At 41.2% G+C, this 144,179-nt stretch overlaps 7 protein-coding genes across 13 annotated transcripts; 5 read left to right on the top strand and 2 right to left on the bottom strand.

Moving 5' to 3' along the window:
- The first annotated feature begins 42,728 nt into the window (after positions 1-42,728).
- Positions 42,729-44,667, top strand: LOC311002132 (uncharacterized protein). Its single transcript, XM_083993377.1, has 4 exons — positions 42,729-42,896; positions 43,449-43,504; positions 43,590-43,943; positions 44,104-44,667. The coding sequence occupies exons 2-4, from the start codon at positions 43,456-43,458 to the stop codon at positions 44,319-44,321; spliced, it is 621 nt and encodes a 206-aa protein (XP_083849503.1). The 5' UTR covers positions 42,729-42,896; positions 43,449-43,455; the 3' UTR covers positions 44,322-44,667.
- Positions 44,668-54,545: 9,878 nt separating this feature from the next.
- Positions 54,546-60,568, bottom strand: LOC311001841 (sialoadhesin-like; the record flags this gene model as incomplete). Its single annotated transcript, XM_083993020.1, has 4 exons — positions 54,546-54,787; positions 56,116-56,379; positions 57,017-57,286; positions 60,547-60,568. The coding sequence occupies 4 exons, from the start codon at positions 60,566-60,568 to the stop codon at positions 54,621-54,623; spliced, it is 723 nt and encodes a 240-aa protein (XP_083849146.1). The 3' UTR covers positions 54,546-54,620.
- Positions 60,125-76,567, top strand: LOC311002103 (NLR family CARD domain-containing protein 3-like). Of its 7 annotated transcripts, none has more exons than XM_083993337.1 (17): positions 60,125-60,236; positions 61,947-62,288; positions 62,395-62,427; positions 62,523-62,575; positions 62,696-62,744; positions 63,096-63,552; positions 66,953-67,070; positions 67,291-67,395; positions 67,587-67,682; positions 68,406-68,501; positions 68,592-68,696; positions 69,290-69,369; positions 69,717-71,514; positions 71,642-71,815; positions 72,030-72,203; positions 72,433-72,479; positions 73,826-76,567. In XM_083993337.1, exons 7-17 carry the CDS (start codon positions 66,958-66,960, stop codon positions 74,356-74,358), a joined length of 3,321 nt encoding a protein of 1,106 aa, XP_083849463.1. In that variant the 5' UTR covers positions 60,125-60,236; positions 61,947-62,288; positions 62,395-62,427; positions 62,523-62,575; positions 62,696-62,744; positions 63,096-63,552; positions 66,953-66,957; the 3' UTR covers positions 74,359-76,567. The 7 variants fall into 7 exon arrangements, with proteins under 7 accessions (XP_083849463.1, XP_083849462.1, XP_083849460.1 ...); XM_083993336.1 differs by having other exon boundaries at positions 63,092-63,552; XM_083993334.1 differs by lacking the exons at positions 60,125-60,236; positions 61,947-62,288; positions 62,395-62,427; ... (1 more) ...; positions 62,696-62,744; positions 63,096-63,552 and adding an exon at positions 64,995-65,050 and having other exon boundaries at positions 66,956-67,070.
- Positions 76,568-78,732: 2,165 nt separating this feature from the next.
- Positions 78,733-87,010, top strand: LOC311001839 (NLR family CARD domain-containing protein 3-like; the record flags this gene model as incomplete). Its single annotated transcript, XM_083993018.1, has 9 exons — positions 78,733-78,827; positions 79,400-79,504; positions 80,000-80,104; positions 80,481-80,653; positions 82,682-84,479; positions 84,692-84,865; positions 85,359-85,532; positions 85,762-85,808; positions 86,208-87,010. 9 exons carry the CDS (start codon positions 78,733-78,735, stop codon positions 86,738-86,740), a joined length of 3,204 nt encoding a protein of 1,067 aa, XP_083849144.1. The 3' UTR covers positions 86,741-87,010.
- A 6,036-nt stretch (positions 87,011-93,046) lies between these two features.
- LOC311001696 (serine/threonine-protein kinase DCLK2-like) lies at positions 93,047-107,214 on the top strand (the record flags this gene model as incomplete). The annotated part of the gene is made up of 15 exons (XM_083992811.1): positions 93,047-93,485; positions 98,019-98,410; positions 101,763-101,889; positions 102,743-102,877; positions 102,995-103,083; positions 103,226-103,295; positions 103,420-103,525; positions 103,713-103,770; positions 104,212-104,331; positions 104,420-104,566; positions 105,667-105,800; positions 105,895-105,972; positions 106,097-106,193; positions 106,919-106,999; positions 107,089-107,214. 15 exons carry the CDS (start codon positions 93,047-93,049, stop codon positions 107,212-107,214), a joined length of 2,199 nt encoding a protein of 732 aa, XP_083848937.1.
- A 5,086-nt stretch (positions 107,215-112,300) lies between these two features.
- Positions 112,301-113,977, top strand: LOC311001838 (tripartite motif-containing protein 16-like; the record flags this gene model as incomplete). Its single annotated transcript, XM_083993017.1, has 1 exon — positions 112,301-113,977. The coding sequence occupies one exon, from the start codon at positions 112,301-112,303 to the stop codon at positions 113,975-113,977; it is 1,677 nt and encodes a 558-aa protein (XP_083849143.1).
- A 3,044-nt stretch (positions 113,978-117,021) lies between these two features.
- On the bottom strand, positions 117,022-143,721 carry LOC311001837 (uncharacterized protein). The gene is made up of 19 exons (XM_083993016.1): positions 143,269-143,721; positions 137,572-137,608; positions 133,288-133,328; positions 132,152-132,263; positions 130,849-130,984; positions 130,554-130,746; positions 129,786-130,084; positions 128,649-129,734; positions 128,546-128,618; positions 126,840-126,905; positions 124,297-124,558; positions 123,204-123,498; positions 122,663-122,872; positions 121,740-121,798; positions 121,199-121,455; positions 120,279-120,310; positions 119,995-120,169; positions 119,000-119,094; positions 117,022-117,676 (listed from the first exon to the last, which is right to left on the bottom strand). Exons 1-19 carry the CDS (start codon positions 143,360-143,362, stop codon positions 117,569-117,571), a joined length of 3,630 nt encoding a protein of 1,209 aa, XP_083849142.1. The 5' UTR covers positions 143,363-143,721; the 3' UTR covers positions 117,022-117,568.
- Between the last annotated feature and the right edge of the window lie 458 nt (positions 143,722-144,179).

The raw sequence follows: 144,179 nt of genomic DNA, 5'->3' as shown, positions 1-144,179 counted from the left end.
AAATAAAACTTTCAGTCCCGTTCATTTGTATGGCAAGTTTTTCAGAGTTGAGGTCCCATGGCGCCGTTACTTCCTGCTTCCGCTTAGGCTCTCTATGCAGAGACGTCAGTTCTTGGGCGCTTTTGCAACCAATGCGTGTCGTTACCATGGATGTATTATATTAACGGTCGTTACTCTATTTTCCAGTGCTCTACTTCCGGTCAGAGCCGGGGGGGGGGGGGGGGGGGGGGGGGGATCGAGCCACTCCCCCAACCCACTCTACTATGAAAACAGCTGCCCTTGCCTACAGAAAAAGTAGCTGTCTTTCTTGATGTAATGTCCCGAAGCAGTCTTGAATACCGTTGGTCTTTTTTCATTTTAAAGCAGGAGAATAATGCTCACTCAAGTCTTTGAGCTATTGTCCAATTTACGTTTTTTTTCTTTATTATTGCAAAGTGCAAAATACAGTACAAAAAAGCATATTCAAATTCAATTACAAAAGTTGTTACTTTTAGAACTGAGCATTTCTTACATTCACAAAGAATAGGATATAAACAGAACAACAAAGCAATGAACGAGGAAAACGCTTAATCTTCATAAATAACAAATATCAGCAAAATCACATAAGCTTTATGTATCTTTTAGGACCTTAGCTTTTCTCAAGGACCGAGCCTACCGTATTTACTCTAGTTCGGGCGCAACGGAAATCAAACAGGTCTCACTTTTACCAAGATAAATGTAGTACAACATGTCCTCTTTCTCTTCAAACCACAACTTTGAGATGAAATGATCTAAAACTGAATCACCAACCGGCCTCAAAGAAGGACGACTCACACTTAATGTGTCCAGACTCAGGACTGAAGACTCAGGATGGTACCTGTGTCGGGTCGACATTGGACGTGACAGGGGCTCTGATGAATGTCACTTGACCGTCACTGGTGAGTTGATGCAGTAGAAGTCAGCAGAATCCAGTAAGAGTCAACAGAGTTGGTAGAAGTCAGTAGAATCAGTGGAATTGGTAGAAATCTTTAGAAATCAGCATTACTCAGCAGAGATAGTAGAAGTCAGTAGTGTCAGGAGAGTCGGTAGAAGTCAGTGGAAGTCAGTAGAGTCAGTTGAAGTCAGTCAGTGGGAGTCAGTAGAGTCAGTAGAGTCAGGTATATTGATAGGTTGTTGATGAGAAGAAGCGATCACCGCTACAAGAGTCAGTAGAGTCAGTAGAAGTCAGTGGAGTCAAGTAGGGCTGTCCCAAACGATTATTTTTCTCCCGATTAATCTATCGACTATTTTTTCGATTAGTCTAACGATCAATTTTTTGACTAATCTAACGATTATTTTTTGGTTGACGATTAGTCATTTACAAAAAAACACCTCTGAACACTCTTATTTAAATTCTTCAGATATTCTGGTGTGCATTCCTCTAAATCAGTGGTTCCCAACCTTTTTTCCTCAAAGCCCCCCCCTTGCTTTTGTCAAAGACAAGCCCTTTTATTCTATTTTGTGCCATCCTTATTTTGTTTTATTATATTTTGTTCTATTGAATGTGTTATCTAATTTCACTCATTTTGATAACCTCACAACCTCAGAACGAACAAAGCTCTGTGGACCCCCTGACATCTCTGACGCCCCCCTGAGGGGGGCCCAGACCTAAGGTTGGGAACCAATGCTCTAAAATAATATTTTTTTTGGAGGGGAAAAACTGTGCCAGATCAGTTTGCTTTAACCTGGAAAATAGACAGATAAAGCAGAGTGCACACTGAAATATTAGCACAGTGATTTTGAATAGGCACATTTATTTAGTGTAGTCATGGAGCAGACCAGTGTTTCCTTAGTCTAGGATGTTTTTTAAGCCGGGGTGCAGGACATCACCCTCACTTACGATCTGCATGCTGACGTCACCAATGGGTGACGTCATGGGTGCTACGTCCATTCTTTTTACAGTCTATGGCATAGATCCACCAGTCGGCAACCAAAGGGACGCCCACAAAAACATCACTTCCGGTCAGAGCATTTTTGCAGTGAGAAAAATCAACTGTCCATGGAGTAGCTTTACATCAAGTCAGATCAGTCACTTTATTTTTGGCATCTTGACCTTTTAAACAAGTAGATTAGGCCACCTTTCATTCATAGTTGATTTTCATTACAACTATGCACAACTCATTATTTACGGCACTGTAACACTGACTATGGAAATTGTGTCTGAGCCACTGCTACACACTGCTGTGTTTTCAATTTGACTGCAGCCACATTCTTACATACAGCTCCCTTAGACATTAAACCAAAACTTCAGAGAAAATGGTATTCCAATTTAAAATGAATGGACCCTCAATTTCTTTAGTAACAAAAACAAAAGATGCTTTCACCAAATACAAAAATACAAGAAAGAGATTTTTACAGTATCTGCTACACTTTGATACAAAACAATGAACATTTTTATAGAGAGCCTAAGCGGAACCAGGAAGTAACGTCACCATGGGAACTCGGAAAAGGTCTCCATGTAAGTGAACGGGAGTCAAAATTTTATTTTGTGATCCGATTGAATTGTGCCATGAGAAAAAAATGTGACCTCTACCTGTTTAAAACATCACGTTTGATGCCAAAAAATCAGCAGTATATCATAAAACGGCAACGGAAGAATGTATTTAGTGTGACGACGCTCTGTGGACTACAGATCTGGTGTCCCACAAAAAATACGTCACCAACTGACACAGGAAAGAAAGGACGCCATGTGGTGACGTCACCTACGCAACTTGTAGTCTTTCTGGTTACGGATTCTTCTGAATTTTATTTTACAACAGTTTTACAACAAACTGCTGATTTCTTGGCATGAAACGTGATGTTTTTTAAACAGGTAGAGGTCAAATTTTTTTCTCATGGCACAATTCAATCGGATCACGAAATAAAACTTCGACTCCTGTTCACTTACATGGAGACTTTTTCCGAGTTGAGGTCCCATGGCGACCGGTACTTCCTCCGCTTAGGCTCTCTATTGTTGGAATGAGCTGTTACAGTTCAGCTCAACCAACAACTCTGCAGCCTCACTTACTGCTGTCATTGATTTGTAGCATTAATTTCATGAACAATCCATCTCTTACATATCAAAATCATAAACTTAAACAAAATATTTTACATGTGAAATTAATTTTCACTGTGTTGTGATGAGATGTTACAGTTCAATAACTGCAGCCTCACACACACTGCTGCTGCCTTCAGTAACAGTCCTGAGTTTACATACACTCATACGTCTCTTCTTGCCAGAAACATCAGAGAATTGACGGCCACAAAAACTTCAACTGTACGTTTACTCTCCTTCATGGATTCTTGTGAACACGTAAAGATCTTCCTGTTGACAAAATGTCTCATCACAAAACTGCAACTAAATGATTTAAGGTGTCTTAACACTACCTACCTGACATGTACTCCACACACACTACAAGAAAATGGTTTAACTTCTGTATGGACTTTCATGTCCCTCCCACCCTTTCCCCTGCTGTTAGACCGGCCTCCCCTCCCTTCCCATGGACCAGTCTGCCACCCAGTCCCCCCATTGAGCTGGCCAACTCTCCCTGCCCCTGTTGTAAAAACGGGCTATACAAATAAAATTGCCTTGCCTTGCCCTTCCTTATGGGATTTCATGTGTGTTGCCAAATTCTCCAGCTCCATAAATGTTTTCCCACAAACACTGCAACCAAATGGCTTCTCTTTTGAATGGACTCTTGTGTGAGACAAAAGAGTATACTTTAAGGCAAATCCATTCCCACAAATAGCACAACTAAATGGTTTCTCTTGTGGGTGGTGTCTCAAGTGATAATTTAAACCGAATGAATGTTTAAATAGTTTACCACAGGTAGGGCATTTAAATGGTTTCTCTCCTGTATGGACTCTCATGTGTCGTTTAAGATCACATCTTATTCTAAATGTTCTACCACAGGTAGCACAGTCAAATGGTTTCTCTCCTGTATGGAGTCTCATGTGGTCTTTAAGATGACCTCTGTAATTAAATACTTTACCACAGGTAGTACAGGCAAATGGTTTCTCTCCTGTATGGATCCTCATGTGGTCTTTAAGATGACCTCTTCGAGTAAATGTTTTACCACATGTAACACAGTCAAATGGTTTCTCTCCTGTATGGAGTCTCATGTGTATCTTCAAATCCGAGGGTGATCTACATTTTCTCCCACACTCTGAGCAGCGGTGAGACTTCTTACAGTGAGACTTCTTACCAGTGTCACATTCATCATCACTTACATGAACGACTTCACTGTTCAAACCTGACTCAGATGTACGGTCAAATGGTTTCTCTTTTGTATGGATCCTCATATGTCTCTTCAAATCCCAGACTCTGGTAAATGTTTTCCCACACTCTGAGCAGCGGCGACACTTCTTACCAGTGTCACATTCTTCATCACTTACATGAACAGCTTCACTGTTCAAACCTGACTCAGGTGTTCTGGTTTCTCTCCAGTCATCATCACTGTCTTCAGTCTCACAGGACGACTCTGAGACCTCATCATCTGTATCTGGTTGAAGATCTTCAGGTTGATCTGAGTTCCTGGCTGGTTCAGATCCTCCACAGTCGTCTCCATCGGCCTCTATCTGTTCAGCTGAGCTGCTGGATGGAGGCTCAGCCTCAGTTTGTCTTTGATGAGGTTGTAGGGACTGAGGTTTCTCCTCCTCATCCTCACTCTTTATATGAACAGAAGTGAAGGGAAACTCAAGAGTGGTCGATCGTTCCTCCTCTTCTTCTTTAATATGTCGACTCTCTGGGTTTTCCTGATCCAGACTAGAGGTCAACTCAGGAGGATCCTCTGCTTCAATCTTAAACAGGTGCTGATCACCTGCAGAAACAATCAAACACATCATGAACAACAGTGTCTTCATACTGTCACTCATATAACTGGTGTCTCTATGAACTTCTTCTCAGTGGATGCTAGTCTGAGCTGAAGGAATTTTGCTCCTGCCATTGAGTGGATTTGAGTGGACTGAAAAAGGTCGACCTTCCTGTTCCTGCCCTGACCATGTTTTACAGAGGCACCATTGAGACTGTTCTCACATACTGCATTTCATCTTGGTTTGGCAGCAGCACAGCAGAAGAGAGGCACAATCTAAACAGGGTAGTGAGAACAGCAGAGAAAATCATTGGACTGGATTGTCAAGTTAACGCTATCGCTAGCTTGCACAAATAATTTTTTAACAGCTGAATTTTCAGTCCAGTTAGCTTATTTACTAACCCTGGGTAGATCATCATTAGCGCCAGTTAGCAACAGTGTTAGCTTGTAAAAATGACAATCCTGGACATACTAGCCTCTAACAAGATGTTTCACTCAGTCGTTCATTCCCATTATATATTTTCTAGGGAGATGACAAAGATTCTCAATTAGCTACAGGAAGAATTTGCAAAGACAATGATGAACTAAAATAAAGGAATTGTCTGAAAAACGGAAAATCAGTAAAATAAAACTTGCACCTGATTAAACACGAAGAAAACGCTTAATTTCCACAAATAACAAATAGGCTATCTGCAAAATCACGTACGCTTTATGTATCTTTTAGGACCTTCACTTTGCGCAAGGACCGTGCCTACCGTATTTACTCTAGATCGGGCGCAACGGAAATCAAACAGCGGCTCACGTTACCACTCTCGAGCAAAACAGCGGCTCACTTTACCAAGATAAACATGTTCTCTTTCTCTACAAACCACAACTTTGAGGTGAAATGATCTAAAACTGAATCACCAACCGGTTTTGTTGAGGACGACTCGAGGCTGCAGGAGAACATCCAGCAGGTTCCTCTGCCGCTCGATCTCCTGTCTGAAGCCCGAAGCCTCCGCCTCGTATCCGGCTACGACTCTGTCCACGGCCGCTAAGATTTCCTGGGAGGCGGCGGCGAGTCTCTCGGTAACAAATCCTCTCAGAAACTCCACCTCAGACATTTTACTCAAAGTCTTTGTTGTTCCTGGCAGCCAGGAGACCCGAGCCGTTCCCCGCTGCTAGACTCTCTTCCCGTTTGGGCACGTCACTACCGGTCAGAGCCGTGGGGGGAAAAACTGAGCACTAGGTGCGTTCGAGATGAGCCAGGCGTGCGCAGAATCGATCGCCGGTGACCAGCGCACAATGCATGCCGGTTAGATTTGTGTCCGACTTGATCCCGACTTGCTCTGACGTCATGCACGCGCCTGCAACGATAACCTCACGAGATCAAGGCGGCCGCAGCTTTTAGAGCCAGGCGCCGCAGTTGCTCTCCACCGACTGCTACCGCCTGCAAGCCTCAGGGCATGATGGGAAACGCACCGGATCATGAGCTGATTGGCTCATAGTTAGGACTGCAAACACTACGTGTTGTTGTATAATGCTAGATTATATGAATCTCATGTTGTAGGCCTATACTGCTTAAAAAAATATTCACACTGAATCAAACTTATATCCTGAGAAATATATTGGTTATTTATTGGACAATTGCAGTACAGCATAAGAAATATATACTTTGGTGACTTCCTGTTTGTATTGACGGCGGCTGGAAACTGTCCGACTTGACTGCAGCTTTTTGTCACCGCCCCCTGCTGCTGCCGCCTGTTCTCGCCGACCGTCCAGGCAAGGCGCAGTTCATCTCGAACGAGCCTACTGACTTGGAGGGAGCCAAGATGGCGATGGCGTAGGAAGTCGGGCGCGAAATTTCTCCGTCAAACAAATGGAGGATTCGTGAAGAGGCAGACCAAAGATGTGGTAACCTTTACGTTCTAATGAAAAAGTGACTTTGACACATTGGTGTATTGGCACCAAGGCGAGTGTTCCGTGGAGAGAAGAAAAAGAAAAAAGAAAAAAAAAAAAATTCTGAGGAAGTTTGGACGCAAGCTAACCTAGCTTAATTACGCACCTGCGAACATTGGCGTCGGAGAGGGAGGGGAGGATGACTTCCATTGCTGCCGTGGGTGACTCTGGGGAGTCGGTGGAGGTGAGTGCACCAGGGGAAAAATGCAACGAAGATACACCTGAAGACAATATGGACACACTTTCTGCCCAGTCTTGTGACGCTGAAGCTAAACATATCAACAAACGGAAGAAACGGGACTCTAACGGTAACGGTGATAGTGCAAATGTCAGTGCCGACATTTTGGCAGCTATCCAAGAGCTCTCAAATAAACACGACGAGACATTCCGCAAAATTTCAGTGATTGAATCCACAACAGAAACAACGTCTCAACATATTGAAAAACTCTCTTGTACAGTTCAGCAACTTGTGGTTGATATTAATCACCACAAAGACATTTTGAAGCAGAACGAGATCGAAATTGAGCAACTGAAAAAAGAGAGTCGGATTCTGAGAGCAGGAGTTGCTGAAAACAAACGCTACAGTTACAGATGGACACTGAAACTACACGGAGTAAGGGAGGAAATGAACGAGGACGTGAGAGCAGTGGTGATTGACATCCTTGGGAAAGTGGCCCCGGGACTTCAGGAATATCTACAGGAGGGAATCGACATCGCGCACCGCCTGGGTCCAAAGAGAAAGGACGGGTCTCACCGGTCCCTCATCATCCTCTTCGCGCTGCGCCGTATCCGTGATGCTGTTTGGAAAAGTGCCAAGGGCTGCAAGTTCCTGCGGAACAACAAGCTGCGTCTCACCGAGGCACTTTCCCCAGAGGATCGAGCAGCCAGAGAAAAACTCTGGCCCCTTGTGGAAAAAGCAAGGAAAGAAGGTAAAAAGGCGTCCTTCCTTGGGCCTTATGCTCTGATAGAAGGAAAGAAGATTGACCATTTAGATATTGATTAAAGCCTTTTCCCCTGGCAAATGAAGAGGTGAGTCACACAGCTGGATATGTTTGGTAAACATCCCAAACCTTCACGTCTCCAGGACGGTTATAAAAGAACTAGCCTATGCATAGACTTATTGACTATGAACTATTAATTTTTGGAGACGACTGATGAAGAATGCTGTCTCCAGGGATATTATAACTATGCATAGATCGGAGGTGACAGATGAAGATTGCTATGTTTCCAAACTATTGATATTAAGAAACACCTTGTAGAAGAAGGTCCGTTAAAGACACCAGCAGTTGCATTTACATTACATTCTTTGGATTAATCCCACACCCTTATACAGAAAAGTATTAAGGGTAAGGAAGATAAATGGTTAATTAAACTTTTTTCTTTTTTTCTCTGATAACAATTCATTGTTCATTCATAGTTTGCATTACAAAGTTGCTTAACTATTCAAGCAATAATATTTTTTGAGAAGCGAAATATGTTCATCATATTTAGTATATAACTTACAGTTAAAAACAAACTGAAGGAAAATACGTTCTGTCTGAAAGGCAGTATTCTGGGTCTAACCCAAGGTGTTTAGTTATTGATGAAATCAACTTAAACTAACAGTGTTTATGGTACCAGCATTATATTTTTCTATAGTCACAAAATGTTTTGGCTGTCTATCACTACCTCGTTTAAGGAGTTTAAAACACACTTTAAAGTTCTACTTGTTATCTAGCCTATTTGTGAGAGCTACTTAATTCCTTTATTTATTTATTTATTTATTTTGTTTGTTTGTTTGTTTGTTTGTTTGTTTGTTTGTTTGTTCTTGATGGATTTTAAGTTTGATTCTCTAACTGTTATGTCATTGAATGTCAGAGGTATACGCGATTTGTTGAAAAGAAAAGCCACTTTTTTATTTTGTAAAAATAGCGAAGCTGACTTAATATTTTTACAAGAAACACATTCAAGTGAGTCAGATGTAAAGTTCTGGAAAGGGCAGTGGGGAAATAAGATTTACTGTAGTCATGGTACTAACCGTTCTGCCGGAGTCTCTATTTTGTTGCATAGATTTAAAGGGGAAATCTCAGAGGTGATGTCTTCACATGATGGTAGATGGATTATCCTAAGTTTTAAGCATGATAATTCAAATTTTATAGTATGTAATATTTATGGACATAACTCTCATCCATCCAATAAGATACTTTTCAGTCAGATAACCTCTAAAATAAATGAACTATCACACAAATACCCTAACTCTTATGTAATTTTAGGCGGTGATTTTAATGAGTGCCCTGATGATGCAATAGATAGATTCCCCCCAAAGTTGTGTCAATCTCTTATAAACAGCAATATTGTTTCAAGACTTTGTTCAGATCTCTCCCTGACAGATACATGGCGTTTTTTTAACCCAGATATACAGGATTTTACATGGTCTAAGAGTAACCTCTCATCTAGATCCAGAATTGACCTATTTTTAGTTTCTTCCTTTGCTCTTCAGTATGTTAAAGATGTCTCTCATTCTTTTGCTCCATTGTCAGATCACAAGAAAATCACACTGAATTTAGGGAGCTCACAGAATACATCTAAATTAAGAGGATACTGGAAATTTAATAACGCCCTTCTTAAAGACAAGCGCTTTAATGACAATATAAAAAATCTAGCTAATGACATTTTTAATGAAATTGCGGTCAATGAACATACTCAAAAATGGGAGTACTTCAAATTTATGACAAGAAGTATTGCCATAAAGAGAGGTAAAGAGTTAAAAGCCCTTAAAAATAAAACAGAAGCTGAATTGCTGAACAAAATTGGTCTCCTCTTATCTAAATCCAACTTATCTTCTGAAGAGGAGTTAGAAGTAAAGGAGATGCAGTTAAAAATAGATCAGATTTATATTGAGTTAGCAAAAGGTGCATTTGTGAGATCAAGAGCCAAGTGGCTGGAAGAGGGGGAAACAAACTCCAGCTATTTTTTTGCTTTGGAGAAAAGAAATGGTCAAAGAAAGTCACTAAGTATGCTCAATATTAATGGTAGTAAATGTACAGATCAAAAACTAATATCTGATTCTGTTTTTTCCTTTTATAGCAACTTGTACAAATCAGAATTCAACAACCCCTCTTGTGAAATGTTTATTAGTAAGATTAGAAAACACATAGTCACAGTTGATGAGGACTTAAAAAAGACTTGTGACTCTAACCTGACCAAAGAGGAAATCAAAACTGCTCTGTTCTCAATGAAAAAAGGTAAATCCCCAGGAGTAGATGGTCTTTCAGTCGAATTTTATGTTCAATTTTGGGATATCATTCAGGAACCTTTATTTTACATGTACTGTGAATGTGTTGGTCAGGGAGAGATGAGTACAACTATGAAACAAGGTGTTATATCACTAATTCCGAAACCAGATAAAGACAAACTATTGATAGAAAACTGGCGACCTATCACTCTTCTTACTATTGATTACAAGATTCTGGCATCAGTTTATGCAACTAGATTAAAAACAGGTCTTTCTCACATCGTTGCTGAAACACAATCAGGTTTCATTAAAGATAGACACATAAGTAATAACATCAGACTTATTTTGGATCTACTGGACTATGCAGATTCAATACACTCGGAAGCTTTCATTCTTTTTTTAGACTTTTATAAAGCTTTCGACACCATTGAACATAAGTTTCTTACAGAATGTCTTAAATTGTTTGGTTTTGGAAATGCATTTGTAGAGGGCTGGAAACAGTTAGAAACAATAGGTATAAGTAGAAACAGTAGGAGAAAATAGAAAGGAAAAGCAGGCACCCCTACTATCATTTTTTATTATCATTTTTCATTTATTTTCATTCATTTCAGCATTCACTTGCACTCACACTAATACACTGCTATGACACACTCAGGCCGCAAGGTGGCGCATCGCGCTTGTGGTAGGATAGGATTTTCATGTAAACAGGAAGAATAAATCCTGCTGCCGTGAAGTTAACACCAGCACAACGTGTATCTCCTTTATTCTTACCACAGGTCAGTAAATATACATGTAATCTGGTGTACATGATATGTGTGAAGAGTTAAACATGCGACTCGAGGTTTAGTTGTGTACATACGAGCCAAAGTAACGAGTTATAGAGAGAGTTTGTTGTGAATTGAGAGACGGCTGTGTATGCTAACTGGCTAATGCTAAGCGGACCTGCATAGTAGTGTGTGAAGTGTTGACTCAGAACAACAGGAAAATAACCTGTGAAATCATTATGTGTGTTCTGCACTTTATTAATGAATCTGTTCTCCTGCAATATGTGATTATCTGGTTTTATCTGTAGCCGAATTAATATGTGTGGGTTATTGCCAAAACCAGGAAATACTATTCTGAAGTCGTAGTGCAGTGCCATTGCCTGTGTGAATGTATGAAGAATATAGTTGTGATGAGAAAATATGTGTATGAAAAGAATGTAGCCTAATGTTGTTCATGATTGGTTCAGGAAAACATGGACAAAAGTAGATTATATAGCCTATATGTTAAAAGGGTAATTTCATTAAGTTCATCAAGGAAACTGTGTTGGTTAAAAAGTACTTGTTGAAAACAAAGTCATTTATTATTTCATGATGATAAAATGTCTCTGATTAATAGTTAAAAATGTATTTACTCAATGTGTCCGAGTTAAACAATAGAGCGTTGAAAGACAGATGAATATGTGAACAATTTGTTGTGTGATTAAATGCTATAAAAATGGCCATCTGATAATAGTGGGACTGAAGCTCAGGCCATTAGCTTTCCTGATTCTGTAGCGTTGTTGATACCTGAAGATAGGATTTTCATGTAAACAGGAAGAATAAATCCTGCTGCCGTGAAGTTAACACCAGCACAACGTGTATCTCCTTTATTCTTACCACAGACTACGACTACCATCTCCCTGGCTATCCAGCTAGGGAGGCAACACATTTATAGATACTATTGAAATGTTTTATAAAGGAATTAATAGCTCAGTGATTATCAACCACAGTACCTCTAATAGATTTGATATAAACCGTGGTGTTAGGCAAGGGTGCCCGATTTCACCTTTTCTATTTGTTTTAGTTGTTGAACTATTGTCATTAAACATAGTACATGATACAGATTTCAAGGGCATTTCTATATTTAATAGAGAAATAAGAATCTCTCAACTGGCGGACGATACAACTCTTTTCTTGAAAGACAAAGAACAGTTGGTCAAAGCTATTGATTTAGTTAAACAGTTTTCATTAGCATCAGGCCTGAAACTTAATGTATCTAAATGTGAACTGTTGCCCATACAGAACTGTGATGATACTTTCATAAATAATATCCCAGTAAAAGCCTCGGTCAAGTATTTGGGCATTCATATAACAAAAAATTTGATAGCAAGGCAACATCTGAATTTTTCTGGAAGAATTAAAAAAACTAGAGATATCTTTAACCTCTGGCTTCAGAGGGACTTAACATTATACGGCAGGGTCCTTTTGTCAAAGGCTGAAGGTGTCTCTCACTTTGTTTATCCATCTCTTTCTCTGTTTGTGAATGATGCCACTGCTAATGAAATTAACAAGCTTTTTCTGAACTTTGTCTGGAGAAACAAAACACACAAACTTAAAAATGCAGTTCTATCTAACAGCAGAGCGGAAGGTGGTCTTGAAATGCTGAATTTCATTGATATTATAAATACTTTTAAAATGAACTGGTTAAAAAGATGTTTGGCACATCAAAATTCATTGTGGTTCTTCATCCCCAATCATATTTTTGGAAAAATGGGTGGACTTGCTTAACCTGCAACTACTCACCTGACAAGCTTCCGGTCACGCTGTCCAAATTTCATAAGCAATCACTTCTTTCTGGGAAGCTATGTTTCAGTCACAATTTTTCTCCTCACAAAACTTTGTTATGGAATAATGAATGTATTACTATTAGGAATAAGTCTATTTTTTATTCCAAATGGTTTGAGAGAGGTATAAATAATATTTTGTCTGTTTTGGATGAACATGGTCTTGTCCTATCCTATGAGAGTTTTTTATTGCGTCATAATTTCCCTATACCTTTCAAAGAATACAACTCTGTGATAAGAGCAATCCCCTCTGGCTTACTTAGTTTAATGAAATGTCACTTATCTTTTTGTGAAGAAATTAGACCAGAGGGTAAATCTGTTTTGCTTGTGAATGGTATCAACATAAAAGACAAGAAATGTAACAATAAGCATATAAGAAATTTTTTTCATGGTAAAAAGAGACTTTCTCCACGAGGAAAGTTTTATTGGCGCTCTCATATAGAAGACATAGACTGGGAAAAAGCTTGGCTTTTGCCTCACAAATACTGTATTCATAACAAAGTTAAAGAAACTCATTTTAAAATTCTCCACAAAATATATCCTGTTAACTCCCTCATTTCAAAATTTATTGATTTGGACAGCTCCTGTGTTTTCTGTGGCCATACTGAAGAAACTTTAAATCATCTGTTTTTTGAATGTAATGTAACAATGAAATTTTGGTCAGACTTGTGTTCTTATATTTTCTCCCATGTAAACATGTCGTACTGCTTCTCCCTTAAAGATGTTATATGTTATTATGAAAATAAGAAGAACAGGAGTCTTCAGTATTTAGTTAATTTTTTCATTTTATTTGGTAAATACTTTATTCATAAGCAAAAGTTTGCAACCTCCAAACCAACCTTTTCTCATTTTTTAATTGAATTCAATTCTCTCTATAAATCCCTAGCCTTAGTTAAAAATAAGAAGAACACAACTTTTTTAGAAAACTATGAAAAGATATTTATTGTACTTCCTGACATTTAATGGAATTTGTTAACAGTGATTATTACACACCTATGTATTGACATGACAATATTTATTTATTTTTGTTTTGTTTCTGTTTGTTTAATTTTCTTCATTTTCTACTTATTTGAATGAGATCCTTGCTGTATTTATTTATTCTATCCATTGTCTTTCTGAATATGAAACAGCTCTCGTGTTGTGTTATGTGTCAGTGTTTGACACTTTTTGTACACTTTGAACACTTAAATAAAGAGAAAAAAAGAAAAAAAAAGAAAAGCTGAGCACTGGAAAAGAGAGTAACGACACCACCATTGACTCCCGTGGTAAGGGTTTTGCGCCCCTAGTGGCAGGATATGGGTATTGCAAAAGCGCCCAGAAAACTCATTCACTCCAATGTATGTGTGTTGCCCACTTGCTTGTAAATTGATGAAAACGGCCGTGTTTTTGTTTTTAGGTGTCTTGGTCATATCAAATTATACTTATAATTTGTTTATTAAAAAATGTAGATTGAAACATTAATGTAGACAACTGTTTGTTTTTTACTCGCCTATGTGTTATGGTTTATCTGTAAAGGGTCCTCAATGATGCTATTGTAACAGCCTGACCTGTTATCATTGAGTTAAATTGCTGTTCTCTGTTTTCGTACGTTCATGAAGGCGACATATAGTTAGTGGCTGAGAAGCCTGTCACTCATTGCAGTTCCCATGACAATGGTTGTTTAGACTGGGAGGGGCGGGAACTGGGGAGAGTCCCGGGAAGTCTTGTATGTGTGTGGTGACGGAGCCTGAGGTTCGGAGAAGTAACAAGAGCTAAAAGTGAGTCCAGGCAGTTTACGTTTGTTGTTTTGGCGTTGGCTACGGCCCACAGTAGCCTGTGTTTGTAACTGAATAAAAGTGATAAACCAGCACGGAAGAGGTCTGTCGTCTGGACGTTACACTATTAACGTGGGTGATCTATAAATGTCCTTAAATTATTGAAAATACCACACTTGCTCATTCACCAACAATAGAGAGCCTAAGCGGAAGCAGGAAGTAACGGTCACCATGGGACCTCAACTCTGAAAAACTCGCCATTCAAATGAACGGGACTGAAAGTTTTATTTCGTGATCCGATTGAATTGTGCCATGAGAAAAAAATATGTCCTCTACCTGTTTAAAACATCACGTTTCATCCCGAGAAATCAGCAGTTTGTTGTAAAACTATTGTAAAATAAAATTCAGAAGAATCTGTAACCAGAAAGACTACAAGTCGTGTAGGTGACGTCACACACCAAATGCCGCCCTTTCCTGTGTCACTTGGTGACGTATTTTTTGTGGGACACAGATCTGTAGTCCGTGGAGCGGTCTTTACACAAAATACATTCTTCTGTTGCCGTTTTATGATAAACGGCCGATTTCTCGGCATGAAACGTGATTATAGGAGCTTAAATGCTATTTTTGGTTGATTAGTATTTGGATAATAATTTAAGTTTACATTTAAAAAGAGGTTGTTGTTAATTATGATAAAAATGGGTTATTTACATTATTTACAGGTGAACAGTTAATATTAATAAGTTACTATTTAATTAATTTCACTTAAAAATGTGTGGATGTTTAGAGGTTAAAAAATCACGCATGTAACCTTTAATGCGGATTGATACGTGTCTGCGTGATTCACGTGAAGAAGTCAATCAGGTCAGTCGTCATGGAGTGGAGCCACACAGTTTTTTGACCTCTGCCTTTACCTCTGTCTTTAGTCAGCATTTTCTAGATATTTTGCTCTGGCCTTTTTTATTTTCATCATGCTGGATTGTCTTGTTTTATTTTTGCTGATGCCAAAAAATCAGCAGTATATCATAAAACGGCAACGGAAGAATGTATTTTGTGATCTACAGATCTGGTGTCCCACAAAAAATAGTTGAGGTCCCATGGCGACCGTTACTTCCTCCGCTTAGGCTCTCTATTGTTGGAATGAGCTGTTACAGTTCAGCTCAACCAACAACTCTGCAACCTCACTTAACTGCTGTCATTTATTTGTAGCATTAATTTCATGAACAATCCATTTCATACAATTTCAAAATCATAAACTTAAACAAAATGTTTTACATGTGAAATTAATTTTGACTGTGTTGTGATGAGATGTTACAGTTCAATAACTGCAGCCTCACACACACTGCTGCTGCCTTCAGTAACAGTCCTGAGTTTACATACACTCATACGTCTCTTCTTGCCAGAAACATCAGAGAATTGACGGCCACAAAAACTTCAACTGTACGTTTACTCTCCTTCATGGATTCTTGTGAACACGTAAAGATCTTCCTGTTGACAAAATGTCTCATCACAAAACTGCAACTAAATGATTTAAGGTGTCTTAACACTACCTACCTGACATGTACTCCACACACACTACAAGAAAATGGTTTAACTTCTGTATGGACTTTCATGTCCCTCCCACCCTTTCCCCTGCTGTTAGACCGGCCTCCCCTCCCTTCCCATGGACCAGTCTGCCACCCAGTCCCCCCATTGAGCTGGCCAACTCTCCCTGCCCCTGTTGTAAAAACGGGCTATACAAATAAAATTGCCTTGCCTTGCCTTTCCTTATGGGATTTCATGTGTGTTGCCAAATTCTCCAGCTCCATAAATGTTTTCCCACAAACACTGCAACCAAATGGCTTCTCTTTTGAATGGACTCTTGTGTGAACCAAAAGAGTACACTTAAAGGCAAATCCATTCCCACAAATAGCACAACTAAATGGTTTCTCTTGTTTCTCTTGTGGGTGGTGTCTCAAGTGATAATTTAAACCGAATGAATGTTTAAATTGTTTACCACAGGTAGGGCATTTAAATGGTTTCTCTCCTGTATGGACTCTCATGTGTCGTTTAATATCACATCTGTAATTAAATACTTTACCACAGGTAGTACAGGCAAGTGGTTTCTCTCCTGTATGGATCCTCATGTGAAGTTTAAGATTAATTCTTCTACTAAATGTTTTACCACAGGCAGGACATTCAAATGGTTTCTCCTGTGTGTGGATTCTCATGTGGACTTGAAGAGCAGATTTCTGCCTAAAAAGTTTACCACATGTAGCACAATCAAATGGTTTCTCTCCTGTATGGGTCCTCATGTGTCTCTCCAAATCCGAGGGTCTGCCAAATGTTTTACCACACTCTGAGCAGCGATGAGACTTCTTACAGCAAGACTTCTTACCAGTGTCACATTCTTTATCACATACATGAACAGCTTCACTGTTCAAACCTGACTCAGATGTACGGTCAAATGGTTTCTCTTTTGTATGGATCCTCATATGTCTCTTCAAATCCCAGACTCTGGTAAATGTTTTCCCACACTCTGAGCAGCGGCGAGACTTCTTACCAGTGTCACATTCTTCATCACTTACATGAACAGCTTCACTGTTCAAATCTGACTCAGGTGTTCTGGTTTCTCTCCAGTCATCATCACTGTATTCAGTCTCACAGGACGACTCTGAGACCTCATCATCTGGATCTGGTTGAAGATCTTCATGTTGATCTGAGTTCCTGGCTGATTCAGATCCTCCACAGTCGTCCTCATCGGCCTCTATCTGTTCAGCTGAGCTGCTGGATGGAGGCTCAGCCTCAGTTTGTCTTTTATGAGGTTGTAGGGACTGAGGTTTCACCTCCTCATCCTCACTCTTCACATGAACAGAAGTGAGGGGAAACTCTGGAGTGGTCCATAGTTCCTCCTTTTCTTCTTTAAGATGAAGACTCTCTGGGTTCTCCTGATCCAGACTAGAGGTCAACTCAGGAGGATCCTCTGCTTCAATCTTCAACAGGTGCTGATCACCTGCAGAAACAATCAAACACATCATGAACAACAGTGTCTTCAAACTGTCACTCATATAACTGGTGTCTCTATGAACTTCTTCTCAGTGGATGCTAGTCTGAGCTGAAGGAATTTTGCTCCTGCCATTGAGTGGATTTGAGTGGACTGAAAAAGGTTGACCTTCCTGTTCCTGCCCTGACCATGTTTTACAGAGGCACCATTGAGACTGTTCTCAAATACTGCATTTCATCTTGGTTTGGCAGCAGCACAGCAGAAGAGAGGCACAATCTAAACAGGGTAGTGAGAACAGCAGAGAAAATCATTGGACTGGATTGTCAAGTTAACGCTATCGCTAGCTTGCACAAATAATTTTTTAACAGCTGAATTTTCAGTCCAGTTAGCTTATTTAATAACCCTGGGTAGATCATCATTAGCGCCAGTTAGCAACAGTGTTAGCTTGTAAAAATGACAATCCTGGACATACTACCCAGCAAACATTTTTTGGTTGAAAAGACGTTTAAAAAACGTTTATGCCGACCGTTGAAAAGACGTTCAGAATTGGTTCAAAAGTGAAAGTTTTTTCAACGGCTATTTGTGGACGTCTATTCAACGTTCACGTATAAACCATATTTCACCAGGAAATGCTATATTTAAATTTTTCTCCTTATTTAGTGTGCATACATAGTATATTGTTATGGTAGATCATAACTAGTAAATTTTGTCTAATTTTCTCATTTGAAAGCACTATTGCAAAAGACATTTAAATGTGGTCTAAATATGAACGTTCATTAAACGTCTACATATAGCCGGTGAAAAAACTTTCACTTTTCAACCAATTTTGAACTAGTTTTGAACATAGACGTTTTTTAAACGTCTATTAAACGTAAAAATGCTCACTGTAATATATAGTTGCTGACTATAAGATACACCACCAGCATTTAGTTTACAGTAAGGACAAAGGCTACAATAAACTTGAATTTATTCAAATATTGAAAATCAACAGTGTTAAATACAGACACATCTATGAAATATGACAATACAGTACAACACTAACAATCAGACATGGGGGATTTTTCTAGAAAAAAGTAGCAATATTTGAGGGGAAAAAGAGTCACAAAATATACAGAAAAAGTCTTCTTGAGCAAATAACACATTAAAGTCCTTCAAGTACTCTTACTTGAGACAGAAACAGTGTCAGGAAACACAAATTTAAATTGTTACACAATACAGTTACTCATTTTCTATTTAAAATACTGTATTTTAAATTATTAAAGCAGATAACAGCGGCACGGCCGTTTCGGCTAATGCTGCGTTCAAGGCAGGCTTTTGAAACCGTAAGTTACAGCTTCAAGTCACAACTACGACTTGGTAGCGTTCCAGGTAACCCGTAGCTCGTGTTTTTACCGTCCTGTTGTCTGTGAAAGTTCCCTATAACGGCCACTCGTTACTTCCGACCCGTGAACTCGTACCAGATCGAACTGGTATGACTTCACAGGAAGGAAAAACACAAAGTACGAGTTTCCGTGAACGCACCATGAGTTAGCAGCCCCCGCCCTTGTCAGGCATCAATTGGTCCTCGTGCTACGTCACCACATTCACGCGCATCCCTTGGCTGCACACACAGCCCTTCATGCCGTTCTCTCTCCTCATTGGATAACACTTGTATCCCACAAGGAAAATTTTCTCCTCGGGTTACAGCAGAGCAGAGTGACGGAGAGACTCGTGTTTAGGCTGAAATACTTCATGTAAGTGATTGCTGACGGAAAATAGGACTATTTAGGACTTATATTAACAAAAACATTCCACTGATATCTGCTTTAACTATTCCATTACTCCCCAACCCTGCAAACAATACAAAAAAATCTTCTTTAAATAAAATTGTTTAGAACAAAGGTTGTGGAATGCAGGGCTGAATCCACCACCACCACTAGTCCTCCCTGCAGCCTGTTTCAGGTGGTCTGCCATGGCGCTGTTGACATTTGCCTGTGGGGCTGGGATTCAACCTCATGACAGCATCTAAAATATTAGGGAAAGAGTATAGAAAGTATGAGATGCAAGGATTTCACTGTGCAACCACTCAGTAATATAGACAAACTTTATTATTAGCAAAAATTACCTTTAATCACAGAGTACACCACAGTTTCCCTGAAGGCCCTTTTCCCCTTTACTTTTACCTGCATACAGTAGCCCATTTCAGTAGGGTGTGCCCTTTTCCCACTGGTCATACTTTCTCTATATGTTGTTGAAGGACAAACAACTAAGTTTTGGGCCATTTTTTATCATCACAATCCCTCATTCACCCCCCCCCCCCCCCCCAGCTTGCAGGCCCCTCGCTTTCAGCTGTGTATTTTCGATGTAAAATGGCCTGAATATTAAATTTAGAAGGCTACATCGACAGTCCAATTGTAGAATTACATGCAATAGCGAACCAACATTATAAACACACGCCAAGTAGTCGGGCAGAAAGTTTTGTCAAGGCCGCAGCATGAAAACGTTACAAGCTAGCATGCTAACCTGCTGCTAAGTTAGCATGCCCGAACGAGCGGCCTCGTCCGCATCGTTAGCAGCGTAAAATGAAACAAATGGGTCATAATTTCTTGTTGGAACATAGGAAATACTGTACAGTGTGCATGCACTTACCAAAAATGCTGTATTTGACGACTCAGGCAGCGTGAGTAGGACCGACTCGTTCGCCGCACTCCTGCTCGCTCAGTGCAGCAGCCGGTTATGGTCAAGGTAGAGTGCCAGGTAGTCCTCAGCCTAAGTGTTTGCGCATGCGCGTTACAGCAGTACACGGCATCCTCTAATTTTACATAAATTCATTAAAATATCACCATTGCGATGTACTGGAAGCTTTCTATTAACAGCACAAATCTCATATGTCAATATTTGTGATATTTTATGAAACATTTAATGCGTTGAAATTACGTTTTGTTTAGACGTAATTTCGCCTCCCTCATTTAGAGAAAAAACGCCAATCTAATCAATACAATCTCTTTTGAGAGCTACAACGGAAATGATTATCAACCAAAATTAAACAAATAGGCCTATGTGTTTTGCGCCACGTTGATGTTGTAACCGCTTTTTAGACGGTTGAAAAGAGGTTGAAAAACGTTCAAACCTCATATCAACCTGGTTTCAACCGGAAATCAACGTTGAAATTACGGTTTGTGTTTGCTGGGTAGCCTCTAACAAGATGTTTCACTCAGTCGTTCATTCCCATTATATATTTTCTAGGGAGATGACAAAGATTCTCAATTAGCTACAGGAAGAATTTGCAAAGACAATGATGAACTAAAATAAAGGAATTGTCTGAAAAACGGAAAATCAGTCAAATAAAACTTGCACCTGATTAAACACGAAGAAAACGCTTAATTTCCACAAATAACAAATAGGCTATCTGCAAAATCACGTACGCTTTATGTATCTTTTAGGACCTTCACTTTGCGCAAGGACCGTGCCTACCGTATTTACTCTAGTTCGGGCGCAACGGAAATCAAACAGCGGCTCACGTTACCACTCTCGAGCAAAACAGGCTCACTTTACCAAGATAAATATAGTAGTACAACATGTTCTCTTTCTCTACAAACCACAACTTTGAGGTGAAATGACCTAAAATTGAATCACCAACCGGTTTTGTTGAGGACGACTCGAGGCTGCAGGAGAACATCCAGCAGGTTCCTCTGCCGCTCGATCTCCTGTCTGAAGCCCGAAGCCTCCGCCTCGTATCCGGCTACGACTCTGTCCACGGCCGCTAAGATTTCCTGGGAGGCGGCGGCGAGTCTCTCGGTAACAAATCCTCTCAGAAACTCCACCTCAGACATTTTACTCAGGCAGCCAGGAGACCCGAACCGTTCCCCGCTGCTAGACTCTCTTCCGGGTTGGGCACATCACGTGCATAGATCCACCAGTCAGAAACCGAGGGAACGCCCACTAACTACTAAGTCTGGGGCCGTTGACTCGCTGTTTAGGTAGGAAACGGATCCAGGGCGAGAGAGACAGACCTTTCCGTCAAAATAAAAGCACCGAGCTAATAAAATGCGGTAAAACTTAATTTAAGGAATATAATTTACAAGAAAGTCCCCGATGCATTAAGTTAACCTTTTGCTTTTATTGTATTACAAGTTAATGTTTATTTTAAAAGTTTTATGTTGGTGAATACTTTTATTTTGGTGAATTTGGTGAATTTGGTATCCGCTACAGACAGGAACCAGAATGCAGACGAATTCTGAGGTAACTGACACCTGGGCTGCGTTCCAAAAACAGGTTGAGTTTCCCTCGCTCACTTGCTCTACTAGCCTACCACTTTGTAAATTGTTTGTTCTGACATGTCACTGCTAAACTAGTTTATTGAATTGAATATTTACTGACCCCTTTCATTTATTTTCTTCTTTGGTGGTAAACACACAACTGGTGCTTGAGGTTCATTATCGCCACCGCATGGACGTATTTTTCGTGCACCACTGCAATGCATTGTGGGTGATATACAGCTCTGGAGTGACCATCGATGTTGACTTGATCACTCAGCCCTCAAGGGTCAATCTCACCAAGTTCACTTCAGCTGTTTAGAGAAATGGAACAGCCCTTATGATGGCGGCGGGGATTCCCCCGAGGGCAAGTGCTGAGGGCAAGTGAGCGAGGGCGACTCAACCCGCTTTTGGAACGCAGCCCAGGCTCTTCGCTTGTCTGAAGATGCGAGGCTACTAACTACTAAAGAGAGTAACGACACGCATTGGTTCAATGGAAGCGCCTCCTGATGGCGGAATATGGGTATTGCAAAAGCGCCCAAGAAATGACATAGCATTTTGGTGAATGAGCAAGTGTGGTATTTTCAATAATTTAAGGACATTTATAGATCACCCACATTAATAGCATCATTGAGGATCCTTTACAGATAAACATTAACACATAGGCAAGTAAAAAAAAAAAAAGTTGTCTACATTAATGTTTCAATCTACATTTTGTAATAAACAAATTATAAGTATAATTTGATATGACCAAGACACCTAAAAACAAAAACACGGCCGTTTTCATCAATTTACAAGCAAGTGGGCAACACACATACATTGGAGTGAATGGGTTTTCTGGGCGCTTTTGCAATACCCATATCCTGCCGCTAGGGGCGCAAAACCCTTACCACGGGAGTCAATGGTGGTGCTGTTACTCTCTTTTCCAGTGCTCTAGGAAAAACGAGCCACTCCCCCAACCCACTCTACTATGAAAACAGCTGCCCTTGCCTACAGAAAAAGTAGCTGTCTTTCTTGATGTAATGTCCCGAAGCAGTCTTGAATACCGTTGGTCTTTTTTCATTTTAAAGCAGGAGAATAATGCTCACTCAAGTCTTTGAGCTATTGTCCAATTTAAGTTTTTTTTTTCTTTATTATTGCAAAGTGCAAAATACAGTACAAAAAAGCATATTCAAATTCAATTACAAAAGTTGTTACTTTTAGAACTGAGCGTAGCATTTCTTACATTCAAAAAGAATAGGATATAAACAGAACAACAAAGCAATGAAAAATAAAATAAAAATTCTTAGGGGATCAATCAAAAGTAAAAGTTGATAAACTGTCATACAGCAGTAGGGCTTTCTTTGATTTCACAAGTTTTAATGAATCAAAGTAAAGGAGCAGTTCTTTTTTTTTTTTTTAATGTTGTAACGTGGGGTAGTTTTTGAGAATTTACATTTGTGTAGAAAGTATTTGGCGAGTATAATCAAATTATTTATGTTATATTCTAGTTTTTTGTCCTCCATTATGAAACCAAATCTCACATTATTGTAAGTCAGGGGTAGGCACATTTATATTACAGGTTATCACATTTTTGAAGTCTTTCCAAAACAAATCAGATAAACTGCAAGAGAACATTAAATGCCAAAGATGGCGTCCAACGTCCCACGGCGTGACGTAACTTCACATTCTCTATAGACACAATGCACAATATGGCACTGCTATATTTATTTTGTTGTTTCCAATAGTCTCTTTGAATTGATATGGTTATGTGCCTATAATGTTTTCATAGATAAAATCACAAAGTGCTTTACAGCAATGATAAAATGCAATGCAATTATCACCATCTAGTGGTGAAAACTGTGAACTGCACTAACTTGTGCAGCCTCACACACACTGCTGCTGCCTTCAGTAACAGTCCTGAGTTTACATACACTCATACGTCTCTTCTTGCCAGAAACATCAGAGAATTGACGGCAACAAAAACTTCTTGTGAACATGTAAAGATCTTCCTGTTGACAAAATATCTCATCACAAAACTGCAACGAAACGATTTAAAGTGTCTTAACACAACTGAAGTTTCCCTCCTTCATGTGATTTCATGTGTGTTGCCAAATTCTCCAGCTCCGTAAATGTTTTCCCACAAACACTGCAACCAAATGGCTTCACTTTTGAATGGACTCTTGTGTGAAACAAAAGATTACTCTTCTGGGTAAATACTTTCCCACAAATGGCACAACTAAATGGTTTTTCCTGTGTGTGGAGTCTCAAGTTAATATTTAAACTCAATGAATGTCTAAACTGTTTACCACATGTAGCACAGTCAAATGGTTTCTCTCCTGTATGGATCCTCATGTGGATTTTAAGATGACTTCTGTAATTAAATTTTTTTTATCACAGGTAGCACAGTCAAGTAGTTTCTCTCCTGTATGGAGTCTCATATGTCTATGAAAAGTACGTCTTTGACTAAATTTTTTACCACACGTAACACAGTCAAATGGTTTACCTCCTGTATGGCTCATCGTGTGTATCTTCAAATCCCAGGGTCTGCTAAAAGTTTTCCCACACTCTGAGCAGCGGCGAGACTTCTTACAGCGAGACTTCTTACAAGTGTCACATTCTTCATCACTTACATGAACAGCTTCACTGTTCAAACCTGACTCAGAGGTACACTAAAATGGTTTCTCTCCTGTATGGCTCCTCATGTGAGCTTTAAGTCTAAATCTGTGACTAAATTCCTAGCACAGTCAAATTTCTCTCCTGTATGGAGTCTCGTATGTCTATGAAGAGCACCTCTTTGACTAAATCTTTTACCACAGGTAGCACAGTCAAATGGTTTCTCTCCTGTGTGGATCCTCATGTGTTGTTTAAGATGACCTCTGTAATTAAATTTTTTACCACAGGTAGCACAGTCAAATGGTTTCTCTCTTGTATGGATCATCATGTGTCCTTTAAGAGTACCTCTTTGATTAAATGTTTTACCACAGGTAGCACACTCAAATGGTTTCTCTCCTGTATGGATCCTCATGTGTATCTTAAAATCCCAGTTTGTGCTAAATGTTTTCCCACACTCTGAGCAGCCTCGAGACTTCTTAGCAGTGTCACATTCTTCATCACTTACATGAACAGGTTCACTGTTCAAACCTGACTCAGATGTACAGTCATATGGTTTCTCTCCTGTATGGATCCTCATATGTCTATGAAGATGAAATCTTATTCTAAATGTTTTACCACAGGTAGCACAGTCAAATGGTTTCTCTCCTGTGTGGATTCTCATGTGGAGTTGAAGAGTAGATTTACGCCTAAAAAGTTTACCACATGTAGCACAGTCAAATGGTCTCTCTCCTGTATGGATCCTCATGTGTCTCTCCAAATCCGTGGATCTGCTAAAAGTTTTCCCACATTCTGAGCAGCGGCGAGACTTCTTACAGCGAGACTTCTTACCAGTGTCACATTCTTCATCACTTACATGAACAGCTTCACTGTTCAAACCTGACTCAGGTGCTCTGGTATCTCTCCAGTCATTGTCACTATATTTAGTTTCACAGGACGACTCTGAGACCTCATCATCTGGATCTGGTTGAAGATCTTCAGGTTGATCTGAGTTCCTGGCTGGTTCAGATCCTCCACAGTCGTCTCCATCGGCCTCTATCTGTTCAGCTGAGCTGCTGGATGGAGGCTCAGCCTCAGTTTGTCTTTGATGAGGTTGTAGGGACTGAGGTTTCTCCTCCTCATCCTCACTCTTCACATGAACAGAAGTGATGGGAAACTCAAGAGTGGTCGATCGTTCCTCCTTTTCTTCTTTAAGATGTAGACTCTCTGGGTTCTCCTGATCCAGACTAGAGGTCAACTCAGGAGGATCCTCTGCTTCAGTCATCAACAGGTGCTGATCACCTGCAGAAACAATGAAACACATCATGAACAACAGTGTCTTCATACTGTCACTCATATAACTGGTGTCTCTATGAACCCCAATGATCTTCTCAGTGGACGCTAGTCTGAGCTGAAGAAATTTTGCTCCTGTTATGAGCCTCTGATTGGCCGGAAGTCTAGGAACTACTTTTTACTTTTACTTGAGTGGATTTTTACACCAGCAGCCTACTTTTAATTTTACTCAAGTAAAATTTCATCAAGGTAACAGAACTTCTACTTCTACTAATGTACCTCCTCATGGACAGAGTAATCACCACTGTGCTGATGTTTGTATAAAACAGGCTATAGGCCGCTTCAATGGTTAAAACATCCGGATACAGTGACAGCGCTAGTTAGCTAGCCCGTGGATGTATGATACGAAATGACTAGCCAGTACTTCTTGAGTCTGCCAAATAATAACACGGTAACCAGATCTTCACGTCTGTCAGGGATTGTCAAGTTAACGCTATTGCTTGCACCAATTATTATATATTTTATATATATATTATATTATAATTATATTATATAACAGCTGGATTTTCAGTCCAGTTAGCTCATTTACTAACCCCGGGTATCATCATTAGCTAGCACCAGTTAGCAACAGTGTTAGCTTGTAAAAATGACAATCCTGGACATACCAAGAAGCCTGGTCACCGTAAATTAGATAATAGACGCAAAGCTTGTGTGCAATTCTTAGTAGCAGCTGCCTACAAAGTGTAGCTGTCTTGTCAGTTAACAGCTGTTATGCTAACGTTAGTGCAGGCTAGCACAGTCTAAGCAGGCAGCTCGGCCCTGATGCGGCGTGTCATAAGTTATTACTGAATTATGCCGTTACATTATTAGCAGTGTTTTTTACTTTCTGGTAACGAAATGGATGCTGCAGGCTCTATACAATTTGCTATCGGCGTCCAGTTTTCCCGTCGGAGTGCTGCAATACAAGTCTTGAGCTGGTTTGTTTCTTTAGGAAATCTGAATTCTTTAATATCTGACAGTAAGTTTGTGCCTGGTCAGAGGGAACAGCCTACTACCGAGCAACAAGGTCCTAAAACTAATTTGGTATTATGATATTTATTTTAGTTAATAATCAGATTTGTTTATTCTGAATCAAGTTATTTGGTTTCATTATGATTAGATTTCTGCTAGATTTCTGTTTATTATTATGTTTAGTAGGTATAGATGTTTTATTGTTCATTATTTGTGTTTTTGTTTCATTTTGGCATGTTGTGGCACCTGAGATTATGTAGGCACCTGAGATATGCACCTGGGTGGGCAAAATGGTTTTAGCGGAGCATGAGAGGCACAGAGGAATTTTCTTTATTCGCTCGCTTTTCTGGTCAAATAAACCACGTTTTTGTTGAAATGTAACATTTGTTTGGACATCATATTTTCCGCGTACACCACAACCCATGGTGCAGCAGTGGTCCTTTGAATTGTATGATTTGAAGTTTGACTTGAAACAGTAGATGCCCCTGAATTTCGGTAGGTGAATGTGTTCAACTGTATGCCCAGTCAGAGAATGTCAAAGTTGCATGTTGTCCTCTAACCAGATGATTCACTCAGTTATTCATTCCAATTGTATATTTTCTAGGGAGATGACAAAGATTCTCAACTACAAACAGGGAAAGTTTGACTAACAGGAAGAATTTGTAAAGACAAAGATGAACTAACATATGAAGGAATTATCAGATTATTCGTCTGAAAAACTATCAGTAAAATAAACGAGGAAAACGCTTAATCTTCATAAATAACAAATATCAGCAAAATCACGTAAGTTTTATGTATCTTTTAGGACCTTCGCTTTTCTCAAGGAGTGAGCCTACCGTATTTACTCTAGTTCGGGCGCAACGGAAATCAAATAGCGTCTCACTTTTACCAAGATAAATGTAGCACAACTTCTCTTTCTCTACAAACCACAACTTTGAGGTGAAATGATCTAAAACTGAATCACCAACCGGTTTTGTTGAGGACGACTCGAGGCTGCAGGAGAACATCCAGCAGGTTCCTCTGCCGCTCGATCTCCTGTCTGAAGCCCGAAGCCTCCGCCTCGTATCCGGCTACGACTCTGTCCACGGCCGCTAAGATTTCCTGGGAGGCGGCGGCGAGTCTCTCGGTAACAAATCCTCTCAGAAACTCCACCTCAGACATTTTACTCAAACTCTTTGTTGTTCCTGGCAGCCAGGGGACCCGAGCCGTCATAGACCCGAATCGTCATATGCGATGCTCGACTCTCTTCCGGTTTGGGCACGTCATGCATCAGTCATTCTCATTTGCATAAAAATGCAGCTCTGCAACTGAGAATGACTGAGGCATTCTGGGTAATTTAGGGGCAGCACCAGGCATTTTTAAATTGCACTCAGTGGCTTTTTGTGTTTTGATGGAGCGTAGACTAACTAACAATCAATTTGAATGTTTTATTTTTTGTTTCTTTTGTAGCACTATGTCTCATAATTATTTTGACACCCTCTTTGAAACCCACCGTTCACGCTATCTTGAAAAATTACAATTAATTAAAGCAGATATCAGTGGAATGTTTTTGTTAATATAAGTCCTAAATAGTCCTATTTTCCGTCAGCAATCACTTACATGAAGTATTTCAGCCTAAACACGAGTCTCTCCGTCACTCTGCTCTGCTGTAACCCGAGGAGAAAATTTTCCTTGTGGGATACAAGTGTTATCCAATGAGGAGAGAGAACGGCATGAAGGGCTGTGTGTGCAGCCAAGGGATGCGCGTGAATGTGGTGACGTAGCACGAGGACCAATTGATGCCTGACAAGGGCGGGGGCTGCTAACTCATGGTGCGTTCAAAGAAACTCGTACTTTGTGTTTTTCCTTCCTGTGAAGTCATACCAGTTCGATCTGGTACGAGTTCACGGGTCGGAAGTTACGAGTGGCCGTTATAGGGAACTTTCACAGACAACAGGATGGTAAAAACACGAGCTACGGGTTACCTGGAACGCTACCAAGTCGTAGTTGTGACTTGAAGCTGTAACTTACGGTTTCAAAAGCCTGCCTTGAACGCAGCATTAGCCAAAACGGCCGTGAAGCTGATATCTGCTTTAATCTACCGGTATGCTCATTTAGCCTCCCACAGTGATCAATGACCCCACACAGTGGCCAGAAATGTCTTACCCAGACATCTACACGTATTTGGTCGAATCACCGGGTAGGTTTTGGGTAAGTGTTGTCTGTAAATAGCCTGTTAATAGCCAACTTTTTGTTAGTTTATAGTTTGTCAAGCCAGTTAGGCTGAACTTTTCAATGGAGGGATGCCGTGCGCTGCCCCTAAATTACCCAGGATGCATCAGTCACTCTCATTTGCATAAAGATGCCGCTCTGGTCTATACATCCACCAGTCGGCAACCGAAGGGACGCCCACAACAATGTCACTTCCGATCAGAGCCGTGGGGGATAAAAAGCCACGCCCCCAACCTACTATACTATGAAAACGCGTATCATTAAACCAAGTAAAGGGACAACGAGGAGTTTTGGAAAAGCAAAGCGTTTTCACACTACATTTATGAGCCTCCGCGCGCACCGTGAAATTATTTGACCGGCGTAAGACAGACTCATGTTTTAAGAATTAAAGTCAGAGGTTTGAAGACGATCACATACCGTCGTAGTTCCGACCATAAACGGCGATTCGGCGGCGTTATTCTCATGACTCGCCACAAAACCGAAAGTAAGGAAACACTGGTCGGCTCGCCCAGCATTTCAGCCACCACTAATAATAACAAAATAACCATAGAGACAAAACGATATATTTATCGAAAATGGAGCCATTAACAAGTGTGGGTAACGTAGATTCATCCACATTAATATGAGACTTTTTATTGTCGCGGAATTTTTCGTTCTGCCGATGGAGAAACTCCTCGTTGTCCCTTTAAAATGTACCGGTATGCAACAATCGACCCCGAGGGTACTGACTTTTTTTTTTACATAGCTCTTTGTCATACAAGTGGAGCATTTTTGCTTAGGAAAGAAAAATCAACTGTCCATCGAGTGGCAGATCAGTCGCTTTATTCATGGTATCTTGACATTTTAAACAAGTAGGTTTGGCCACTTTTCATTCATAATTGATTTTCATTACAACTCATTATTTAGGCCCTACTGCACTGTAACACTGACCAAGGAGATGGACTCACCATGCATAATTCGCCAGAGCCACTGTCACACACTGCTTTGTTTTGAATTTGACTGCAGCAACAGTTTGGGCCACATTCTTACATACAGCTCGTTTAATCCCAAAACTTAAGAGAAAATGGTATTCCAATTTAAAATGAATGAACCCTCAATTTCTTTAGTAAAAAACAAAACAAAAGATGTTTCCAACAAGTACAACTATAACAGAAAGAGATTTTTTTTTACAGAATTTGCTACACTTTGATAAAAAAAAAAAAAAAAGTATTGTGTTGGAATGAGCTGTTACAGTTCAGCTCAACCAACAACTCTGCAGACTCACTTACTGCTGTAATTTATTTGTATTAATTTCATGAACAATTCCTTTCTTACATATCAAAATCATGAACTTTAACAAAATATTTTACATGTGAAATTATTTTTCACTGTGTTGAGATGAGATGTTAAAGTTCAATAACTGCAGCCTCACACACACACTGCTGCTGCCTTCAGTAACAGTCCTGAGTTTACATACACTCATATGTCTCTTCTTGCCAGAAACATCAGAGAATTGACGGCCACAAAAACTTCAACTGTACGTTTATGTTCCTTCGTGGATTCTTGTGAACACGTAAAGATCTTCCTGTTGACAAAATGTCTCATCACAAAACTACAACTAGCCTATATGATTTAAGGTGTCTTAAAGGGGAATTGATATGCTAGTGCTAATCCCCTCTGAGTCCGGGGTTAGCTGTTATCATCATCTGTAGGTTGACCTACTAACCTCTGACCTGGATGATGTCATCTCCGACCGCAGCACAGCTCATTCTGCTAATAATGATTTCACTTCGGCATTCGGGTCATTTTTAGCTCAACTAGCCGGAGCTTTAGTGAGTCCAGACGGCGGAGAGGAAGCCTGTGGAAGCTGAACTTCGTCCAGCTGCTCATTTTGTTCTGACAAAGTTGGAAATACGCAGAAACTAACCGTAGCATTAGCCGTAGCAACAAGCCGCGCAGCTCTCAGAGATGACATCATCCAGGTCAGAGGTTAGTAGGTCAACCTACAGATCCCGAATGTTGATAACAGCTAACCCCGGACTCAGAGGGGAATAGCACTAGCATATCATAACTAAATATTGGTGAAATGAAGGTTTGGTGGCAGATAATGTGTTTATTATCATTATATTGATATACGTGGCTTTCAGCTGGATCTACTTTGTCGGAATGACTTGAAATGACACCAAAGTTATCTGGGTGAGTAAATGATCTTATTTAATGCTAGAAATACGATCCAGATTGTAAAAAAAAAAAAAACCCGGGCAATTTCACTTAAACACTACCTACTGCCTTACATGTACTCCACGCACACTACAAGAAAATGGTTTAACTTCTATATGGACTTTCATGTGCCTCTCAAGACAACAACTGAAGTTTCCCTCCTTTATGGGATTTCATGCACATCACCAAAGTTTCCAGCACCATGGATGTTTCCCCTGACTCTGATCATATTCGCCCAAACTTGACCCAGGTGCACATTCAAATGGTTTCACTCCTGTATGGGTCCTTTTGTGTCTATGAAGATGATGCCGTCGTCGAAATTTTCTACCACAGGTAACACAGTCAAACGGTCTCTCTCCTGTATGGATCCTCATGTGGTCTTTAAGATGACTACTTATTCTAAATGTTTTACCACAGTCAGCACAGACAAACGGTCTCTCTCCTGTATGGATCCTCATGTGTCTCTTCAATACCGAGGGTGCACTAAATGTTTTCCCACACTCTGAGCAGGGGTGAGACTTCTTACCAGTGTTACATTCTTTATCACTTACACCATGAACAGCTTCACTGTTCAAACCTGACTTAGATGCTCTGGGTTCTCTCCAGTCATCATCACTGTATTCAGTCTCACAGGACGACTCTGAGACCTCATAATCTGGATCTGGTTGAAGATCTTCATGTTGATCTGAGTTCCTGGCTGGTTCAAATCCTCCATAGTCGTCTCCATCGGCCTCTATCTGTTCAGCTGAGCTGCTGGATGGAGGCTCAGCCTCAGTTTGTCTTTGATGAGGTTGTAGGGACTGAGGTTTCTCCTCCTCATCCTCATTTTTCACATGAACAGAAGTGAAGGAAAACTCTGGAGTGGTCAATAGTTCCTCCTCTTCTTCTTTAATATGTCGACTCTCTGGGTTCTTTTGATCCAGACTAGAGGTCAACTCAGGAGGATCCTCTGCTTCAGTCAACATGTGCTGATCACCTGCAGAAACAATGAAACACATCATGAACAACAGTGTCTTTCCACCCCTGGTGAGAGTGTATTTCATGATACAATGAAGTGTTTATAGGTGTCCTGACTGTGTGCTGAATGGAAACTTAAAGTCCCATCATTGTGTGGCCATGATATGAGCATCAGGGCTTGTATAGCCGGTCCAAGGGTTGAGTTTTACAGCACCGTGGACAGTGCTGTTTCTGTGCAGTCTGTGTACAGATGCTTTGTTTTCCTGGACGGCCCGCTCGGCAGCCTCCAGCAGGTCTGCCGAGCCAGCCATCGGATAAATGACATGTCAGTAGCACATCGGATGACATTTCTAAGGAAGACTGAAGTCACAGTCGAAACTGTGAAGCAGGTAACACAGTCTACTGTTTGTCTGAACACAAGAAAAAATGACTTATTTCTAAAAGAAGACAACTGAACATAAATATTGTAATATTTCCGACTTTCATGCAGGTGTAAGCGCCATTTATTAGGGCCATGGGCCATCGCATCGGGCACTGGACGCAAGTCGGGAAAAAACTGCTTAAAATTTAGCATTGAAGTCAATGGGACGGGCAAAAAAAAAAGAGCGAAAAAGACCAATCATTGGAGTTTAACAAACGTCTACTGCTCAGGCATACTTTCACCTAGAGACTTCATTTAAACTTTAAACAGTGGACACAAGTCTTGTGTATTGGCGTATTACTCCACGTTTTGATAGGTCATATGGTTTTTGATCAATCCCTGATCAATGACCATGATCATTTTTGGAGAAATTATGAGATTATAATGGGTGTGTATTGCACGGAATGTTCGTGTCAGAGTGCGTGACATCATCGGTTAGAGTGGGAGAGAGCCCAGAAAAACTCCAGATTTTTTCTCTTTCCACACTCGGCCCGGCCACAATTTACACTCTACACACACGATTTTTTCAGAATTTGTAAGACAAACTTGTTATCTCTCATATCATGTGCTCAAAATATCAGAGAGACTTACAGAATTAACAGAATCAGCCTCTAAGTGCGGCCACGTCTGTCTCTGCTCCTCACTGACTCCAATACAAAGATTTTCTGAGAGAAGCAGAACGGATCGATGTTTTAAAACTGCCAGCGTCTCCAAAATATTTACTGTAGAAACACCAAATCGTACCAAAAATTTCAGGACGTCCTTAGAGCACCGTTGATCTGAGTTTTGTTCTGATAGGAGTTACCGTTTTGTCACAGTAAGCCTAATTGTGAGGCCGGTAGGCTTGGGCGATAGGACGAATGTATCGCCAATCGACCACCGGCTGAGTCCGTCACGGTTGATTTAATTTTTGGCGATTGTCTGGGCGATTTCTTTTGCATTTTATTTCGCCAAATGAATGGTCTGCCTCCACAGAATTCAACTCTAATTTACATGGAGCACAATTCAAAGCGTGCGTAAATCGGATCTGGCAGCTATAGTTATGTAATATGTATGTTATTCACACTGATTTCCAGCGAGTCTGAATTATTTTTAGAAGAGCGTTATGGCTGTAATGTTTTATAATATTCAGTGTGCCCTTATTTTGAAATCCTTGTACCGGGGGTTACTGTTACCAAGGACACGGAAATAAAAGTAGCGAAGCTCCGGACAGAGTTGCGGTGATTGTATCCACTTTATGAAAACACATGTGTCTATCACAACAACGGATTATCAAGCTGATTATCCATACGAAAGGTAGGCTGCCGGTTCTCACGGCCCGGACTTCTGCCAATAGTTTTTTTTTTTTTTGAGGGTGTGTGTGAGTGTGTGTGTATGTGCGCCGAGCGGACCCGTCTTATAGAGACACGCGTCTATGGGACAGGCTTTTATTTAATTTAGAACAAACCTTATGCTCAGCAAAGATGGAAAATAGTCTAATATAATAAAATAGTTCTGTTGTTTGGATACTTTGGATCCAGAGCAGCATTTATTTACAAGTTTAATCAGCACCAATTAAACTTCTTCTAAATATAGGCTACGTAAACATTTAATAACTCGGGTCAGGTCGGAGTCGGACCACAGGCTTCTTTTTTTCTTCTTCTTCCTCACAGGAGAAATAAGGCGTGCGCTGCGCTCACCTTGCTTCTCTCTGACGCGTCGGTGCTCTGGTTGTGATTGATCCGCTGCCTTGAATCCGCCCCACATTCCGTTCAAATAAAACGTTTTATGCAATAAAATATAATTATTCTGTTGAAATTATTTATGTACATACACACCTGCGCTCCGCACACGTGTCATAACTGCCGAATATATCGTCAACCGCCGATTTAAAGGGGTACGGTGGCCGATTGGAAATTTTTAACCTATCGCCCAAGCCTAGAGGCCGGTGCAGAGGCAGAAAATCGCTCTTTTTCTCCACGTTTCTGTCTGTCTCAGCCTGCGGGGGGCCCTATCGCCGTGGTAACCTCTGATCCTCAGGCCAGAGCTCGTTAACTTCATAAACAATCCACCTGGCGCTCGTTTAAATGTTTATAAACACAGACACACAGCTAAATCAGACTGACACAGGATGCAGCTCATAACATGTGTCAAGTCGGTCACACACACACACAGACTCTAGAACCAGCTTCATGTGATTACAGTTACAGACACACACACACATCATAACACACAGGTAACACACACACACACACGTAACCTAATGTGGTTACAGCTTCTCCATATCAGTGCTTATAGAAAGATGATCATGTGTCTGTCTGATCAGCTCTGTCTTGACCTGAAGATCGTGGATTTGATTCCCATGTTGACAGAGATGGCAAAACCAGCAGTAGCCCCGTGGGCCTTTCAAAATTTCCCCAGAGGAAATTTTCTAGTTATTGTTTTGTCATTTGCACTGATTTATATTGACTAGTAATACGTCTTGAATATGCTTTGCGTTTTGAGCCATCTGTGTTACAGTTTGGGCTTGTGCGGCTTCCGTAGCGAGAGCAGGAAGTGAAGCGCTGTTGTGAAGAATGTGTTGAACGTGTAAAATAAATGAGAGTAGTGACGGAGTGACACGGTCGTTTTAACGTCTGCAGCTCGACGAGTAGAAACGGTCTCCTGTCATTCCTCATGAGTGGTTAAAAGAATAAGAAACCAAGAATGAAGAAAAGAACGTAAGATAGCCACTACAATAGGCAATGATATTTGGAGTTATCGACCACCCCTTTATGCGGTTCTCTCTGCTCATTGGATAAAGGTTGTAGGATACAAGGAAAGTTTTCTCCTCGGCTTACAGCAGAGCAAAGTGACTGACAGACCCGTGTTTCAGACCAAACACTCTATATAAGTGATTGCTGTCAGAAGATATAACTATTTAAGACTTATATTAACACAAATATTCCGCTTACTTCTGCTTTAAAAGAATAAGAAACGAAGAATGAAGAAAAGAACGTAAGATAGCCACTACAATAGGCAATGATATTTTTTGAGTTATCGACCACAACAACTATTAACAACCTACAAAAAATATAACAAAAAAGGTCTACCCCTTTAAACCCCTTAAAAACATGAGAAACAAAGACGACAGACTCCCCTACAGAGCGAGATGAGTGTTACATTGTGACATTTCACATAACAGTGGCAATAATTGGGTTCAATACCATTAAGCAGAACATAAGAGTAAACAATCACTTGGATTCGTCTGAAAAAACTAAACAAATAAACTAAAAATAAAAGTTGCACCTGATTAAACACGTGGAAAATGCTCAATCTTCAAAAAATAACATCAGTAAAAGCACGTAGGTTCTATCTATCTGTTAGGACCTTCGCTTTGCTCAAGGACCGAGCCTACCGTATTGACTCTAATTCGGGCGCAACGGAAATGAAACAGCGGCTCATTTTCTATCGCTCTCTCGCAAACAGCGGCTCACTTTACCACAGTCCTTTCTCTACAAACCACAAGTTTGAGGTGAAATGATCTAAAACTGAATCACCAACCGGTTTTGTTGAGGACGACTCGAGGCTGCAGGAGAACATCCAGCAGGTTCCTCTGCCGCTCGATCTCCTGTCTGAAGCCCGAAGCCTCCGCCTCGTATCCGGCTACGACTCTGTCCACGGCCGCTAAGATTTCCTGGGAGGCGGCGGCGAGTCTCTCGCTAACGAATCCTCTCAGAAACCCAGACATTTTACTCAAACTCTTTGTTGTACCTAGCAGGAGACCCGAACTGTTTCCCGCTGCTAGACTCTCTTCCGGTTTGATTTTCTTCTCCTTAGCTCTTTCCTGTTTTCATATTTCGGACTGGCACGAGATTGGCGCCACCCGCTGTTAGGGAGACTTATTGCATTGCACTACACCATGCCTATGTTCCCACAGCCCTATGTTCCCACAGCCTTATGTTCCCACAGCCCTATGTTCCCACAGTTCTAAGATTTTTCTCAAAATTAGGCCCTATGGCCCCACTGGACTCTCTCTACCTATCTGGACTCTATCTATCTGGCCTGTCTTGCCTCTACCGGGTCTTTTTACTAAACTTAACCAAATCTTTTCTTCATTGCCTAAACCCAAGTGGTGGGACCAAAGGGCTGTGGGAACATAGGGTCTACTTTTCAGTGACAACAAAAGTTAGAAATGTGGGAACATAAGGCTGTGGGAACATAGGGCTGTGGGAACATAGGAATGACCCCGTTTTTTTTTAGCATCTGTGAGGCAGTTACTTAACGTATGCAAAGTGCCTTGTAAATAAATTGATTAGATTTGATTAAGGCTATTTTAATAATCGTAGATAAGATAAGATAAGATAAGATGAGATAAGATTATTGGCCATTTGTACATTTGTTAGGGTAGGCTACATAGGGATTCTTGTGCAGACAGAGGACACTCAGAGTAGCTACAAACATAAAAAAAAAAAAAAAGTAATGTTAAGAGTGCACACAATTTAAAAAAGAATATGTAAAAGAAGAGAAGGCTAAACAGTAAAAAGTAAATGGACAATAAATATCAGATACATTACACTGCACCTAAGGATATTGCACATTTCCCATTTTATTGTCCATGCAAGGTTGGTCAGGAGGCCCGATGGTATTTTGCTGTCTCACTGTAGCAGGGAAGAAACTGGGAAGAAACTATTGTGAAGGTGTGTGATGATGCTGTCCGCTCTGCTTTGAGGATTTCATTCACATTAAATTCACCTCAGGGAAACAGAAAATCGGTCTCATTGAAGCAGCTGTTATTTGGAACCTTGATTAATAATCAAGTTAATAACCATAAACCATAAATTGCTTTATTACGTAATAAGTAGCAGAAGTTGAAGAATTTATACAGCAAGACTCACTGTTGTACAACATTAAACAATTGAGCAAAGTGAAAATGAAAGTTAAAAAAGAGTATTTGATTAACTCACAATCAAGCCACAGTTTTTTATTTGAGAGATACAGGGGGAGGAAGAGGGAGCAGCTGCAGCTCCTCCTACATCTGGTTGTCTACTGAGCTGCTCTCCTCTCTCTGATCACATCTGTTGTTTCCTCACCGGTCCAGTGTCCAGATCAACAGGTAAAAATTAATTCATCATTTCTTTCTTTCTTTTTTTTTCAGTTCAGTCTGTTTCCATGTGATTTTCTTTTTTTTTTAAACCGTTGAATCAACAGTTCGTTCATTTAGAAGAAGTCAAAGTGCTGGTGTCACAGTTGAACAAAGAGAAAAAGAAAAACCTTAAAAATGTTTAAAAAAAAACTAAGTTTTTCTACAGTATTTCAAAAGCACCAGCAGAACAAAGATCTTCGCAGAACTTTGATCTTAAATTTGACATCATTGATTCTAAGTCTAAGTTTTGTGATGTAATAACGTGTGATAGTTGATGACAACTTTCACTTTTTGAAGCAAAAGTTTGTTAAGTTTTAGCCTTGGTGGTCAGTAACTCAGTAGGCAGCAAACAATGGACACTGAATATCTGTAAATTCATTTAATTTTTTTGTTTCTGATCACCCAAATATGAACCAAATTAATTAGCTTTTTCAGGTTGTGACAATGCAAAGTGAAGTTTTAATGAATTTGATAACATTTTTATCGCTATAAATAAGATGTTCAAAAGTCTGGGTTGGGGACAAACCCAAAACATAGTAAAAGTCTGAGTTGTGGTTTGGGTTTATTGCACCAAAGTCACGTATTAGATGAGAGTAACCATTATATTTTTTATATAAATGTTTATATGGACTTCTAATACCTGTGACATGAGAGACAGTAAATCAGGGTAGAGTGAGAGAGAGAGGGCTGGGCCATCAGGGCGCCTGCATGATCACATGTTTATCGTCCTTTTACCTTTTAGTGGATGATGGGGCCACTTTATGGAACAGAGGAAATTTGAAATTTCAAGGATAAAGTAAAAATATTTTAAGAAAAGCAAATAAACATATTGTGGAGCTGCAGCAGAAGAAACGTGTGAGATTATCTATGTGACCGATGTTGTTCTGGCATGCCCTGAGTGGGTTTCGAAACCCGGGCGACGATGCTAACCCTTTCGCCAAGACCACTTGGCAAGTGGATTGGCACGTCTTTTTTTTAAATGGGTGAGTGAGTTTAACTTAAGTATCGCTAACCGCCACACGTTGTCACTTCTCCTCACTGGTTCCTTGTGACTGTAGCTATACCCGCGGATGGGTCTATGTGGTTGGTAAGGCAAGGCAATTTTATTTGTATAGCCCGTTTTTTCAAACAGTTTGTCTCAAAGGGCTTTACATGGTATCACAACAACATCCTCTGCCCTTAGGCCCTCACATCGACTGAGGAAAAACTCCATAGAAAACCCTTTTAACAGGGAAAAATTGGAGAAACCTCAGGGTGAGCAACAGAAGAGGGATCCCTCACTCAGGACAGGCAGACGTGCATACATAGATGTTGTTACATATAAGAACAGTTTATAGTTTATGATCATAGACTGTAAAAAGAATGGACATAGCACCCGTGACATCACCCATTGGTTTGGGGGAGTCTGTTGAAATAAAAATGGTAAAATGGTTCAGAGCTACCTGAACCAGCCCTAACTAAAAAGCTCTGTCATAAAGGACGGTCTTAAGCCTAGACTTAAATGTAATTAGAGTGTCTGCCTCTCTGACCCATGGAGAGAGCTGGTTCCACAGTAAAGGAGCCCGGTAACTGAAGGCTCTACCTCCCAGTCTGGTTTTAGAGATACTGGGAGTCACTAACAGGCCTGCGTTCTGGGAGCGGAGTGCTCTGGTAGGACAGTAAGGAATGATTAGTTCTTTCAGATAGGATGGAGCTTTATCATTTATCATGGTAAAACAAGAAGAAAAGAGATGAAGTGAAGAGAAGATGAGCCAAGTGGGCACATTGCGTGCGCTAAATAAATGTATTTGCATCCACTCCTCCCAATGCCCATATTTCCATATTCATTAAGGCAAACACGCTAAATGGATTGCACGTGCAATTTTGCCCATTTGAGAGACGCAGTCAAGTTTGCACACGTTTTAATACACCCAATCCCTTTAGTAGATCCGGCGCTGAGTTCCCACAGCTCTCCGCAAAAAACAAGATCAATTTGTGATATCTGTTTCATTACCAGTGTTGTAAGAGGTTTCACTTCCATGTGTTGTTGTCTCCTGTGACAGGGAGAAGATGATGTGCTGCTTCCTGCTGCTCCTCACACTGACCTCCTGTGTCTGTGGTGAGTTTACTCCTTCACTTTATTCTCTACAAACTGATACAAGTCCTCAGTTAGTCTGCTCCTCACTTTCCCTCTGTCTCCTCAGAACCAACATTTGTAGTGAAGGTGACTAAGAGCTCCTATCAGGCAAAGGAGAACCACGACGTCACACTAAAATGGACCTTCACCATCAACACTCCTCAACATGGTTTATCAGAGCTCAACAGTATCCATTGTCATATGTTCACCGATGATCACAAGGGCCCAAAAGTCCTGTATCATCTACGTGAGGGTGTTGAGATCTCAGAGTCTCAGGATGAAGAGTTTTCAGGACGAGTCCAGTGTGACAGAGACGTCCTCAGAGAAGGACGAATCAGACTTCATGTGTCCAGACTCAGGACTGAAGACTCAGGACGGTACCAGTGTTTGGTCGACACCGAACATGGGAAGGGCTATGATGAATGTCACCTGGCCATCACCGGTGAGTTGATTCAGTAGAAGTTGGTAAGAGTCAGTAGAGTTGGTAGAAGTCAGTAGAGTCAGTAATCAGCGTTGCCAGGTGGGAAATGTAGGATAATCGTAAAATTATCGTACTTTGGGGGAAATAATCGTAGAGTCAGTAGCCTTCCTCTAACAAGGCCACATCTGAACTTTGGACTGTAAGTAACAACAAATATTTTATGTCTTTTCACCAGGACCAGGACCGGAGACCTGTACCAATCTTATCCTGGCGATAGCAGCATTGTGTGTCGTCATTGTACTCGGTTTTTGTTGGTTTTGTCGGGGTGGTTGTCATTAAGTACACAACTCAGAGTCACGCTAAGAATCTCTCTAAGTATCAATCCATCTCATCTGACTACTCACCAACAACAGACCCAGAGTTAAAGAACGAAAAGACTGCATCCAGGACTGTCTCTCAACCATTTACTGTTACTGATGTACACTAACAAATTTTTGATTTTTCTGTGTAAAATTATATTTCAAACATTTGAATTGTGTTCTTCAAAACATCTGCAGTTACTCTCAGTGTACATTTGTTTATTTGTTTATTTTAATTGGATCCCCATTAGCGGCTGCACAGCAGCCACTAATCTTCCTGGGGTCCACAACATACAGTTTCTATTTGATGTGAAAAATCCAATCTTCTACTAAAACCTCATTAGATTTGTACTGTAGCTGAGATGTCCACACACTGTTCAGTCTCTGCGCCTGAAACTGTTTATACATTTATAACAACAATAATAAACGGAGTTCACTGCTAAACCAAGTCTGATGGAGTTTGTCTGCTCAGCTCAGACTGTCAGAGACACTCTTGTTGTTTTGTTTTGTAAAATGCATGAGGTCAGACCACAGAGCTTTGCTGTTTCCTCTGAGGCGACATGAAGCCACAACAAAAGTCAGGAACCAGGAGCGTAACTATGTACCTACCCTCTTTTTGAAAAAGGGCCCTATGTTCCACAGTCGCAATACATTCTGGGGATTTGTTGTTATTATGTTCCCCGCTGTTGCTGGTTGATGGACTCTCTCTACTTATCTGGACTCTATCTATCTGGCCTGTCTAACCTCTACCTGGTCTTTGTACTAAACTTAACCAACTCCTTTCTTCATTGCCTAAACCCAACCAATGGGACAATTCCACTTCTCGGTCAAAGTCACAACTCAACTTCTCACTCAAAAATAGGTCAAAATAGGCGAAAATCTGCAAAGTCACAACTCCACTTTCAGGTATGGGACCAAAAATTGCATGTTCCCCGGGTCCTTTTGGGAAAAAGCGGGGAGCATAGGATCCTTTTTCTAAAAAAGGCTTCTCCCGGTCACATACAAAGTGGGGAACAGGAACCGGGGGAACATAGAGATGATCCCCAGGAAGGTTGTCTGGTGTCACAGGCCTCAGTCAGATCCACATCTGCTTGGTTTTCCTCCACCATCAGGACCAAGGTGGTAACCCCCACCCCAACCCAACTAAAGGTTAAACCCCTGGGACTTCCCACCACTATTTGCTTTAGAGCTGAAGAAGACTTTCTGATCAGAGGTGAAACGCCTTCAACCAACCAACCAACCAACCAACCAACCAACAGAGAAGTCCAGTTGGGTTCAATTCATCACTTACGTTCTTCAGTGTTCAAACTGGTTCAGGTTTTTATGTTTGATGTATTGACTGTTGACACAATAAATTTCAACCTCAGCTCAGCTCAGCTTCTCAGACAGCCAATGGGAAACTGAACCCATGGTGACGTCTGAACTTCCTCTTCATAGAGGCAGCGACAGACTGTGTGTAGTGTCAGTCGTTCACTGTAAACTCTTATCAGAGCTACCATCATGGTTTAGATGTTATGTGTTGATATATTCACACAGTTTTACTGGATTGTGTGTTGTTAGTCAAAGTGAAAGTAAACCTGTATGACGCAGTCTGTTCATGATGGTGCATTAGACCACGCATTAAACAACCGGAATATCCCTTTAAGGTCAAGCCAGAGCTGATCAGACAGACACTTGATCATCTTTCCCTGAGCACTGATATTGAGGAGCATAATCTGTAAGACTTTACAATAAGATACACAAAATTTGAGTAGTTACTGAGTAACTAATGAGGAACTAATAAGGAAATAATGAGGAACAAATGAGTAGTTACTGAGGAACTAAGGTACATAAAATTAGAGTAGTTACTCCTTTTGATGTCTTACTTTACTTTAGGGTACCCAAGGGAAACTAATGATTAAGTAATAGTTCCTGATTAGTTCTTCAGTCATTTGATTATGAGTTACTGAAGAACTGGCCATTAACTAATAAGTAATAAGTTCCTCATTAGTTCCTCAGTAACTACTCATTGGTTACTCAGTGACTACTCTAGTTTTGTGTACCTTATTGTAAAGAGTTATACCAACAAAAAAAAAGAGAAAACTAGAAAACTACCACACTGACTGAGTATTTCAGATTTTTTGAATTATTGTTGTTGCACATCTGTTTCTGTCATTCTCTTCTTGATGTTCACACCCATAAAGTTCTTGTGTTGATAAAGTTGTTGAATGAACAGTTTTAAGTCTTGGGGTAAATTTTGGGTTTCACAGAGAGACAGTAGAACAACAACAACAACAACAACTCTGAGATCAGTCGGCCATGACTTCGGTTTAAAGAGCGATTAGAGGAAACAGGTTCCACAGGTTTAAAGAGTCGGACAAGGAAGAAGAAGAGGAAGTGTTATGAATGATGCAAACAGAGTGTGTTGCCTGACTGAATTCAGGCACATGAGTTGCATCAGCTCACTGGATCCGCCCCCTCGACTATATCGACTGCAGCAGTTGCTGTTGTTGTCAGAGAAGTTTACTCAAACGGGGAGTAAAGACACCAGCGTGTTAGCCAACAAACATCAACATGAATCCCACCAACAAGAACACCAACAACAGCAACAAGATGGAGCAGATAAACTATACAGCAGCATATGAATATGTGGCCTCAAGCTATGGCTGGCAGAGATGAGGACTTTTTCGAGAGTTTCGAGAGAAATGGAAAAAACTACGGAAAACGTCACACATAAGGTCTGTTTAAGCTGTTTATTATGTTCATTGTTATCAGTAAGACTTTGTGTTGATGACAATATGAATGTCAGCGGTTTTGTTTTATTAATTGTTGTGTGTGTGTGAGAGAGAGAGAGAGATAAGTTGTGAACCAGCGGTGAACAATCACTTATCAGAGGACTGTAGTATAGAGTCTTGTTTCTTTGTTCTTCATTGTTTCTCTCACTTCACATTTCTCATTTCCTGCTGTTCTCCCTCAGTTTATCTGCTGTTTAAATATAAAGATGTCGTCCATGAAGTATCAGGTAGTCAGAGCTGGTCCACATGAGTCTGTTCTGGATCAACTCTGATCTTAGATTTCTATAGAAAACATTTTTTACAATCTGACATGCTTTTTTTTCACAGAAAAGCAAGCCGTCCTTTGTGCTTTGTTTGTGATCAGTTGAAATGGCGCCACCTTGTGGCAGAAACATATTCCTGCACTAGAGTGTAAAGAAGAAGCAGCCTGGTCCTGACTGGAAGAAGTGAGTGTAGTAGATGTAGTTGTTGATGTGTTGTTGTCTCCTGTGACAGGGAGAAGATGATGTGCTGCTTCCTGCTGCTCCTCACACTGACCTCCTGTGTCTGTGGTGAGTTTACTCCTTCACTTTATTCTCTACAAACTGATACAAGTCCTCAGTTAGTCTGCTCCTCACTTTCCCTCTGTCTCCTCAGAACCAACATTTGTAGTGAAGGTGACACAGAGCTCCTATCAGGCAGAGGAGAACCACAACATCACACTGGAGTGGACCTTCACCACCACTCAGGGTTCAGCAGAGCCCATCGTTGTCTACTGTGAAGCCAACACTGATGAAAAACCATTAGTCCTGTATCATCTATATGAGGGTGATGAAGAGTTTCAGGATGAAGAGTTTTCAGGACGAGTCCAGTGTGACAGAGACGTCCTCAGAGAAGGACGAGTCAGACTTCATGTGTCCAGACTCAGGACTGAAGACTCAGGATGGTACCAGTGTCGGGTCGTCAATAAATATGAGAGGAGCTCTGATGAATGTCGACTGAACGTCACTGGTGAGTTGGTTCAGTAGTAGTGATTTACTAAGACTGTCATTAATGACCACAACATAGAATAAACTGCACATGGAAACAAACATCAGGAGCTTCAAACACAAACAGTCCACATCTGAACTTTGGACCTGAAGGACCAACAAGTGTTTTATGTCTTTTACAGAAGCTGTTGCTGAACCAGGACCAGGACCTGAGAGACCAGGACCAGGGGGTTGGAGAGTGATTGCCATCTCTGTAGCAGTGACAATAGCAGCACTTTCAGTTTTACTGGTTGTCAGTCTGCTCTACTGTAATCTCCGACTTCGTATGTGCAAATTTAGGAGAGAAAACGTCCTCACGGCTGCAGAGACTCAGAGTCTCTCTAAGAGTCAGTCTACCTGACTTAACAGGACTCCAGAATTGAGGACTAAATCTGAATCACCTACTATTACTGATGTAGATAGATTTGTAGCAGAGACGTCCACACACTGAGCCTCTGTCTCTTTGGTCTCATCCAGCAGCTTTGCACATTATTGTTTACATTATATTACATCTTAATCAGCTTCTCTATAATATGAACATGCTGTAAATAAAAGTCTGTTTCTACCAGAGTGAAGCTGAATGCATTATTATTATTATTTTTTATTATTAAATCGTGTTCTTCTATGTATTACTGTAATGGAAATGTTACAATGTATCATAACCTTCCCACAAGTTAAGTGTATAATGTGACTATACTGTGCATAAACCTGTGTATATGAGTGAAGTTGCTCTGACTCTTGTGTGTCTCAGAAGTTACAGAGACAAAAACCTGTTCAACAACAATAAGTAAAAGACGTCTTGAATGTATCACATGCTCATGTGTCCTGAGTTAGTAAACAAACACACATTGTCAGCAGAAGCAGGTTGCGACAGACAGGATTTATATTTCAGTGAAGGGACAGAAAAATTCAAGTAACTCCTTTAACTGGACTCAAAATTAAGAAAGAATTTAAGTGCAGGATGAGTCATCAAATGTCTGACATCACTGAAGAGAAAACACAGAGTTATGATAATAAGGTAATAACTTTCAACATCAACAGATAAGTGAACAATTAACACACTGATACAGGATAAAAGCTGCAATATAAACCCAAGGACATAAAGCAAACCATCATCAACAACTGGAAACAAAATTTAAATGAAACAAACTACCGTAGTTACCATCTTCTCTTCTTGAAACCGTCCATATCATGACTTCTACCTCCATGATTGAGGTCCCACTTCTGACCCACAATCCCACAGTTCACCAGCAAAACCATATATTTTGACTTTAGATCAAGGCATTTTGGTGACAACTAAGATTAATTTGACGTGGCATGATTTTATTTAAATCAAAGAGACGTCATGCACACACTGGCAACGCAGGGCATGATGGGAAACGGCTGTGTCGCCTGATCAAAGCACTGATTGGCTCTTAGTTAGGACCGCAAACACAACGTTTTGTCGAAAATCCACATTTTCTGTGTAATTGTTATCTTTAATGCTAGATTATATGAATCTCATGTTGTGCAATGAAGGTTTAAAACATATTTTGTGTGGTTGATAATGATAATGATAATGATAATGATAATGATAATAATAATAATCATCATCATCATCAAGGTAACATAACACTCGTCAAAACGAGCAATCAGTGCTTTACATGGCAGACAAAAAGAACAAAAGAATACAATGCCAGATATACACATATTCCCACATATAATAAATAAAGATTATGAAACACCTTTGCTGCTTGTCCTCCCCACGTAGCTGTGAGAACGTCTTACTGTTAATTCAGTAGTTCAATTCCTTAAATTTAGGGATTGTAGCCTATGATTTGTAAATTACAGTGCCTTTAAATAAATCTACTTTTTAAGGCAATTCTTATTCATAAATACTGTATGACTTCCAAGGGCTAATATACCCAGCCGTTCTGATTCTCACCTCAGTCATGACAGTGGCATTGTTAAACAAATAAAAAGTTATGAGCTATAATCCGTGTTCTGCAAACTACAGGGAACAGATGGATCTAACAGGATGAAAACACTTCTGTGCCTTCCTATTCTTTGACGGCGGCTGGAAACTGTCTTGACTGCAGCTTTCTGTCACCACCCCTGCGGCTGCGCAAATGGTCTCGGCCACTTCCCAGCCGCGCGAAGAAACTCGCGTCGTTTCGCGCGGCTGGTGTCTCGTTCATTTGCATATAGCCGCGCCGTGCACTCGAGAGATTGTGGGTGTTAACTGCAATCACAGCGGGGCAGTGTATACAGAATATGAAGAACTCACCTTTGCCACTTTTTCACCAGTTTCCTCAACGACCATACAGTTATAAGATTAGGCTACCATCTTCATCAGCTCTCCTGTGTTTCATTCACTCCAGGTAAGAAGTTTGTTCTTAGTTTTTTCTCCAGCAGAGTTCATCTTCAGTCTGTTTGCTCTTTTCAATCTGTTTGCTCATGTGAAGCTCAAAGTGTTGAAGCTTCATATGAAGAGTCTTCAGGTGTATCCTACACATTTAGTCTCCAGTGGCTTCATGATTGGTTCAGTGTGAACTAAGTAGTAATTATAGTCAATACTAATTGTAGTGTATTTACAAGATATCCCTATGGTACACTGCCCTCTTGTGGTTAGCTAGGGCCATGACCCGGTCTGTAACGTGAGTGTTTACGTGCTGTGGATGTTGAGTAAAAATCCCCCTCTTCACGCTCAGTCCGGTCTCCGTTTGTGTTATTCCCCACAACAATATATTACAGTTTGGCGACGAGGATGGGATGCTAAAAGAAAGAAAAAGCATCCCGGAAGACGAGAGACATAAAGTTATGAACGGCAGATCACAAGAAAAGACAATTGTAGCACCAACGTGAGTGGCTAACAAACGAGCTAACAAGCTAACGTGACTGCAAGTTATTAGCAAAGGGACGGACTGCAGCAATGGCCCTAATCGGCAGTATATCGGAATACAAAGAGGGTAAGGAAGATTTTGAATCTTACCTGGAGAGACTGGAACAGTGGATGGTCGCGAACACTGTGGCAGATGAAAAGAAAGTCAGTGTTTTCCTGTCGATAATCGGAGCGGATGCCTACAAACTTTTGAAAAGTATACTCCTGCCAGATAAGCCAAGTACGAAAAGTTATGCGCAACTCACCAAAGCACTCAGCGACCATTACAAGCCGAAGCCACTGGTCATCATGGAGAGGTTTCGATTTCAGAAGAGAAATCAACAAGAGAGTGAATCAGTGAGTGACTTTATAGTAGCTCTGAAACAGCTGTCTACTAACTGTGATTTTGGTGCTCACCTCGATGATGCCCTCCGTGATAGGTTTGTGAGTGGACTGAGATCAGAGGCAATACAGAGGAAATTACTGGCAGAGACTAACGTAACTTTTAAAAGTGCATGTGACAAGGCACTGTCCATGGAGATGGCTTCACGCAACACGTTGGAATTCTCTGGGAGAATAAAAGAGAGTGGAACAGTTAATCGAGTGTACAACCAAAATAAAAAGAGAGATGACAAACGGAAATCAAGTAACACAAACTACTGCAGAGTACCCTAGTGGTTCATTATGACACCAGAAAGCCTTTGAAACTAGCCTGTGATGCTTCGCCTTATGGTGTGGGCGCTGTTATCTCCCACGTGATGGAGAATGGAGAAGAAAAGCCCATAGCATTTGCATCTCGTACATTATCCGAGGCAGAAAGCAAATATGCTCAAATAGAGAAGGAAGCCCTCTCTATAATTTTTGGAGTGAAGAAGTTTCACAAATACCTCTATGGGAGGAAGTTTACTCTCATTACGGACCATAAACCGCTCTTGGCAATCCTTGGGCCGAAGTCAGCTATCCCCACACTGGCCGCTTTGAGAATGCAGAGGTGGGCGCTCATATTGATGGCCTATAACTATGTAATAGAGTATCGCCAGTCTGCAGATCATGCAAATGCAGACGCACTCTCACGGTTGCCAAGCAGAGTCAGAGATAGCACTGCAGAGGAAGGAAAAATCTTCTATTTCTCTATTATGGAGGATTTACCTGTGAAAGCCAGCGACATCGCACAAAGCACAAGCAAGGATCCGGTGCTCAGCCGAGTGAGGGAGCTCACTCTAAATGGATGGCCAGGTCATGCAAAGGAGGAGACACTCAAACCATTCTTTATGAGAAAAACCGAACTATCAGTGGAACAAGGATGTGTCCTCTGGGGAATGAGGGTTATAGTCCCTCCAGCTCTCAGACCCAAGCTGCTACATGATCTTCACCAGGGTCATCCTGGAATGTGTCGCATGAAAGCTTTGGCAAGAAGCTATATGTGGTGGCCTTGTCTGGATAAGGACATTGAAAAAACGGTGCAAGAGTGCAGTGCATGTCAGACAGTGAGACAACTACCAGCAGTGGCCCCACTGCATTGTTGGAAATGGCCAACTCGGGTGTGGCAACGGATACACATAGATTTTTGTGAGAAAGATAAACAGCATTTTTTAGTCCTTGTTGACAGTCACTCAAAATGGTTGGAGGTGGTTCCCATGGCAACCACAACATCAGCTAAGACTATTGAAGTTCTGCGCAGCATTTTTGCATCTTACGGACTGCCTGAGGAAGTGGTTTCGGACAATGGGCCGCAATTCACATCCAGTGAATTTAAGCAGTTTTTGAGAGGTAATGGCATCAAACAAACCCTGGTCCCGGCGTATCATCCAGCTTCTAATGGGGCAGCTGAAAGGTCAGTACAAACCGTCAAATCCTCACTGATGAAGCAAGTGTTGGCAGATAAGGGGTCTGTTACTTTGCAGCATAGACTGGCAAATTTCTTGCTGATGTACAGAAGCACACCACACACAGTAACAGGTGTTTCACCAGCTGAGTTGTTTCTTAAGCGTCAGCTGAGAACCAGGTTTAGTCTTCTAAAACCAAGTCTCGCTGTGACTGTTGAGGAGAAACAACGCACTCAGAAGAGATACCATGACAAGGGACAAAACAAGTTGAGGATGTTGTCTGAGGGTGATCAGGTGCGTGTGAGAAACTTTCGTGAAGGAAAGGAGAAATGGATCAGAGGAACAGTTGTAAAAAGACTAGGACCTGTTTCTTACCTGATAAATGATGGAGTGAGAGAGCGCACAGTTCACATTGATCACCTGTTACTCTCGCATGAAGAAATTGTAGATTGCAGCAGCTCAAGTGATGATGCTCACCTGACACCACATCTGGATTCAACACAAAGCAACAGCATCCCGGAGGCAGAAGGAAGGATTGCTACTCCGGCAGTACCAGCTTGCTCTCCAGTGAAACCTGCAACTCTTCCTGCAAGACTCAGCACTGCATCCCGTCCACACTCTCCAGCACATCATGGAGATACACCAGTGAAACCAGCGGAGCCCGTGGCTGTCTCAGCCGCTACACAACAACCTGGACGTCGCTTTCCAGATCGCTTACGGGTTCCACCCAAAAGACTGAACCTTTGAAAAGCAAGGAAACCATATATTTTTTGGATCAAGTGTTCTGATTATCCCAGTTTCGGAATAGTTAATTATTGGTAACAAGTTGAAGATAATTGTTTGTTTATAAGCGGTTGGAGTGAAAAAAAACAAACAAACGCTGTTAAAATTTACAGAAGAAGACTCTTTGAGTTTATACAAAGTAAATGGTTGTTACAGTATAGCTAAGTTAATTGCAGTATTTTGAATTTTGGGGGTTAATGTTTAAAGGGGAGGAGTGTAGTGTATTTACAAGATATCCCTATGGTACACTGCCCTCTTGTGGTTAGCTAGGGCCATGACCCGGTCTGTAACGTGAGTGTTTACGTGCTGTGGATGTTGAGTAAAAATCCCCCTCTTCACGCTCAGTCCGGTCTCCGTTTGTGTTATTCCCCACAACAATATATTACACTAATAGTCTCATGTTGGGGACAGGTGATGGACTGGTCAGTGAGCTCTGAGATGATCACTTCAATGGACACAACATGATCACAGTGGGTTTGTTCAATACGACCTGTGGATGTTGTGTCACTGCTTTGATCTTATAGTCTACTGATCTGATTCTATGAGGTTCATTGTGAAAAAAGTAAAAAAGTAGTGTAGTGAAACTATGAGGGGGGGGCGGGGGGGGGGGGGGGGGGCGGGGGGGGGGGGGGGGTAGGTTTTTGTTACTATGACCACAGTTTGCTGAAACAGAATCAAGGACGTGGAATTGAGGTGATCTGTGAAGGAGTCAATCACCATACCATTAGTAGTGTTGTAGTGTAGTAACAGTGTGTTGTGACATTTTAAGTACAGAACATATCATTGTGATGTGTCACTTTGTCGCCATCTAGTGGTGAAAACTGTGAACTGCACTGACAATCTGACATGCTTTTTTTCACTGAAAAGCAAGCCGTCCTTTGTGCTTTGTTTGTGCCACCTTGTGGCAGAAACACATTCCTGCACTAGACTGTAAAGATGAAGCAGCCTGGTCCTGACTGGAAGAAGTGAGTGTAGATGTAGTTGTTTGTGTTGTTGTCTCCTGTGACAGGGAGAAGATGATGTGCTGCTTCCTGCTGCTCCTCACACTGACCTCCTGTGTCTGTGGTGAGTTTACTCCTTCACTTTATTCTCTACAAACTGATACAAGTCCTCAGTTAGTCTGCTCCTCACTTTCCCTCTGTCTCCTCAGAACCAACATTTGTAGTGAAGGTGACACAGAGCTCCTATCAGGCAGAGGAGAACCACAACATCACACTGGAGTGGACCTTCACCACCAACACTCGGGGCTCAGCAGACCTCAACAGTATCTACTGTGATCTGACCACTGATGACCACAAGGAACCAAAAGTCCTGTTTCTTCTACATGAGGGTGTTGAGGACACAAAGGTTCAGGATGAAGAGTTTTCAGGACGAGTCCAGTGTGACAGAGACGTCCTCAGAGAAGGACGAGTCAGACTTCATGTGTCCAGACTCAGGACTGAGGACTCAGGACGGTACTGGTGTCGGGTCGTCACTGAGTATGGGAGTGGGTCTGATGACTGTCGACTGAACGTCACTGGTGAGTTGATTCAGTAGAATAAACTGCACATGGAAACAAACATCAGGAGCTTCAAACTCAAACATCTGAACTTTGGACCTGAAGGACCAACAAGTGTTTTTATGTCTTTTACAGAAGCTGTTGCTGAGCCAGAACCAGAACAAGAGACACCAGAACCAGGGAGACCAGAACCAAAGGGTCGGGGAAGGATCGGCCTCTATGTTGAACTGACTGCAATAGTTATACTACTCTGTTATATACAGCTACATTTAATCAGAAAGAAGAGAAGCACGTCCACACAGCTGCAGTCTGTCCAAGAACCAGTCCATCAGATCTAACTGTCCTCTGTCCTAACACAGTGTGTTTGGAAGTATCTGGTGTGTGTTCACTGAGGCCATGTGGAGCAGAGATGTGTTGAGTTGTTTTCCTCGATGTAAGAGGCCGAGCTAAAGCAGCTAGAGTCTCTGTCCTCTGGCTACAGTTCAGGATCTGACAGCTTGAGTTTGGTCACAAAGTGTTTTAGGTTTGACTTTAAACTGTGTTGCAGCTGCTGTCAGTGTAAATACCGTTTCTATTTAATGAGAAAAATCTAAAATCTAAAAATCTAAACTTCTAGAAAGTCACCCAGCAGCGAGCTCAGATCTCAAACTCTGAACCTACATAACACCTTCATGTATTCTAACAAGGTGCAACTTAAAGAGACAGACACTTTTTTTCTCAAACTACAGAGCTTTTGCTTTTTAAGGCCTAAGAATCACAGGTTTCAATCAAATTGTACCTTTTTTGACGAAAGTTGGTGGTTATCAGAAAAAAAAAGTACTAATGTTCTAATGCACTAAACTACTAAAACCTCATTAGATTTGTAGCTGAGACGTCCACAAACTGTTCAGTCTTTGTTTCTTTGCTCCCATCCAACAGCTTTTCACTGGATTATAATCATTGTTTTTTATCATTAAATCTTATCCCTCAGAATGTTGCTGAATTAATTTCAATGCAAATTAAATGTTCCACTTGAGTATAATTTCAATCTGCTGTAAATAAATCCTGATTGATCTGAGTAAAGTTGTTCCGACTCTTCTAAGTGGTGTTAACACTTAACACTTAAAACTGTAAACCACAATCCAAAACAGTTCACTCCAGAACCTGATGGAGTTTGTCTGCTCAGCTCAGACTGTCAGAGACACTCTTGTTGTTTTGTTTTGTAAAAAAAAAAGGATGACACCAGAACTCGGTGCAAAGCTTCGCTGTTTCCTCTGAGGCGACATGAAGCCACAACAACAGAAGTCAGGAACCTCTTTTAGAGCTGAAGAAGACTTTCTGATCAGAGGTGAAACGTCTTCGACCAACCAACAGACTAGAGAAGTCCAGTTGGTTTCAACTCAGCACTTTCAGTTCTTCAGTGTTCAGACTGGTTCAGGTTTTTATGTTTGGGTGTATCGACTGTGACGCAGTAAACCTCAACCTCAGTGACATAAAAGCTCAGCTTCTCAGACAGCCGATGGGAAACTGAACCCGCGGTAACGCCTGAACTTCCTCTTCAAATAGGCAGCGATAGACTGTTTGGTCTCAGTCATTGTTCAGAGCTCTGATCGTCTGCTGTGATAGAAGCCCCCGAAGGTAACTTCAATGTTATTGTATTGTATTGTATGTTATGTTTATCTTTTGTTTGTCCTGATTAGATGTAGGAACCTGAAGCAGCAGGTGTAGAACAGATGTTGTAATGTGACTTGTGTCATTTGATGTGATGTGAGTCTGATTGTTCAAGGTCAAGGTCACATTTATTTCTAGTAGAGCACATTAAAAACACTTTTACTGAGTAAGTAACACTTAAATACTAAAATCACATCCAAAAAGTAGTAGAGAATTGTAGCCGACACAGGTTCAAAAGTCTGGGGGGAAAAAAAGTGTTTCCAACGAAGATTTAAGCCGCTGCGAAGGCCTCGTGTGTTTGTGAGATCTCAGTGGTTCAATGACACAATCTCAAATGGGCTGATTATTTTCATTATCGATGAATCTTTCTACTGTATTATTTAAACAATTAATCAATTAGTTGTTTGGCTGATAAAAAATGTCAATCATTGTTTCCCAAACCACAAGATGACGTCCTCAAATGTCTTGTTTTGCCCACAAACAAAAGAGAGACTCAGTTTATTGTCATAAAGGAACAAAGAAACCAGAAATATTCACATTTAAGAAGCTGAAATTAGAAAATTTGGACTTTTTTTTCTTAAAAAAACTACTCAAACTGATTATTTGATTGTGAATCCTCAGAAATTGTGAGAGAACCGTCTCAAAGAGTCTAAAGACACTACACATTCATTAACTAACTACAGACCTCAGATAACTGATTGTTTGTTGGAACCACTGAAGAACATCGTGTTGTTGTTTTTTGTTCAGAAACCAATATAGTGGTTTGTAATGTGTTTCAGTGAGTGTCTTTCTGAGTACATTGTGGGAAAAAATATTGTTGCATGCAAACTTAAGGCTTTCAGTTTCCAAGGAAGTCAACTTCAACTTGTAAACTTCATCTAGTAAGTGTAATAGTTTCAGTAGTGGTATAGTTTAGTATGAGAGTGGTAATCTCACTAGTTTATTCTGTAGTGTGAACTATAGGTGACCGTATAGACATTGGTTGTATTTGCATATCTGTGCCTCTGTACGTTTCTGCAGTACGACCTGTGATATTGATGTTTCCGATATGAGAAACCACAACGAATGAAGTCAGAAATAGCAGCCAATCACTGCAAGTTATTGGTCCGTGACTGACACTAGAAAAATCTGATGTTAAAGAACGGTCCATGTTTTATAACGTGAATGATCCTGTTACCTCCAAATCTTTGACCAGGAAATGTGTTCACTAGTTTCCATCTTTGAATTCATTGACCATGAATGTGTCCCCAACTACATGTGAGGAAATATTAGTTAAAAAAAGCCTAATTTGTTCAGTTCTCAATAGGGCATCTATATGTGGAGGCTGGTGCATGAACACATGTTAAATGAGACAAAAATAATAATTAGAGGCGTTTAAATACTGACACACACACACTGCGTATTAATAAACACTCAAAACTGCCATAAATGTATGCAATAACACTGTATAGTTATAACCCATTAACTGTTCTGCTTAAAAATTCAGAATAAAAGGGAGGAATTAATTATCACTCGTATTCAACATAAGCATCTGTGGCAGTGAGTGAGAAAGTCCAGCAGGTGGCAGCAAACACTAATATACATGAGTGTGGACAGTGGACATTAAAACAAGACATTTCTCATTTTGAAAGTTATTTAAAATGAATACAGTGAGCCGTTTCTTTAATCTTTAATTTTGATCAATGGGTAGATATTTACATTGATAAACGTTAGTTTTGACCCGACCACTGCAGTCACTGAAAAAGTACTGATACAGACTTTTAACTACATGATAAAACACACAATAACCATTCATTAGAGCTATGTCTTTTCAATGTAGAGATGAAATTTGAATGCATATGATGTGTGGTCGTCAGAAGAAAATTAACAACAAAGAGAAGATTTTTAAAAAGAAAAGAAAAAATGTTTTATATACATACATACATATGTACACAGCACAGTGAGCTAAGTCCTTTAAGAGGAGCCTTCATATACTACAGCCTATAGCCTATCAACATATCAACCATCATATGAGTTCAGATCCAGACGCACACATCCAGGGCCTTATTGATCTCGCTCTTCATAGATGTTGCTCTGATCTCCAGAGGACTTCCTACTTTTAACCCACTCTCTGTAGACTCTCATAGATACTACGAACAACACAAAGTACGTGGTGATCAGCACGACGGTACAAACCAGCCTGGGCAGAGACATGAGGGGAGGAGTCTGAGCTGAGAGAGACAAAACAAACAAAAAATCAAGGTTCATATTAAAGCTCCATATGAAGGTAGATGTTTGTGTTACAGCTCCATACGGTATAAAGGTAGATGTTTGTGTTAAAGCTCCATACAGTATAAAGGTAGATGTTTGTGTTAAAGCTCCATACAGTATAAAGGTAGATGTTTGTGTTAAAGCTCCATACAGTATAAAGGTAGATGTTTGTATTAAAGCTCCATACAGTATAAAGGTAGATGTTTGTATTAAAGCTCCATACAGTATGGTAGATGTTTATGTTAAAGCTCCATACAGTATAAAGGTAGATGTTTGTGTTAAAGCTCCATACAGTATAAAGGTAGATGTTTGTGTCAAAGCTCCATACAGTATAAAGGTAGACGTTTGTGTTAAAGCTCCATACAGTATGGTAGATGTTTATGTTAAAGCTCCATACAGTATAAAGGTATACGTTTGTGTTAAAGCTTCACACAATATAACGGTAGATGTTTGTTTGACATTGAAGTTGAATCCCATTGGCTACCATTGACAAAAATCATTAACTGCAATAAGTCCCTCCCTGGCGTTGGGACGACCCTTTCAGGATGTCTTTAAAACCAGATGCAAGGACTTGCTGTGACTTTGTGATGTCACAACAAAAGCCACCTGGACCCACCATCCAGCACCATCAGCCAATCAGAGCCTCCTCTCTCCTGAGAGAGTGAGGTAAGACTACATTTGTTGGTTTCTGGCTCTTAACAACACAAATAGGGTTCATCTGGATTAACACTTTAAATTAAAATATAAGACAAGTATAAAATATGTCTCCTTTAAAGGGACAACGAGGAGTTTTGGAAAGCAAAGTGTTTTCATACTACATTTACCATGAGCCTCCGAGCGCACGGTGAAATTCTTGGAGTCAGAGGTTCGAAGACGATCAGATACCGTCGTAGTTCCGACCATAAACGGCGATTCGGCGGCGTAATTCTCATGACCCGCCGGGCAGCGTCCGCAAAACCGAAAGTAAGGAAACGCTTGTCGGCTCGCCCAGCATTTCCACCATTAATAAAAATAACAAAATAACGATAGAGACAAAACGATATATTTATCGAAAATGGAGCCAGTAACAAGTGTGGGTAACGTAGATTCATCCACATTAATGTGAGACTTTTTTATAACCAAATACAAACTCCTCGTCCCTTTAATGGAGGTCTGTTTGTTACTTTTGTAAAAGTTTGAAGCAGTGGTTCAACGTTTTTGGCCTCTGACCCCAGAAATAAGTGTAGCTAAGAAGATAATGATAATAATAACAACAGTGTGGCTATGTGGGTAATGTGTTGAAGCAGACCTCTGCTCACAGCCAGCCAGCTCTGCGGTGACTGCGTTTTGGTCGGGTGTTCACACTTGTAGAAACCTTCATCAGAACTGGAGACTGACGACAAGGTCATGGTTCCTGCGGGGTAGGTCCCAACGAAAACACCGTCTTTGTAGAAGTTTGCAGAGAAGTCGGATGTTGGTTTGCTGGCGTCGTCTGGTTTGTAGGAGCAGAGCAGCGTCACTTCAACACCGTCTGTCACAGGAAGAGCAGGACTCTCCAGGATCACAGTTCCCTCTGAAAAAACAAAGACCATGACAGCTCAAGATACAATCGGCGTAAATTTACTTGAGTACTGTACTTAAGTACATATCCAGAGGATTTGTACTTTACTTGAGTATTAGATTTATTTGGTACTTATTACTCTTACTTGAATACATTTCCAAGACAAATACGTCATCCCTCCCCATAAGGATACCGCCAAAGTAGCCACGCTCTCAACTGCGTTTGTCAACTCAGAACTATACTGCGAGTCGTGAAAATTACAATTGCTGTCCTCTTATATAACATTGTGTTTCTAAAAGCAAGCACATCAGGTGGTTTCAAAGAGTTAATTCTCAGAAACAAGAGTTAAAAGCTCCTTAAATTCATTTAGAAAAAATTATAGTAATTCATTGATGTGAAAAATAAGAAATTTACTCTTACTCTTACTTAAAGTAAATTTAAAAGCATGTACTATTGGATACTTAAGTATCTTTAAAAGCAAGTACTTTTTTACTCTTACTTGAGTAACATGTCGATTGAGCTATTTTTACTTGTAATGGAGTAAATTTTGACCAGTAGTATTTGTACTCTTACTCAAGTACTGGGGTCGAGTACTCTCTGTCCATCTATGGCGTCAAAATAACCACTAAAAGATCGAGGTTGCGTTTACCGGTGACGGTGATGTTGATGGTGTTGCTGCACTCGCCGCGCTCAGACTGACACCAGTACACTCCACTGTCCAACGGATAGGTATTGTCGATGGTGCAGGAGGTCTTATCGGCCAATCCCCAGCCGGGCTCGCACGGCTCAGAGATCTGAGAGGAGGTGTTTCTCCTCAGAACCCAGACGCCTGTGAAGTCTTCAGGTGCGGTACAGGTCAGATTGACGGGGTCGTACCAGAAGAACTGTTGCCTGTTTGGATGGATCTTCAGCACGGCCACTGCAGGGTCAAACAGTAAAATTACTTGAACTGAACATGAAGCTTTTTGTAGCTGTAGAAAAGCCGTTATAGGGATAGTGATTGTCAATGGATACCAACTTTCTTCGTCCAAAAAGACACACCCAAAAACGTCCAAATACCTCCATAGTGCTCGTCTGTAATGTCCCTTTTGTATTGAAGCCCCGACATGAGAAATTGTTCAGAAAAAAATTAAATAAGTCTATATTTTAAGCTTGTTTGTGGCAGAAGCTCCCAGTGTCTCAGTTCACTGTTCTTCCTGTGTCCGTGCAAATCTCGCGTGATTTGCACTGACCGGCGGCACAATTTCTCATGTCGGGGCTTGAAGACAAGAGGAACATTACAGACGAGCAGTGTGGAGGTATTTGGATGTTTTTTGGTGTGTCTTTTTGGACGAAGAAAGTTGGTATCCATTGACAACCATTATATGGACAAATACTGCTGCACTGACCCCCTGTAACTCAGAGAAGGCACGGAGGACTCTGAAAATTCTCACAGCTCTTAGTCAACATGAGGGTGAGTAGATAATGAGTGAAATTTGAATTTTGAGTGAACTATCCCTTTAATGATGCTGTACCTGCTGTAGCTGCATTGGTGACCCTATAAACACATCATGCCAGGAATTTTGATACCATCCCAGGCAACAACCACCAGATTCAGGCACACAAGACTAAGTTAGGTTGGGTGCTGAATATTAGAGTGCAAAATAATAAAGCAAAGGCTCCACTTTCAATGCATGCTGTCATCACGTCCGTTGAATAACATCCGCCCACACACACCTTAACTAGCTCTTTGTTTTAGGATCTGCAGAAGAAGGTAGTAGTAGTAAACCTTTATTTAACCAGGCAAGAATTATTCTTATTAGGGCAATGCCCTGGTGGGAGGTGAAAGACCTCCTAGGGGCAAGGGAAAGGGGGAGTATATAGACAATAAAAGCACATATGACAACAGTAACACAAGAGAAAAGAAGAATAGAGACAGTAGGCCTAACATATAGCAATGACATACCACAAAGTAAGAGTTAATTTGACGTACAGTGACATACAACAAGTTATGTAAGACAGTGATACTAGACAACCATAAAAAGGAGACAATACAGAATAAGTATAAGTAAGTACCATTCACTTGACTCAATGACACTCAGACGTCAGTCAAAAAATCTCTACTTCCTGTTTGCAGCCACATCAAGAAATGGTTTGACTTGAAGAGAGGCAATGGAGACTTTGATTTAAATGAACCTTTTCAAACTAAAGTCACATGATTCACTGCATCATTTATTTGTATCCTGAGCCAGATCCACAACATGTTTGAATGCACTAGTTGGAAACTAAGCAGGTAGAAGTGAAAGAAGTAGCATAGTGATTTCCTCCTGCCTCCTAAATCCCAACTAAATCAAAACTGTTTAAAAAAATTGGACAAAGAAAGAAAGATAAGAGAAGTTATTCTTAAAATAAAAGTAAAATGGCTCACAAAACATTAGACAGAGCGAGGTGATCTCCATCTTGTCCCGTCGATTCAAAGTCACCCAGCAGCAGATGTCTGTCTACTTCCTGAGCTCATATCTCAACATATGAACCTATATAACACCTTCATGTATTCTATGCAAGGTGCAACTTAAAGAGACAGACACTTTTTTCCCCCCTCAAACCACTGAGCTTTTGCTTTTCAGGCATAGAAATCACAAGTTTCAATCGAATTGTACCTTTTTTGACAAAAGTTGGTGGTAATCAGAAAAAAAAGTCTCTAATAACAATTGCACCAGCACACGTCCAGTACCTACAGACTTGCATTTTGCTTTCTAGAAACATGATCTGTTCTGTTTGATGGTTTTATACCAGGGAGTCCAGAAATGATGACTCTTGTCAGACTGAAGGACCAGCTGAAGGGTCATGATCAACATTCTGGGCTGAAATATTTGGTTGAACCAGAAGCACCAAGAGTGGCACTTCCTCTAATAGCCACTAGGGTGACGCCCATTTTAAAATGTCCAACAGCTGTAAACATGTTCACATGTGAGTTTTAGTCTCTATGACAAATTTCTGGGGCAAATAAGTACTGCAAATAACATCATTGTAAGCCAGTAGTTATTGAACCTTTATAGGATGTGTTACTGTTGACTGACGATACCCTCCTTTATGTATAAGCCTCAACAAAGGAACTGTGAGAGCTTGGAAATGATCAGCAAAAAAGAAATGCCACCACCTCGTTTTTTTTTTTTTTTTTTTTTAGCCAAACAGGCAACTGTTATACTGAAACTTAAAAAAAAAAAAAAAACTTCAAACACACAAATTCACACCTACAGATGCACAAAGACCATAAAGTGAAGCACAGGAAACTAATAGAGACACCAACCCCCCTAGCTACCTGTCTGTCTGTCTGTCTGTCTGTCTTTCTGTTTGTGTTTATGTTTTGATTTGTTTAAACACTATGACGTCCGTATGACTCACATGGGAAGGAGTGTTTGTGTGAGTTGGTAAACAGCAGAAGTTGTAAGTGAAGTGAAAGTAAAATAGAGTATTTGACATAATTCACAGTTGAGATTTAGAAACAGCATGATGAAACAGACACCGCCCCAGAGTGTCTCCATAGCAGCTCAAACTCACGTATACCTCTACAAGTTCAGAGTGAGATCATCAGATAGACTGTGCTGTTCTCTCCACTGTGACTAAACTTCCTATACTATTCTTCACTTAAGAAAAGTAAAGTTCATGTAAACTGTATGAGATCTTACATCATGGTTGAGTATTTTGTTGACTCCTCCTTTCTATATCTGGTGATTTCATAGTGTTTCCTGATTGGTTTGACAGACAACACAGACGACACTGTGACTATATGTGACTACAGGCGTTAGATCATCAGGACATGCCTTGGACATCGACAGTCTTCTCCTTCCTCCTCCTCCTCCTCCTCAACTGTCCAGTGATATTAACAGGTAAATTAATTTATTACTTCTCCATCACCGTCTGGTTACGTTCACTCCTGATAACTAGATTTATGTGACTAGATTTATGTGACTGCCGGGTGGAAGGATTCATTCGCAGACTATTCCTTCAAATGTGAATTCAAATGGCCAATGCAGTCTTCAAAACTACGTTGAAAATTGCCAAATTTTCACATAGAATTGTGGGAAATGCACAACTTTCTCTTCTGTTCAGTCTGTTTTCAGTTGATTTTTTTTTTTTTTACCTTTGAAAAAGCCTCAAAAATATATTTAAAAAAAAGAAAATGCGGCTGAAGGTCACAGTTAGAGCACGTGGCCGTCATCGTCCCGAGGAAACCCCATAGTGCTTAGTCACGAACCACCCAGCGCTTCATCAACTATCTGTGGTTTTAATGTTATTAGAATGAAAATATGAATCTTTACACCTGAGTTGTTCTCAACTGTTGCATCAGAGCGTAACCTGGAGCACTGAGGTGAGACAGAGGGGAAATGTCTGTGCTGAGGTTTGGGTTAACTGCGTCTGACAAGTCACGTAACCATAACCCCAAGTATAGCTACAGGTGCTTGAGAAAAAGAAAAAGAAACAAAATGAAACAAAGAGGCAAATGAGTTAAAAAAGAAAATGATACAAGCAAAGGTAATGAGACTGTGGTCACAGTGCAGTGTAAGATGTGAAGCCCGAGGCCCGACCCGAGTCACAACCCGTGGGTCCGGTCGGGTTTGTTGGGCCGGCCTGAGCCGTTGAGAACTCTATGTATAGTGGGGCAGATAAGCAAAATGATTTGGCCCCTCCACCAATGATCCTGCTCCACCCAGCTGCCCCTTCACCATCGGTCCTGCTCCATCCGGCGCCCCTGCTCCATCTTTCTTTCTTTTTTGTGTCATTGTCGTGTGAGCTACTGGACTAATTTGAATTTCCCTCCTAGGGAGGGAAAGTATTCTCTACTCTACTTCTCTACTCTAAAGAGCCTCCAAAAAGTGAAATTTCCATAATTTGTCCCCTTTAACCCTAGAACACTAACGTCGGGTGATTTTCACCCATGAAATTATTGTTTCATAATTTTCATTATGTTGCTGTTGTCTGAGTTTCATGGGTCCCTGGGTACAGTAGCTTCATACTGCTCACTGACGTCATTGAAGGTAGGCATGTTTCCCTGCTCCCATCCCTAGTTTTTTCAGCAGGCACATGTTTCAGCATTTCACCCGATGTTAGTGTTTATGTATCTAAATCTGGCGACCGTTTCTGGTGATGCTGAAAATGTTTCTTTTTTCTTTTAACTCGACCAAATAAGGCTCAAATGTCCCACAAATGGGTGGTCTGAAGGACAAAGTCCCAGCTCTATTAGTTTTTTTTTTAAGGAAGTTTTTGTTAGAAAAACAAAAAAAATCAAAAATTTTGGACATTTTTTATAGGGTCACCATGATACCTTTTTTTCATTTTGTGAAACATTGTATAGTGGAAAATTAAGGAAGTGTACTTCAATTTGCCATGTATTGTTGTATTTTAATATACTTTGGTGAGAAATATTTTTTTATGGGTATATTATATTGGGTAAAAAATACCCGGCGTTAGTGATGATGTTACTTTTTGTAACGTTTGTGTTCTAGGGTTAAGCTACTGTTTGCTGACCTCTTGGGGCCACCGTAGTGAATAGCCACGCTGGCCTACGCCACATGTCTGAAAAACTATTTCTGTTTTAGGACAGCATGAGGTGAAAGGTCCAGCAGAGCCGGTCAGAGCCTCGGTGGGTCAGGACGTGGTGCTGCCGTGTTCTCTGGAGCCTCCGGTGGACGCGTCCACTCTGACAGTGGACTGGAGGATCAACGACAACATGGTCCTCGTGTACAGAAACAAGAGGGACGATTTAAATCTGCAGCATAAGGACTTCAAGAGCAGGACGTCTCTCTTCAAGGAGGAACTGGTCAAGGGAAACGTCTCATTAAAACTGTCCTCAGTCCAGAAGACAGACGGAGGAACCTACAGCTGCCACGTTCCCGGACTCACCGGCCCGCTGAAGAAAGTGGAGGTTGAGCTTGTTGTAGGTAAGAACAGTAAGAACTTTTCTCAGCTTCTTCTAGATGTAGCTGATGTGATTTTTTTCCCCTGTGTATTTGTGTATGATATTTATTACATTTTATATTTCAACAGAGGACAACGTGTCAAAGACTAGAGATTCTACCCGTGAGTAAACACAGTAGAATACAGTCAGATCAGTTCTTCTCCTTCAATCTCAGAACTGACGGTTTGTATTTTTGGGGTAATTTCACCTGTTTCAGCCTCACCTGACGGAGACGCTACGGAGAGAAACAGTGCTACAACACAAACTTCAGTGAGTAAATTTTGTTCTCTCCTTTATAAAACTATGCGAGCTAAATATTTCAATATTATTTTGATTATTATTGTATTTAATGAGGAATTTGATCAATCTTAACATCTTTATCCTCTCTAGGTTCTCATCTTGCCCTCGGTTTTGGCCCTGGCAACGCTGTTATACACATGTGAGTGGTGGATGTATGTTTCCTTATTTGTGTTTAACCACTAGGTGGGGCATTATAAAAGCCATATACAGTAGGTAGTGTGTAAATCAATGGGTCACAGCACTCAAAGAGAACCACATATCTTTCTATGCATTGAACACGTCCGAAAAGTTCTTCCTATCTACACGCAAAAGATCAAAACGACTGTACACATTAATTTCCCCTACAGAGTTAGTAGAAATCGGTCATCAGTGTGCACAATAAATAAATTATAAACTTGACAGTGAACTGGATTTGTTAACACTGAACTTCTTAATGAGCAAAAGTCACTCATGTGAAACTTACAAATTATCCATTTTGTTGTTTAGGTAGAAGGAGAAGAAGAAGACCCAGACCAGAGCGCAGAGAGGAATAGGATGGACATTAATGATATAAGTGTGTAAAAAAACAACAACCCCAAAACCCCCCAAAAACCCCCAATGGCTGGTGGCTGTGCAATGTGACTATGTTTTTAACTACATATCTATCTGTCCATTGTGGAAATATCTTCATATGTCAGTGACAAGTCGACTTCCCTGGTGCTGTACATTTCACACAAACTCTAATTCTAAGGTTTGTACAATAGAAAGAAACACAACAGGAAGGGAACTGTTGGTGCCGTCAACCAATCATATTTTAGATGAATAAAATATCATTATTTAATTGTGAGGAAGTACTACAAGCAGGAAGCAGGAAGGTTGAACACTCGTAGTTTTACTGACCACGAGTCTGGAAACCCCCTGGGACACCCACACTCTTTGGAGCAGCAGAAAGGTATTTTCTCATCGAAGTAAGTTCTAATTCATGATTTACTCATGATTTCTACTGTTATACCCGAATGTGGCGTCCTCTACTTAGTTTCTGTGGGTTTTTTTTTCTTCTATTATTGTGTAACTAATATTTGTCTGAATGATCAGTGTGTGTCTGTGCACAACAATACTCAACTTAAACATTAGTTTAATTTAGTTTAGTTTATTATTACAGGACAGTGTACAATACCATTAATAAATTTTAGAACAAAGAAGAGATGGTTGTACCAGATTTAGCCACTAGGGCTAATTTCCATCTGTAGTCCCAACATAATGTATGGCTGTTGTATAGAGGACAGAAATGGACCAAGACTGTTTACACAAGTCAACAAGTCAACACTGCGATTGCACAACTCTCACACTGTGATACTGTACAAATAAGGGAAGCAAAGAGTGAAATTAGAGAAGTTGTGTTTCTTGAACACATGGCGATACCAACTAAACCACGTGTGTGTCCGAGGTGAGAGGAAGTGCTGCACACAATGGAGGGAACACATTTTAAGTGCTGATATCAATGTGCCTGTTATTTCCTGTTCTTTATGATGACTCCTAACTGGATTTGAAAGATCAATCAATACAGATCCATATGTTTTTAATCACATCGCATCACAAGTGTAAAATGAGTTTTTCTGTTGTTGCTACAAATATGTTATATGCCTTGTCCTTGTGAATCTCTGTTAGTATGCCACTTCCTGCTTTGTAAATATATATTGTTTTAATATATATGGTTAGATATAGGCTAATAAGTAATATAGCACATGCTACTTGTGGTTTGGAGCATGAGGTATGTATTTATTCTTTAACTTTTTGCTTGTCTAATGATTAAAGTTGGATTTAGTGTTTTTTTTTTTTTATCCATGTCAAATGTTGGATTATGCTCACATGTTTCACTCTCTTCATTCGTCTACTGACTGTGGGGAGTTTTTATGTCTGTATAGAAGCATCTACTGAAAAGAGAACTGGACACTAACCTGAAGGGAGCAGGCAGAGCTCCACCCAGCTTTGAGTTAGACCTCATTTAGGTCAGATGTGAATGCTGCTGCCTTGAACCCTGATGAAGGAGGCAGAGGCCAAAATATGTTGGTTTCTATGTAAAAAATAAAGGCTTTTTAATGTTTACACTAGAAGAGTAGCCTTGGTTCTATGTCTGCACATGTTAGTGATGAGCAGGTGCGTCATCCTACATTGAACAGTGAAGACAGCGCATGCCTCAGGACGTTGAAGTCAGTAAAAGGGTTTTGGTCAGTTGACAGAATTTGTTTATCCGTTTCTAACTGGTGTCCGTGGTGGACATAAGATAAGCAGTGACGACGGTCACGCAAAGCCTGTGATTGGACGGTTCAGTGTGTCATGACTAATGGCCGTTCAGATAAAAGTTAAGTTGAGGCTAAACATACATGATGCACATGTAAAGCAGGTCAAACTGCTGCGTACCTGCTCTTTACCTGAGTGAAAACATGATGCAAAGGGAACTTCAGGGTAAGTGAAGCCAAGGCCAGAGCATGGTGCTGACACATTCTGTGCATTTCTTGGGTTTTGCAGATTGTTATTTAGATGCAAGGGCTAAAAGTTCATATGATGAGAGAGAAAAGGAATGGGGACACAGTTGAGGAACTACGTGGGCGGCCGAGGGCCCTTGTTACTAACCTTTAATATAAAATATACGTGTAGCAGTGCAGCGTTTGGTTCAGATAGACCCCCACTGTGGTTTCATTTCCTGTAGGCCTACATTTGACGGCAAACTGTCACAGAGCACAGCAGAAAGAAGTGGTTTTATCAATGAGAGCAAAAGAAAAGCTTTGAGAAGTTGAAGCAATAAGGATGATTGATTCTGAGACAATTTGTTTGATTTAAACATTTCTATACTGAGGATGTAAACATGCATTTAAATATTTTTGAAAAATGTAATCTGAAACTGAATAAGTAAATTCACATGATCAATTTTCAACCCAATTTCAGTGTATGAATACATTGAAATGTGCAGCTCTGATGGAGTCACTGCACTGGCTCTTGTTCATTTTTTCATCCACTAGGTGTCACTAAAGCTCCATGATTAGACGCAGCAAGGTGGTAACAAGTGACGCAGCACTGTTGGCAGCTGCAGTTTTAGTGTTTTAGTGTGTTTATGTATTCAAGTAAAATTCAGGGATCCACTCATACTGAACAAGAAACAGATCATTAGGCCTACTGTCCTCCATGAGAGACAACGCCTCAGTGTTGGAGCTCTCGCACTACGGAAGTAGCCTACATAAAGTCCTACATAAATGCCATTAAATTACTCAATTCTCCTCCTACATAAACTTTAAGATACACTTATCTTCCTCATGTATCCCTGTTCATGTTGTAGCAGCTGCAGAGTGTGACTGGTATTATCTTTTACTTATTTCAAAACTCCTATTGTTCGTGTGTTATATAAGAATTGAAACCGAAAGTAAACCCACGAGGGGAAGGGAAATCCCATGTTCGGGGGTTGTTTTGTTGTGACTGAAAAAAAAATTGTGACTCATTGTGTTGCCTATCTGAAATCCGTGGGGAAGTGGTCGTTTAAAAATGCAGCAAAGAGCGAAATGAGCTAAATATAAACGTAAGTAACCGTTTATTACGCAAGTCACAACGGGGCACGCAGAATGCTCCGTGTTTCTGTCGCTGTTGCCCGAGTCTGCAATGTCCGTTTTGAGGATGTATCCGACATTTTGAATATAAGTGCGTAGCAGCGTCAAAAGGAGCGCGATTAAAAATAAAAGAGAGAAAACGTTTTTTTTCCTCGATAAAGTTCGTTTTTATGTGTTGGATAAACGAGCTCTTTGGTTAAGTGGTAGTTCTTCTGTTGTCAATACTCTCTGTTGTCGGTATTTCCTGGGCTCATGTGGTCTGTGCTCTGCTGTAAATACCTCGAGACACGTTCAAGAGCGTAAATAAACAAAAGTCCAAGAAGCGTGGTGACTTTATTTATTTTTTTGGTGGTTTTACACACTACACACATTTTATGGGGGAATGATCTGAGTTCATTCCCACCCCCTATGTATGGCTATTAACGTAATTGTGATTATTATAGTATCTTATTATAAAGAGTGATATTCTTTCTCTGGTCTTTTCTTTATGGATATCAAAAAGGTTTAGATTTAACCAAATTGGGAGATTAAGTTTGTGGGAGAAGAATAGCCTATACGATCTCGAATTTAAGGTGGTTTAATCTTATGGTGTGATCTCTTTGTCATAACATGAAAACATAAATTATAAATAGGCTATCTGTAGCTAGGCAGACTCATAAACTGACACTAACCAATAGAAATTACAGACAGAGTGAAAACAACTGCCATTTTCAGAAAATTCCTGTACAAACCTTTTACAAGTTTTTTTTTGACTCCCATTGTTTTGTAGCAGAGATGGCAAAGAGGAAGAGGAAGCGTCCTCCCCCAGGGAAGGCCAGTGCTCCATCTGTGACACCTGACAAACCGCCCGATGAGACGATTGTCCCCATCACAGAGAAACCAGACAGGTAAATTCAGCCAGTTGTAGATAAGCAGGGTGTGACGTCTTCAACAAGCTGCACAAGCACAAAACAAAGTAGATACGTCACTGCAAGAAACTGTAAAGTCTGTTTATATTTAAAATGTCCTGTTATAGTTATCCTTTTAAATGCTCATTGTTCTCAAACTTTAGCGATCTCTCTGAAGAAATGGTTGACAATAATTTAATAAAATAATCTCTCCTCTTAGTTCACAGATGAGAGCAGGTGGTTCCACAAGTCCCAGTGTCCTCTCCATGAAGAGTGATAAATCCAGGGGCATGCCTTTAAACTTTGGTCTTGAGGAGCCCAGACGGTAATTCTCTAGAATTAAAGTAGGCTATCCTTAAAAGGAGTTGACAGAGCTAGACACGGGTTCATCTGCCAGCCACACAGTCATACTGTCAAACTCCCATTTATGTATTAATGAAAAGTGACCGTATATGAAGTAAATGACCATAACCTTCTGAAGAGATGATAAATAAATACAATAATCTCTTCTCTTAGTTCAAAGAGGAGAGCAGATGGGTCTACGAGTCCCAGCATTGTCTCCATGAAGAGTGACAAATCCAGAGGCATGCCATTAAACTTTGCTGACAGACGGTAATTCCACATTTTGTGTTTTTAAATGAATACGTGTGTTGTATGCCTGTATAAGTCGACCCTGTGATAGATGGGTGACCAGTCCAGGTTGTACCGCACCCTCAACCCATGTCAGTTGGTACAGGCACCGGCTCCCCATGACACTGCATGGATAAGCAGTCATAGGAAATAGATGGATGGATGGGTGGACAGAAAGATGGATGGATGGATGTAGCCTCAAGTGGCCAGTTGAAAAACTGTATTTTTTTGCAGGCAAAGAGGGCACTGTCCTTTACTAGCTGTTCATTTTTAGTCAAGTTCTTAATCTGTTGTGGGTGTAAATTAGCCTCGTAAACCCGCCTCTCCCGGAACTGCATTTCATTTCATTCTGAGGGAGAGTCTGGCCTCATCCCCATTCTAAGCGTCTGGGGTGGGCGGGAGCGGGGCGGGAGTAGTAGCGTTGACAGACAACCCCATTCAGCCAATCAGCAAGTTGGTGTAGTGACGGGGCTTTGCACCAGTCGGTCCCTGATTGGCCAACGTGCTGTGTCAATCACAGCGGGCGACGCTGATTGGCTCGGCCTTCTGAGGGTTTCAGGCCAAACGCTTACAACGGGGATGAGGCCAGACTCTCCTTCGGAATGAAATGAAATGCAGTTCCGGGAGAGGCGGGTTTACGAGGCTAGGTGTAAATGACCTCTCTCTGAAGAGATGATAAATAAATACAATAATCTCTCCTCTTAGTTCGACAGGAACAGCAGATGGGTCTACGAGTCCCAGCATTGTTTCCATGAAGAGTGACAAATCCAGAGGCATGCCATTGAACTTTGCTGTCAGACGGTAATTCCATTTTGAAATCAGTGTAGTCTCAAATGGTAATGCTGCTTTGTTCTCACGTATGTTTTCAACCTTTGACCTGTTTTTCAATAGTTCACAGAGGGGAGCAGAAGGGTCTACGAGTCCCAGCATTGTCTCCATGAAGAGTGACAAATCCAGGGGCATGCCTTTGAACTTCAGTGATAAGAAGCATGAACAGTAAGTCCTCATTCTGTATGTTAAATAATAAATAATGCCCATGAACACCAGGTTGATCTGCGGCTCTAAATTGTCTTAAGTTTTGCCATCCCTTATTACTAACAAGTCAATATTCACCCCTACTGGCTTAACTTAACTCAGCACAACTGGAAGACCATTTCACTTGATCACAGCATTATAGCCAGCATCTTTGGTTCTTTGGCCTGCTCTCCCTGCCTTTCCTCGCACCAGAAGCTGCCCCCTTCATCAGCTCTTGTTAACCATTTCTATGTTTTCCATATTCTGTGTTATAAACTGTTTTCTTGTCTGTATGCAACATCTATTACACGTCTGTCCGTCCTGGGCGAGGGATCCCTCCTCTGTTGCTCACCCTGAGGTTTCTCCAATTTTTCCCTGTTAAAAGGGTTTTCTATGGAGTTTCCTCAGTCGATGTGAGGGTCTAAGGGCAGAAGATGTTGTTATGAGGCTGCGAAAGCCCTTTGAGACAAACTGTAAAAAAAAAAAAAAATTGCCTTGCCTTGCCTTCTTTATGCTGTTAAATGCCATTCTCAATGCATTGCTTTAGAGTTGGTGTTTTGTTGCTGTGCTTACAGTGAGGGGACTGCAGGGACATCCAGCCATGGACTGTTTGGGGAGGATCGGAAGTGTGTAAAGAAATTCAGAACATTTTCTGGTAAGTTTGAATACTGCAAGCAGTATTACTATTATTACAATCAAGACCAGTAACCATTAGTGTTGTGCTTTTTAATTGTTTTGTGCTAGGTTGTCTGGGCTTAACTGATGATTTTTTTTTGCATCAAAAGTGCTTACTCACCATTTAAATGAGACAATCAACCAGATTAACCCATACTGTATATCAGATTATGTAATGTACATTTGTTAAAGTCATTAAAAAGACTTTCAATAACAAAATCTCATTATGTCAAGATTTTGTGTAGTTTTGCATGACCACGCTAAAATATTTGAAATGAACTATACATGTATTACTGTAACTTGCAATCATGCATTTGCTTGTTACAGGGGACAGTCGTCTTTTGGAGGCAAAGAAGAATCTTAAAGAAACAATGCAAAATAAATTTGCCTCAACCTCTGAAGGTATCGGTGGCCAACAGACTTCCCTGAACAGCATCTACACAGAACTTTACATCACCACAGGGGAGAGTGAAGGGCCACATGATCAACATGAGTTCATACACCTACAACACAAAGTTAAGGAACAGTCACCGTCAAAAACTTCAGTCAACCTCAGTGACATCTTCAAACCTTTGCCTGGCCAAGAGAGACCCCACAGACTAGTCTTGACAACAGGAGTTGCAGGCATTGGAAAATCCTTTTCTGTGCAGAAATTTGTTCTTGACTGGGCCGAGGATAAGCAATACCAGGACATTGATTTTGTTTTCTGTCTTGCTTTCCGAGAGATGAATTTGATTAAAGATACAAAAAGCTTTCATCAGCTGCTGACCGACTTCCACCTTGCACTCTGCAGTTTCAGAGATTCAACTGAGTACACCAAAACCAAGGTTCTGGTGATCCTGGATGGTCTGGATGAAAGCAGATTTCAACTGGACTTTAAGAATAATAACACAGTAACGTCTGTCAATGAAGTTACATCTTTGGATAACCTTGTGGTAAACCTGATCCAGGGTAACCTTCTCCCCAATGCAAAGATCTGGATAACTTCCCGTCCAGCAGCAGCCAATCAGATCCCTGCAAAGTACATCGACATGGTGACAGAGATCAGAGGGTTCAATAAGTCACAAAAAGAAGAATATTTCAGAAAGAGATTTAGTGATGACTTGGTTCTTGCTGAGAGAATCATATCACATATCCAGTCTTCAGTGTGTCTCAACATCATGTGTCAGATCCCGATCTTCTGCTGGATTTCTGCTGCGTTATTCCAGAATGTGTTCAGTGGAGATGAAAAAGCTGAAATTCCTCAAACTCTGACAGAGATGATGGCACATTACCTGTTTGTCCAGACTAAAGAAAGAAGCAGAAAATATGACAAGAAGACAGAAGAAAACGTAGAGAACCTTCTGAAGACACATCGAGAATTTCTCCTAAAACTCGGCAAACTTGCATTTGTTCATCTGCAGAAGAACAACCTCATCTTCTATGAGGAGGACCTGCAGGACTGTGGCATTGACATAAAAGAAGCATCTGTCCACTCTGGATTTTGCACCACAGTTCTTAGAGAAGAAGAAATCTTCTCTCAGAGAAAGGTTTTCTTCTTTGTTCATCTGACCGTACAGGAGTTCTTTGCAGCGCTCTACGTCTACGACTGTTTCACAAACAAGATGACTTCACAAACAACAGAGCTCAGCAAGTTTCTTGATCTGAAGGACAAAAAACACACTTTACTTGATCTTCTAAAGAAGACAGTTGACAAAGTGTTGGAGAATGAGAACGGCTATCTGTCCTACTTCTTACGAATGCTTTTTGGCCTCATGGTTGAAGCAAACCGGAGAGTCCTTCGGGGTCTGTTGACATCACCAGTTGATATCCAAGATACCAACAAAAAAATCTTGACTTATGTCAAATCCATCCGAAGAAAGGGCATCTCTCCAGACAGTTGCATTATCCTCTTTCAAACCATGGTTGAGATGAGAGACCAGAAAGTCAAAGATGAGATTACTGAGTATCTGAAGCAATCAGATCGTTCAAAAACCGAGCTGTCTCCCCTGTACTGCTCTGCTCTGGCCTACATGCTGCAGATATCAACAGATGATCTGGATGTATTGGACTTGAAGAGCTACAACGCATCAGATGAGGGTCGAAGACGGCTGATACCAGCAGTGAAGAGCAGTAGAAGGGCAGTGTAAGTTAACTTTGATTATCATAGGTTTGTAAGGCTTTAACCTTAATACATATTATATTTAGCCCATATTTTCAAACAGTTGTACCTCATTCTTTATCATATTATAATCATTATCCTCCGCCCTTAGTCTAGCAGACTGCAAAGTGACTACAGAGTGGGTTGAACACCTGGCCTCTGGTCTCAAGTTCCCTGACACACCTCTACAAGAGCTGGACCTGAGCAACAATGACCTGGGAGATGAAGGAGTGGAGCAACTCTGTGAAGGACTGGCGACAAAATGTTGCAGACTGGAGAAACTGAGGTGTGTATGTGCACAACAAATAATGTACCATAATGTGAATGGGTACAAGACTTCAACCTGTTATAAACTGAACATCTCTGTGTTTTCTAGGGTACTAAAGTACCTGTTGGGCTGTTCTCACTGTTCCACTTAGTTTACTTTCATTCAGGGTTGCAAGAAATCTGCTGTGTCTGATCTTCTGAAAGCCAATTAACCAAACACTGTGTTTTCTCAGTTTGTCAGGTTGTATGGTCACAGAGACTGGCTGTGCTTCTCTGGCTTCAGCTTTGAAATCCAACCCCTCCCATCTGACAGACCTGGACTTGAGCTACAACCATCTTGGAAAATCAGGAGTGAAGTTACTGTCAGAGTTAATGAAGGACCCACAAAACAAGCTCAACAAACTCAAGTAATTATATTCCCAGCCATGTTTGAGATGGCATCACCATAAAAATGCACAGTGAGCATGTGCTGCTGTTTATTTGAGTAACTAACTAGTTACTAGTAACAATAGATGTGTGCTCTAGATTTATTGTGGAAAGATCTGTACCTCTGATGCACTGACAGCAAAGGTTTTTGACAGAAACACAGGGTCAGTTGCATTGGTTAAGATTTTAACAAGTACCATTTTCTTCCAGTGTTGCCCATGGAGGGGAACACAGAATGAAACCAGGATTCAAGAAATGTAAGTACACAAAACAGCTCAAAGTCAATGGATCTATGCAGGTTTTCGGAAATCAGTAGTTATCCAGACTTTTTGAATTTCCACAAACTTAACACTGCATTGGACTAAAATGTTTTTCCCCTAATACACGACAGCCACACACAACCATGTCTGAATTGTGAGTTGCTCTCGCAAGGCCAAACATTTCTGTCACTAATCCATCCATACATTTTTTTTATACGAAGAATCCTGGCGATTCCTCCTTGAGAGATGGCACAAGGCCAGTCTATTTGTACAGGCTTACCCAGCCATAAGAGGAACAAATAGAATATATTTTCAACTCACTCACTCCTCTAACAGGAAAGCATAAAAAACAACAACATGCAAGTGACAACACACAGGTTAACTCTTTCGCGACCACACTAATTCCTCAGCACATCCGCTCAGGACCACATGTTTTTGGCTATTTGTTTACCTTTTTCTCACGTCGAACCGAACTCTGTACATCACCTAGAAACAAACGGTTTTCACGTGGTTGAAGAGTGACTTTCCAACATGCTTCTCGAAAAAACGGCGAGTTTTTCCGCCGTTTCGTTCGTGAGTACGAAGTAGAAGAAGAGAGCTGGGTTTCTCCAAAAACGGAGCTCCCGCTCTAGTTTCAGAGAAAAACACACTTTTGTGTCAAGTGGCAATCTGCTCATTTTACCGGTACTCTGCAGTGTGGCGTCTCCCAAATCATTTCTACGGCTAAATAAATATATTTGTAGGCAAATCTGGGGGGTGTGGCAGCCTGGAGAGCAGCGGTGCAACGGTGTGGGTCTCTGGCCGCAGCGCAGCAGCTCCGTGACACTGCTGTGTGACTGGCCGGCGATGAGTGCTCTGGGGCAGGGGCGGACGGTCACAGCCCCCGCTGCAGAGCGCCCGCTCCGCTGCACCGTGAAAACAGCAGAGATAACCGGCTTTCAGATCCGAGTCTCCAAACCAGAAACGTTTGTAACAGCACCGGAAAAACTCGCCAGATTTGTCGTCGGTCGCTTTTGTCAAAAGTTGCCAAGAGGGTTTGGAAAGTCGCCAGATTCAGCGAGAAAGTGGCAACACTGTAGCCGACAGCCGACAGCGCTGCACGCTGCCCCCAGAGCAGCATTCAAGGAGAACGATTACTCAAACAAAACCAAGATCACACAGTTTATAAAAAACATTATGTTTTGATTTTAGTTTAAAAAAAAAACGGTTTTGACGAGTTTACTCGTCAATGGTCGTGAACGTTCGGCAGGCTGTGACGAGTTTACTCGTCAATGGTCGCGAAAGAGTTAAGGGGATGATCCCTCTCTTTGAAGAGACTTGAAATTGTGTTTTCTTACCTCCAGATGCCCGTAAGCTCACTTGGGATCCCAACACAGCCCACAAGAACCTCTGTCTCTCTGATGAGAACAGAAATGTGACCTGGGTGGAAGAAGAACAGTCATATGCTGATCATCCAGAGAGATTTGATCCATGGCCACAGGTGTTGTGTGAACAGAGTATAGAAGGACGCTGCTACTGGGAGATTGAAGTCTTGGAGCCCTTCAACATCGGGGTAACGTACAGGAGCATTGACAGGAAAGGAGATGTTGATGATTGTAAGCTCGGACAAAACAAGAAGTCTTGGAGTCTTGCTTGCTGTACTCAAGGTTGTTTTGTTTGGCACAACAAGGAGCGTATCGATGTATCTTCCCTCTGCTCACGCTCCAGACGGGTGGGGGTGTACGTAGATCAGCCGGGTGGTATTCTGTCCTTCTACAGAGTCCTCTCTGACAGTCGGGTTCGCCTCCATACCTTTAAACCAACATTTGATGAAACCCTCTATCCTGCTGTTGAACTACGCACTCATTCCTCTGCATCTTTTTGTAAGCTAACGTGAACATTTCACTGCATCAGTTCAGAAATCACACTAGATTAATTGCTCTATAAAAAGGCAAATTTGAAGACAAGACTCAGACAGTATTATTTGGCAGCTTAGTTCCCACCTAAACTTTCAAGCACTTGACACTTTCACCCATGTTAAAAATATTGGTGTAATTGTGGATGAAGAGCTTAGTTTCAGTGACAACATCAAAAATGTGACCATTTTGATATCTAGCATAACAAGAATAGACTCTGAATATATTTTTGTACCGTTCAACAGGTTTTTAAGCTATACAGAAGCTGGTCAGCTTGTGGTGTCCAGAGTTAAAACCAAACAGGCTTCAACTCTCCACTACCTTCATTTAAGCTTTCACTTTATTTTGATATTATGTGTTTTTACATTGTTTTCTTGGCATGTGATATGTATGGGAAAGGATTAGGACCACTGTAAAAAAAAACTCTGTGAGTTTAGACTGAGTAAGTTCTGACTTTTTCTTAGAAATCTGAGTTTAAAGTCAGAACTCACTCAGTCTAAACTCACAGATGTATTTGCACAGTCAGAAGTGCCTGGTATGTTCTTTACTGTGTGAGATTTAAGTTGCAGACTGATATAATTCTTTGAACCTATGTGCGTTTTTGAGTATTGTTATACAGAATATACAAGTTTTACAATTCAGTTTTAACCCTAGTGACGTTTAGCCTTTTAGTTTTGTACAGTAAGTAATTGATTGACTGTATTTTCCCATATTGCAGATGTTACGTGATTGTAGTACAAAGTGCTTAGTTTAGATAACTTTTAAGTGTGGTATACTGTAGTACTGATGTAAATTGGTGTGTGGCATTGTTTCAATGTTTTCAGTTAAGTGAGCGGAAGAATTTGTGTGTTTATTAACCGTGACAGAATGTTTTTCCCCATGTCTCAGGCCTTCTGCAAACAAAAACAAAGACCAATGTTCATTTTGTTTCATGCAGATACATCTCTGTTTAGACTTTTAGTTGCATTAATTGCAATGGCAATGGAAAGTAACACAAAAGTAATACCTGTTTAAGTGTCTTTTTTGGGCTTAGGTGTCATACTACATTTCCAGTGTTAACAGCAGTTTCTGGACAGATTGTAGTCAATGTGGTCAATACAGCTGATGTAAATAATATAGTTTCAAACATTCCTATGATGAGTCTAATAAGCCCAACATCCACATTCCACACACTCATGAGAAACTTTATCACAGTACAACTGCACTTTTTTCGTCAATAATTTCAAATTTTCTACACTATCAGTATAACCTTACTACTCTCTACCTGACATCTTATATTCTAAACATTCCATTTATCTATTTTTATTATAGAGTAGAAACAAATGCCCATAACAGAGCAAGAATACAGCTAAATGTTAATGTTATAATGCTAACATACTCACAATGACAGTGTTAAAATGCTATTTAGTTGGTATGTTTATCGAGTCAAAGTTTGCTAATTAAAACTGAACACAAGTACAGGTGAAGCAAATATCATTACAATGCAAAGGTTTGAAGACAATAGAATAGACGTTAAACTAACTACAATACTGAAATGCATTTTACCTCCATTTATCCAAGCATATTACACACTGTTTGTATTCAGCAATTTAATTTAATCTGTTCATAACAGAAGAGGCTGTGACCAAAGTCAGAGTTCACATCCTTCAGACTTCTTCAACCCGTGAGAGAAAAACCAAAATGTGTCGGTTGGGCCCATGGTGATTTCTTCTGCGTCACCCGCAGTGCTTACCATTACCATTTCACCTATAAACCACGACAAGACATTCTTAATAAAAACTTGAGGGTTTTAAGACCCTTGTTTGTCTCAGTTTTACCATTAGCTACTGGCAAAGGTGAACCCAGGACTTTATTGAATTCAGTAATAATGGAAGAACTCACCGGTTTGATTCTTCAATGTCCAGGAAAACAAGGCTACATTTGGAGGAAGCTTTAAAATAAGTTTGCTTGTTGCTCTTCAGATGCAGCCTCTGAAGGATTTGGCCTCTGAATTGTGACACAGCTGATGTATTTTCTCAATAATGTTGTTTAAGGTCTTACATTAACCTCACAAAGCCAGACCAACAGGTTAAAAAAAAAGTTTCTTTGAGGTCAAACGTTTGTTTGACTTCTTTGAGACTAACTGTTACAAAGTGTTTTATACAATGTTGTGTATTTTCTTATCTCAATAAAGTAATAAAAACATTTAAACAGTGTGGGGGTTTATTTAATCATTCTCTCTTTCCACCAAATAAATGGTCCTATTCAAACTGTGGACAAACTTGATGATGAGCGAACCAAACCCTAACCCTTTTTAATTATGTTATTATTTTAATAGAGACAGCTTTTCTAAAGGTAAATAAGATTTGTGCGCCCTCTGGTGGCCGTATTGAATATCCTGTTTTTTTGTTATTTTTCCCTTTTGTCCAATTTCTCACTGCATCATGACATAGAAACTTTTTTTTTTAAGTTTCTGGAAACATTTAAACATACTGTTCTAGGAGGGCTCTAACTACCTAATTTTGAAATGTATTTCCTGTCCTTTGTGCTGAGATCTGTATTACGGTGGTTTGACAAAAATGCTGACACACCTTGGGTGAAGAATCATATTGTATCCCCATACATGCTTAAAGATATTCCCTTTTTGGGCCTCTGCCAAAAATTCTGTCTGAACCAATTTGGATCAATTATTGTAAACTTTTGTTTGGAATAACATCCAAATTAGTCAAATGGGATATAAAGTGGCACTTAGATACAACAATTTTGCAGGTTTAACTACAGCAAAGAAAATGTTGATAAAGAGATTGGAACCACCACATGTTCTAAATGTGTATCTGTGGAAATTATCATTTTATGAAGTCCTGTCATTAGAAATCTCCAACGCCTGTGCTCAAATGGCAAAGATAGAAGCAATATAGAATTTGGAATGGGAAGCTAAGAAAGCACTGTTTTGAGGCTATACTTAAAAAAAAAAGTTATTTATGATTTATTTATATTTATATTATCATTATTATTATTATTATTATTATTATTATTATTATTATTATTATTATTATTATTATTATTATTATTATTATTATTATTATCATTGTCGCTAGTTTTCTTTTAAAAGGTGCAATAGGGTTGGGTCAAACCGCTACCTGAGGGTAAGTTGGAAAAGGGCAAGAATGTTTCCTGTCAGAGGGGTAAGTTTATGAGGGCACGGCCTAATAATTGCTTAGAATGTGAGAATGAATCCTGAAGACTACATTTCCCATGATGCAATCAAAAGTATGTTTTAAATGTAAGTAAAAAATAATAAGAGATTAGAGAAATAGAGATAAAGGCGATAAGAGAAAATAAGAGAAACCAAATTTCACCCCCAAGAGTTAAAACAATGTATACTGGTTCGAAACTCAATATATTTCCTACTTTACCGGAGTCACTTTAAACCTGTATGAATACACCGGATGAAAACGAAAGTAAAATCCACGAGCTGACCTCCGCTTCTCAGGAGCATCGCCTGAATGAAGACTTGAAAATTGAACAAGTAACGACAAGTGAAACATCCAGTACACAAGTGTAAGTTGCTTCTTGTTGTCCCTTGTTACTCTAAGGTCGGAGAAAATAAATTATAGCTGCGCGTGTCGTTGTGTGTTGTAAGTTCGTCGTGTCATTGATTTTTTAGGCTTGAGGCCTACTTAGGACATGTCGTCTTCTGAGCGATAAAGAGCTTTTTATATAATAAACGTAACTATCTTATTGATGTTGACGTTATTTGCGATGGTCCGTGTGGCTTGTTGCTATTTTTTTCTGTTATGTTATGGCCAAGCACAGACCGAGGTCTACATTTTGACAACTCCATTGGCTAGCGCTGCATGTTGTTTTTATCGTTGCCATTACTACTGCCTCGATAAGCCTAAACGATCAATACGTCAATGATGATCGGTGACATTGTGTGTGTGGTTGTTCTTGGCCTTTTTTGAACTGTGGCCTATTCCTTAAATCAAACAGAATGAATACATACCACCCCACATTCTGAATATTCACGTTGAGTGTTCATTATTATTCTGTCCATAATGTTTACTATTTATCTATTAATTATGTGATTATGGATGTAGTTATTATTATCTAAATTATACTATGTATTTAATTTCTAAAACAAATTTACCATCACCATCACACATGTCCTATGGAGCCATCAATCAAACAATTTTATCTCATCATAAATAAGGAGCCTGTGACTTCTTCTCTTTCGACAGACTACAAGAAGTTGTAAAGTATTTTTTCATAACAAAGACTCTAGGCAAGCTCACAGCCATCCTTATCTCTGGACAGCATGTTGCATGGATTATATTGCTACTCTTGTGTCAGTCTCTCGTTTTTTTGTAGCAGAGATGGCTAAGAGGAAGAGGGAGCCCAGCCCTCTCTCTGTGACACCTGACAAGCCATCCAATGAGACAAATGGCTCCAGCACAGAGAATCAAGACAGGTAATTTTGACCAGTTGTAGATGAGCAGGATGTGACGTTTTCAGATAAATCCATAGATTAAAATTTGTAGAGTCATTCATTCATCATTGATATTAATGATGAACCTTAAGTGATACTGTAGGAGCAGGAGTGTGATTGGGACTCCTGCTCTAATTCCCAACTCTAATTCCAAAAAAAAAACAGTGGGGTGTGTATGGAGTTGAGACTTGGGCGCATGTGGGTCTGAGGTAAGCACACACCCACCCACCTGTCATTCAAAGTAATGAGTTAATATAACAGTCTCTCCTCTTAGTTCACAGAAGAGAGCAGATGGGTCCACAAGTCCCAGTGCCCTCTCCATAAAGAGTGATGGATCCAAGTACATGCCACTCAACTTTACCCTCGAGTACCCAGAAAGGTAAATCTCTGAATTTAAATGTCTCTTGAAATGGATTTGACAGAACTGGACACAGGTTCCTCTGCCAGCCAGTCATACTGTTAACTGAAACAGGTCAAGATTTCACTCAGGTGAAACTGAATCTCTGTCTTTCTGAAAAGTTATTGTATATGTGGTAAATGACCTCTCCTCTTAGTTCGCAGAAGAGACCAGATGGGTCCACAAGTCCCAGTGCCCTCTCCATGAAGAGTGATGGATCCAAGTACATGCCACTTAACTTTAGCATTGAGAACCCAGAAAGGTACGTATCTCAAATTAAAGTATCTAGAAATTGGTTGATTTCACTCAGGTGAAACTGAAGCTCTGTAGTTCTGAAAAGTGATTGTATATTTATGTGGTAAACCTAGGGAGTCAATGACCTCTCTCTGAAGAGATGAGTTTAGAGAATAAATACAGTGACCTCTCCTCTTAGTTTACAGATGAGAGCAGATGGGTCCACAAGTCCCAGTGTCCTCTCCATGAAGAGTGATGGATCCAAGTACATGCCACTTAACTTTAGCCTCGAGAACCCAGAAAGGTAATTCTCAAATTAAAGTATCTAGAAATTGGTTTGACAAAATAGGTCAAAGTTCCTCTGCCAGCCACAGACTCGTACAGCTAAATAAACAAGCCAACAGGTGAAATTCAATCCACAATTCTGTCTTTAGAAAGAGTGATTTCATATGTAGTAAAATTGGGCACTAAATGACCTCCCTCTGAAAAGATGATGATTAAATAAAACAGTCTCTCCTCTTAGTTCACAGAAGAGAGCAGATGGGTCCACAAGTCCCAGTGCCCTCTCCTTGAAGAGTGATGGATCCAAGTACATACCACTTAACTTCCGCATCATGAACCCAGAAAGGTAATTCTCTCAAATTAAAGTATCTTGAAATGGGTTTGGCAGAACTGGACACAGGTTCCTCTGCCAGCCACAGTCATACTGTTAAAGAAACAAGTCAAGATTTCACTCCTGACCTCTCTCTGAAGAGATGTGTAGAGAGCCACCACCTCTCCTCCTAGTTGATGGGTCCAATACTCTCAGTGTCCTCTCCATTAAGGATGATGGATCCAAGCACATGCCACTTAACTTTGGCAAAGGGAACACTGAATGGTTACTATTTTACTAATATTACTATAACCAGCATCTCAGGGTCTGAGAAAATGGTATAAACACTTAACTGTTTCATGAGAAGTACCTTCATGTGCTAATTTTGGGTTGAATGTTTCTCTTCTTACAGTTGTTCATCCATCTGCTCAGTGTGTGAGGAGGATTCGAGGGATCCAGTACAACTCTCCTGTGGACACTGGTTATGTAAACAGTGTCTCAGCTCAGACTGGGACCAGTCTGATTCATTAGCAGGTTACACTTGCACAAAGTGTGGAAAGAAACCCAGAAAAGATCCCGACACAGGTAACTGCCATGTAGGGCTGCGTACCGAACTTCGGTTCTTTTGTGGCACCGACCGAAACGCTTCGGTAGTACCGAGTATCAAAACATGCCTCGTTTTTCGGTGCCAAGTTTCGGTACCCAGAGGTTAATCACGTGATCAAGATGCTGCCGGTGATCAGCTGTAACATTACGTGGTTGGAGCTTGCAGGGTGAACGTCCTCTTTTACCCGCACATGTCTTTTACGTCCTGTCCAGGGCGTCCGGGTTTGTTTTTGTTTTTTTATATAAATTCATGAAAACGTCCGGTGTTCATTGTTTTGCATGTGCTTAAACTTACTGGCGCTTTGTACAGAATGCTCCGGTATTTCGTTGCGTTTGACGTAATTCCCGAGAGGCTTCCTCTCCGTGCGGCTTCGCGACGCACACATACAGATTATTCGGCTATTTCATGTTATCAGCCCCTCCTGCCTCTTTCTGTCGCCTCTGTATGTGCGGCTCCGCGACGCGCACATACAGAGGGAGCAGACGTCGGAGCAGAGTCGGAGCAGCGTTGCCTCTGCTCGCAAAATGCTGGAGCGCAGCTGTAACAGGGGCGGACTGGACTCTCTGTGTTCTGGAGGATCACAACACGGCTGGCGGCCACCACGTCACAGTTTTGTTTTTTTTTGTTTTGTTTTTTACATAGGCCTATGACAGCAATGTTTAGAGGAGAGCAGGGACAGTTGTAACACTTTTTGCATTTTCCCTCAACAAATCAGAAACCCTTAGCCTATTTAAAAACCTTAATATGTCAACTACAACAAATATGTATGAAAGTGGGTTTAAGTAATATTTTCAGGTTGCAAAATTCATCTAAATATAATGACTGCAATGATCTACCTGTTGACCCTTAGAAAAGCTGCTGATTAAAATAGAAAAATACAACTCAAGATTTGTACCGTAATGTGAAATGTAATTTTAATTTTTTTAGAAATGATATAATAAAATTGGTATCGAAAAAAGTATCGTTCAGGAACCGGTATCGAAGTGAAGGTATCGGTATCGGTACCGGTATCGAAAAATCTTGATTGATACCCAGCCCTACTGCCATGTCATCATTAGTGTTTAGTGTCGTCTTTTTAGCTGGTCTCGTGCAAGACTTTCCTGGCATTAAAATTAATTAGATTAGCAGACAAACAACCAGATAAAGCAACGAAATTATGTACTTGTTTAGAAAAAGCAAGCTAACGTGTTTGATATTAAAGGGATAGTTCACCCTAGAATGATATTTCGCTCATTATCTACTCACCCTCATGTTGACTAAGGGCTGGAAGAATTATCAGAGTCCACCGTCCCTTCTCTTAGTTACAGGGGGTCTTGGCGTAGCAGTGAATTTCAATGCAACGGTTGCAAAGGGACACCGGAGCTCTTCGTAAAAAAACACACACAAAAAAACATCCAAATACCTCCATGATGCTCGTATGTAATGTCCGTCTTGTGCTGAAGCCCCAAATTGCGTAATTGTCCTGAAAAAAAATTAAATAAGTCTATATTTTAAGCTTGTTTGTAGCGGAAGCTTCTCGTCTTCTTCTTCTTCTCCTCTTCCTGGTCCGTCCAAATATCGCGTGATTCGCAGTAACCGCAATGACGCCGGCGCAAATCACGCGATATTTGGACGGACCAGGAAGAGGAGAAGAAGAAGAAGACGAGAAGCTTCCGCTACAAACAAGCTTAAAATATAGACTTATTTAATTTTTTTTCGGGACAATTACGCAATTTGGGGCTTCAGCACAAGACGGACATTACATACGAGCATCATGGAGGTATTTGGATGTTTTTTTGTGTGTGTTTTTTTACGAAGAGCTCCGGTGTCCCTTTGCAACCGTTGCATTGAAATTCACTGCTACGCCGAGACCCCCTGTAACTAAGAGAAGGGACGGTGGACTCTGATAATTCTTCCAGCCCTTAGTCAACATGAGGGTGAGTAGATAATGAGCGAAATATCATTCTAGGGTGAACTATCCCTTTAACCAGTTATTGGATTTTTCATCATGCATTTGTGTATTCCAGGGGACACAGATCGTCTGAAAGCAAAAAAAGAACATAAAAAAACAATGCAAAAGAAATTTGCCTCAACATCTGAAGGTAATAGTGGCCAACCGACTTCCCTGAACAGCATCTACACAGAACTCCACGTCACCAAAGGGGAGAGTGAAGGGCCAGATGATGAACATGAGTTAATACACCTCCAACGCAAACTGAAAACACACGCATCACCTAAAGATTCAGTCAACCTCAGTGACATCTTCAAACCTTTGCCTGGCCAAGAGAGATCCCACAGAATAGTCTTAACAAAGGGCAGTGCAGGCATTGGAAAATCCTTTTCTGTGCAGAAATTTGTTCTTGACTGGGCCGAGGATAAAGAAAATCAAGATTTTGATTTTGTTTTCTGTCTTGCTTTCCGAGAGATGAATTTGATTAAAGATGAAAAAAGCTTTCATCAGCTGCTGACCAGCTTCCACCCTGCACTCTACAGTTTCAGAAATTCAACTGAGTACACCAAAACCAAGGTTCTGGTGATCCTGGATGGTCTGGATGAAAGCAGATTTCAACTGGACTTTAAGAATAATAACACAGTAACGTCTGTCAATGACGTTATATCTTTGGATAACCTTGTGGTAAACCTGATCCAGGGTAACCTTCTCCCCAATGCAAAGATCTGGATAACTTCCCGTAGAGCAGCAGCCAATCAGATCCCTGCAAAGTACATCGACATGGTGACAGAGATCAGAGGGTTCAATAAGTCACAAAAAGAAGGATATTTCATTAAGAGATTTCATGATGACTTGGTTCTTGCTGAGAGAATCATTTCACATATCCAGTCTTCAGTGTGTCTCAACATCATGTGTCAGATCCCGATCTCCTGCTGGATTTCTGCTGCGTTATTCCAGGAAGTGTTCAATGCAGATGAAAAAGCTGAAACTCCTCAAACTCTGACAGAGATGATGGCACATTACCTGTTTGTCCAGACTAAACGCAGAAGCAGAAAATATGACAAGACGACAGAGGAAAATGTAGAGAACCTTCTGAAGACACATCGAGAATTCCTCCTGAAACTCGGCAAACTTGCATTTGTTCATCTGCAGAAGAACAACCTCATTTTCTATGAGGAGGACCTGGAGGACTGTGGCATTGACATAAAAGAAGCATCTGTCCACTCTGGATTTTTCAACACAGTTCTTCGAGAAGAAGAAATCTTCTCTCAGAGAAAGGTTTTCTACTTTGTTCATCTGACCGTACAGGAGTTCTTTGCAGCACTCTACGTCTACGACTGCTTCACAAACAAGACGACTTCACAAACAACAGAGCTCAGCAACTTTCTTGATCTGAAGGACAAAGAACACACTTTACTTGATCTTCTAAAGAAGACAGTTGACAAAGTGTTGGAGAAGAAGAACGGCCACCTGGTTTACTTCTTACGAATGCTTTTTGGCCTCATGGTTGAAGCAAACCGGAGAGTCCTGCGGGGTCTGTTGACATCACCAGTTGATATCCAAGATACCAACAAAAAAATCTTGACATATCTCAAATCCATCCGAAGAAAGGGCGTCTCTCCAGACAATTGCATCAGCATTTTTCAGACCATGGTTGAGATGAGAGACCAGAAAGTCAAAGATGAGATAACCGAGTATCTGAAGAAACCAGACCGTTCAAAAACTGAGCTGTCTCCCATGCACTGCTCTGCTCTGGCCTACATGCTGCAGATATCAAAAGATGATCTGGATGTATTGGACTTGAAGAGCTACAACGCATCAGATGAGGGTCGAAGAAGGCTGATACCAGCAGTGAAGAGCAGCAGAAAGGCAATGTAAGTTAACTTTCACTATCATATGTTTTCTGGCTTCAGTATTTCTTGAAATCCTGCATAGTGTATTTAGACATTTACAGGCTGCAAAAAATTCCTACTTCCATCAACGAGTGGACTGGTCCCTGAAGTTCTTAATGCATATTTTATGCTTATTTTAATACTGAGTTACAATGCATTCTTTGCATATAGTAACCCTTATTGTCCACCCTCAGTCTAGCAGACTGCAATGTGACTACAGAGTGGGTTGAACACCTGGCCTTTGGTCTCAAGTTCCCTGACACACCTCTACGAGAGCTGGACCTGAGCAACAATGACCTGGGAGATGAAGGAGTGGAGCTGCTCTGTGATGGACTGTCGAATAAATGTTGCGAAGTGAAGATACTGAGGTTCGTATTTACATAACAAATAGCATTCTCATTTGCATTGATGTATGGACAAGACCCAAACCTGAAAATCTGTCTTCGGTATTTGAATACATGTTGCACTGTTCACAATGTTCCTTTGCATTAGTGCCTGTCTCTTGTATGTAAACATCTGTCTTTCTTTTGGTCAGACGTTTTCTCCATCATGATTGACACATCCAGTTAATTATTTAACTTCTACATGCTCTTTTACTCCATTATAGTATTTGGGATCTCGGCCTGGAATGGTCTACTGAATGCCAATGTAGCCGATGTCATATCTGGCCCTCTGCATTGTGTTTCTCACGGCCTGCCCTAGGTGGGGTTTGATCCCACGACCTCCCGCACCGGAGGCGACGATGCTAACCTCTTCGCCAAGAGTTTGACAACTGCTTGGCAAGTTGGTTAGCACGTCTTTTATGGGTGGAGTGAGTGCACATCCGTTACACCAAAATAACCAAACACTGTGTTTTCTCAGGTTGTCCGGTTGTATGGTCACAGAGACTGGCTGTGTTTTTCTGGCCTCAGCTTTGAAATCCAACCCCTCCCATCTGACAGAACTGGACTTGAGCTACAACCATCTTGGAGAATCAGGAGTCAAGCTTCTCTTACAGCTGAAGAATGATCAACAATACAAGCTCAACAAACTCAAGTAATGAAATTACCAGCCATGTTTGAGACTGTATCACGGTAAAGATGCTCAGTGAGCTTGTGCTGCTGTTTATTTGAGTAACCAACTAGTTACTAGTAACAATAGATGTGTGCTCTAGATTTATTGTGGAAAGATCTGTACCTCTGATGCACTGATAACAAAGGTATTTGACAGAAACACAGGGTCAGTTGCATTGGTTAAGATTTTAACAAGTACCATTTTCTTCCAGTGTTTCCCATGGAGGAGAACACAGAATGAAACCAGGATTCAAGAAATGTAAGTACACAAAACAGCTCAAAGTCAATGGATCTATGCAGGTTTTCGGAAATCAGTAGTTATCCAGACTTTATGAATTTCCACAAAATTAACGTCAGCCACACACAACCATGTCTGAATTGTGAGTTGCTCTCGTGAGGCCAAACATTTCTATCACTTATCCATCCATACATTTTTTGAATATGAAGAATCCTGGCGATTCCTCCTTGAGAGATGCAAGGCCAATCTATTTGTACAGGCTTATCCAGCCATAAGAGGAACAAATAGAATATATTTTCAACTCACTCACTCCTCTAATAGGAAAGCATCAAAAACAACAACATGCAAGTGACAACACACAGGTTAAGGTGTTGTTCTCTCTCTTTGAAGAGACTTGAAATTGTGTTTTCTTACCTCCAGATGCCTGTGACCTCACTTGGGATCCCAACACAGCCCACAAGAACCTCCGTCTTTCTGGTGGGAACAGAAAGGTGACCTGGGTGGAAGAAGAACAGCCATATCCTGATCATCCAGAGAGATTTGATCCGTGGCCACAGGTGCTGTGTGAACAGGGTATAGATGGGCGCTGCTACTGGGAGATTGAAGTCTTGGAGCCCTTCAACATCGGGGTAACGTACAGGAGCATTGACAGGAAAGGAGATGTGGATGATTGTAAGCTCGGACAGAACAACAAGTCTTGGAGTCTTGCTTGCTGTACTCAAGGTTGTTTTGTTTGGCACAACAAGGAGCGTATCGATGTATCTTCCCTCTGCTCACGCTCCAGAAGGGTGGGGGTGTACGTAGATCAGCCGGGTGGTATTGTGTCCTTCTACAGAGTCTACTCTGACAGTCGGGTTCGCCTCCATACCTTTAAACCAACATTTGATGAAACCCTCTATCCTGCTGTTGAATTACGCACTCATTCCTCTGCATCTTTTTGTAAGCCAACGTAGAGATTTCACTGCATCATTTCAGAAATCACAATGAATTAATTGCTCTATAAAAAAGCAAATGCAAGGACAAGACTCAGACTGTATTATTTGGCAGCTTAGTTCCCACCTAAACTTTCAAGCACTTGACACTTTCACCCATGTTACAAAATATTGGTGTAATTGTGGATTAAGAGCTTAGTTTCAGTGACAACATCAAAAATATGACCATTTTGAAATCCAGCATAACAAGACTAGGCTCTGAATATATTTTTTTTACTGTTCAACCCATATAAACTTGAGAGGTTTTTAAGCTATACAGAAGCTGGTCAGCTTGTGGTGTCCAGGCTTCAACTCTCCACTACCTTCATTTAAGCTTTCACTTTATTTTGATATTATGCGTTTTTACATTGTTTTCTTGGCATGTGTTATATGTATGGGAGAGGATTAGGACCACTGAAAAAAAAAAAAAAAAAAAAAAAAAAGTAAGTTCCGACTTTTTCCTTAGAAATTTGAGTTTAAAGTCAGAACTCACTCAGTCTAAACTCACAGATGTATTTGCATAGTCAGAAGTGCCTGGTATGTTCTTTACTGTGTGAGATTTAAGTTGCAGACTGATATAATCCTTTGAACCTATGTGCGTTTTTGAGTATTGTTATAAAGAATGTACAAGTTTTACAATTCAGTTTTTAACCCCGGTGACATTTAGCCTTTAATCTTGTACAGTAAGTAATTGGTTGACTGTTTTTCCTATATTGCAGATGTTACAGTATGTGATTGTAGTACCAAGTGCTTAGTTTAGATAACTTTTTTTTTAGATGACTTTTAAGTGTGGTATACTGTAGTACTGATGTAAATAGGTGTGGCATTGTTTCAATGTTTTCAGTTAAGTGAGTGGAAATATTTAGAAATCTTTTTCCCATATCTCTGGTCTCATGGTTGGTCCTTCTGCAAAGGAGAACAAAGACTTATGTTTAATTTTGTTTCATTCAGATACATCTCTGTGTTTAGACTTTTATTGCATTGATTGCAATGGCAATGGGAACACAAAAGTAATACCTTGTTTAAGCACCTTTCCTGGCTTGGATGTCCTACATTTCCAGTGTTAACAGCAGTTGCTGAACAGATTGTAGTCAATGTGCTCAATACTGCTGATGTAAATAATAGTTTCAAACATTCCTATGATGAGTCTAATAAGCCCAACATCCACACTCATGAGAAACTTTAATTTTCTACACTCTCAGTATAACCTTACTACTCTCTACCTGTCATCTTATATTCTAAACATAATGTTATAATGCTAACATACTCACAATGACAGTGCTAAAATAATGCTTTTTAGTTGGTATGTTTACTGAGTCAAAGTTTGCTAATTATAACTGAACACAAAGTACATCTGAAGCAAATATCATTACAATGCAAAAGTTTGATGAGAATAGAATAGACGTTAAACTAACTACGATACTGTCAGTATTTTACCACCCTTTATGTCAAAATATTACAGACTGTACTCGGCATTTTAATTTAACCTTTTACTAAAAGTAGAGGCTGTGACCCAAGTCAGAGTTCACATCTTTCAGACCATCTAAGCCTGTGAGAGAAAAACCAAAAAGAGTTGGTTGGGCCAAAGCCATGCTCCTGTCACCTATCAACTTGACAAGACATTCTTTATAAAAACCCGGGGGTTTTAAGGCCCTTGGTTGTCTCAGTTTTGGAATTAGCTACTGGCAAAGATGAAGTAATAATGGAAGAACTCACCGATTTGATTCTTCAATGTCCAGGAAAACAAGGCTACATTTGGAGGAAGCTTTAAAATAAGTTTGCTTGTTGCTCTTCAAATGTAGCCTCTGAAGGATTTGGCCTCTGAATTGGGACACAGCTTTACCAACCAGTCCAACTATTACAGTGTTTTATGCTATATATTCTGTATTTTCTTATATCAATAAAGTAAAAAAACAAAAAAAAACATGAACAGTGTGTGGTGTATTGTATCATTGTCTCAGCAGACCAGTCTGGTTGCAGATTTATATGTTGTTATGGTATAAAAGCATAATAAATGTATGTTTATTGGTCTCTAACACAATATAAAGCTCTTGAGTATGTAAAATTCCCATCACTTATATCTCTCCACACAGATAGTTTAGATTTTAACTCAGGTCCAGGTTTGGTGATCTGCAATTTCACTGGAGCCACTTTCTACCAAATAAATGGTCCTATTCAAACTGTGGACAACTTGATGAGATCCTTTTAAATTCAGCTTTTAGTTTAATAGACAGATTTTCTAAAAGTAAATAGGACATGTGCGCCCTCTGGTGGCCATATTGAATATCCTGATTTTTTTCCCTTTGTCCTGTTTCTCACTGCATCATGACATGGAAACAGTCTTTAAAAGTTTCTGGAAACAGTAAAACATACTGTTTTGAGATTCAGATTCAGATAAGGTAATATATCAAAGTAATTGGTCGAATGCTTTAAAATGAGTCCTGACCTGGATCATACATTTACCATAATGCAACCAAAAGTACATTTCATAAATACACAGAGTTTCTATTAAACATTTAATAGAAACATCCTTGCAGTTCATCCTTTCTATTTTTTTAATCCACAAAAAGTTGATGTTTCTCACTGACAAATGCTTTTCGGATTTTGTGGCGCTTCATTTACTTCATTAGGGAAACACAACCTAAAGTAATGGTTCAACTTGTTTTCAGATAAGCAGCGACTTTTTGACATCTTGTGTGAATGTTGGTGTGTTGTTGGTGCTGTTTCAGTCACCTCATCATGTCCTGGTCCTGGTCCTGGTCACACATCATCTGCACTGGTTCACATCCACCTTGTCATGTGTGGATGAACGGTTGACTGCGTTGGCTGACAGTGATGGGTGGGGCATCTGGCTGCTGCGAGTCCCAGCTGTCGCCCACCCACCCCAACACACTGAGGGCTAGGGTGGGGCCGCTTCGTCAAGACGCCCAAGAAAAAGAAGATACATACAGATAAATAGATAAAGATGAGCTGTAATGTTAGAGTGCACTTAAGATTTGATAGAAGCGTTTGGGTTGTTTTCAAAAAAGTGCCATCTAGATAGAAAGGATAAAAAGACCAAGCTATCCATAGGCTTAAATCATAAAAACATTATTACATCTCAAGAATAACAAAGATCCTGAAACATATTTTATCAAATGTATCCAGATTTTTCTGCAGTGTACATGTATGAATTATTATCTATTTATTACATAGAATAAATGTTAGAACAGCAATAAGTAGTAAGTCACATTATGCTTTACAGATCAGTTATAAGATGATGTTAATCCCACAAGTTGTTCTCATTAATTAATGACTTAGCGGCAATGTATAAAACATCACTAAACAGTATTAACCATTAATAAATCCATTAATTACAGTTACACAGTGGTATAAATATATCCAGTATAAAATGTGTGTCATTAGTGACAGAAACAGTGACATCCTTAGCCACGCCCTCAACAAACATTTGGCTTCATCAAATATTTAACTCACTAATGCAAGAGAATTATTTATCACTTCTACTATTACAGTAACTTATCATCATTTATTTATTAGTTTTGTCTCTTGGAAAGTCTTTTTTTTTTTAAGTTGTTGTATTTAAAAACAAAACAGGAAGTGATGCCATTGTAGTAGTAGTAGTTGTTGTTGTCGGCTACCCATCCTTTCGTTTTATGTTTTAAATAATCACACAAGACCAAAAAAAGTGATAAATGATCAAACTTTTTGATTTTTATAAAGGTGTACTTGTAAACTAAATTTAGCTTTTTGATTAAGAAAATAAAAGTCTAAAAGCTCTTACCTGTTCATGTTCTTCTCCTTGTTGATATTTGTCTCTTCTTCACCTCCTCCTCTTCAGATGTTTCTAGTTCCCTGTTCTCCTCCTGCTGGTGCTCTTCTAAATAATTTCTTATTTAAACTACATGAAAAACTCTTAATTTTGTAGAAATAAACATCATGCCACTCTTTCATATGTAGATAAAGTCATAAATATTATGGCTCTTCACTTTAAGATGAGCTCAAATTATTAATTTAAACAGTATAGTGTTATTATTAGTGTGGGGTTAATTGCTTATTCTATATGTATAACCCACATACTAATAAGTATAAAGAGTAGGAATAATATTGCACATGTCTTTGATACAGTGGCCCCTCGACCAATGGGGCTCCTGTGACCTGGAGGCCTCTTCATTCATTATAGTGTAAATAAAGGAGTGGTTTCTACATGGTGAACCACAACTGTTTTTAGTTAGTGTCTCTTAATTTTTTTATTTTTTTTATTTTAAGTTAATGAGTCAATTTAGTGAAGATGGTGTGTGTTTATGTGACTGTGATTTTGCTTCACTGCAACAATATACTATATAAAAAAGTGAGTGAATCTGAATTTCACACAGAGCCAGACAAAAGACAGAAGAGAGAGAGAGACGGTAGAGCGAGATAGACAAAGAGCTGGAGAGAGAGAGAGAGAGAGGGAGGGAGATGGAGGAGGAGGAGGAGGAGGGGGGAGGACGTTGTCATCACGTACAGGGGGGGAGGAGAGGAGGGGGGGAGTGCAGCCGGTCTCTCCTCCCTCTGCTGCAGCGGCCATGCTGCTGCTGTCCGCCGTCTGGCTCCCTGCATCCCGGTCCTGCGCCGCCGCCTCAGCCTCCCTCTATCCCGGGTTAGCGGAGCGGACTGGACTGGACCGGGTCTAGTCTAGCGCGGTCGTAGCGCTTCAGTCCGGATCAACGGGATCAGACCGGAACAGCGCACCGGGGGGGAAGAGGAGAAGAGGAGAAAGCCTCCATAGCAACAAACCGGTTTCACGGCATTATTGGTAGGTGCCTCCCTCCCAGTGTGCGTATGTGTGTGTGTGTGTGTGTGTGTGTGTGTGTGTGTGTGTTTGAATGGCGCTGTCAGCAGAGCTTAGCAGTGTTTGGGCGGATAGATGGATAAAGTCAATTCGTTTATCAGACACAGAGACAAACAGGTTTATAATCATTTCATCCACACCCTCATGTTTTGCTCTTGGCTTCAGATAAATTAAATTTGACTAGAAATCAATGAACCCCCTTTCCCCCCTCTCTCTGGCCTTGAAGGAAATTAAATTTCACTAAAACATGGTGACTGTATTACACCTACAGCCTCTCCTGCATGTTTTATTCTGCAGAAATTCATCCAATATATGCATTTTAAATGCTCCTAAAAAAAAAAAAAAAAAAAGCAGCAGAGGTATTAGTGATTTCCACATGAAAGCCCAGTCTCTGTGGAAAATGTGCTTAAAAAAAATCCAGCCTTGATTAAATGCAATCCTGTCTTCAGCATCTTTAAATGATTGAATGCAGCATAAATCCTGAGCCCTCTCTGCACCTACAGAGGTAGCTGGAGGCTGAACGTGGCGGCTGCAGCACCTCAGTCTCAGCATGGTGGGATGTCTGTGCTGTCAGTAAACCATGTGATTGTCTCTCTCTCTCTCTCTCTCTCTTTCTCTTTTTTTTTTGCCAGTGATGGAGACATTGAACCGGATTATAAGGACTACACCCCAGCTGAACTGCTGAGACTCAACGTGCCTGTAACCAGGAACACACAATAACACAACACACCGGGTTTAAAGCCAGAACACCAAGGTTACAGTTGGGTTGCTGAGACTGCAGGAAGGTTACTGTGAGGACACGGCCAAATCACAAAGTAGAGGGTTGACGTCTGTTGGTGAAACCGTGGAGTTCCTGGGACGGACTGGAAATAAGGTGCCGACCACTATTACATGGCGAACCACATCTCTGCAGCAAGAATCACACTGGGAAACTAATGACTTGAAACAAGGTTTGGCGGTACCCATACAAGTATTGGACCTTAAGCAAGACGTTGAACAGTTACTTGATAAATCATTGCATTGATAATATACCTGAATTATAGGATTGCTTTAGTAGAAAAGGAACTGTTTTATTTTAAAGCTGTATCACTTTAGTTGGGTTTGTAGTGTACCACTGGATTTACACAAGGGTTACTCTATCTAAAGGCTATCTGTGATCTTTAGGACTACCCTTCTTACTGCTATTTCAGTGGACCACAAGGAATCTGAATTTCGAAAAATATTAGACCATATTTCAAGGACTACAACCTCAAAGGGTTAAACGCTACTGGTTCTACATCTTTCTTTTGGAAAAAGCCACTTTACATCGAGTCAGGTTTACTTCAGGACTACAAACTAGCAAGAAGCAAGTTGCAACAAACCTGGTAACCAAGATAAAACGTCACGTTAATCGCAGTTGGAAGATGAATCTTTCGTAGCAGGGACTCTGTTGAACACCACTGGACCAGTTATTCACAATGTCTCTAAGTAAGACCCTCGAGCTGGAGCACTTTGACGAACGTGACAAGTCGGTTCGTCGGGGCCGCTCCACCCGGGCCAAGAGAGATGACTCCACAGGCGGCGGTGGCGGCGGGGGGTCCGGCCCCAGCTCTCGGGGCAGCAGCCTGGTCCCGAGCCCGGCCCACAGCGCCAACTGCAGCTACTACCGGACCCGGACCCTGCAGGCGCTCACCTCAGAGAAACGGGCCAAAAAGGTGAGGTTCTACCGCAACGGGGACCGGTACTTCAAGGGTCTGGTGTACGCCGTTTCCAGCGATCGGTTCCGGTCGTACGACGCGCTGTTGATGGAGCTGACGCGCTCGTTGGCGGACAACCTGCATCTGCCGCAAGGGGTGCGCTCAATCTACACCATAGACGGGAGCAAGAAGATCAGCAGTATGGACGAGCTGGTGGAAGGTAAGACTCACAACTTGTTCTCAGTTCATTCTGTTGAGTCAAAGTCTTCCTCAAATGTTAAAGGGACAACGAGGAGTTTTGGAAAAGCGAAGCGTTTTCACACTACATTTATGAGCCTCCGCGCGCGCCGTGAAATTATTTGACCGGCGCAAGACGGACTCATGTTTCTCTCATGTCCGACCATAAACGGCGATTCGGCTGCGTTATTCTCATGACTCGCCACGAAACCGAAAGTAAAGAAAGCTGGTCGGCTTGACCAGCATTTCCGCCACCACTAATAATAACAAAATAACGATAGAGACCAAACAATATATTTATCGAAAATGGGCCCATTAACAAGTATGGGTAGCGTAGATTCATCCACATTAATGTGAGACTTTTTTTATAACCAAATAGAAACTCCTCGTTGTTCCTTTAATTCTGTTGAGTCAAAGTCTTCCTCAAACGTTAACCTACAAGGACACACAACAAGTCATGGTGTAAAGAAACTGTTTCATTTTGTGGAAAACTTCTAGTTCTGTACCTGAATCAAGGTGTTTAAAGTCTTGAACTGGCCTAGCTGCTCTCTGATTCCATCTCACTTCTGTGGATTAAAAAAATGCATCAATTAGGGAACTTAGAGATGGTTTGGACAGAGCTGGACTAGATGTTTCTGCGTCATTTCCAGTCTTCATGCTAAGCTAGGCTAACTGCCTGTTCGTTCTAGCTGCATATTCAGGTTTTAAACAATAGAGAGATTAATCTAAAACAAAATACATGTACATTATTGTCCCTTGGTGTAACAGCTCCCCCCAATGACCGTTTCTGATCAGCTTACAACATGCACAGTAACTGTATTTAATGGGCATCTGTAAAGCTGATCAGTGGCATAAGGATTAAGGGACGGATTAAGTTTTTAATAGCTTGTTATTGACTTGATGAAGCCCAATCAAGTCCCCAGTCTCATAACCAGCTGATTGTCAGTGGTGGCCTAAAATCTGACTTTTATCTCGGTGGCACAGAACATCTAAAAACATAGCATGTGATGCCGGGGAGCTGTGCAAGACACTCTATTGTAGATGACAACTCAAAAATAGCTCATCATGAATAAAACACATTTTCTATTGTCTTTGCCGCCCAGACTGTTCCCCACCAACTGTCACTGATGTCTTTCTGCGACAATTGTCTCTCAAAGATATAAATGGACGTCTGATGTACTTTAAGTCAGTTATCAAACTGTCACTTCATCGATCAATCAGTCAACTCATCAGTCCTCCTTAAAGCTCCTCACTGTCTTCTTCCTCCACGTCCGTCTCTGCTGTTCAAACGCACTTGAATTATTTATTTCTCTGTACATCAACAGCAGAATAATTAGTGCAGAATCAATACAGAGACCAAACCGCTCCACCTTCCGTCAGATACATAGATCATTGAAGTCACAAATGAGAGGAAAATTTACTTTTCATGTTTCAAAACTTAGTAACATAAGAAAAATAGCTGCAGAATCAAACCGAATCGAATGGCTATCTGCACTTCCTCATTTAGCCTGAAACAGACCAGCGGCTGCGTCTAACATCACTTATCATCAGTATTGACGTGTGACTGGTTGTAATGTCCACTAATGAGGGCTGGAGGCAGGAAGCTGTTCAGCCAGAGATGCACTAAAAGACAGATGCATCACTCCTCAGCACCTCTTATAAGGTAAACGACAAACAGAGCGGTCGAAAGCTCTAAGTCGAGAGCGAGTGGAAAACTCGTCATTCGTGACTTTGCAAGTGGAGGGAATATGGAGGCCTGCAGGAGAGTTTCTGTTAGCTTTGACCAGCTAACGGTATCAAAGCGGTGCTTTAGTGTTTTAAGGGTAACACACGAGTTGGCAGCTAAGATGAGAACAGGGACTTGACATAACGTACCTGTCTTGAGTAGGTCGTCCAGTTGGGCCTCCGTTCAGAAAACCCATGGACTTGATGTTGTGTTCAAATCCGGTGAGTACAGGTAGGAAAAATGGCCGCAACTACTATCATACAGTATTATTGGACAACACTGAAGCTGTAAAGACCAGAAAATCTGAGATGAGGTGAAACTCTGACTCAGGTTTTGATGTGAACCGGTATTCACAGCTGAAACGGAAATAATGAGTATTATATAGTCAATTAGTTCATTCAGAAAACTATTTTGAAAATTGATTATTCGTTTTTGAGAAAATATATTAAAATATTCTCTAACTCTGAGGACTTCCACTGTAAACTGAAAATCTTTTGGCTTGAAAAAAACATCTGAAGACATCAGCTTCAGTTCTGCAGTTACAATGTGAATGTATTTACAATTTTGTAAAGTTTAATTATGTAAATAATTAATTGAATGTCAGTGTCAGTGACTGACATGTTTTGTCTATAAAAAAATCATGTTTTAAAATGTCTAACAGCCAAAAAAGCTCAAACATACTGAAGAGTTTGAAAGTTTTAACCCATAAAGTGTTGTCATTTATGCTCAATAAATGACCTAAATTTGTTTTTCGGATCAAAAGAGGAATGACTTAAGTGCTAAATTTAGTGGCGGGATGTTAGTAGCAGCTCAGGTTTACTCAGTGTGTGTCTGAAACAAGGTGTGGTGACAGCGGTGTCAGACAGAAGGTGTTCAGTGTTTCTGTATTTGAATAAAAACCCGGAGCCATGTCCAGCTGGTTTGAATCGCAAAGGTAAAACCGTCACGTGGACACAAGGTCAAACACACAATAGAGAGGGAGAGAGAGGGACATGCAGAGTGTGTGAGGGGGGAGATGGTGTGTTTTTGAGGGATACGGGGGTTGACTAGTTTGTGTTTGTGGAAAGGAAAAAACAGAAAGAGGTGTGTGTGTGTGTTAAAAGATGTCGAGCTCTTCTGCCGTGCGATATAGAAAGGTAGAGAGGTAGATTCAGACTGAGGGAGAGAGAGACAGTAGAAGAGCCATTTGCAACCATATAAGGTAAAACAGGAGAGAGGCTGTGGGCTACTGCACATGTGATGAGCTGCAATCTCATTCATTACAGCCACGAGAGCTGCAGCCGTCCGCCGATTAATCAGCTAATTGATTAACCCAACTGTTTCAATAATCTAATGAACCCTTTAGTTATTTTTTATCAAGCATTAAATAAAAAAGTCAAATATCTGCTGATTCTAGCTGTACGGATGAAAAAATTTGCTGCATTTCTGACCCATGTGATATTTGAGTGATATTTTCTCCTTTTTTTTGTTTAAATTTTGAATTGAAAAATTAAAAAAAACAACGGATAATGAAAAGATAATCCAAGATTTTCACCTGCAGTGATGAGAAAGAGAAGGGATAGAGAGATAGACAGGAGTGAGTCTGACATCTGCTGTCACCTTCACTCCATCACACACACACACAGCTTATATTACCATACTTCATTTGACTACAGTCCTTCTCTAATAACTTCTGACCCTGAACTCACCTCCCATAAAACAAATGAATCCCTGACATCATTGAACCAAGTTTGAAACTGATCGCTCATAAATTTTCAACACGTATCATTACGTTTAATTATTCCCACTAATTAGGTGTCAGTTTCACTTTCAGTAGTCCTTGTTTGAACAGAGGGACCCCTAAGCGACAGAAACTTACATAATTGTATAGTGAACGTTAAAAGGTCGGCTACATGCAAGACAATTTCATGGTTGATTGGCCCCGCCCCCAACAACCAGGGGGCGTTTCCTTGACTCCAGGCTTGTTGCAATATGGTTTTCCAGATAATTGTCAACATGATGATTTTACTGTTGTTTTACCAATTGAGTCAGAAACTATTTGATCTCATTTGGGATAACGAAGCTAGATGGAAAATACAACAAAGCAGACAAGGAAAAGGTTGTGGGCAGAATCTGTGGTGGTGTTACGTTCAAGAACACCACTTTCTTCCAGGATGTAAAATGTCTTCCGTTGGTCTCCAAGGAGCTTCTTCCACTTTTTCTTTTTTGAATCACGCGCCATTAAAGGTGTGTAATAATTGGCGAGGTTTGTTGGCAAAATCTGAATATAATAACCATGAATAAGTGTATAATAATGATCGCTATAAAATAAAATTAGTTTGGTTTTCGTAGCCTTATAATTATTATTTTAATACATATAGGGTCTTGCTTTTAGTGAGTGTGGCCATCTTGCGCCGCCATGTTTGTACGGCGGCCTGAATGGAAAATCCAGCCAGATGGAGAGCACGTTTCAAGTTTCGCAAGTTTCGCATTCATAAATACACCAATGAAGAGGAAAGAAGAAGGAGGAGGAAGCAGCAGACATAGGCTATTGTAAAATGGTTTTGATCTCATTGCTCCATGCTCCTAAAATACTCCCAGTCGTGGTAGACAAGTGTTTTTTGCCTTGGAGGCCACCGTTGACGGGAGGGGTGAGTGCGAGCGAGCAAGTGAGCGCTGCAATCTAGAATATGAACGCTGGATGTCACGGTTTTACGCCCATTTTACACACTAGACCTTTAACACTGAAGATTATAGTATGTTATCTGTGATTTATTTCTGATTAACTTGTTCGCTCCTCTCTCTGTCCAGGCGAGTGTTACGTCTGTGCCTCCAACGAGCCTTACCGGAAGGTCGACTACACCAAGATCTCCGTTCAGAGCTGGAAGCCCGGAGCCAGCGCCGGGCCCACCGCGCCGGGCGCCGTCCGGTCCACCACGGTGTCCACCGGGGTGTCGGCCAGCAGCACCGGCGCCACCGCCAAAGAACGTCCCGAAAGTCGAGAGAGCAGGGAGAGCAAAGACTTCATCAAGCCCAAGCTGGTGACGGTGATCCGCAGCGGCGTGAAGCCTCGCAAGGCGGTGAGGATCCTGCTGAACAAGAAGACGGCGCACTCCTTCGAACAAGTGCTGGCCGACATCACCGAGGCCATCAAGCTGGACTCTGGGGCTGTGAAGAGGCTCTACACGCTGGACGGCAAACAGGTGAGGAGACGTTGGTTTCAATCTCCAAACAAGAGATCTGACCAGTCTTGAAACGATACATCTGGTCCACACTTGATCCAGGTTTCACTTACCGAATCTGGCCACTTTATAGCACATCTGTTGGCCACTTTCTTGCCTGAAGAACCATAAAAACTTGAGTGAATGTTGATTATTGTGGCCCTCTGGCCTGTGGAAAGGGGTTTTGTAAGCAAACCAATTTGTAGAAGGCTCACAAGTTGCCCCTAAATGGAGGCATTTTGCCCCCAAAATTTGAGACGTATTTGAGAAGTAAATCCTAGGTGAGGGATCCCTCCTCTGTTGCTCACCATGAGGTTTCTCCAATTTTTCCCTGTTAAAAGGGTTTTCTATGGAGTTTTTCCTCAGTCGATGTGAGGATCTAAGGACAGAGGATGTTGTTGTGATGCCATGTAAAGCCCATTGAGACAAACTGTTAAACTGTAAAAACGGGCTATACAAATAAAATTGCCTTGCCTAAATTTTTCATCTACCTGCACATGTGCAACCAGTAAATTTGCCCTTTTTTTTTTTTAACACTGGTGAAACGTGGAAGGGGCGACTCAAAATATCTGTAATCCGTCATTACAGGTGTCGGGCCAATGTGTGTGAGGAGGATCATGGATGAAAAGGAAATGTAGATATTTGCTTTGCAGGTCGATTTATGTGCACCCCTGAATTTTCTGAATTTTAAGTTAGGGGCCGCTGTGATCCTACAAGCACTAGGTGGAAAGGCCTCAGTCAGATGTTTCTCCCAGATGTGGAAGAAACAGCTGATGCACACAGAACAGCTCCTGGTTGTCAGCAGCTGGACCCAGATGTAGATGATGTACTGTATATTGGGGCCAACGTCGGGCCAGAATGTAGGTTTAAGTGTTAAGTTCAGTTCCTCTTGAGAATAAAAGGTATTAGAAGTTGTTAAAAGGTCTTGAAAGTGTTTTCATTAAGCATCATTTAATATCCAGACTGATTTTGGTCCAACAAGCCTCGTTTTGACTTTGCGGTGTTGCGACGGTGAGTTCAGGCTCTTTGAAGTTTTAATACTTGGAGCTCGGGGCTAAATGTGGTTCCTGTTTAAAACCCTGGAACTGCAACAGTCAGCTGAAGAAAATGTTTTCCACCGTCGTCGTTGCCGTTGTCGTCGCCGTGTTGAACAGACCGAATGTGCTCTGATCCTCTCAGGAACTCTTTTGTGAGTTAAGGATTGTGGATTTAAACTTATCACATGTTCACTGGCGCGGCTATTTTTACCACACACACACTCTTTGAAGTCGCAGATAAGAGCGTCTGTGGCTGTGGCACAATGACAGCAGAGAGCCGACGACCAAGCAGAGGCGTCGGCGTGACGGACGCACGACTGGTGCAGCGACAACACACACACACAGACACACATTATCCTGAAACCACGAAACATTTGCTCTGGTGTTGCACCAGCAGTAGCCTCAAGAAAATAGAAACATATGCTGCCTTCAAAATAAAAGCATTATTACACTGACTGGCCACAGTAGCTAAAATATAAAGTTCAAGGATTTTTGAGGGTATTTTTCACTCTTTCTTTTAGACAAATCAAAGAAAATAATCAGTTTAATTAGCATAAATGAGAATAATCATTAGTTAAAGCAGAAGTAAGTGGTCCGGTCGTTTTCGCTAATGCTGCGTTCCAGGTAGGCTTTTGAAATCGTAAATTACAGCTTCAAGTCACAACTTACGACTTTGTAGCGTTTCAGGCAACCCACTCGTGTTTTTCCGACCTGTTTTACCTGTGAAAGTCACTATAACGGCCACTCGTAACTTCCGACCGGTGAACTCGTACCAGATCGAACTGGTACGACTTCACGGTCGGAAAAATACGAGTTTCCTTGAACGCACCATAACAGTCCTCGTCCCTACGTCGCCACATTCACGGCGTCCCTTGGCTGCACACACAGCCCTGCATGCCGTTCTCTCTCCTCATTGGATAAAAACTGTAGGATACGATAAATGTTTTCTCCTCGGCTCAGAGCAGAGCAGAGGGACTGAGAGACCCGTGTTTCAGACCAAACACTCTATGTAAGTGATTGCTGTCGGAAGATATAACTATTTAAGACTTATATTAACACAAATATATCACTTACTTCTGCATTAAATTCTATTGGGAATAATTACAACGATTAAGCTGCCTTTTCTGAAATTTGGATGTTGCATTTGATCAGTTGAGGATACGATGTTTGCACCTGACAACAGTGTTATATTAGAACAGTCAACTGTTTAATATCAATAAAGGTGTTAAAAGTGTCTTTTCAGAGTAAAATATCCAAACTACAGTAGTTTACTCTCAATGAAGGCTTTTATTTTGAAGGCAGTGAGTCATAATGAGGGCTTTTATTCTCTCGCCGCCGCAGACGGCTTCACTCTTCATTCAGACTCAGTCAGTCTGAATGAAACAAGGCCAGAGTGTGTGTGTGTGTGTGTGTGTTTGTGTGTGTGTGTGTGTGTGTGTGTGTGTGTTTGTGTGTGTGTGTGTGTGTGTGTGTGTGTGTGTGTTTGAGTGTGTGTGTGTGTGTGTCCTGTCCTTTCAGTTTGTGCAGCCACTTCAAGCAGTGGGACCGAGACCCCATCACACACACACACACACACACACATATACATGTGGTTACCGTAGCAACTAGTTATCCAGTAACTACTGTTGAGTTCCGGAGACTTTGGGGTGTGAGAGGTAAAGTCGAGGACAAAAGGGAGGAGGAGGAGGAGGAAGGAGGGATGGAGGGATGGAGGAGGGAGAGAGTTGCCAAGAGTTTTTATCAAACTGCGTTGCCACAGCAACCGGAATAAGAGGCGATAAACAAGTTGGTGGTTTGCAGATAATCCAGTGAGAACTTGTCACTGTTCGTCTCTCTCTCTCTCTCTTTAATCCGTCCTTCCACCTCTCCGCTCATCCATCTTTTCTTCACCTGTTCATCTGTCTCATTTTGTCGACTCCTCCATCTCTCTCTCTCTCTCTCTCTCTCTGCCTAAATCTGGGACGTTTTGATGTGCAATTTGTATTTAATCCTCAAGACAGTTCTTAGACAGCACAGTGTTTGTTTCTGTGTGTGTCTGTCTGTGTGTGTGTGTGTGTGTGTGTGTGTGTGTGTGTGTGTGTGTGTGTGTGTGTGTGTGTGTGTGTGTGTGTGTGTGTCGGAGCCCGTTGAAACGTTGGCAGCAGCAAACGTGATTTGAATATTCCCAGCTGTCGTCTGCTTAGTCGTGCGCACACATTCACACACAGTCACGGCTACACATCAATGCAGTGTGTCTAAAACTTTGATGAATCAATGTGTGTGTGTGTGTGTGTGTGTGTGTGTCTGTCTGTGTGTAGCTGACTTGTCTGCAGGATTTCTTCAGCGATGACGATGTGTTCATGGCGTGCGGGCCGGAGAAGTTTCGTTACGCTCAGGACGACTTCGTGCTCACACACTGCACCAAGACGACGGCCTTTGTGAACGGTGAGACACATGCACACACACACACACACACACACACTCACACACTGTATGACACTCTCACGCAGTGTTTTTCAACCTTGGGGTCGAGACCCCACGTGCGGTCACTTGGATTTCAAATAGGGGTCGCCTGTAATGTCGAGTAATTGATGAAAAAAATTACTGATAAAAATTTATTTTTAAATCATTATTCTTTTAAAATTTAAAAACACCACACAATCTTAAACAACTGTATTCTATACTTTCATTTTCTCGAATATAAATTGATTTAAAGGGACAACGAGGAGTTTTGGAAAAGCGAAGCGTTTTCACACTACATTTATGAGCCTCCGCACGCACGCACAGACTCATGTTTTCATTCATCAAGAATTAAAGTCAGAGGTTCGAAGACGATCACATACCGTCGTAGTTCCCACCATAAACGGCGATTCGGCGGCGCTGACCAGCATTTCCGCCACCACTAATAATAACAAAATAACGATAGAGACAAAACGATATATTTATCGAAAATGGGCCCATTAACAAGTGTGGGTAACGTAGATTCATTCACATTAATATGAGACTTTTTTTTTGTCGCGGAATTTTTCGTTCTGCCTGATGGAGAAACTCCTCGTTGTCCCTTTAAAAACACCACACACAATCTTAAACAACTATATTCTATACTTTCACTTTCTCGATTTCAAATTAAATGCAGCATACAAAAACATCTGAGCTGGTGCATCTTGATTGACAGCCACAATCACTTGACTGCATGTGATCACAGGGTCGCCAGAAATTTGTGATGTCAAACTGGGGTCACAAGCCAAAAAAGGCTTGGGAACCACTGCTCTAACGTCTTTTCTCTCTCTCTCTCCAGAGTGCAGGGCCAAAGTGACTCGCTCTACGGCCCCTCCCAAACCTGCAACAACCCCCAAGGCGCCCAGCAGCGTCGGGTTGCCCTCCTCCAAGACTCCGCCCAAAGGCCCGTCCAGAACCAAGTCCCCCGGACCAGGTCTGGACTGATAAGACTTAATCAATAATTATAGTGTGGATTGTTGCCAGGTTAAATCATATTTTTTTTGCCGCATTATGTTGACCAATCACACGGCTCCTTTCTCTTTCTCCGTAGCCAATGAGGCCTCAGGATCGCAGTCGGCCGGGAAGTCGGCCAGGTCCAGCCCCTCCCCCACCAGCCCGGGGTCTCGACGCAGCCTCAAGGTCAGATTGATTGATTGATTGATTGATTGATTGATCTGTCAAAGCTCAACATTTCGTTTTTTTTTTATATTGTATCAACACGATAAATCTCTTAACTTCACAAACATCTTTTCAAACAAGTCTTTTCTGTGTTTCTCTGCAGGTTTCTCCTCATCGCACCTCCTCCACCGATGTTAACGGAGAAGCTGAACAACCAGACGACACTGTTGAAGGTGTGTGTACAAGACACGTAATAGTTTGTGTATTTAAGGGTCTGAGGTCAGTTTTAAAGACATAAAGACTTTGTTAGGTTGAAAATGCAATGAAATCTAAAAAAATCTTTATTTCTTCTCACAGTGAACGGCAATCGATCAGTTTCCTCCTCCCTCATCAACGAGAAGTACAAAGTCGGTAAAGTGATCGGAGATGGAAACTTTGCGGTGGTGAAGGAGTGCGTGGAGAGGTAAGACGGGATGCAGACTTTTGACTTAATGATGTTAGAGAATATTTCAGTTGTAAATGTGTTATTTATAATAAATGTAGCACTTTACCTCATTGAATATGACTTGTTGCTAGAAGGTTTTTGCCTTTGGTTAACAATGGTTGATCATGGATTTGAGTTTGTGTTTTGTTGTGTTGTCGGTTGACAGGTCGACAGGACAGGAATACGCCCTGAAGATCATCGACAAAGCTCGCTGCTGTGGGAAGGTAAAACACCCATCCATCCTCTTGTGATCTCTGAGGTCTGATGATTACTGTCACAATGATAACGAACACCGGCTGAAATCAACCTTCAACCGGTCGGCAGATAAATCTGACGACGGCAGAAATACAGTAGTTCTGTCCAGTTGTTTTCAAATTATAGATGTTAAAATATCATTTTTTTCTGAGCTTTTTATTCTGTAGAAGTTTGTACTGTGGGTTTTGTGAAAATTAAAAGTGCAGCATGAGTAGTTCAGGGCAGCTGGGAGATTTGTGTGTTCTCAGAAACGCTGAGCTCTGCTTGGCTTGCTTACAAAGTCTGAGTTTGGGAACAGGTGAGGATGAGGCCACATGTTGAGGATGATCCGTCTGCGATGGTGTGTTTAAGGATCACCGTTTCATTATCATGATAAAACCATGTGTGTGTGTGTGTGTGTGTGTGAACAGGAGCACCTGATAGAGAACGAGGTGGCGGTGCTGCGGAGGGTTCGGCATCCGAGCATCATCCAGTTGATCGAGGTGGATGAAACGCCCTCTCAGCTGTTCCTGGTCATGGAGCTCGTCAAGGTTCGTTCTCTTCTTCTTCTCCGTTTGTGCTTCCGTCAGTCCCTAAGATACAGAAACATTTAGAAACCTGTGAACTCCTCTCCTTTAGGGCGGCGACCTGTTTGACGCCATCACCTCCTCCACTAAGTACAGCGAGCGAGACGCCAGCGCCATGGTGTTTAACCTGGCCGGAGCCATCAAGTACCTGCACCGGATGAACATCGTCCACCGAGACATCAAACCAGAGAACCTGCTGGTACACACACCAGTTTACCTCAATCTACACAAATGTAGATTCATTCTGAGTTTATTGCTTTCTCCAGTTGTTTGAAGAGAAGAGGAATCCCGCACGCTGCGTAACTCGCTCAATAATATTCATTGCAACGTTTCGGTAGATCAGAAGTCCACTAGAACTTTCCCCTTTTTTCGTTAAATTGTTAAATCATGATATTGTTAATGTGTCTAGTTGTTTAATCTTCCTGACACATTTGATATAGTATGTTCTCTTGTATTGTCTATGCTTCTTCAATTATGAATGTGATTGAAGGATGTGCGTAACAGAGCCACTCCCCATTTCAAAGAGCTTCTTCTCAGTATTTATTATTTCATTCTAGAAGTATGACATTGTCAACGTATCCATTCATATTTATCTCTCTGACACATTTGATATGTTAATTATGTATTTTCGATGGGATATGTGTTGTTTTGTAGCCTAACAAGCCAGACTATATCATTAAAATGTATAGTCTGGCAACGACCGGTAGACCTCGGCTCAATCCAGGGGGTGGGATGAAGGCTGTCTTTCAAACTGCCTCTGCACCAATAGGGTAGCGCTACGACTAATCAGAGCAAAGAGCAGGATGACGTTAGCCTGACAAGCCAATTAAAATGTATGTCGTCATGGCGTTAAGCCCGCCCAACGACTCTCTAAACAGATAGAGCGCTGTGATTGGTGAACACAAACGGTGTTCGAGACTCAAAAAGTTCCTATGGCTCGTTTCTAGACCCACCTACGGAGCAAATATATTTGCTGCCGCTGTAGTGCGTCTAGATTTCTAGGCTAGTTGTTTTGTACAATGATTTTGATTGGAAGCTGGTGCGTAACGTAGCCACTCCCTATATAAAGATGGTTTCTTGCCACTGTTCAGTGTTTGCCTGAAGAAGGTCTGTTGACCGAAACGTTGCAATAAATATCCTTGAGCAAGTTACACAGTGTGCGGGATTCCTCTTCTCTTCACGCATCAGTCGGGATCTACTGATCCCAGTCTGAAGCACCTGTAAGAAACAGATGCGGAGACGTCCTTTCACTTTCTCCAGGTGTTTACCATCAAGTTCATTTGATTTCCTTTTCTCCAGGTGTGCGAGTATCCTGACGGCACCAAGTCGCTGAAGTTGGGGGACTTTGGTTTGGCGACAGTGGTGGAGGGACCGCTGTACACTGTGTGCGGCACGCCAACCTACGTCGCCCCGGAGATCATCGCAGAGACCGGGTGAGATGAAGTAGAGTTCATGGTCACTAAATACCTTTACATAAAGTGTGTATGTTTCTGTTGACACTAATAGAAGCTGCTGTTGTTTGTGTAGTTATGGTCTAAAGGTGGATATCTGGGCAGCTGGAGTCATCACCTACATCCTGCTGTGTGGATTCCCTCCATTCAGAAGGTCAGTAGATACAACGTTTTCCTAGAGCCAACAAGCATGATTGTTGTAATTTTTGTTCATAAATACCTACCTTCCTCATTTTTATCCAGTTATTCAATCTTTGTGTTTGTCTGCTCTTCCTCAGTGAGAACAATGTCCAAGAGGAGTTGTTTGATCAGATCCTCAGAGGGAAGCTGGAGTTTCCATCTCCAGACTGGGACCCCATCAGCCTGCCTGCAAAGGTACCACACACTCTTATAATCAACAGTTGGTACTTTAAATTAGATTAAAAGAATAGTTCACCCAAAATTCAAATTGCACTCATTATCTACTCACCCTCATGTGGACTAAGGGCTGGGAGAAGTTTCAGAGTTATCCGTGGCTTCTCTGAGTTACAGGGGGTCTTGGCGTAGCAGTGCACGTCAATATAACGGTTGCAAATGGATACCAACTGTCTTCGTAACAAAAAGACACACCAAAAAACATCCAAATACCTCCATGCTGCTCATATGTAATGTCCGCGATTTGCGCCAGCGTCGGTAACCAGGTCACTGACCCAGGCGCAAATCTCGCGAGATTTGGACAAACCAGGAAGAGGAGCTTCCGTTACAAACAAGCTTGAAATATAGACTTATTTAATTTTTTTCGGGACAATTTCGCATTTCGGGGCTTCAATACAAGACGGACATTACATACGAGCAGCACGGAGGTATTTGGATGTTTTTTGGTGTGTCTTTGTTACGAAGACAGTTGGTATCCATTTGCAACCGTTATATGGACATGCACTGCTACGCCGAGACCCCCTGTAACTCAGAGAAGCCACGGATAACTCTGAAACTTCTCCCAGCCCTTAGTTGACATGAGGGCGAGTAGATAATGAGTGAAATTTCAATTTCGAGTGAACTATTCCTTTAATTTGTGGTTTGAATGTGGCAAGTTGTTAACTGTCATATGACCTGTTCCTCAGATGCTGATTAGTCAGATGCTGCAGGTGAACGTGGATGCTCGTTTTACTGCCGAGGAGGTCCTATTACATGCCTGGGTGACGGTAAGATTGCATAATAACTAAATACATAAAAGCTGGGCAGTTCAGATCACAACAGAAGGAGAACTGAGTGTTTTGTGTTTTTGGTTTAGGACGAAGCCCCGGTAGACTCCAACACTGTGAGCAGCACTGAAGACCAGACCAGTGGAGACACGCTGGAGCCAGAGCAGGAATCACCAGGTCTGGAAACCAAACAAGTCCCCTCACCTCTGGTCTAAAACACAAACCCCTCTCATCGACTGGAAACTGAACACCTCTGGTCTACTACTGACTCCCTGAAACCAATTCCCTGTTTTTTTTTTGTTAATGAAATCTAAATGAGTTCCCTCACTGCCACTGAACAAATCCCTGTTGGTTGCGGAAACCAAATCTTCAGTCCACCACCATCCGATCTAGGATAGCACATGTTTTCAATCACTGGAAACCAAATGAGTTTGTTCTTATCTGGTCTGATATTTATGTACAGAAAACCAAACAAGGTTCCACATCTCTGGTCTAGAACCAGTCCTGTTTCAACCACTGGAAACCAAACAAGTCCCCTTAGCTCTAGTCTAAAAAACATCCAGTTTATCCTCTGGATACCAAACAAAGTCCCTTCTCCTGAGTAGATCTAGTACCTTCAAGTGGAAACCAAACAAACTCCTTCCAAAAAACTTATTCTGTTCTGGAAACCAAACAAGTTCCCTCTTCTGGTCTAGAACTTGTCCAGTTTTTTTCCACTATCTTGATTTTCTGGAAACCAAATGTGTTCCTTTGGATCCAGTCTACAACTTGTTTGTTGCTTCCACTCAACCAACACATTTCAATCTCCCTGGTTATTTAAGATAAGTACCACTTTACCTGCTGGAAGCTGACCAGGTGACATGAACTCTGGTCTGGGATACATGCTGTTTCCTGGCAGTTTTCCAGTATTATTTCCAATTACATGCCTGGGAACTGTCCTCAGCAATCATCTAGAACAGCATTGAAGCCACCCATGACTTTCTAAAGTCCTGTCTCTGCTGCTGTACTGGAAAGTATTAACATCTTCTTTGATGAGCTCCATTAAACCTATATCAAATGTCCACATCAATCTGCAAGAGGAGACCAGTTCTGTTTTGGCTAGACACTGATGAAGTCACCTCACCGCTGCTTGAAGGATATATACCATATCAACACTGGAACACCATGAAGGTGCTATTGGACTGATTCACCACCTAGTGTCTCATGAGACTGGACCATTTTCTGAAAGTGGCCATTACCTCGGGAGCCTCAACCCACTTTCATTGGGATTTACACAACTGATTCATTATGACATATAACTCTCCCTCTGGTTTAGGGATTATTTTCTCTGTAGTCCCGGCCTCTTGGCGACCAGGATGTCTTCCATGAATTCTGGGAAACGTCCCATTTTTCCTGCCTTTACCCTCCAGCTCTCCTTCTGCTGGCCTGAAGGACGTTTCTCATTCCTCCTATGTGGCGTCCACCTGTCCAAGGAGTTGAGTACTGTGCCTGTTTACGCTGCTGATTAATTCCTTCCAGTATCCTAAACCTTTCTTCACCAAGTTTCAGCTCCTCACAACCAGAGCACTTGCTATTTATCATATTGACATGAGGCTCACTGTTTTCAGTTTTTACTGATTTTTTTGCAAAAAATATCATTAAATATCATCAAATCAAATATCATTTGGTTTTTGAACGGAATTAAAACAGATTTGTTTACAATTATAGTTTGATTGTGGCACATATTAATGTCTGTACATTAGATATGGCTCGACTCACTCAGCCAGAAAGACCCGAAAAAGGGGAAACAGCTAGCCCACTCTGTTCATGGTTAAAAACTATACCTTCCGATAAAGATCACTGCTTAACACGATAAATATTACTTGTGTAATGCAATATACAAAAGAATTGTGCAGCATGTTGCTCTTCACATTCAAGATATGTGTTAATGACAACCTACAGAGGTGTTAGTAGGACTTTCTGAACTTTGAGAGTTTCAGGCTTGCTGTCTCCCTCTGTTTTCTTTATGTCTTTAAGCTCTTGAAGTTTACAATACAGGAAAGAAGGTCTTTGTCAATTGCAAATGGATCATTATTAACAGAGAAACTGCTGAAAAGGGTTATTTTTAAGTTTTGATTTATCTCAAACCAGAATCTTTTAATTTTAAACTAAAAACAAGTTGACAGATTCATTTTTGAAAAACAAAAACTCAAAACAGTGACTTCTGTCTTTCACTTCAATCAAGGACAAACTATCATCTAACTCCTGTCCTTCAACCGCCACCCCCCCCACGCTTTGTACTGTATCTAAAATTAAGATAGACTTCCAGACCTCACCGTTTCAAAAACTATTTCAACAAGGTTTTGAGGTTCCTACCTGCAGTATGACTGAGCTAAAGGGCGTGTATCGGTCCAAACTCTGACCTCCTACCTGCAGTTTACGGAGGATAAAACATGTTGTAAATACTGTATATACCACTCTGTCCGTTAGTGTCTGTCTGTGTGAGTCAGTTGTGAAGTAGGGAAACAGTAGCAGTTTAGAAAAAAAGAAAAATACTACAGTTAAAAGAAATAATCGCATCATAGACATGATGTGTCAGCACCATGAAAAAACCTTGTTTTCCCCAAAGAGACACTGTATCTTGATTAGAGAAAATATTTTACACATTGATATGGAGACATTTTCACATTGTAAAATATATTTTCACTAGTTAATAGTTATTAAATTAAAAACAGGCAGAAAAAAAAACAAGACTCAAGGTTTCTGAAGGGTGTTGACGAACTGTAATTAAAGAGTTCTTACCTGAGAGAGGAGTTCGCGATTGGTCAAGTAACAACGGCGAAGAACCGGACGGTGACGGATCTCTTTCTTTACACGGTCATGTGTCTGTGAGATGCAACGTAGTGGGTCATCCACCAATCATATTGCTCCATCCACACATTTATCATGCTGTCTGTTGATATATTACTGGTTGTTAGTTACGGATGATGAAGGAAAGGTGTGTGTGTTGAGTGTGTAAATAAGTGTGAATGTGGGTATTTGATTGTCCGCATTGTAATGTTTTAACTTAAAATCATGTGGAAATGGGTCAAGTGTGTGTGCTTTGTGTGTATGTGTGTGTGTGTGAGCATTAATTAAAGGAAAGGGGTCACTTTTTTTAAAACTTGAAATGAAGTGTCAGTCGTCATCTGGATAAGTGCGTTGACCTGATGCAGTGTTGTGACCTTACCACAACCTTTCCATGGCCTTTACCTTTGGCCAGAGCCACTGATTAAGGATTTGGTCCGATAAGCGGTAAACCTTTAAACGGTGGGACCTTTGTAAACGCAACGACTAAATGAATTCTGTTGCTTTCAGTTGGAAACACATTAGAGATAATTTTTTTTTAAGTTAAAGGACTAAATCAGACGTTTAAAAATGACAGTTGCTATATGTGACAGGGAAATAAAACATCTTAAAGTCTGTTTTAACTCGATAACGAGCTGTACTCTGTCCGTTCTGGTGAACTTGTCGACCCTCGTGAAATCCTGAACTGGAGCCAGACTCTTTTCATCAGTGGCCTGGCCTTTGACCTTCTATGCCTGCTATGAACCCAGTAGTCTTAATTCTTTTCTCTTTGCTTTATACCAAACCAGAAGGAGCCTTGTGTTGATACTGTTAGTGCTGCAGCCACACCGGGCTCGACGGACAGCTGAAATCTACTCAGTTTATATCATTTTCTGATGGCAACTGTTCTCGGACATCTAAAACCAATGCACAATTTACTACAAGAGGTAGACTCTTACTATCGGTAGTAGTGTTTAAGAACTTAAAAGTTCCTCTTATTGTCCAAAATTCTCTAAATATCAGTATTTTGATGCTGTGACTTCATTGGTGCTTTAGGACATCTTTAGTTGGTGGAGGGATCCATCCCATTTCATTGTTATGAGCAAAAGCTCAAAGTAACTGAGTAAATTTTAGAGTGATGTGACCCGTGTTGCTGCAGCTATGTGGCCCTTTGTGTGTGTGTTTTCAAATGCGATGTACGTATGTGTGTGGTCATTTCACGTCATGCCTCATTTTTAGATTCAAACTGATTTTTTTTTTTTTATTATAAAGTGCAGTAGACAAATTAGGACTTTGAACAAACCTGGGCTGGTTTTCCTGAAGGGAATCTCAGAGTCTGAGGTTTGTTAATGTTTATTATTAATCGGCTGAAACAGATGAACAGCTCAAGGACTCATGCTGAATAATTTAATTGTGGGTTTTCTGACATGATCCTCTGATAACAAAGAATCTAAATAAATTAAATTTTTAAGACAATCCATTTTCTGGAATAGAAAAACTGAACTTGGTAACTACAGACAAAAATATTTTTCTTTCCAGTTCGTTAGTTCAAACCTTTTAATAGTCTAAATTAAAGCTCAGCTGTTTGTTTCTGAGTGTTTGTCTGTGAGTTGCTTTTGGGAAAACTAATCCTGGCTTGAAGTGGAAGAAACCATGAGAGCAACAGTGTTCTGAGGACATGTTGTAGACATGTTTTAATGCTAACAATGATCTGTAATGTGATGTGTGTTGATATGAAAAATGTATGTTTGTTGGGATCAGGGCGTGGGCATTTGGAAAAATAAAACAAAACAAACAAAAACCCTGATTTGTATCAAGAAAAGATGAAAATTCAACTGTGAAAATAAAACTGATGCGATTGCATCATGTTACCCTACAGTGTCTTTGTTGTCCTACTTGAAGATTCAGTGGATTCATTCATAAAACAACAAGATTTAGGACATCTATTCAGCTATATTGCTATAGCTATAATCTACCATCTTTCCTAAATCACTAAAGCTCAAGGTTTAAAAGCTTTAAAAGATTCAGGCTGCTCCTTTAGTTAAATTAGTACAGCATCTGATAGGGTGCAGATCTGCGTTTGGTCAACTGGTAAATGAAAAAACACAAATTACATCAGCTAAACAATAACCTCAAAGACAACTTTGAAATTATTTTAAAAAGGGGGTCAATACATCCACTGAAAACCACCACTATAAACATGTAAACATACTGCCACACTATACACAAGTAAGAGCTTGAAAGGCTGAGGGATGGAAAACCCCTCCCCATGCTCACAGTTCCCATCTGTACTGTACGGTACACCCCGTACTTCCTGGATCTTCTCTTTCACAGATCTACAAATGCAGTGATGGGGATAACTGATATGCTGTGAGGTGTGAGAGGCACGATCACTCTGCTGCAGATCAGCGTCCAAATGTGAAAGTAAAGAAAAGGCTGTGTTATAACTGCTGAGGGGAAAGTGAAACTTCAGATGCTCCCTGTTACCGAGGAGAGATGGCGCAGGTGGATAATCAGGCTGCCGAGGTGAAATATTGTTGTCCGATCTGTTTGGATATGCTGAAGGACCCGATGATGATTCCCTGTGGACACAACTACTGCATGAGCTGCATTAAAAACCACTGGGATGAAGAAGATCAGAAAGGACTCCACAGCTGTCCGCAGTGTAGAAAGACTTTCATACAGAGACCTGAACTGGTGAAAAACATCATGTTAGCGGATTTGGTTGAGGATCTGAAGAAGACTGGACTCCAAGCTGCTCCTGCTGATCGCTGCTCTGCTGGACCTGAAGATGTGGCCTGTGACGTCTGCACTGGGAGGAAACTGAAGGCCGTCAAGTCCTGTCTGGTTTGTTTGGCCTCCTACTGTGAGAATCATCTCCAACCTCACTATGAATCTCCTGCTTTTCAAAAACACAAAGTCATAGACGCCTCCATGAAGCTGAGGGAGAACATCTGCTCCCGTCACGACGAGGTGATGAAGATGTTCTGCCGCACTGATCAGCAGTGCATCTGTTACCTCTGCTCTGTGGATGAACATAAAGGCCACGACACAGTCTCCGCCGCCGCAGAAAGAACGGGGAAGCAGAAAGAGCTCGAGCTGAGTCGACGGGTCATCCAGCGGAACATCCAAACCAAAGAGGAGGAAGTGAAAGCGCTTCAGCAGCAAGTGGTGGCTGTAATCCGCTGTGCGAATAAAGCAGTACTGCACATGGATAAGATTTCCGGCGAGCTGAACCATCTCATCGGGGAAAGATGCTCCGACATGAAGCAGCAGATCAGATCCAAGCAGAACGCCGAAGTGAGCGAAGTCAAAGAGCTTCGAGGGAAGCTGGAGCAGGAGATCGCCGAGCTGAGGAGGAAAGACGGCGAACTGGACGAGCTGTCCCGCACGGAGGACCACACCCAGTTTCTACAGAGCTTCCCTCCATCGCCACAACTTCCTGCATCTCCAGACTCAACGAGTACAACTCTCCGTCATCGCCCGCAGGACGTCGAGGACATTGTGGCGGCCATGACGGTGGCCAGAGATAGAATACAGGCAACTCTTAGCGAGGTCTTCGTCAAGCAATCGCCGACAGACCCGGACGTGGACGTTTCGCTCCCAGAAGCTGAACCCAAGACCAGAGCCGAGTTCTTACGATACGCAAGTCCGATCACACTGGATCCAGACACAGCAGGAGACGAGCTGGTGTTGTCCGACGGGAACAGAAAAGTAACAAAGACCACGAAGCAGCCACGACGACCGGCCCACCCCGACAGGTTCAACTGTCTGTCTCAGGTGATGAGTAAGAACCAACTGGCCGATCGCTGTTACTGGGAGGTGGAGAGGAAGGGGAAAGTCTCCATCGCCGTCGCCTACAAAGACATCGAGAGAACCGGAGAGTTCACCGCCAGCGCATTCGGACACAACAACAAGTCCTGGGCGCTGACGTACGACAACAGCTTCGCCTTCAGACACTTCAACTCGGTGTTCGTTAGAAGCTCTCGGCCGTCCAGAGTAGGAGTGTACCTGGACCACGGAGCAGGTATCCTGTCCTTCTACAGCGTCTCCGAGACCATGACCCTCCTCCACAGAGTCCAGACCACCTTCACCGAGCCGTTACATGCCGGACTGTGGCTTCACGGTCCAGAAGGAGACACTGCCGAGTTGTGCCAACTCCAGAAGAAGTGAGTGGTTTTTCTACAGGAGGACGGACGACTGAGTCACCGAGGAGATGAAATGAGTCGTATACAAAGGACTGTTGACGGAGAAACTCACCTCATGGTGGAAGGTCTTCTTCAGGTGTGTGAACAGTGATGCAAATACAAGTGAAAGGCATGTTACATTGACATTATAGTGATTGAAACGGTACTTACTTTTGTTAGATACAGTATGTCTCCAACCTGGTTTCACTGGATTGTAATTGTTTTACTCGTATCTGATCAAGATTGTTGGACTGTGTTAACTTTTCTTCCTCGTTTCCCAATGTTTTCTTATGTAAACCTTTGTTCTTCTTGTTGTAATTTTTGTCTGTATTGTTGTTATCTCGACACCACTGTAAATGAGGACTTTCCTCAATGGTTTTCGAGAATAAATAAACGTTATAATAAAAAGTGTTAGCGATACCTCCTCATTAAATCCTGAACGACTGAAAAATCTTACAAATGTTTACAGATTCTCAACCGATTCCTAAAGGAAACTTTGTGTTTGTTGGTGTTTTGTTTTTTGTTCTGTAAAATTATTTAAATTAAATATTTCAAATAAACAAATGAATGTCTTTGAACAAATGAATGTCTTTGAATTAAAATGCCTGAATCTGATTCACATCAAACTTGAGTTGCTGTGGTATGTTTACATGATCATTCGATCAACAAATCAATTGCAGCTCCTGAAATGTGACAATTTGTTGTTTTTCTTAATCATACAACAGTAAACTGAAAATCTTATTCTTTATTTGCACTGTTTTCATTCTATAATAATACTTAATGTCAAGAACATAATGAGATTTGTTAATGGAAACAATTATTTATTGTAGCAACACATGATCATATAACCATTGTATTTAATACTGGTGTATTTGGATGTTTGTAAAATGAATGTATTGTGTTTGTGGAAATACACTGCATGAAAATAAATAAACTACTTCTTGTGAACTGTTCATAAATCTGCAACTGTGGTTCTTTACATTTTCAAATCTTTTCTTATCTTACATAAACTAAGTGTTGGAATCAGTGAATTTGTTTTTGCACTACTAAAACACAACAAAGCCAGTTTTTAGACACCATCAACAAAACTAAATAGGATCTTGGTGTAAAATCAATTATTGCATCTTATACTATCATTAATTATGCAATAGAATAAACAATTAATGGGGAAATTACAAATTAACACACAAGTTGTGCTTGCTGAAAATGGAATTATTAAAAAAAAAAAAATCGAAACTGTAGAAGAAAGAAAATATTGAAAAGCCTCAAAGTTTTATTTAGATTAAAAAAGTTGGAATGTTTGGTTAGACATAAAATATCTGTTACAAGGCCGTTTATAAATCTTTCACTGTTTCTCTCTCTCTCACACACACGCTCACACACAGACACACACACACACTCACTAGTGTTACAGTCATTACACTGGTGCAATAGATGCCACATGGAAGATTTTCTCTTTAATGAGCCGACACCAAATCAGTCGTGACAACGCCTGGAAGTGATGGAAGTTTTCTGCACTGGCTCGATTGTCTAGTAGGAATTATTTTGACAGTTACTTAACATCTTTAATAGTTTTCACTGTTAAGGTGCATGATTCGTGTTGTGTTTTTGTTTGTGTGATGCATTTTCACCACATCTAGTTACATTTTAAGATGTCAAACCATCACCGATCATATAAATACAAAGTAAAGTGTCAGAAAACCTTGGTGGTATAAAAAGATCTGGACTAAATAATCAGTCACATTATGTACAAACAAGTGGCTGCATCTTATTGTGTTAATCTTTCCTTGTGTAAAAGGTAATAAATAACAAGTGAGTAGTGTAAAAAGCTAATAAATGTTAATCTAAAGTGTCAAACCTTTTATTTTACTCATGAAGTCGTCACCACAGCTGATTCGCTGACGGCACACGGAGAGAAAACCGTCCATGTTTTTATCTGATAATAAAAAATACTTTGTGATGTTGAGATGGAGGGAACGCAGTGAAGAAGATTTGAGCACAGGCAGAAAAGTACCGGTACAGTACGTTTGTGAAATCACAGGCAGCGTCGTTAACGTTGTGACACACACACTTCCTGTTGCAGCTTCAGTACCAACATGGTGTAAAAAACAAACACACACATAGTTTAACTGCAGGAAGCAGGAGATGTTTAAATCTTATAAACTGTTGTAGTACCAGATATTTAACTATTATAAATCTGATTTCATTCAGTCTGGATGTTCATATATTAATTCAAAGGGATAGTTCCACATTTTGGCAAACTGGCCCATTGCCATAATCCCTATAGTCATAACAGTAGGTTTGTTACCTTTAAATGTCGGTGCAAGCTATTTTTTAGAACGGCGGAGCAGAGCCGTGAGCAAGCAGCAAGCAGTCTCTGTATTTACCTCTAAAACAACTTCCTCTCGTAATCTCGTTCTGTTATTATCTCATAGTGTGGTGAATGTGCAGGTCACAACTTGTCCACCAGAGCGTTTTGGAGTTGTTGGATTGTGTATTTGATGAGTTTTGATGAGGGAAACCAAGAAATCCCATGAGCCTCCGTGGCGTAGCTCTGAGCAGCTCACGGCTCTGCTCCGCCGTTCTAAAAACATCTTGCACCGACAATTAAAGGTAACGAACCTACTGCTATGACTATAGGGATTATGGCAATGGGTTTAAGTGTTGGAGTTATGTTAATGAGCTGCTTGTTCTTAGTGTTGAGATTTACCTGCAGGTTTTTATCTATTAAATACAAATAAAGTCGATTTCTCAACTAATGAGTCTCACCTTCTCCTGTAATGTTGTGTATATATGAGCTGTTTATAAAAATCATCCGTAGTGTTCATGATGTAAAATGAGCTTCAAGCATCAAGACTTAAAGTATTAAAGGGTTTTTCAGCATCAGTCGTTTATAAATAGCTGCAGGCGACGACCAGTGTCAGAAAGTAAAACACTTAACGTGGACTAAAAGGAGGATTTGAGAATTATTTGTCGCCCTACAAGTTTAAGTTTAAGTTCAAATAGCTGGCGTTTCCCCTCTCGGGCAGGCGTCACCGGGACGACCAACATCCTGCTACTGAAAAAAAAAAAAAAGGTGCAGTTTTGTAGTTAGTGCTCAGCTGGTTTCACTATGTTAGAGATAAACGTTTGTTATCAGATAGAAAGAGGAGAAGCTACGGAGCAGATCCAGCCGTGTGTTTCCTTTATACGTCCCGTCACAACTAGTGCACAGATGATCACAAGTTCGAGTCCACGAGTCCATGAGTCCTCGAGTCCACGAGTCCCGGGTAAATCCAAACCAGTTAAATCCAAACAAACAGAGTCCGACCAAAGTCCCGGAGGAAAAAAAAACAATTAAAACATCACAACAACGAGACAGACGGACGTTAAGACCAAAAAAAAAAAAAAACACATTGAACTCAGTCGTCAAGGCAGCACGGGTCCGTCCTGTTCACTGTCGTCGTCCGTCTCAGTTGCCATGGTGACGTCAGTGTCACTCTGAGTCAAGATCAAAAAACAAAAAACAAAAACAAAAAAATAACTACCAATAACAAAACTTGTCAATCAACAGTCGTTTTCAGGCCGATTTCCCTCGTCAGAGAAGTGAAATGTAGTTTTTAGGAACGATCCCGCGCTTCCCGCCCACAACTCCCAGAATCCACTGCTCGTCTACAGGCTCCACCTGAGAGAGGATGTCACCAACCTGCAGCAGGACACAGACACAGACACAGACACAGAAACATGAGTCAGATTTAGATATAAAACATGACACACGCTGTTTTAGGAGCCATGAGTGTGTTACCGTTGATAAATAAGTGTGAAAGTCGGTTTGTTGTAGCGAGAAAACGCATTCTACGGGCCGACATGTGGTAACGAGAGCTGATTAATGTGTTGCACTTCGACTGGTCCTTCTTTCCTCCCTTCCTTCTGTCTCTCTATCCCTCCTTTCTCCTCTCCTTTCCTCCATCCTTGCTTCCCTCCTTTCTCCCTTCTTTCCACCATCATTTCCCTTCCTTCCTTGACCCAATCTGTTCCCTTTTTCCATCCTTCTTTCCTTCCTTCTTCCCACCATCCTTTTCACTTCCTTTCTCCTTCTTTCCCTTCGTTCTTCTTCCTTCCTTGACCCAAACTGTTCCCTTTCTTTTTTTCTTTCTTTCTTTCCTCCCTTCTTTCCCTCCATCCTTCCTTCACCCAATCTGTTCCCTTTTCCCATCCTTCTTTCCTTCCTTTCTCCCTTCCTTCTCCCCACCATCCTTTTTACTTCCTTCCACCCTTTTTCCCGTCGTTCTTCTTCCTTCTTTGACCCAAACTGTTCCCTTTCTTTCTTTCTTTCTTTATTTCTTTCTTTCTTTCTTTCTTTCTTCCCTTCTTTCCCTCCATCCTTCCTTCTTTTTCCTTCCTTGACCCAATCTGTTCCCTTTTCCCATCCTTCTTTCCTTCCCACCATCCTTTTCACTTCCTTCCTCCCTTCTTTCCCTTCGTTCTTCTTCCTTCTTTGACCCAAACTGTTCTCTTTCTTTCTTTCTTTCTTTCTTTCTTTCTTTCTTTCTTTCTTTCTTTCTTTCTTTCTTTCTCTCCCTTCTTTCCCTCCATCCTTCCTTCTTCTTCCTTCACCCAATCTGTTCCCTTTTCCCATCCTTCTTTCCTTCTTTCTTCCCACCATCCTTTTCACTTCCTTCCTCCCTTCTTTCCCTTCGTTCTTCTTCCTTCCTTGACCCAATCTGTTCCCTTTCTTTCTTACTTTCGTTCTTTCCCTTCATCCTTCCTTCTTCTTCCTTCCTTGATCAATCTGTTCCCTTCCTCCATCTTTCTTTCTCTCCTTCCTTCCTTGACCCGGGAGGACAACAGGAGGGTTAAATACCTTGAGATGAATGAACTGAAGCCATAACTGTGTATTCTCTATTGCTGTGTACTATTTTATTTTATTGAAATTACACTGTCCTCTTTTTTCTTTTCTGGATCTGTGAAGACTGATGAATCTGTGGCTGAGCTGTTTATGAAATCTACTGTATGTTTGTCTCCTCACCTTTAGCGAGAGCTCGTCCTCGCTCTCTGCGGTGAAGTCAAACAGAGCCTTGGCCGCCGCTCCACCCGCTGACTGCTGGTCCTGGATCAGCTGACCTGCAGACACAAAGGCTACGTTCAGACTGCAGCTCTTCATGCTCATCTGGATTTTTTAATTTTTTTTTTGCTCAGATCCGATTTTTTATTTGGCCGTTCATCACATTAGCTTTTAAAATGTGGCCTTGGCAGATTCCAGTCATGTTGCTGTTTAGAGGCGCCTAAAATAATGGTTTCAAAGATGCGTTGAGACTCTTAATGGGAAGATTCTGAATCGATGCAGTTGTGTTACATAATCGATTTATCGACAAATAATTCATTGACGTTTGATGATGTTCACAAACAGAGACGGTGATTTATTTCATTTTAAATCACAATGACAAGGTTTACGTTTTGTTTTTGAGGAATTAACAAGTGCACCTTTAAGTAGAGTGAGTGGCCTTTTCTTTTTCTTTGTGTGTTCAGCTGCTGTTTGGTGGAAAAGAATTTAAATGATATTTTCTATTTTATTTTATGTACATAAAAAGTTATCATATTTGTATGATTATTTATGTTAAATAATGAAATAACCATGTTTGGCAAAGTAGAAAATTGGGGATGTGATGCATCGAGATGCAAACTCCACCCGCCTGGAGCAGGACAGGAAGTAGACAAGGCATCTTTATTTATATAGCGCATTTCATAATACCAAGGCAACTCAATGTGCTTTACATAAAGACGAAACATTTAAAAAGAACAGCATCCAAAAAAATTGTAAATATTAAACATAGAGCTTAAAGCAAGAGCAAATAAGAATAAAAAAGTAGAATAAGAGAAAATAGACTGAACACATCATCATTATTCTTAATCTGTTCAGCTCTAGTTTTTTTTATTCCACATCTTTACTCTGCAGGTTGCTTTTGTTTTTGTTTTGTTGTCAGTTTGTGTGTGTGTGTGTGTCTGTGTGTGTGTGTGTGTTACCCTGCTGTGGCTGTGTGAAGGCGGCGGGGAACAGCCCCTCCCTCCCCTCCAGCCTCCCTCTCCTCCACTCGGCGTCGACGCGCTCCGTCACCTGGATCAGCGCCCCCTTGTGGAAGGACAGGTCGTCTGCCGTCTGACCGGGGAAATCGAACAGGGCCATGACCCACTGCTCCACCTGGACGCACACACACACACACACACACACAGATACTGTTGCATGAGCACAAAGAGGAACATGCTGTTGTGACGTTTGTGTAGAAGTTACACAACAAACACACACTCACCTCTGAGTTTGTGATCTGTTGCGTCTTTGTTGCTGCGGGCGACAAATTAATAAAAAGATGATTAAATTATTATGAAGCCACAACAATTAATTGATTAATCGCACAGTAATCGATTATTAAATCAATCGTTAACTATTTTGATAATCTAATTATCGGTTTGAGTCGTTTTTTATAAGAAAAAAAGTCAAAATTCTCTGATTTCAGCTTCTTAAATCTGAATATTTCTGGTTTCTTTGTTCTTTTATGACGATAAACTGAGTCTCTATTTGGTTTGTGGACAAAACGAGACATTTGAGGACGTCGTCTTGTGGTTTTGGAAACAATGACTGACATTTTTCAACATTTTTTAATATTTATTGGCCAAACAACTAATCGATTAACCGTTTAAATAATCGACAGATTCATCGATAATAAAAATAATCATTAGTTGCAGCCCTAGATTATTATAAACTGATTTAAACTGAAAGTGGGCTTAAAGGGATGCTCCGCCGTTCTAAAAATAGCTTGCACTGGCAATTAAAGGTAACGAACCTACTGCTATGACTATAGGGATGGCAATGGGCCAATTTGTCAAAATGTTGAACTATCCCTTTAACTGTTTCACTCCTAGTATATCATATTTTAATTGATACACAGTTTTTATGCCTCTATATCATCAGTGTCAGACTGTTTTAAAAAATCTCATGTATAAAACATAAAATTTACACATAAACTGTGAGCAATACGTTTTAAAAATGCTGGATGCATCAAATATGATACAAATTAAATTAAAAAAATATACAAATTGCTATTTTCTTGTTTGTCAGAAGGTCCTATAATAAATAAATAATAATAAATATAATATAGAATAAAGACTCCAGTTTCAATAAATAATATGAATAAATAAAAAGGATAAAGGAGCAGAAGCTTCATGATCTGACCTGTGTTTTCTATCACCGGCGCCGTGTCCTTGGTCATCGATGGCGCCGTCTTCCTGGTCTCCCCGGGCGACGGCGGTGGGAGGGGCTCCACCACCTGGGTGAAGCTGAGGGGGAAGATGCCCTGGCGGCCGTGGATCTGCCCCCGGCCCCACTCCGCCCCCACCAGCTGCAGCAGCACGATGACGTCGCCCTGCGAGAAGGTGAGCTCGTCCTCCTCCTCGCCCTCGTAGTCGAACACGGCCACGCACCGCGGACCGCTGCACACACACACACACACACACACACACACACACACACACACACACAGAAGATGTAAGGTGTGTGTCTGGTCCATTGTGTTGTGTGTTATTGTTTTTTATTCCTTTTTTATTCTTTTTAAAATTGTTTTTTATGTTTATTTTAAGTTTTTCTCAACCATTTGTGCTCCATGTAAATTACTGTGCAGCATTTCGTTAACTTTTATGTTTTGGAAATGTGCTGCTGTATAAATAAAGTGGACTGTTTATATGCGTGTGTGTGTGTGTGTGTGTGTGTGTCTGACCTGACAGGTTTGGGGTCGGGCTGCTCCTTCTGCTCGCTGGGCGCCACCGGGAGGATCGACTGGAAAACAAAACCAGCACAAAGTTCAACTGATGAAGCCTGAGAGATAAAAGTTTTTTCCTTCAACCAGTGACACTAGGTGTGTTTCCATTTCCCCTAGAAATGCAAAAACCTAAATAATATCGCAATAAATTATTTGCTGATAAATGAAACTAGTAGATTGCATAGTTTTTAATATAACTTGATCTATAACAGAGGAGGCAAAATAAGCTCAGCTTCAGCCGACACCTCGGTCTGAATGTCTATTGTATTGTTCTGTTAGTTTTTTTAAAGACCTTGTCTAGCTGCTGTATTTATGTTGAGCTGTAATTTCTATAAAAAGTAAAAAACTAAACTAAACTAATATATATCGTATATACTGTATAAAACAGAAAGGTGAAATCCGGCGATCTGATTGGTTGTTAACCGTGGTATAATGAGCATATACCACAGCTACTATTCTAAAGCCTTTTCACAGCGTACTGTATTTCGGGTTGAATAAAACTACATGAAAGGGCGTTGTCGCTTCGTGTCGGGCCGAACAACGCCCCTTAGCTGTGGTATAATGAGCATATACCATGGCCTGTCGTGATATATTGCTTAAATATAAAAGCTTTGCTTTGGAGCAATCAAGCGCTGCCTTCGTCTTCTGTTAAAAACTACAAGAGAACGCTGTCCCAACACCATGGAAACGCATGGAGACGCTTACATCCATCTTCCTCAAAGTGAAGTCTCGCGGGACTACACTTCCTTCGTCAAACACCTTTCAATGGAAACAGCTGCAAATAGCAACTGGACTTTTTTGGAAATTTCGCTTTTATTTTGGGAAAACCTGCAATGGAAACCCAGCTACTGACACCGGTCCGGTCCGGTCTGGTCCGGTACCTGTGACTCTGTCGGGTCCAGATCCTCCAGACCGGGCTTCGACTGCCGGTCCTGGTCGGGGGCCGACTCCGACTCTGGCTCTGGCTTCGGTTCCGGTTGTGGTTGTGGTTCTGGGTCCAGGTCCAGCAGACACGGTGACGGGCTGACGAGAGGAGCGACCGGCGTCTGGACCGGGCTGGGGTCGTCCAGGACGATCAGGACCTCCTGTTTCTATGGCGACACACCACAGGGGGGAGTTAGTCATCTGAGATTTCAAATGTATGACGTCATGTTTACTGTGTGTGTTTTATTTTTAATTTTTATTTAACCTTTATTTAACCAGGTGAGCAAATTAAGAACCAAATTCTTATTTTCAAGTGCAGCCTGAAGGGGGAGGGGAGTGCTAAAGGTGAAAACAAGGTTACATAAATAATATTATATATATAAATTACACAGAAAAATTTAATATAAAACAATACAATACAATAAAACAGTTAATCAATAGGGCATGACAAGAGGCCTATTAGCAAGTGTGTGTGTGTGTGTGTGTGTGTGTGTGTACCGTGTAGCTGTTGTAGAGCGGGTGTCCCGGTTTGGGCCGCGGCGGCAGCGGCGGTCCTCTCTTCGCCGCCTTCTGACTCTGACTCTGATTGGCTGCTACAGACGGAGGCGACGGGGGCGTTGTCTGGACGACGACAACGACGACGGGCGAGACGGAGGAGGGGGCGGGGACGGCTTTGGAAGGAGGAGGGATCTGATTGGCCGAGGAGGCCGAGCCGATGGCCGGAGGAGGCGGCCGGCCGGGAATGGATTTGATTGGAGGAGGACGAAGGGGGAGGAACTTCCCACTGGACGGACTGAGGAGAGAGAGAGAGAGATCAATCGATCGATCAGATTCACATCTGGGTCCAGTTGTTCAAAAGGTTTTTGAAATCCCTTGTTTTTCCATCCAGGATTAAGTCATCCATATTTAATTTGATCCAGATACAAACTGAGCTTTGAACAACTGAGATAAGTCTGATCAGATCCAAACTTTTCACGATTACCAAATCTGGATACAAACTGATCAAATACACAATCCAACAACTCCACAACGCTCTGGTGGACAAGTTGTGAGCTGCACATTCACCACACTATGAGATAATAACACAACGTTACCAGACAGAGTTGTTTTAGAGGGAAATTCATGCAAAACCGCTGATGCGCGTTGCCTTCAGGGGCAGTTTTTCATCAATCAGTCTCTGTATCTACCTCTAAAACAACTCTGTGTGGTAACGTTCCATTATTATCTCATAGTGTGGTGAATGTGCAGGTCACAACTTGTCCACCAGAGCGTTGTGGAGTTGTTGGATTGTGTATTTGATGAGTTTGATGAGGGAAACCAAGAAATCCCATAATGAGCCTCCGTAGCGTAGCTCTGAGCAGCTCACGGCTCTGCTCCGCCGTTCTAAAAACAGCTTGCACCGACAATTAAAGGTAACGAACCTACTGCTATGACTATAGGGATTATGGCAATGGGCCAAAGTGTAGTAATGTTTACAATTCAAATCAAGTACCTATTATTACAGGTACGAGACACTAGACTAGATGACCTTTGACCTTCTGGACGCTGGTGATTGATTCTATCAGTTTACCAGATGTTGTTTGTTTCTCACCGTGGAGGAAGAGGAGGGTCGGAGGAGTTTGTGTTGGTGCTGCTGGAGTCGGGTTTGGTCTGGAGTGCTGAGCCTCTCCTCAGAGCCGGAGCTGGAGTCGTGGTCGTGGTTGGAGGTTTGGTTTGGATCGGAGGAGGAGCGACTGCTGGTTTGGCGGTCATCGTCACCGTCGTCACCGTCGTTGCTGCGGTCGTTGCAGCTGCAGGTTTGGCTGCGACCGGGTTTGGATCTGGAGGAGCCGGTTTAGGAGCCAGAGTCGGAGCTGGAGGTGGAGAAAGAAGAAAAACTGTGACTCATAAACTCACAGTAAATTGGCCGGGTCTTTTTTTTTTTTTTACACACACTGGTGAAACATGGAAGGATCAACTCAAAGAACCTTGAATCTGTCTTTACAGGTGTCAGGTCAATGTATTTGAGGATCATGAATGAAATGGAAAAGTCAATTTACAGTGTACATCCCTAAATTTCCTGCTTTCGCTCCTAAAATTTTAAGTTAGGGGGGGTCACCGTGCGCCTAGGACGTGATTTTACCAGTAGTCTCATTTAGAAAGGATAAAAAAAAAACGTCTTAGAGGTTAAAACCAATGTTTAGAAGAGCAGAGACGGATAATAACAGAGGTTTAAGTCTAAAAAAATCAAAGTAAAGTAAATTGTTTTTTGTTTTTTTGAAGTTTCTATATTTCTTTCGCTTCGACCTTGGATGATGTTCAAATCCTGGGATCGATCCTCGTACCAGGACGTCGCATGTTTTTTATTTCATGTGAATAAATCGATAAAAACATATTTGAAATGACAATAAAAGTCATTTAGATTTTAAAGGTGTACAGAAAAGAAAATTGAATTTGAACCCACTCTGGATCATAAAATTAATGTGATAACTCATCTTTCAGACGTTGTAGGCCAAACTTTGTGCAAAATTGTATTTCTGAGTAAATCCGGGATGAAAGTGTGTATTTTTTTTTTCGTATTGGATAATGCAGGCGCACGGATTATACGTCAGCCTGTACACGATTCACCAGCCACTGATATTGGATCCGTAATCCGTCATTCAACGTCTGAGACACGCACACACACACGGAGCTCGGTCTCGCCCCAAGCTTTGAATATCCCGCCCGCTCGATAACGACCAATCAAATTCGTTTTCCTTACTCGGGTAAACTCGTGTTGCAGCTCGTGACAACTCGGCGCGACAAACAGGACAAACGGCCATTTCTGTACACCTTTTAAAAAGATTTTTTTTTTTTGCATCAGTAAAGTGAAATCTCACTTTTCTGCTCTGTTTTCTGGAGCCTTCGACCAATCACAGGCCTTCACAGAGAACCAGAGTGTTCCTATTGGCTGCTAACAGTTCAGTCTTGTGCTAAGAGGGCGTTCCCGCTTTAAATATAGAACAAATGTAGTAAATATTAAATAACAGGAACAAAAACTCTTTATCCGTGATGTTATGTTAAATATTTGTTTTAAATGATCTACTTTCATGTGGTGTAGGAGGTGAGTGGAGGTTTCTACAGCTGCTGCTGCCAATAAAGATGAGGCTTTATGTAAATGACACAATTGAATATTGTAACACACGTCACACACTCTTTACTCCCCGTTTCTTTTTTATTTATCCAAGTCTATTTATAGAAACAACGAGTGTCTTGTGTTTTTGTCTGCTCCAGTTTGTAGTCACTCTCTCTCTCTTTCTAGTCGTTCTGCCTCTTAACTCTGTTACTGAACCTCACGGGCGGATCAGGTGACCATGTGGGTCAGGAGGACACACACACACACCGACACACACACAGACGACGACCTACTTCAGCTCACACACACACGAGAAGAAGTCGACCGGTGTCACAAGTATCAACCTGCAGCGTCGTTGAGTTTCACTGTCAAACTGGTTCTGGACTCGACTTTAACAACCAGCTCACTGTGTTGTGTGTTTTTATACTTTTCTGTTTTATTTCTATTATTTACATTTCTATTGCAAATATTTTATTTTATTGTTTAATTTATTTTCAGCTGCAACGAGTGTGTGTGTGTTTTTTTGTTTTTTCCTAACTGGGTTTATTTCCTAGAAATCAAAACAACCAAACAAACAGATTCCTGGTGTGTGTTGAACCGACACAGACGCACAGAAAGCCTGAGGCCTGCTGCATCATGGGAAATATACACTGCCACACACACACACACACACACACACACACTGCCACACAAACACACACAGACACACACACACACACACGGTTCTGACACATCAAACTCACAGCAGACGAACACTGGGGGCTTTTTACTTCTCACACAATCGCTGCTTTTTTCTCTCACAACGTTTGCGTAATGTAACACACACACACACACACACACCCTTCTTATGTTACACACACACACAGACACAGACACAGATACTTGCATACGAACACACAGACACACACACACCATTTTCAGTCTCTCCACATGTTTGCATATTTCTGCAGAATAACGATGAAGCAGGATTTGTGTCTGTCAAACGCAGCATTGTCCACACACACTCACCACTGCACATTTATGCACACACACACACTCACCACTGGCTCTGCGTGGTGATGTCAGCGCTGCCGGTTTGGTCGGGATGCCTGGACGTCCTCCTTTCACTGAAATGACAAAAAGAAGAAAAAAAAAATCAAACAAAAACATTAAAATAACATAAATATTAAATATTTCCCATCATGCTTTGCTGTGATACATACAGAAGCATCCTGCATTCACTTGGAAACAAAATAAAAAGCTCTGTTTTTCAGAGTAATTTATTTGTTTTGACTTAACGAGATTTCAAAATCGAGCCAGAAGCTTCCACCTGCAAGTAACGTGAAGACCGATTTCAAAATAAAGGCGCTGCATCAGACTGCTCTGATGTTTTCAGGTCGTCTCCTTTCAGTATCAATCTGAATTTACAGGGAACGCGGTGAAAATAAGAAAGATTAGTCGGCTTTTACTTTGAAAATCTACATCGCCTTGCAAAATCATGCAATTTATGGAATGGAAATGGAAGGTCGCCTTTATTTTGAAATCAGTCCTTACACGCTCTTACTGTTTATAATATGTAGCACAAAGCAATACAAGGAGAGCTCCACTGTGTTGTTTTTTGAGTAAAAATAACTCTGAAAAACAGGGGAAAAATTTAATAACTCAGAAAAACAGAGCTTTTTTTCCCCCAAGTGAATGCAATAAACTTTTATACACAACTTCCATTCAGTTTAACAAAACTTAGTTTGACTCGTCTGAAGCCTGTTGCTACATAAAACACGTTTTAATGAGGCTGAAACACAGGAAATGATCAATAACCCACTCTCTTTCCTCTAGAATAATAATAATATTTGACGTTTCCAGTCGGTTCATGTGTGGATTCATTGTTTCACTCGTGTGTAAAGAAAACCCGAGTGTGAGTGTTATCAGAGCTGCAGCCGCTCTGTGAATCAGTCGATAACTGAAGCTTATCATCACACACACACACACACACACACACACTGGGCTTATCACTCAGGAAACGAGCTGAACTCACAACAAACAGCAGCAACACGTGCAGCGAACACAGAGACCGATGTTTACGTTGGTAAAGTCAACACAGTCGAGTGCAGCCGCAGTCACAGGATGTTTGATTTAAGGTTAATCAATATCAGAGTATTGCTCTTGGATTAGAAGTTGGTTTTCTTTTTTTTTTGACAAAAAAATATAAATATAATATATTTAACAATTAGATTAAATGTGAAAAGCTGATAATAAATCAATCATTCAACTGTGAGAATGATTTAAAAATATCATTTAACACTGACACTAATGATTATTTCTTCATCCATCAGTGTGTTTCTGACATTTTATGGTAAAAATATCCATAAATCAACACATAAAATATCAGATAACAGCAGAGAAAGTTCATCATATGGTCAAATTATCACCATAGACAGAAAACAAGCAAATTAATGTGAAACCAGTGATTCATCTGGCTTTTAAAATTTAGACTTCCATAGTTACCAATGAACATCTGGATTCAGTCCTGTAAATATGTATAACGTTTTTTTATTCCCAGATTTTAAGTATTTCTGCTTCAATATTAAAAACAAATTGATCAAACCTTCTCTTTAAAGGTCCAGTGTGTAATAATTATCAGGGTTTATCGGTAAAATCTGAATGAACTATCGATAAATATATTTGTCTAAGTGTAAAATCGCAGTGCAGTTCCTTCAGCTGCCTGCTGGGGGCAGTAAAGCTCACAGACTGATGACGACACACTCACCAGTTTGGTTTGTGTGTGCGGCGGCGTCCTGCGTCTCTTCACTTCCTGTCTCTGTCGGCGCTCCTCCTCCTCCTCCTCCTCCTCCTCCTCCTCCTCCGCCGACCGAGGGTCTCGGGGGCAGCGTGGGGGCGCTGTGCCCGGCCGAGGAGCTCTTCTCCTGGGGAGCAGCGGCCACGCCGGCCCTGGGGGCGACGGCAGGTCTGGGCGGAGGTTTGGAGGAGGAGGCGTCGCCGAGAGACGAGGAGGAGGAGGAAGAGGCGGCGTGTTTGGGAGGAGGTGGTCGCGGCGCTGGGACGGGGGCGGGGCCAGCGGCGGTGGTAGAAGCGGAGGGGGTGGGGCCAGAGGGGGCGGGGCCAGAGGATGCAGAGGGGGCGGGGCTACTGGTTTCTGCAGCAGGTGACGTTGGTTTCGGAGTGAGCGCAGGTTTCTCGGCGGCTCTGATCGGCTGCGGCGCCGACGGAGCCGAAGGTTTGGCGGTGTCCGACGTCGCTGCTGCCGCTGCTGCAGGTTTCAGGTTCGAGTCCGCAGACGAGAGAGACTCAGCCGTTTTCAGAGTCTCCGTCCCGCCTGAGTGTGTTACCGCCGTCACCGCCGCTGCCGTGACACCACCGTCCTCCCAGAATCCCTTGCTGGACGGCTTCGCGGTGTGTGAAAAGTTTTTGGGTTTCGGTGCGACGACGGGCGGGGCGGATTTGGCCGCCGGTTGCCCCTGGAGACGAGGGCGTGGACGCGGTTCGGGTCTCTTTGCGGCGGCAGCGAAGTCTCCGTTGTTCCCATCGGCCACCTGCTGCTGCTGCTCGAAGGCCTGGATCCGCGCCTTCAGCGTCGCCATGTCCTCTTCCTCCTCCTCCGCTGCTGCCTCCTCCTCCTCGCTCTCTGATTGGCTGTGGCCGCCGCCGCTGCTGCTGTCGCTACGGCGATCAGGGAAGCCCCAGTCGTCGGAGCTGAAGGCCTCGAGCAGCTCCTGCAGGTACTTCCCCTGACTCACTTCCTGGTTGCCGTTGGCGGCGGCGTTGTCGGCTCCTGCGCGGGCGGCGGCGAGCGTCGCTAAGCCGTCGTCACGGAGCTTCACCAGCGTCTGGACTCTAACGTCGTCGTTGTTGTTGCCGCCGGCGATCGGCTGATGACTGACGGCGAGCTTGGAGCGAGGGCGAGGGCGCGGTCTGGGACGCTGCTGCTGCTGCTGCTGCTGCTGGACGGGAGGAGGAGAAGAAGAAGAAGGAGTGGTTGGGGGCGTTGCCGTGTCAACAGCGGCGACCGCCTGCTCCCATTGGTCGGTCTGAGCACCAGAGTGTGATGTCACCACCGGCGAACAAAGCCCGGCGATGACGTCACAGCACTGCGTCGTCTGCGCGGAGGAGGAGGAGGAGGAGGAGGAGGAGGAGGAGTGTGCGATCGACTCGGGTTGAGCTGCTGCGTCGCCGTTGATGGAGCCGGGTGCTGATTGGCTGCCGGTGCTGGTGATGTCATCGACGTGAGACGACTTGACGGGACAGGAGAGCGGCGGCCGTGGTCGCGGAGGTCGCACGGGTCGTCGCTCTGCACGGAAACAAATCAATCAATCAATTAACAAGAGTTCATTTGCAAAAGCAGATAACTCCGTTTAAACAAAATTCTAAAATAGAATCTTCTAAAATAGAAATAGAAATTCTAAAATAGAATCTTCTAAAATAGAATCTTCTGAAATAGAAATAGAAATTCTAAAATAGAATCTTCTAAAATAGAATCTTCTGAAATAGAAATAGAAATTCTAAAATAGAATCTTCATTTTTTATTTTTTATTTACATAAGGTGATATCAGTCAAACCAAAGTTGAGTGACTTTGAGATGTAACAAAACAGACATATATCTCAAAAAAAATAAAGTTTTATTGAAAACAACACTGTGCAAAGAATAATTACAAAGCCTCAGCTCATTTCTTTTCAAAATGGCACTTATCTGCTTTTGCAAATGAACTCTTCATTAATAAAAATATTAAAAAATGACGTGATAAAGGAGCGACGCTCACCAGGAGGCGGGTCGCTTGGCGCCGATTGGTCGGTCTGGGTGGCGATGGTCGTCGTGGAGACAGGACGTGGTGATGACGAGGAGGAGGAGGGAGAAGGAGAAGAAGAAGGAGGACAAGAAGAAGAAGGAGGAGGAGGGAGGAGACGCTGCTCCTGAGTCTTCTCTCTGATCACCTCCTCATAGGACGGAGGAGGCTGAGGAGGAGACAGACGATCGATCAATCAATCAATCAATCAATCAATCAATCAATCAATCAATCAATCAATCAATCAACAAGCTGTTTGACGGACAGCTACCTGGATGGTCGGAGGGATCGTGGGTCCCCAGATCTGCGCTGCAGGAGGAGGGGGAGGGGGGAAACCGGCCGCGGCCCCGGGGAACCAGGAAGTGGAGGCCAGAGGCTCCGCAGACAGGATGGTGATCTCTGGTCGCCTAGCAACAGAATCAGCAGGGTTTTAAAGCTCCTTCAAAATAAAGGTTGATGCTGCTATTAGAGCTCCTTCATAAAAAATATAAAAAAAAGCTAGATGTTGCTATTAAAGCTCCTTCAAAATAAAGCTAGATGTTTCCATGAAAGCTCCTTCAAAATAAAGCCAGATGTTTCCATGAAAGCTCCTTCAAAATAAAGCTGGATGTTTCCATGAAAGCGCCTTCAAAATAAAGCTAGGCATTGCTATTGAGCTTTTTCAAAATAAAGCTAGATGCGCCTTTAAAATAAAGGCAGCTGTTGCTATTAGAGCTCCTTCAAAATAAAGGTAGCTGTTGCTATTAGAGCTCCTTCAAAATAAAGCTAGATGTTTCCATGAAAGCTCCTTCAAAATAAAGGCATTTCTATAAGAGGTCCTTCAAAATAAAGCTAGATGTTGCCATTAGAGCTTTTTCAAAATAAAGGTGGCTGTTGCTATTAGAGCTCCTTCAAAATAAAGCTAGATGTTTCCATGAAAGCTTCTTCAAAATAAAGCTTCTTCAAAATAAAGCTAGATGTTTCCATGAAAGCTCCTTCAAAATAAAGGCATTTCTATAAGAGGTCCTTCAAAATAAAGCTAGATGTTGCCATAAGAGCTTTTTCAAAATAATGGTAGCTGTTGCTATTAGAGCTTTTTTTCAAAATAAAGCTAGATGTTTCCATGAAAGCTCCTTCAAAATAAAGGCATTTCTATAAGAGGTCCTTCAAAATAAAGGTAGCTGTTTCTATTACAGCTTCATTGCTAATGCACTAATTAAAATGAGCTAAAGTCACACACAAAAATGAAAACATGAAGAAATTCAACTTTCTTCTTTTGCACATTTCCCCTCTCCGGTCCACCATGTGTCCACCAGGTGTTCAGGTCAGGTAACTTTTACTGTAAGTCCTTAAAAATAAAACATCCTGTGCTTTTTTTATTATCTCCTCAGTCTGAAGCAACAAGGAGCTCAGGGAGAAGTTTATAAATGTTTATGAGCCGGAGAAGATCGAGGATGTGAGGGGGCGATGACCCAACAGTCCATCAGGTCGATCACCTCGCAGGACGAGGTCGAGTGTTTTCTGCAGCATCAACATCACGAAGCTTCACCGTGTGAGGTCTGAGGTCTGTTTTATGATATGAAACAGTGTCTCACCTCCTGTCTCTCTCTCTGTCTCTTTCTCTGTCTCTCTCTCGTTCCCTCTCTCTGTCTCTGTCTCTCTCTCTGTCCCTCGGCGTCTCGGAGAGGGACGTCGTCCTGGTGGAAGCTGAAGACAAAACAAAAAAACAACAGAGTGAAGCTCACGTCACGTCAGTTTGTTTTCCTGCTTTAAAAGTTATTTATGTGAGAAAACAAATCAGGTTTTAAAACAAGAAAACAACCACTTTACAAACCTCTGCCTCATCCAAACCAACAAAACTTTATTTATAACTCTAGAATATGACTAAATGAGAGGGCAGACATCTTGGGTTTTTTTAGTGAATTTTATGTGACGGCGCAGCTGTAACCAGACTCGAGTGGACTTGACCTCTTTTCTACCGTAGTTACGCAACATGAAAACAACTGTTTAGCTGAATAAATCACAACAACATTTATATTTCATCACATTTTTACATTATTTAACATCTAAAACTTGATATTTTTACATGAATGTGTCAGTAATAATGTGAATGAGACTGTTTTTTTGCATAAAGCTGCTGTTCCAAATGGTTTTAAAGAGGAACTTTATAGTTATAAAAGATCTGAGCTTTTCCTCCAGCTGGATTTTATTTCCCCACAGAAAAGGTCAATACGCATATTTTCTATCTTTAAAAATAGAAATATGGGGAAAAAAAACTATTTTTTTCCAGGCAACAATTCAAATGTTCAGATTTTTTTTAATAAACTTTCTTTCCTCTTTCAGTTTGGACTCTCAGATATTATCACATTGATCTTTATTCTCTTTATGCAGCTTCCAAACAAACTCAGTTTACTGTTGAAGTTTTTTTTTCATATTCGGAGCAGCTCGGTTGTTATTGTACATTCTTCAGTTTGATTAATTCTCCCTGATATTCGCTGATACGTCCAGTCTGATTAACGTTTATTACTGCAGGGCGCCACCGTGAAGGGAGTCTGATTAGTATCGATCAGGTTTTCATTGGCTTCAACCCACCGATCAGTTCTGGTTCAGCCGCTACTGAAGGTTTTAAATTGAACCTGGAAGTTTTAATTTCTCATTTTATATTTAATCAAATACTGAATCTGCTCTACGAGAGAAGAAAAAGAAGAGCTGGAGGAGGACGGACACTCACTTCTCTTGATGGCGGCTCTGATGGACGAGAGAGGACCTTGGCTGCAGAGAGAGAGAGAGGGAGGAAGAAGAAAAGGAAAACATGAGTCACATTAGTTCACCTCCATCTCTCTCTCCTTCTGTTTTCCAGTGATAAACATAGCTCGCTCGTCCCACCCAGTCCCTCAGTGTTGTAGCTGCTGCACACATGCAAATTCACATTCTCATTCAGACTGAAGGTTCGCTGCCTTGCTCGAGGGCAGAGGAGGTTTGGAAAAACACCAAATAAGAAAATAAGGGGGAGGGGCTACGAGTCGACCACAGGCCTGTTTTTCGAGGGTAAATTCCCGACATATCTATAGTTTCATTTACATTAGTGCACCAACACCTCAGCTCCTCGTAACAGAGACAAACTGTTTACATCTGAGCAGAAGTTTCAGACTTGTATCAACGACTTTACCTCGTTAATATTAAACATCTACGACTTATAGTTGCAGTTATTATCACATCTGCTGCAGATGTTGAGTGTCGTCCAAATCTACGATTGTTCTATGCCGGGATCAGACTTCTTGTCTTTCACGATTGGTCACTGGCATGTCAGATTAAACAATCACAGTGGCATCGCAACAAACTGTCAATCATGGCGACTGTAGCGCCGTGTGTGATGCTAGCGGTCTTTAGTTTGGACACAAAAAAGAAAAGGAAGAAAAAATTATGGTGGAGCCGTTCTTGTGTTGATTAATCGCACAATAATCGATTATTAAATTAATTGTCAACTATTTTGATAATCGAATAATCAGTTTGAGTCGTATTTTTTAAGAAATAAAAGTCCAAATTCTCTGATTTCAGCTTCTTAAATGTGAATATTTCTGGTTTCTTTGTTCCTTTACAACAATAAACTGCGTATCTCTTTGGTTTGTGGACAAAACAAGACCTTTGAGGACGTCATCTTGTGATTTGGGAAACACTGATTGACATTTTTCAACATTTTATTGACCAAACAACCAATCGATTGGTCGATTAAACAACCGAGAGATTAATCCATAATGAAAATCATCTTTAGTTGCAGCCCTAGAGGAAAAACATGGACTGTCAGTCCTTCAGAGAGAACGTGAGGTACGTTAACGAAGGCGTTCACCTCAAAACCATTTACCTACATTGCGCACATATAGCGAGCTAACATACAGTAGCTTCACTGTGTGTAAACGAAGTATCATCTGTCATCCTATTGGTCAACGCCAAGGTTCACGTTGTAGGAGATGTCAGACTTTCCATTGGGAAAAGAGAAGAAATAGCCCGCACAACCTCGTTTTGCTCCAGATATTTTACTCTTTCCATTGGGGAAATGGAAGTAGAGCTTCCTAGATGCAAAATCGCTGTTCATCACTATACACATCCATTTGTCGTTCCCATGTCCATAATTGGGCCCGACGTTGGAAAATGTGTCGTGTGAAAATCAGCCTGAAGTCGTGCAGTCTGATCCTAGCTGTACTGGACTCGACCCAGATACACAAACAAAAACCTTGCTCAACATCTTGGGGCTGAACTCTCCGCTTGGCTTTGAATCTGAAACAGTCAGATTTGTTCTTTTTAACAGTGGGAACGGGACACAGAGATAGAAAAACAAAACAAGTAGGTGGTGGTTTTCCCCTCAGAAACACAGGAAGAGTTTAAACCGACTTCCTGCAGGTGAAAGAGTGAAACATCCTCTTTGTATCCCAGAGGAGAAACTGATGGTGACGGACCAAGAGGAGAACAAACCTTCTGAAACGTCTAAATACTTTTACGTTTTAAGTCAGAGGCCGCCTTGACTAAACAGTTTCCTCCTTTGTGGTTTGCAAAATGTTGTTTTTCACATTCAGCACATTCTTTATATCTATAAAAAAAAAAAAAAACATCCAGAGCAGATTTTCCTGTTCGTCAGATTCACAGACTTCACCTGTCTGAAACCAGAACTGTCCAAATGATTCAGAGATGATCCAAGAGGTCGAAGCCAAGTTCTTTTCTGTTTGAACGGAAAAGTTGCTGTTGTTGCTAGGCAGAGTAGGAATCGGAGCCAGACTCACCAGGACACGACAGGAGGTCAGACGTCTTTCAGCCGCTATTTCTTTCTTTCTTTCTTTCTTTCTTTCTTTCTTTCTTTCTTTCTTTCTTTCTTTCTTTCTTTCTTTCTTTCTGTCTGTCTTTTTAATTGTTGAACCCTTTTCTTGTCTTTCCCTGTGTCTTTGTCTCTGCTCAGCTCCTTCTGTCTCTCCAAACCATCAACACACACATGACTCACCCCTGACACTGCCCAAACACACACACACACACGCTTTGATGGAAAGAAAAAAAAACAATCCTATCCTCCTTTTTCCACCATCACTGATAAACAAAACAAAAACACTGAGAGAAACTCGGTTAAATAACATTTAGTAGATAAAGTCTGGGGGTTTTTGAGACTCTGAGGTGTTAATTTGAACCTGATGGCCATTTTTCAGACTTGCTGAGTGTTTATTTTGTGAACACTGTGTCCCTCTATTTCTTTTTCTGTGTTTGGTTAATGTTGTCATGGCTTTTCCGTTTGCCCCATTACATCATTTTGGGGTGTGTGCGACTGCCGGTCGGGTCCAGCAGTTAAAGGCAGAGGCTGACGTAAATCACAGCTACGGTAACTAACTAACTAACTACTAATATACAGCCGGACCAGGAGGTGGGTTAATGAGGCGAACATCAGAGGGTGTGATAATTCACACAGACGGGATTCATACTTGGTCGCACAAATGTAAAGTGACAGAAGTAATTCGACCATAAAAAAGAGGCTTAAAGGTTCCCTGTGGTGTTTCTGACCACTAATGAGTCCTTAATGTGGACAAGACACAATGTAAAGCTCCATACGGTATAAAGGTAAATGTTTGTATTAAAGCTCCATACAGTATAAAGGTAGATGTTTGTGTTAAAGCTCCATAGTATAAAGGTAGATGTTTGTGTTAAAGCTCCATACAGTATAAAGGTAGATGTTTGTATTAAAGCTCCATACAGTATAAAGGTAGATGTTTGTGTTAAAGCTCCATACAGTATAAAGGTAGATGTCCATGTGTAGTGTGATTATAAAGCAGCTCTAGGTTCTATATTAATACTGTGAAAGTATCAAAGCCTCAGTCCACAGAGAAATGCACACAGCCTGTATTCAGAAACTGAGCCTTAAAACCAGCCGTCAGGACTTCCTGTCACTTTGTGATGTCACAACCACAAACACCTGGAACCACCTTCCAACACTTGACAGGATTTGGTTTCTCTGAGTGTTTTATTCTGAAATCTGCTCTATTTTTTATTGGCTCACTCAGAAAACAAGTCAGCCAATTAGAAGAGAAGCTCGGAGCCTCCTCTCTTCTGATTGGCTGACACCAACCTGTTGTTACTAGAGAGGAGCTGAGAAAGGAGATGGGAAAACTACACTGAGATGGTTTATGGTTCTTTAAACAAAAAATACATGCACATACATGTATAAGTTGTTAACATATCTCTTTTTTCTATCTATCTATCTATCTATCTATCTATCTATCTATCTATCTATCTATCTATCTATCTATCTATCTATCTATCTATCTCTCTCTGCAGTTCACAGCTGTCTGAGTCAGTGGATCAGCTCTCAACATGTGTTTTGCTTAAGGTGACGAGCTGAGAGTAATTACCGGACTGAGGTCAAACCTCCAGCAGAGAAAACACCTCAAGAACCCTGAAGTGGAAAAAGGAAAACCCCATAATCTGAGAGACTTCCCTTTCTTAATTAATCACTTACGCTGTTAACAACCTTTTTTTTTTATTCACAGTCTGCTGCTTCGTCAACGTTTCACAACCTCCTTCTAAGAATCCTTTTTGTTTCTCTGGTTTTAAGTGAAATAAAGTCAAACCGAGGCTCAGTTTTCTCCCCAATAAACAGACACACACTCAAGTCTTTTAAACCCCGTGACTTCTCCGGCTGGTTGCCATGACAACCGGCCAACAGCCAAAATACTTTCAGGAGTGTGTCACACCAAGAAAAACCAAAGGAGAAGGGGAAGGGGAGGGAAAAAAGTAGCAAGTCTGCAAGGAGGATACTGAAGAAAACTGTCCCGATAAGCACATGTGTGTGACTCCGTGAAAACATCTGTCCGTCGGTTCCACAACAAAACATCTGTCACGACACGCTGACATCAAAGAGGTCGGACTCATTACCTGGATTCACGCTGACCACGAACACCTTGGTACACATGGGTCACATTTAACACACACTTACTTATGTTGGCCAAACTGATGAGACCAAGAGGAAAAAGAAAAATCTTACCTGTGACGATGCTCAGGCTTTCGTCTGTCGGGACGTCCTGCAGAGACAGAAAGACCGACTGTAAAATAAATGTCCTCGACTTGTTTTCTTGTATTTAGATTCCCTGTTGCTAAATGATCTAAACCAGATCACTTCTCTCTCTCTCTCTCTCTCTCAAATCATTTTGTAGCAGCAGTTCTTTATTCATTAAGTCGAACCACAGAGAGGTGGTGGTGACGACCAAAAGCTGCAGTAAACTACAACCAGAGGGTCTCGATGAGCAATTGTCTTTTAGGACTTGTTGACTTGACAAACCCCCTCAATCGGTTCCAGTTGTTTCCAACCAACAGATGTTTTAGTCTTTGAGAGTCAGGACCTTTACACAGTCAAAAAAAAACAAAAAAAAAACACAACTACACTAAAACAAACATGGACGACAACGGGCAGCTAACAGATAGAGACGTCTGTTCTCAAAAGGCCCAAAAAAGGACGGAAAGAAGCTTTTAAGCTGTTTGGCGTCATTGATTGGCAATGTCAATGGCATCTAGACAAAATGTGCTTCAAAATAAACTGAAAAATAACAACCAGGAAAGACTGTCTGAAGACTTGAGACCAGGATCTTTAGGACCACATAGTGTATGATTTTTTATCTTTCAACACCCACTGATCCAGACTCATCACATCCCATCTGTCCCAACCCGTCATAGAACTTCCCCCAGTTTTAGTGAAGACTTGTTGTCTCATGATAATACTGCAAGGCTTTAAGGTCTGCTCTCTATCTTTCACATATTTATGTCTCCATTTAGAGTTTGCATCTTACCTCCCTCCCTCTGCTGACTCAGCATTTCAGCTCTGTTGAATGACGTGGTCTGTAAAGTTGTGCAGACAGGGGACCTTTGACTTTAACTTCTCTCAAATAGCAAAAACGGATTATTTTTCTAAGATTTGTCAGTATATAGGTTATTTTTTCTTTTAAATTCAATCTTGTTGTAGTTCTAGAGAGAGTTCAACTCCATTTGCATCTACAAAAGGATTGAAAAAGTCATCATTCAGTCATCTGGTGATGAAGCATCGGAAAAGAAAAACCAAAAGAAACAAGAACAAATCAGTTTCTTACACTTCAAAAGACGGACATTGTTGAAACATTAACAATTTCACATAAAAAATCTACGATAAAACGAAAAACACATGTAGCCTCGTTAGCCTAGTTGTTAAACTGTCGCTATGTGGGTCAAAACCAGAAAAATCCATAAAGTTTAGAGTGACTTTTAACATTGCAGTGACAAACTTTTGGGTTTTTTGAACAGTCTTTGACACATGAAGTGGTGCTTTTGATGTTTTCATTGTTTGGAAAAGACAAAAGAAGAAGAGGAACTGGTAATCGCACAAAGAAAACTGCTCCTCAATAAAAAATAATAATAAAAAACTACATCAAAGTAAAATCCAGGACAGAGGACGTCCTCTGCCCACACTGGACTGACAGTCAGGTGACCACCACACCGACAGAAAAGCTTTTGTCCTCACCTCAACTCCCTGTCATCACCTTCCCAAGGTGAAGAAAGAAAGGAGAAAGAAAAAGAGGGAAAGGAAAAGACAGGACTCGTCTTTTTCTGTCTGTGTTTGCATTTTCTCATTTCCTACCTCCTTTCCTCTCCTTCTCCACACACCTTAAACTGATCTCAGGTCAGCTTGGCTCCCTGGTGGCGTCCGGAGAGACTGAACGTTGACGTCTTTAGGAAACCGTCTGCCAGCACTTCCTTCTTTCCTCCGCTTCTCTTCCTTCCTTTCTTGCTATTCCAAAAAAGTCTAAATTTCTTCCTCTTTTCTTTCCTCTGCTCCGTCCACTTCTTCTCTCTACTCTCTCCTTCTCTGCAGCTCCGACCGGACCGCCCGTCCGTGCTGGCCCGGCTCTCCGATTGGCCGACAGCACACGCGAAGTGAGGCCGCGATTGGCTGCTGCTGGATTCTGCTGGAGTCATCAGGAGTTTTAATACTTCCAGATGTTTGTCCTGCAGCAGGGCTGGCTCAGCGCTCAGCGCTGCCGCTGCGCTCAAACATGCAACTGCACAGCGCAGCACATTTCCCTCGGAGGTGGTCGTCTGTTGGGGTTTGTCCTTTGACCCCGGGAGGTCAGAGGTCACAGGTCAGAGATAGGAACTGAAGGGGATTACTACAGGAGGGTCATTAGAGCAGCCTTCACTCCCTTAAAGCTGCTAATTTATACTATACTGACTGTAGATACATAAAGGATTCACCTGACTCAGCTACAGTAGCTACATGAACATTAAAGAGTAGGATATAAGTTTTTTACTTCTTCCTACTCCCTTTCCAGCATGTTTATACTGTTAATGGATATAATTAATTAATTTCATTTGTTTTCTATTACAATTTGTTTTTATTTTTGTGTTTTTTTTTGTGATTGTTTGCTTTGTCTTCTGCCAGTCTCTTTTTTAACGACCGTACCTCTTCAAAATAAAGGCTTAAATAAATAACTTGTTTCCATTTGGTACAAATTTACTGTTGTTTGAAGATAAAGGTACATTTTCTTTCAAATTAAAAGAATGGACAAATCTTGTGTTGCTGATTTCTAAAGGTTAAACTCAAGTAATTTTTTCTTTCCACAAAATGATGCTACATTTCAAAGGGATAGTTCACCCAAAATTCAAATGTCACTCATTATCTACTCACCCTCATGTGGACTAAGGGCTGGGAGAAGTTTCAGAGTCCTCCGTGCCTTCTCTGAGTTACGGGGGGTCCACGCAGCAGTATTTGTCCATATAATGGTTGTGAATGGTGCTCACTTTTCTTCGGCCAAAAAAGACACACCAAAAAACATCCAAATACCTCCATAGTGCTCGTATGTAATGTCCGTCTTGTATTGAAGCCCCGAAATGCGAAATTGTTACGAAATTTTTTTAATTTAATTTAAATTTAATAAGTCTATATTTCAAGCTTGTTTGTAGCGGAAGCTCCTCTTCCTGGTCCGTCCAAATCTTGCGCGATTACTGACGCCGGCGCAAAACAAGCTTGAAAAATAGACTTATTTAATTTTTTTCGGAACAATTTCGCATTTCGGGGCTTCAATACAAGAGGGACATTACATACGAGCAGCATTGGGGTATTTGGATGTTTTTTGGTGTGTCTTTTTGGACAAAGAAAAGTGGTATCCATTCACAACCATTATATGGACAAATACTGCTGCACGGACCCCCCTGTAACTCAGAGAAGGGACGGAGGACTCTGAAACTTCTCCCAGCTCTTAGTCCACATGAGGGTGAGTAGATAATGAGTGAAATTTGAATTGTGGGTGAACTATCCCTTTAAGTCCTGAATACTCTTTGTCACAGGGAAATGTTTGAACCATTTGAACCCTGTGACTATCGGACTGCCTGGTTGGAAATCTTTGCCTTTTATCGGAGGAACAATGGGACGCTCACATGTGACATTCATCACCTGTCACTTCAACAGTGGAGCACGTGAGGGAGTAACTGGGTCACTTTGTCGTGGGAATGTCTGAAAACCTTTAAAAAGGTAGTCTGGAGACGTTTTATTACCTCATTAAAAGAGATTAGTGGATAATTATCACCTAAAACTATCAATTAGTTTCCACTTCTTGCCTTTTTTTTTTTTTACTGCCTTAGTTCACTCTTGTTTTTCTGCAGTAACTTCCAATGTTTTGATTTGGGCAGCTGCTCCCGAGGCTGACGAGAGGCCGACGACGTCAAACCTTTTGGGAAACAACCGAGCTCGGATGCCAGAAGAATTGATCACAGATTGTTCAGACCAGAAGGGCTGCGGTTGCTCTCCAGCGTTACGGATTTGATGTTGTTGGTTTGCGTCCACATATTTCCTATGATTCCCAATTAGATTTCCTCCATGGTGCAAAATATTTTCATCTCTTTGGAATCAAAACACTTCACTTAAGCTCAAAACCAATAAATAATAATAAAAAAAAAAACACATTTGAAACACATTTGGTGAGAACTTGGTGACCTCAGCTCGCCGACATCACATGCCTTGCACAACACCAGCTGACTTCGACTGTGAGCAACACATGCTCCCAGATCTGTGTTTTTTACCACATTACGAGTGTTAGATGATGAAGTAATGCTAATTGCCCTGAGGATGTCTTTGTTGTTGTTATTGGACAGCGGTAAATCTTGGCAGCTGTTGCTGAAACCAAAGAGCTTGGATGCAATTCTCACTGAGGAGGCCAACTGGTTTGGTTTTCTGCCTCGAGGAAAGAAGGAAACGCTTTATTTTGAAAGCGAACTTGAATCTGAAATGTCTTTTTTTTCCTCTCTTTGCTCAGCCCGTAGTGTTATTGTACTGCACTTCCCTGTCAGGTCAACCGTCACTTATTATCACCTGTCAGTGGAATTTCAACTTCCTGTTTCTTTTTCACCTGTTTAGTCCAAACAAACTGACATCAGCAAATCCTAAAAGACCGTTTAGAGTCGACTGGTGCGTCTTCATCCGGCCTGTTGTTGGAGGTTTGACAGATTATCTATTGACACTTTAAACATATACAATCAAAACTGGAAATGAGAAAAAAACAGCTAGAAGATAAAACAGGATAATAACTAAAAAAATCAATAATCAATTCTCTGTCCACAGTCTTTCATGAAAAACATCTGACAGAGTGCGTTGAAGTTATGCTGTCATTTTTCCAAAGATATAACGAGGATGTCACCCAACAGGATTTTGTGGGATTACACAAACACACACACACACTTACAAAGAACAGCCTTGAGAAGTCAAGACATGTTAAATTATTACGTTGTGTTTGCCTCAATGAGACGGAGACAGAGAGAGAGACACAACAAGACAAAGAGGGAGGACTTGTACACTAAATTAATGGTTGTAAGTCTTGGCACAGGCCTGCACCATATCCAACTGGGAATGTTATGTGTGAGTGTGTGTGTGTGTGTTCATAACTCCACGTGTGAACTTTGCCCCAAATGATGAGTGTGTTCACTGGTTGATATGAGGATTTATGGCTCTGGCTTTGAGCAGGTCCCACCCAGTAGAAAAGCTCCTCTTTAATTATCTGTCATTATCCTTCTGTAACAGCTAATTTGTCAAAATATTCATAAGATTAGGCCTGATCAGTAAAGGATGACCCATTTGTTTTAAGTCCATGAAGTTTCTTCATTGTTACCCCTAATCTGTATATGAAAGTAAACTTTCTACACTTCTATTTGGATTTTCTTTAGTCTCTACAAAACTGAAATGCAAACATATTAACTTTGGTATAAACTTTTTTCATGTTGCATACTATTTTATGGCTCTAAATTGTTCATTTTCTATAATAAACCATACAGTTTCTGGTCATCTGAGTCCAGCCTGAACTTTCTATACATAAATAAACAGTTTTATCAGTCCTATGAGAGGTTTTACAGGCATGCTACAAATATCACAGAAAAGGGAGTTCCTCGACTTCCCACTGTGGCCAACAGGACCGCAAACGTACCACAGAAATACACACACACACACACACAAAATAACAATAGCTACAATCTATTTTAAGCTTGGTATTGAGACATTGTTCTGTTATCTGTAGATCAGTAGTTTCAGGTGAAGTTTTCTTATTTCCGCAGTTTAACTAACCAACAGGTTGGTGACAACTACTTTCCCCAGCGTGTATCAATGGATATAATCGATATCAGGTGTCAAACAGGTGAAATATGTTCGTGTTTTGTTTTTCTTTAGTTTTACCGTTCGGCTGCCGTCGCACCACTTGTTCACGCGTGGTGGTGGTGGTGTCCCTCATCATGTTTTCCTCGTCTTCCTCCGACCGAGCCTCGGCCATTTCTGTCGTCTTTTTTAATGTTTTCCCCTTCGTTATCCTCTCTTCCCCTTCGTCTCTGGTGATGGGAAAATGGAGCCGGGTGGTCAAAGCAGCAGAGACAGCGGCATTATTCCTCCACCTCCTCCTCTTCCTCCTGTTACATCCACCACCACCACCACCACAACTCGGAACAAGTTCACCCGGACACCGACAACTTTAAGGCCGCCAAAGGCCGCTCGAATCCCCGCTAACGGCCGCTCGGTCGGTCGGTCGGTGCTCCGGAGGCTTGACACGGTTGTTTAAAACGTCGCTGTGTGTTATTGTGAAAGACAATACTTGTCGTTGTGTTGTTGGGTTTCGGTTGAAGAGTTTTGTCTGTTCCCTCCCTCCTCCTCTCCTCCTCCTCCTCCTCCTCCTTTCCCTTTCCCTGGCTGCGAGCTCGCGATACGGCCGACGCCGCCGCACGCGCTCCGGCAGCGTGACGTCACGAAGATGAGGAAGTTTTTTTCCCTCCGAAGAAAGCAGGGTGACAGGTTGGTAGCATAGACTGTAAAAAAAAAAGTTGGTAGTTGGCTTTTTTTTGGAAATCTCTTTATAGGGATATGGAATGGAAAAAAATGTAAGATCAAGGAAGTATCTTTCAAAATTATACACAAAATATATCCAGCAAAAAAAACTTGATATTGATTACTCTTGTGATAATGTGGCTTGTTGTTTGATGAATCTATTGCACATTTATTTTTTCACTGTTTATATTGTCAAATGTTTTGGTTGAATATACAAAATTTTATTGAAAAGAAAACTAGACATTCAGTAGGCTACATCTGCATGAAAAGGA

This window comes from Trachurus trachurus, assembly GCF_905171665.1.
Source record: "Trachurus trachurus genome assembly, chromosome: 18".
In the NCBI taxonomy this organism is placed as follows: Eukaryota; Metazoa; Chordata; class Actinopteri; order Carangiformes; family Carangidae; genus Trachurus; species Trachurus trachurus.
Note: the sequence above shows the minus strand (reverse complement) of the source record. Positions and strands in the feature narration are given on the sequence as shown.

Coding starts and splice junctions, on each gene's coding strand:
- LOC311002132 (XM_083993377.1), top strand. CDS start 43,456: ATGATGTGCTGCTTCCTGCTGCTCCTCACACTGACCTCCTGTGTCTGT. Junction 43,505..43,589: donor ACTGACCTCCTGTGTCTGTG/GTGAGTTTACTC, acceptor CTGTCTCCTCAG/AACCAACATTTGTAGTGAAG. Junction 43,944..44,103: donor ATGTCGACTGAACGTCACTG/GTGAGTTGGTTC, acceptor TGTCTTTTACAG/AAGCTGTTGCTGAACCAGGA.
- LOC311002103 (XM_083993334.1), top strand. CDS start 65,029: ATGATGCAAAGGGAACTTCAGG. Junction 67,683..68,405: donor TTAAACTTTGCTGACAGACG/GTAATTCCACAT, acceptor CTCTCCTCTTAG/TTCGACAGGAACAGCAGATG. Junction 68,502..68,591: donor TTGAACTTTGCTGTCAGACG/GTAATTCCATTT, acceptor GTTTTTCAATAG/TTCACAGAGGGGAGCAGAAG.
- LOC311001837 (XM_083993016.1), bottom strand. CDS start 143,362: ATGGCCGAGGCTCGGTCGGAGGAAGACGAGGAAAACATGATGAGGGAC. Junction 130,747..130,848: donor CGATCCCTCCGACCATCCAG/GTAGCTGTCCGT, acceptor TCTCCTCCTCAG/CCTCCTCCGTCCTATGAGGA. Junction 122,873..123,203: donor CGCTCTACAACAGCTACACG/GTACACACACAC, acceptor GTGTCGCCATAG/AAACAGGAGGTCCTGATCGT.